The sequence below is a fragment of the Hypanus sabinus genome, chromosome 7 (assembly GCF_030144855.1).
Source record: "Hypanus sabinus isolate sHypSab1 chromosome 7, sHypSab1.hap1, whole genome shotgun sequence".
Lineage (NCBI taxonomy): Eukaryota > Metazoa > Chordata > Chondrichthyes > Myliobatiformes > Dasyatidae > Hypanus > Hypanus sabinus.
Window position 1 is genome coordinate 99,157,233 of NC_082712.1, and position 144,179 is coordinate 99,301,411.

At 48.2% G+C, this 144,179-nt stretch overlaps 1 protein-coding gene across 1 annotated transcript; it reads left to right on the forward strand.

The window, feature by feature from the left end:
* Positions 1-53,484: 53,484 nt before the first annotated feature.
* Positions 53,485-109,783, forward strand: LOC132397515 (polyunsaturated fatty acid lipoxygenase ALOX15B-like). Its single transcript, XM_059976346.1, is given in 14 exon segments — positions 53,485-54,373; positions 56,415-56,616; positions 80,160-80,235; positions 81,423-81,545; positions 82,835-82,938; positions 83,096-83,268; positions 86,555-86,695; positions 89,432-89,635; positions 90,522-90,608; positions 94,412-94,581; positions 99,395-99,516; positions 103,880-103,980; positions 105,327-105,496; positions 109,579-109,783. Coding segments are annotated over 14 exon segments (2,025 nt in total). The 5' UTR covers positions 53,485-54,226.
* Positions 109,784-144,179: the final 34,396 nt, after the last annotated feature.

Sequence of the window (144,179 nt, forward strand, 5' to 3'; positions counted from 1 at the left end):
TCTCTCCCACAGACCATACCCCTCCCTGTCTCTCTCCCACAGACCATACCCCTCCCTGTCTCTCTCCCACAGACCGTACCCCTCCCATCTCCCTCCCACAGAACGTACCCCTCCCGTCTCTCTCCCACAGTCCGTACCCCTCCGTCTCTCTCCCACAGACCGTACAACTCCCATCTCCCTCCCACAGACCGTACCCCTCCCATCTCTCTCTCACAGTCCGTACCCCTCCCATCTCCCTCCCACAGAACGTACCCCTCCTATCTCTCTCCCACAGACCGTACAACGCCCTTCTCCCTCCCACAGAACGTACCCCTCCCATCTCCCTCCCAAAGACCGTACTCCTCCCGTCTCCCTCCCACAGAATGTACACCTCCCATCTCCCTCCCACAGAACGTATCCCTCCCCATCTCTCTCTCACAGTCCGTATCCCCCCATCTCCCTCCCACAGACTGTACAACTCCCATCACTCTCTCACAGACCGTACCCCTCTCATCTCTCTCCCACAGAACGTACCCCTCCCATCTCTCTCCCACAGACTGTACAACGCCCTTCTCCCTCCCACAGACCGTACTCCTCCCGTCTCTCTCTCACAGACCGTACCCCTCCCAACTCCCTCCCACAGACCGTACCCCTCCCGTCTCTCTCTCACAGACCGTACCCCTCCCATCTCCCTCCCACAGCCTGTTACCCTCCCATCTCCCTCGCACAGACCGTACCCCTCCCATCTCTCTCTCACAGTCCGTACCCCTCCGCATCTCCCTCCCATAGACCGTACAACTCCCATCACTCTCTCACAGACCGTACCCCTCCCATCTCTCTCCCACAGACCGTAACCCTCCCCTTCTCTCTCCTACAGACCATACCCATCCCTGTCTCTCTCCCACAGACCATACCCCTCCCTGTCTCTCTCCCACAGACCGTACCCCTCCCATCTCCCTCCCACAGAACGTACCCCTCCTGTCTCTCTCCCACAGTCCGTACCCCTCCCGTCTCTCTCCCACAGACCATACCCCTCCCCATCTCCCTCCCACAGACCGTACCCCTCCCATCTCCCTCCCACAGACCGTACCACTCCCATCTCTCTCCGACAGACCGTACAGTCCCCAACTCTCTCCCACTGACCGTAACCCTCCCGGCCTCTCACCCACAGACCATACCCCTCCCTACTCTCTCTCACAGACCGTACCCCTCCCTGTCTCTCTCCCACAGACCATACCCCTCCCTGTCTCTCTCCCACAGACCGTACCCCTCCCATCTCCCTCCCACAGAACGTACCCCTCCCTGTCTCTCTCCCACAGACCGTACCCCTCCCGTCTCTCTCACAGACCGTACCCCTCCCATCTCTCTCTCACAGACCGTACCCCTCCCACCTCTCTCCTACAGACCATACCCCTCCCCATCTCCCTCCCACAGACCGTACACCTCCCATCTCTCTCTCACAGACCGTACCCCTCCCATCTCCCTCCCACAGCCTGTTACCCTCCCATCTCCCTCCCACAGACCGTACCCCTCACATCTCTCTCTCACAGACCGTATCCCTCCCATCTCTCTCCGACATACCGTACACTCCCCAACTCTCTCCCACTGACCTTAACCCTCCCAGCCTCTCACCCACAGACCATACCCCTCCCTACTCTCTCTCACAGACCGTACCCCTCCCTGTCTCTCTCCCACAGACCATACCCCTCCCTGTCTCTCTCCCACAGACCGTACCCCTCCCATCTCCCTCCCACAGAACGTACCCCTCCTTGTCTCTCTCCCACAGACCGTACCCCTCCCGTCTCTCTCTCACAGACCGTACCCCTCCCATCTCCCGCCCACAGACTGTACCCCTCTCATCTCTCTCTCACAGACCGTACCCCTCCCACCTCTCTCCTACAGACCATACCCCTCCCTGTCTCTCTCCCACAGACCGTACCCCTCCCATCTCCCTCCCACAGAACGTACCCCTCCCTGTCTCTCTCCCACAGACCGTACCCCTCCCGTCTCTCTCTCACAGACCGTACCCCTCCCATCTCTCTCTCACAGACTGTACCCCTCCCATCTCCCTCCCACAGAATGTACCCCTCTCATCACTCTCTCACAGACCGTACCCCTCCCATCTCTCTCCCACAGACCGTAACCCTCCCCGTCTCTCTCCCACAGACCATACCCCTCCCATCTCTCTCCCACAGACCGTAACCCTCCCCGTCTCTCTCCCACAGACCATACCCCTCCCTGTCTCTCTCCCACAGACCATAACCCTCCCCATCTCCCTCCCACAGACTGTACCCCTCCCATCTCTCTCTCACAGACAGTACCCCTCCCATCTCCCTCCCACAGACCGTACCCCTCCCATCTCCCTCCCACAGAACGTACCCCCACCATCTCTCTCCGAAAGACCGTACACTCCCCAGCTCTCTCCCACTGACCGTAATCCTCCCCGCCTCTCACCCACAGACCATACCCCTCCCTACTCTCTCTGACAGACCGTACCCCTCCCTGTCTCTCTCCCACAGACCATACCACTCCCTGTCTCTCTCCCACAGACCGTACCCCTCAGATCTCCCTCCCACAGAACGTACCCCTCCCTGTCTCTCTCCCACAGACCATACCCCTCCCTGTCTCTCTCCCACAGACCGTACCCCTCCCATCTCCCTCCCACAGAACGTACCCCTACCTGTCTCTCTCCCACAGACCATACCCCTCCCGTCTCTCTCTCACAGACCGTACCCCTCCCATCTCCCTCCCACATACAGTACCCCTCCCATCTCTCTCTCACAAACCGTACCCCTCCCATCTCTCTCCTACAGACCGTACCCCCCCCCATTTCCCTCCTATAGACCGTACCCCTCCCATCTCTCTCTCACAGACCGTACCCCTCCCATCTCCCTCCCACTGCCTGTTACCCTCCCATCTCCCTCCCACAGACCGTACCCCTCCCATCTCCCTCCCACAGACCGTACCCCTCCCATCTCTCTCTCACAGACCGTATCCCTCCCATCTCTCTCCGACATACCGTACACTCCCCAACTCTCTCCCACTGACCTTAAACCTCCCAGCCTCTCACCCACAGACCATACCCCTCCCTACTCTCTCTCACAGACCGTACCCCTCCCTGTCTCTCTCCCACAGACCATACCCCTCCCTGTCTCTCTCCCACAGACCGTACCCCTCCCATCTCCCTCCCACAGAACGTACCCCTCCCTGTCTCTCTCCCACAGACCGTACCCCTCCCGTCTCTCTCTCACAGACCGTACCCCTCCCATCTCCCTCCCACAGACTGTACAACTCCCATCACTCTCTCACAGACCGTACCCCTCTCATCTCTCTCCCACAGACCGTAACCCTCCCCGTCTCTCTCCCACAGACCATACCCCTCCCTGTCTCTCTCCCACAGACCATACCCCTCCCATCTTCCTCCCACAGAACGTACCCCTCCCTGTCTCTCTCCCACAGACCATACCCCTCCCTGTCTCTCTCCCACAGACCATACCCCTCCCTGTCTCTCTCCCACAGACCGTACCCCTCCCATCTCCCTCCCACAGAACGTACCCCTCCCGTCTCTCTCCCACAGTCCGTACCCCTCCCGTCTCTCTCCCACAGACCGTACAACTCCCATCTCCCTCCCACAGACCGTACCCCTCCCATCTCTCTCTCACAGTCCGTACCCCTCCCATCTCCCTCCCACAGAACGTACCCCTCCTATCTCTCTCCCACAGACCGTACAACGCCCTTCTCCCTCCCACAGAACGTACCCCTCCCATCTCCCTCCCAAAGACCGTACTCCTCCCGTCTCCCTCCCACAGAATGTACACCTCCCATCTCCCTCCCACAGAACGTATCCCTCCCCATCTCTCTCTCACAGTCCGTACCCCCCCATCTCCCTCCCACAGACTGTACAACTCCCATCACTCTCCCACAGACCGTAACCCTCCCCTTCTCTCTCCTACAGACCATACCCATCCCTGTCTCTCTCCCACAGACCATACCCCTCCCTGTCTCTCTCCCACAGACCGTACCCCTCCCATCTCCCTCCCACAGAACGTACCCCTCCTGTCTCTCTCCCACAGTCCGTACCCCTCCCGTCTCTCTCCCACAGACCATACCCCTCCCCATCTCCCTCCCACAGACCGTACCCCTCCCATCTCCCTCCCACAGACCGTACCACTCCCATCTCCCTCCCACAGACCGTACCCCTCCAATCTCTCTCTCACAGACCGTACCCCTCCCATCTCTCTCCGACAGACCGTTCAGTCCCCAACTCTCTCCCACTGACCGTAACCCTCCCGGCCTCTCACCCACAGACCATACCCCTCCCTACTCTCTCTCACAGACCGTACCCCTCCCTGTCTCTCTCCCACAGACCATACCCCTCCCTGTCTCTCTCCCACAGACCGTACCCCTCCCATCTCCCTCCCACAGAACGTACCCCTCCCTGTCTCTCTCCCACAGACCGTACCCCTCCCGTCTCTCTCACAGACCGTACCCCTCCCATCTCTCTCTCACAGACCGTACCCCTCCCACCTCTCTCCTACAGACCATACCCCTCCCCATCTCCCTCCCACAGACCGTACCCCTCCCATCTCTCTCTCACAGACCGTACCCCTCCCATCTCCCTCCCACAGCCTGTTACCCTCCCATCTCCCTCCCACAGACCGTACCCCTCACATCTCTCTCTCACAGACCGTATCCCTCCCATCTCTCTCCGACATACCGTACACTCCCCAACTCTCTCCCAGTGACCTTAACCCTCCCAGCCTCTCACCCACAGACCATACCACTCCCTACTCTCTCTCACAGACCGTACCCCTCCCTGTCTCTCTCCCACAGACCATACCCCTCCCTGTCTCTCTCCCACAGACCGTACCCCTCCCATCTCCCTCCCACAGAACGTACCCCTCCCTGTCTCTCTCCCACAGACCGTACCCCTCCCGTCTCTCTCTCACAGACCGTACCCCTCCCATCTCCCGCCCACAGACTGTACCCCTCTCATCTCTCTCTCACAGACCGTACCCCTCCCACCTCTCTCCTACAGACCATACCCCTCCCTGTCTCTCTCCCACAGACCGTACCCCTCCCATCTCCCTCCCACAGAACGTACCCCTCCCTGTCTCTCTCCCACAGACCGTACCCCTCCCGTCTCTCTCTCACAGACCGTACCCCTCCCATCTCTCTCTCACAGACTGTACCCCTCCCATCTCCCTCCCACAGAATGTACCCCTCTCATCACTCTCTCACAGACCGTACCCCTCCCATCTCTCTCCCACAGACCGTAACCCTCCCCGTCTCTCTCCCACAGACCATACCCCTCCCATCTCTCTCCCACAGACCGTAACCCTCCCCGTCTCTCTCCCACAGACCATACCCCTCCCTGTCTCTCTCCCACAGACCATACCCCTCCCTGTCTCTCTCCCACAGACCGTACCCCTCCCATCTCCCTCTCACAGTCCGTACCCCTCCCGTCTCTCCCCCACAGACCGTACAACGCCCTTCTCCCTCCCACAGACCGTACCCCTCCCGTCTCTCTCTCACAGATCGTACCCCTCCCATCTCTCTCCCACAGACCGTAACCCTCCCCGTCTCTCTCCCACAGACCATACCCCTCCCTGTCTCTCTCCCACAGACCATAACCCTCCCCATCTCCCTCCCACAGACTGTACCCCTCCCATCTCTCTCTCACAGACAGTACCCCTCCCATCTCCCTCCCACAGACCGTACCCCTCCCATCTCCCTCCCACAGAACGTACCCCCACCATCTCTCTCCGACAGACCGTACACTCCCCAGCTCTCTCCCACTGACCGTAATCCTCCCCGCCTCTCACCCACAGACCATACCCCTCCCTACTCTCTCTGACAGACCGTACCCCTCCCTGTCTCTCTCCCACAGACCATACCACTCCCTGTCTCTCTCCCACAGACCGTACCCCTCAGATCTCCCTCCCACAGAACGTACCCCTCCCTGTCTCTCTCCCACAGACCATACCCCTCCCTGTCTCTCTCCCACAGACCGTACCCCTCCCATCTCCCTCCCACAGAACGTACCCCTACCTGTCTCTCTCCCACAGACCATACCCCTCCCGTCTCTCTCTCACAGACCGTACCCCTCCCATCTCCCTCCCACATACAGTACCCCTCCCATCTCTCTCTCACAAACCGTACCCCTCCCATCTCTCTCCTACAGACCGTACCCCCCCCCCATTTCCCTCCTATAGACCGTACCCCTCCCATCTCTCTCTCACAGACCGTACCCCTCCCATCTCCCTCCCACTGCCTGTTACTCTCCCATCTCCCTCCCACAGACCGTACCCCTCCCATCTCCCTCCCACAGACCGTACCCCTCCCATCTCTCTCTCACAGACCGTATCCCTCCCATCTCTCTCCGACATACCGTACACTCCCCAACTCTCTCCCACTGACCTTAAACCTCCCAGCCTCTCACCCACAGACCATACCCCTCCCTACTCTCTCTCACAGACCGTACCCCTCCCTGTTTCTCTCCCACAGACCATACCCCTCCCTGTCTCTCCCCCACAGACCGTACCCCTCCCATCTCCCTCCCACAGAACGTACCCCTCCCTGTCTCTCTCCCACAGACCGTACCCCTCCCGTCTCTCTCTCACAGACCGTACCCCTCCCATCTCCCTCCCACAGACTGTACAACTCCCATCACTCTCTCACAGACCGTACCCCTCTCATCTCTCTCCCACAGACCGTAACCCTCCCCGTCTCTCTCCCACAGACCATACCCCTCCCTGTCTCTCTCCCACAGACCATACCCCTCCCATCTTCCTCCCACAGAACGTACCCCTCCCTGTCTCTCTCCCACAGACCATACCCCTCCCTGTCTCTCTCCCACAGACCATACCCCTCCCTGTCTCTCTCCCACAGACCGTACCCCTCCCATCTCCCTCCCACAGAACGTACCCCTCCCGTCTCTCTCCCACAGTCCGTACCCCTCCCGTCTCTCTCCCACAGACCGTACAACTCCCATCTCCCTCCCACAGACCGTACCCCTCCCATCTCTCTCTCACAGTCCGTACCCCTCCCATCTCCCTCCCACAGAACGTACCCCTCCTATCTCTCTCCCACAGACCGTACAACGCCCTTCTCCCTCCCACAGAACGTACCCCTCCCATCTCCCTCCCAAAGACCGTACTCCTCCCGTCTCCCTCCCACAGAATGTACACCTCCCATCTCCCTCCCACAGAACGTATCCCTCCCCATCTCTCTCTCACAGTCCGTACCCCCCCATCTCCCTCCCACAGACTGTACAACTCCCATCACTCTCTCACAGACCGTACCCCTCTCATCTCTCTCCCACAGACCGTAACCCTCCCCTTCTCTCTCCTACAGACCATACCCATCCCTGTCTCTCTCCCACAGACCATACCCCTCCCTGTCTCTCTCCCTCAGACCGTACCCCTCCCATCTCCCTCCCACAGAACGTACCCCTCCTGTCTCTCTCCCACAGTCCGTACCCCTCCCGTCTCTCTCCCACAGACCATACCCCTCCCCATCTCCCTCCCACAGACCGTACCCCTCCCATCTCCCTCCCACAGACCGTACCACTCCCATCTCCCTCCCACAGACCGTACCCCTCCAATCTCTCTCTCACAGACCGTACCCCTCCCATCTCTCTCCGACAGACCGTACAGTCCCCAACTCTCTCCCACTGACCGTAACCCTCCCGGCCTCTCACCTACAGACCATACCCCTCCCTACTCTCTCTCACAGACCGTACCCCTCCCTGTCTCTCTCCCACAGACCATACCCCTCCCTGTCTCTCTCCCACAGACCGTACCCCTCCCATCTCCCTCCCACAGAACGTACCCCTCCCTGTCTCTCTCCCACAGACCGTACCCCTCCCGTCTCTCTCACAGACCGTACCCCTCCCATCTCTCTCTCACAGACCGTACCCCTCCCACCTCTCTCCTACAGACCATACCCCTCCCCATCTCCCTCCCACAGACCGTACCCCTCCCATCTCTCTCTCACAGACCGTACCCCTCCCATCTCCCTCCCACAGCCTGTTACCCTCCCATCTCCCTCCCACAGACCGTACCCCTCACATCTCTCTCTCACAGACCGTATCCCTCCCATCTCTCTCCGACATACCGTACACTCCCCAACTCTCTCCCACTGACCTTAACCCTCCCAGCCTCTCACCCACAGACCATACCCCTCCCTACTCTCTCTCACAGACCGTACCCCTCCCTGTCTCTCTCCCACAGACCATACCCCTCCCTGTCTCTCTCCCACAGACCGTACCCCTCCCATCTCCCTCCCACAGAACGTACCCCTCCCTGTCTCTCTCCCACAGACCGTACCCCTCCCGTCTCTCTCTCACAGACCGTACCCCTCCCATCTCCCGCCCACAGACTGTACCCCTCTCATCTCTCTCTCACAGACCGTACCCCTCCCACCTCTCTCCTACAGACCATACCCCTCCCTGTCTCTCTCCCACAGACCGTACCCCTCCCATCTCCCTCCCACAGAACGTACCCCTCCCTGTCTCTCTCCCACAGACCGTACCCCTCCCGTCTCTCTCTCACAGACCGTACCCCTCCCATCTCTCTCTCACAGACTGTACCCCTCCCATCTCCCTCCCACAGAATGTACCCCTCTCATCACTCTCTCACAGACCGTACCCCTCCCATCTCTCTCCCACAGACCGTAACCCTCCCCGTCTCTCTCCCACAGACCATACCCCTCCCATCTCTCTCCCACAGACCGTAACCCTCCCCGTCTCTCTCCCACAGACCATACCCCTCCCTGTCTCTCTCCCACAGACCATACCCCTCCCTGTCTCTCTCCCACAGACCGTACCCCTCCCATCTCCCTCTCACAGTCCGTACCCCTCCCGTCTCTCCCCCACAGACCGTACAACGCCCTTCTCCCTCCCACAGACCGTACCCCTCCCGTCTCTCTCTCACAGATCGTACCCCTCCCATTTCCCTCCCACAGAACGTACCCCTCCCATCTCCCTCCCACAGACCGTACTCCTCCCGTCTCCCTCCCACAGAACGTACCCCTCCCTGTCTCTCTCCCACATACCGTACCCCTCCCTGTCTCTCTCCCACAGACCGTACCCCTCCCTGTCTCTGTCCCACATACCTTACCCCTCCCTGTCTCTCACCCACAGACTGTACCCCTCCCGTCTCTCACCCACAGACCGTACCCCTCCCTGTCTCTCTCCCACAGACCGTACCCCTCCCTGTCTCTCTCCCACAGACTGTACCCCTCCCGTCTCTCACCCACAGACCGTACCCCTCCCTGTCTCTCTCCCACAGACCGTACCCCTCCAAGGACTTAACTTACTCTCCCATTAGACCTGATACAGTGGGAGGGATTAACGAAGGAAGGTGGCATTATTAGTCAGGGAAATTGTTATAGCACTGCTCAGACCGGACAGACTGGAAAGCTCGTCTACTGAGGCTGTATGAGAGGAATTGAGGATTAAGACAGGGATGACTGCATTAATGGGATTATATTATAGACCGAGATCAAGGTTTATTATCAAATTATATCTCGTTAAAGGCAGCCACAAAACAAAGGAACCCAAAAGAGCCCATTAAAAAAGAGCATCAAATGCCAAATAGCAGAGAGAAAATGCACACATTTTGCAAAGAATAAAAGCAAACAAATAATGTTCAGAACTAAAGTCTGCGAAAGGAAGAAAGCCCATCCAGAGACACAAAGCTACAGCCTGAGATGAAATTGATTGAACGGGAACTTCCTGGCTCTCGGTGATGGGCCACTGCCTCACCGTGCCTCGGTTCTGTCGTGTTGAATTGCCTCCCAGCCCAAAGGAAAGTGGCAGACCGTTGCTTGTGATGATCGTTTACCAGGAAAAGTGTGATTAATAAAGTTTCTTTGTCTCATTGGTCACCAAGTCGTTGCTGTGCTTCACCGGTGCCATCTCAAAGCGGCCATCAATAGTCAGTGGAGTTTACTGGAGCAAATTTGTAGAGAGATCACAGACTGTTGAAAGCAAACTAAGGTTGTGATAGTAGGTAATTTTAACTTCTTTAAATTGACTGGGACTCCCATACTGTAAAAGGACTGGATGGGATAGAGTCTGTCAAATGTGTTCAGGAGACTTCGCTTAATCAATATATAGAGTTCTCAACCAGAGTGAGAGCAATACTGGGTATAGAGAGTGAATAGACGGGTTGGAGAACAGTGATTCCCCTCTTCACTGTGAGAGGGGACTGAGGAGAAGATCAAGAGGCTCTTCTTCAGTAAAGGGGTTCAGAGGGAAATGGGTAAACTGCAGACAGAGCTGCAGAATCTTCTTGTTCTGCATTCGAAGGGGCTGGTTGTGTGGGACGAGTGTGGGGCTGGTTGTGTGGCTGTGAAAGGACAGCACTTCGCCACCGAATCCTCCAAGATTTTGTGTAGAAATAGCAGGAGCTCTGATGGAGATCTTTAATATGTCATTAGAAATGGGGATTGTGCCGGAGGATTGGCGTATTGCTCATGTGGTTCCATTGTTTAAAAAGGGTTCTAGAAGGAAGCCTAGCAATTATAGACCTGTCAGTTTGACATCAGTGGTGGGTAAATTAATGGAAAGTATTCTTAGAGATAGTATTTATAATTATCTGGATAGATGGGATCTGATTAGAAGTAGCCAGCATGGATTTGTGCGTGGAAGGTCATGTTTGACAAACCTTATTGAATTTTTTGAAGAAGTTACGAGGAATGTTGACGAGGGTAAGGCAGTGGATGTAGTCTATATGGACTTCAGCAAAGCCTTTGACAAAGTTCCACATGGAAGGTTAGTTAAGAAGGTTCAGTCGTTAGGTATTAATGCTGGAGTAATAAAATGGATTCAACAGTGGCTAGATGGGAGATGCCAGAGAGTAGTGGTGGATAATTGTTTATCGGGATGGAGGCCGGTGACTAGCGGGGTGCCTCAGGGATCTGTTTTGGGCCCAATGTTATTTGTAATATACATAAATGATCTGGATGATGGGGTGGTAAATTGGATTAGTAAGTATGCCGATGATACTAAGGTAGGAGGTGTTGTGGATAATGAGGTGGATTTTCAAAGCTTGCAGGGAGATTTATGCCGGTTAGAAGAATGGGCTGAACGTTGGCAGATGGAGTTTAATGCTGAGAAGTGTGAGGTTCTACATTTTGGCAGGAATAATCCAAATAGAACATATAGAGTAAATGGTAGGGCATTGAGGAATGCAGAGGAACAGAGAGATCTAGGAATAACTGTGCATAGTTCCCTAAAAGTGGAGTCTCATGTAGATAGGGTGGTGAAGAGGGCTTTTGGAACGCTGGCCTTTATAAATCAAAGCATTGAGTACAGAAGTTGGGATGTAATGCTAAAGTTGTACAAGGCATTGGTAAGGCCAAATTTGGAATATTGTGTGCAGTTCTGGTCACTGAATTATAGGAAAGATATCAATAGAGAGAGTGCAGAGACGATTTACTAGGATGTTACCTGGGTTTCAGCAATTAAGTTACAGAGAAAGGTTGAACAAGTTAGATCTCTATTCATTGGAGCGTAGAAGGTTGAGGGGGGATTTGATTGAAGTATTTAAAATTTTGAGAGGGATAGATAGAGTTGACGTGAACAGGCTGTTTCCATTGAGAGTAGGGGAGATTCAAACTAGAGAACATGATTTGAGAGTTAGGGGGCAGAAGTTTAAGGGAAACATGAGGGGGTATTTCTTTACTCAAAGAGTGATAGCTGTGTGGAATGAGCTTCCTGTAGAAGTAGTAGAGGCCAGTTCAGTTGTGTCATTTAAGGTAAAATTGGATAGGTATATGGACAGGAAAGGAGTGGAGGGTTATGGGCTGAGTGCGGGTAGGTGGGACTAGGTGAGATTAAGGGTTCGGCACGGACTAGGAGGGCCAAGATGGCCTGTTTCCGTGGTGTGATTGTTATATGGTTATATGGTTATAAGATCATCTTCTGGTCCACAGTACACACTGTGGAACCGCATGAGATGTGATCACAGTTCTCGTCTGCAAGGAGAGCTCTGTGAGCCATGGCCTTTTTGAAGAGGACGGCTCAGTCGCATCCTCACAGACGGACATACCGAGGATCTGTAGGTCCTTCCATGCTGGTCTGAATGACACCACAGCCTTCCAGAACTTCCTGTCATCTATCGTGGAGGTGTTCGGCAACAGCAAGCGGGAGAACCTGGACCAGCCACTTACCCTGGACGAGCTGATGGGTTCTATCTATTCCTTCGAGTTGAGTAAGACTCCCGGAAGTGATGGCTTACCAGTCTGTGGAACTGGATGGGCCCAGACATGCTGGAATGCTGTGCTTCTACCCGGCAGCATGTTAGAATCCATGAGGGAGGGCATCATCACCCTCAACTACAAGCAGAAGTGGGAAAGGGGTGACATCTGGAACTGGAGACCATTTTGCTTTTCGAATGTAGACTATATGAAAAGCTGTCAGTAGTGCCAACTTTCAAATATCTGGGAGCATTCTCTCTGAGGATAGCGACATTGACAACAATATCCAGAGCCGCATTAAACAGGCATCAGCTGCCTTTGGGAGACTTCGGCGTAGAGTCTTTCAGAACAGGACCCTTCGTCCCTCCAAAAGGGACGCTGTATACCAAGCGGTCTGTGTCACCACCCTCCTTTATAGCTGTGAAGCTTGGGTAACCTACAGCTGTCACATCAAGTCCTTGGAGCGCTTCCACATAAGCTGCCTTCAGCACATCCTGGGAATTACTTAGCGTGAGCGGGTGCCTCACACTGAAATACTTGTAGAGACCAACTGCAGAAGTATTGAGGCCATGATCACCCAGCGTCAGCTGCAGTGGCTGGGGCACGTGATAAGGATGCCCCCATGTCGACTACCCCGCAGAGTGTTATACGGCCAGCTATATCATGGTCGACACTCAGCTGGAGGGCCGAAGAAGCGCTGTGAGGATCAGATGAAGAATGCTTTAAGGAAGTGCAAGATCAGACCTGAAGACCTGGAGGATGTTGCTGCTGACCGTAACACTTGGCGACAGCTGTGTAGGGACGGGGTTCGTATTCTGGAGATGGAAAGAACAACCAGAAGACAGCAGACGAGAGCCAAGAGAAATGCAGCCATGGTTACCATCACTACCACGACTACCACATGTACATGTCCCACCTGCAATAGAACTTGTGGGTCCAGGATCGGACTGTGTAGTCATCAAAGATCTCACCGTTAAAGGAGTGGGCGTCGTCATCGGATTCCAAAAAGAAGATTCTGTCCAAGGCCATTGCCAACAGGGTCAAGTCTGTTCTCACACAGGCAATCCCCCTGGACCAAACCTGGCAGGAAGATCTCGGACAGCCTCGTGCTGCTGAGAGATATCATCGCCTACGTGCAGGACGGGGGTTGGGGGGTGGATGGGATGCCTGCTGGTCAGTTTGGACCAGGATAAGGCCTTCGACAGGATATCACACACGTACATGATGGACATACTGTCCAAAATAGGATTTGGGAAAGGAATCAGGAATTGGATCAAAATGCTCTACACAGACACCTGTAGTGCAGCCCAAGTCAATGGGTGGGAAATAGATGGTTTCATCATCAAGTCAGGAGTCAGGCAGGGTTGCCCACTCTCCCCGCTTTGTTGTATAGAACTCTTTGCTGAAGCTGTCAGGGGAGATGCTGCCAGGCAGTGGAGGGATCCACCTCTCCATCTTCTGCTCAGATTGGAAGTCACTTTGCAGATTGATCAGCATCTGACACTGGTTTGAGCTGGCATCAATGGCCAGAGTTAACTGCATGAAGATCGAGGCCATGCTCTTTGGCAATTGGCCCGACCAATCCAGTGTCCATCAGGTATGGTTATGTGAAGTTGCTGGGGATCTGGTATGCAGAGGCCGAGGCTTATGACAAGAATTGGCTGGACCTGTCTGGGGAGTTAAAGCAGAAATTGAGATGTGGGGAGGACGCAGAACCTGGTCATCAGGTGTGAGGTGTTCTCGGGGCTGCTGTCCTTGGTGCAAGTGTGGCCCATCCCCTGTCCCTCCAACTCGGAAATCACCAGAGCTGTCATCTGGGGATCCAGGATGGAACAAGTCAGGTGGGTCACAATCAATCCACACGTCCCTGGACAATGGGGGCAAAGAGCACTCCCAATATCACCCTCACCTCCTTTGTGCGTGGGCACCGAGTACCAGTACATGCCGGGGTTCGACCTGTCCCCAACGTTGAGCAGGATGGCTCTGGCCCCATCGGTAGGCAACATCCCAGTAAGCTGGGCATGCCACCCTTTGTGGAAAAGTCCTTCAGGCCAACACCTTTGACCACAAGCTCATCAGACAGTGGTCATCACTGAACGTCCAACAGACACTGCAGGAGAAGGGCACGATGGACATGGTAGGGTGGTTGCCTAAGCAGGTTGTCTAAACCATTTGGCAGAATCCCTCAGCAACAGGCATCAAAACCTAGCCTGGGTGGCGGTAAGGGGACCTCCCAATCAAACCCTTCCATCACTCCCCTAGTGGAGAAGAGACAGTAGCTCGCCTCCTTGTGGACTGTGGATTTGAAAAGGGAGTTGGAGGAGAAAGATGAAAAGACTCGTGTCACCGTTGTGTTCTTACAAAGGGGGAGGCCTTCACAAGTGAAATTTTGAGAGTTAAGAGTTTGTATGCTCCCATTTGAATAAAAGGCAAGGCTCACAAGACTTTCAAGAGATATTGAGGCTCCGGTTAAGAGGAATAAGGAAGTGAATAGCAGGCAAAGGCAAGAAGGAGCAAATGAGCTACCTGCAGCATATAAGACGTGGAAGAGACACCTAAGAGGAAAGTCGGGAGAAGTAAAAGAAAGCATGGGTTTGCTCTGGTATCAAAGTGAAGAACAATCCCAAAGGCTTCTCAGGATATATTAAAATCAAAAGGATAACAAGGGACAAAATTGGTTCCCTTGAAGTTGAGCATGGCCCTATATATGTGAAGTGAAAGAGACGGGGAAAACTTTAAATTGATTTTTTTTGCCTCTGCATTTAGCCAGGAGACAGACACAAAGTCTATAGAAGTGAGGCAAAGCAGTAGTGAGGCTAAGAGCTGTATCCAGATTACAGAGGAGATGCTTGCTGTCCTGAGGCAAGTTAGGTGGATAAGTCCCCTCGGCCTGAGAAGCTGTGTCCTTGGACATTGTGGGACGCTAGTGCTGAAATTACAGGGGTCGTAGCAGACATAGTTAAAACGTCATTAGCCAGAGGTGAAGTGCCAGGCAATTGGAAGATAGCTGAAGTTGCTGGGTAGTGGGTGTGCCTAATGTTAGTAGTGGATAGATGATTGGAAGGCATTCTAAGGGACAGGATATATAAACATACGGATGCACTGGGCATGATGAGGGATGGTCAACATGACTGTGTGTGGTGGTCCTATCTAACCAATTCTTTAGAGTTTATTGACGAGGTTACTAAGAAAGTTGATGAAGGAAAGGCAATGGATGTTGTCTACATGGACTTTAGCAAAACCTTTATAGAAACATAGAAAGTAGGTGCTGGAGTAGGCCATTCGGCCCTTCGAGCCTGCACCGCCATTCAGTATGATCATGGCTGATCATCCAACTCAGAACCCTGTACCTGCTTTCTCTCCATACCCCCGATCCCTTTAGCCACAAGGGCCATATCTAACTTCCTCTTAAATATAGCCAATGAACCGGTCTCAACTGTTTCCTGTGGCAGAGAATTCCACAGATTCACCACTCTCTGTGTGAAGAAGTTTTTCCTCATCTCGGTCCTAAAAGGCTTCCCCTTTATCCTTAAACTGTCACCCCTCGTTCTGGACTTTCCCAACATCGGAAACAATCTTCCTGCATCTAGCCTGTCCAATCCCTTTAGAATTTTATACGTTTCAATAAGATCCCCCCTTTATATAACCATATAACAATTACGGCATGGAAACAGGCCATCTCGGCCCTTCTAGTCCGTGCTGAACGCTTACTCTCACCTAGTCCCACTGGCCCACACTCAGCCCATAACCCTCCATTCCTTTCCTGTCCATCTACCTATCCAATTTTTTTAAATGACAATACCGAACCTGCCTCTACCACTTCTACTGGAAGCTCGTTCCACACAGCTACCACTGTCTGAGAAAGAAATTCCCCCTCGTGTTACCCTTAAACTTTTGCCTCCTGTCAACTCATGTCCTCTTGTTTGAATCTCCCCTACTCTCAATGGAAAAAGCCTATCCACGTCAACTCGATCTATCCCCCTCATTATTTTAAATACCTCTATCAAGTCCCCCCTCAACCTTCTAGGTTCCATATGGGAGGCTGGTCCAGAAAGTTTCATTCCTCGGCATTCAGGATGAGGTACTAAATTGGATTTGACATTGGCTTCACAGGACAAGCCAGAGAGAGATAGTAGAGGTAACTCTCTGACTGGAGGCCTGTGACTAGTGAAGTGCCACAGGGCTCAGTGATGGGTCTGTTGTTGTTTGTCATCTATATCAACGATCCGAATGACGTCGTGATAAACTGGAACAGCAAATTTGCAGATGACATCAAGACTGGGTGTGTAGGGGACAGGGAGGAAGATTACAGTGGCATGCAGGCCAGATGGACAACTGGACTGAAAAATGGCAGATCAAATTTGTTGCAAACAAGTGTGAGGCGTTTTGCACTTTAGAAGGACAAACCAACTTTTACACAGTGAGCGTTAGGGCACTGAGGAAGATGGTAGATCAGCGGGATCTGGGAATGCAGATCCATAATTCGTTGTAAGTGGCACCATTGGAAGATAGGTCATAAAGGAGCTTTTGACACATTGGCCTTGATTTTTGAGAATAATGTGTTCAGGAGCTGGGATGTTGTTGAAGTTGTATAAAACCCTTCATGGGTGAGTATGTATTGATGCTGGGGAAGTTACTGGAGAGAATTCTGAGTGACAGGATTTATGAGCATTTACAGTCATAGAGAAGTACAGCATAGAAACAGGTCCTTCGGCCCATCTAATCAATGCCGGAATGATTTAAGTTGTATAAGACGTTGGTGAGGCCAAACTGGGACCAAAATAGAAGGATCTGGACATTGTACAGGCAGATGGGATTAGTTTAATTGGCCACTTGTTACTAATTTAATTGGCTTGAAATAGCATTGTGGGCTGAAGCGCCTACTCCTGTGCTGGACTGTTCTGTGTGCATGGAGGGCAGTGGTTCTGGTTCAGCTCAATGAGACTCGGCAGTTTTGCACTGACTAGATGGGCCAAAAGGCCTGTTTCTGTGACCGTGGTGTTTCATTTTGGGAGATATGACCCATCTCAGCACAGTTAAAGAGTCTGAACAGGTTAGTCTCCCTACGAGGGACAGTAATGGTGGGACCTCTGCCTGTGTGGGTGAGTAATGATTGGACCCTCCCTGAGAGGACCCTCCCCAGTGAGTTGTGGGTTCTCTGCCACTGACTGTCACGTACGAGGAGCGTCCATATGACCATAAAATATTATGCCATTCCCAGTCAAGTCTGCTCCACCATTCAATCACGGCTGATTGAAATTCCCCTTGAACCCCATTCTGCTGCCGTCTCCTTGACGCCCTTACCAATCAAGAACAAATTCACAAAAAAACCAATAAAACCACAAAATGCTGGCAGATCTCAGCAGGCCAAACAGCATCTATGGGAGGAGGTAGTGACGACGTTTCAGGCCGAAACCCTTCATCGGGAGAACAAATTGTTCAGCGAGAACAAGTCACCTCCATTTTAGATGTACCCGGTGAGTGTTGGTGTTGAACGTGGAGCGGAAGCGCCACCCGGTGGCCGCACCGCAAACTGCAGCGGAGCAGGAGCCGGTTCAGCTGTAGTGCAGGGACAAAGGAGCAAAGGTCAGCCATTCGGCCCATCGAGTCTGCTCCGCTATTTTATCATGAGCTGATCCAATCTCCCCTTTAGTCCCATTCCCCTACCTTCTCACCATAACCTTTGATGCCCTGACTACTCAGATACCTATCAATCTCTGCCTTAAATACACCCAATGACTTGGCCTCCACGGCCGTCCGTGGCAACAAATTCCACAGATTCACCACCCTCTGGCTACAAAAATTTTCACATCTCTGTTCTGAATGGGCGCCCTGCAATCCTGAAATCATGTCCTCTCGTACTAGACTCCCCCACCATGGGAAACAACTTTCCCACATCCATGTCTTTCAACATTCGAAATGTTTCTCTGAGGTCCCCCCTTATTCTTCTAAACTGTCCAAGTACAGTCCAAGAGCGGTCAAACGTTCCTCACATGTTAACCCTCTCATTCCCGGAATCATTCTAGTGAATCTTCTCTGAACCCTCTCCAATGTCAGCACATCCTTTTTTAAATAAGGAGCCCAAAACTGCACACAGTATTCCAAGCGAGATCTTACCAGTGCCTTATAGAGCCTCAACATCACATCCCTGCTCCTATACTCTATTCCTCTAGAAATTTTAAGCCAACATTGCATTTGCCTTCTTCACCACCGACTCAACCTGGAGGTTAACCTTAAGGGTATCCTGCACGAGGACTCCCAAGTCCAGTTGCATCTCAGAACTTTGAATTCTCTCCCCATTTAAATAATAGTCTGCCCTTTTATTTCTTCTACCAAACTGCATGACCGTACACTTTCCAACATTGTAATTCATTTGCCACTTCTTTGCCCATTCCCCCAATCTATCCAAGTCTCTCTGCAGACTCTCTGTTTCCTCAGCACTACCGGTCCCTCCACCTATCTTTGTATCATCAGCAAACTTAGCCACAAAGCCATCTATTCCATAATCCAAATTGTTGATATACAATGTAAAAAGAAGCGGCCCCAACACGGACCCCTGTGGAACAGCACTGGTAACCGGCAGCCAACCAGAATGGGATCCCTTTATTCCCACTCCCTGTTTCCTGCCAATCAACCAACACTTTATCCACATATATCCACATATGGAATTTCCTGTAATTCCATGGGCTCTTAACTTGCTTAGCAGCCTCATGTGTGGCACCTTGTCAAAGGCCCTCTGAAATCCAAATACACAACATCCACTGCATCTCCCTTGTCTAGCCTACCTGTAATTTCCTCAAAAAATTGCACTAGGTTTGTCAGGCAGGATTTTCCATTAAGGAAACCATGCTGAGTTCTGCCTATCTTGTCATATGCCTCCAGGTACTCCGTAACCTCATCCTTGACAATCGACTCCAACAACTTCCCAACCACCGATGTCAAGCTAACAGGTCTATAATTTCCTTTTTGCTTCCTTGCCCCCTTCTTAAATAGCAGAGTGACATTTGCAATCTTCCAGTCCTCCGGAACCAAGCCAGAAACTATCGACTTTTGAAAGATCATTGCTAATGCCTCCGCAATCTCCACTGCTACTTCCTTCAGAACACAAGGGTGCATTCCATCTGGTCCAGGAGATTTATCTACCCTTAGACTATTCAGCTTCCTGAGTACTTTCTCAGTTGTAATTGCGTATTTCTCTTCCCTGACACCCTTGAATGTCTGGTATATTGCTGATGTCTTCCTCAGTGAAGACTGATGCAAAATACTCATTCAGTTCCTCCGCCATCTCCTTATCTCCCATTACAATTTCTCCAGCATCATTTTCTATTGGTCCTATATCTACTCTCACCTGTCTTTTACTCTTTATATACTTGAAAAAGCTTTTAGTATCCTCTTTGATGTTATTTGCTAGCTTCCTTTCATGGTTCGTCTTTTCCCTCTTAATGACTTTCTTAGTTTCCTTTTGTAAGCTTTTAAAAACTTCCCAATCCTCTGTCTTCCCACTAATTTTTGCTTCCTTGTATGCCCTCTGCTTTGCTTTGACTTCTCTTGTCAGCCACGGTTATACCCTTATTCCATTCGAAAATCTCTTCTTTGGAATATATCTGTCTTGCACCTTTCTCATTTCTCACATAAACTCCAGCCACTGCTGCTCTGCCATCCTTCCCACTAGTGTCCCTTTCCAGTAAACCTTGGCCAGTTCCTCTCTCATGCCACTGTAATTTCCTTTACTCCACTGAAATACCGACAAATCGGATTTCGGCTTCTCTTTCTCAAATTTCACAGTGAACTCAATCATGTTGTGATCACTGCCTCCTAAGGGTTCCTTCACTTCCATGTCTCTAATCACTTCTGGTTCATTACACAATACCCAACCCAGTACAGCCGATCCCCTAGTGGGCTCAATAACAAGCTGTTCTAAAAAGCCATCTCGTAGACATTCTACAAATTCTCTCTCTTGAGATCCAGTGCCGACCTGATTTTCCCAATCCACTCGCGGGTTAAAATCCCCCACATTTATCATAACATTGCCCTTCTGGCAAGCCTTTTCTATTTCCTGTTGTAATTTGTAGTCCACATCACTGCAGCTGTTTGGAGGCCTGTAGATAACTGCCATCAGGGTCCTTTTACCCCTGCGATTTCTTAGCTCAACCCATAAAGATTCTGTACCTTCCAATTCTATGTCAACTCTTTCTAATGATTTAATATAATTTCTTACCATTAAAGCCACACCACCCCCTCTACCTACCTGCCTATCCTTCCGATACACTGTGTATCCTTGGACATTCAGCTCCCAGAGACATGCATCCTTCAGCCACGTCTCAGTGATGGCCACAATATCATACCTGCCAATCTGTAACTGTACAACAAGATCATCCACCTTATTCCTTATGCTGCGTGTATTTAAGTATAACACCTTAAGTCCAGCAATTGGTATTTTTTGCATTGATTGCACTGCAACTCATCCCAATGGCTGCAAATTTGCTCCATCACCTGCCTGTCCTTCCTGACATCCTTACTGCTCACTACCTTAGACCTATTTCATTGCCTATGTCATTGGTACGTATATGTACCATGACCTCTGGCTCCTCACCCTCCCAATTCAGGATATCTTGTACGTGAACTTAAACATCCCGGACCCTGGCACCAGGGAGGCAAACTACCATCCGGGTCTCCTGACTGCGTCCACAGAATTGCCTATCTGACCCCCTAACTATAGAGTCCCTAACACTACTGCCTTCCTCTTCCTTTCCCTACCCTTCTGAGCCACAGGGCTGCACTCTGTGCCACTGCTGCTTCCCCCAGGTAGGCTGTCCCCCACCCCCAACAGTACTCAAACAGGAGTACTTATTGTCAAGGAGTACAGCCACTGGGGTACTCTCTAGTACCTGACTCTTCCCCTTCCCCCTCCTAACCGTGACCCACTTATCTGCCTCCTGTGACCTCGGTGTGACCACCTGCCTGTAACTCCTCTCTATCAACTCCTCACTCTCCCTGACCAGACGAAGGTCATCGAGCTGCAGCTCCAGTTCCCCAACACGGTCCCTTAGCAGCTGCAGCTCGGCGCACCTGGCACAGATGTGGACTTCCGGGAGGCTAGGAGACTCCAGGACCTCCCACATCCGACACCGAGAACAACAAGCTGCCCTCACACTCATACTTCCCCCTCAAATAACAGGTAAAACTGAAACCTAAACCTGCCTTGCCTCGCCCGCTTCCGCCTCAGCCCGTTGAGCCAAAGTCCTTAAGCCCTCACTCTGCTCCCGGCTGACTCCGCTGCCCGCTGTTTAAGGCTGTGTCCTTTTTAAATCTTCCCTGCTTCACTGCCTGACGTCACACCCCTGCGCAGTCCCGACTCTCTTAACTCCGATGAGAATAAGAAAAAGTCAAAATGGCTCCCGCCGCACTCCCGTTCTGATCCTCTGACTTCCTTCTCCAAATGAATCTTTCTCAGACCACACCAACCGCCAACCCCAGTCTCCCGTTTCTATCTAAACCTGTATTCTACCAGCTTGTACAGGTCAATATTTACTGTACAATGTACAACTCTCCCCCTGCAGCTCAGATGTAAGTCCCATCCTTGGATCTTCTGTATTGTAGGGCTCACCTTCCTATAACATCCTGATTCTTGGACGGTGATGCTGGCAACATATTTCACTGTATGTTTAAATGGGCCAAAGGGCCCATTAGATGTCTGTGATGATCCATGACTCCGTGACTCTAGAGGAGAGTTTATAATCCAGGCACCATTCAGAAATCTAATGACACAGAGTTTTGTTAAGCAACTTTACTCCAACCTCCTGTGATGACATTCAGCGTGCAGCCCAGCATCCCTGGAGAGCAACATTCAGGCAGAACACTGCCAGAAACGCAGCCCTGGAATTCCGCAGTCTCTGGAAAGAGGAAACAATAACAGATAAAGCTGAAAATGTGGAGCAATTCCGACAGACAGACGGGGTGTGAATATCTGGAGTGATCTTGGTGAATCTTCACCAGGGGTTGTAGGAATCAGAAATGTGAGGTGCGGGGGCTGAAGGCAGGTATGGAGGGAGGGAGTGGAGAAGTGGGTGATGGAGAGGGAGTGAGGGAATGACAGAGGAACTGAGTGAGGGAAGAAGTGAAGGAGGGAGGGAAGAAGTGAAGAAAGGAGGTTGTTAGGGAGAGAGGGCAGGGAATGAGGAGGGGAAGAACTACTACTGAAGAGGGAAGGACAAACTCAGGACATTGGGGGAAGAGGTCAGACAGGGTGGTTGAGACTTTGCTGGAACCATGGGCAAGGACATCACTTTCCTGGGATGAAAGGGAAGACGATCCTGGAAGAGGGAACAGAGGAAGACACGGTGGTAAAGAAGGCGAGCGGCAAACTGGCATCTCTGGTGAAGCTTTGCTGATGAGACTGATGATATACATTTGCAGGTTGGCTTGACAGCTTTTATACTGAGTGCCAGCTGGTGAATCTGTGGAATTCATTGCCACAGACAGTTGGCAAGGCCACGTCATTGGATTCTGGTTAATTGAGCCATTGGTTAATCGAGGCAGCTGCTTATTTCTTGAAGTAAGAGAGTATAGTATAAAATATTTATAAATAGTATAAATATCTATTAGTAAAAACTAATAGAGAAAATAGCCAGGATTCACTTCATTTATTTGGGACAATCTGCTGCTTAATTGGGACAGGAGGCTGTTGTCAAACAGTTTCTAACTCACATCTGTCGCCTGGAATTTTCTGACTGTTAGACACTCCACCGTACTTAGAGCAAATGGTTTTTAAATAGTGTCAGTTGCTTGTGTTTCTGTTCAACAAGCAATGGATTTTATCACTGATGGTTGGTGAGAAATAATCAGTAAGAGAATTGAGAAACAGACAGTCCCAATCCACACCTGTCAGATCATTTCTGATACCATCAAAATCATCAATTGTTTTACAATGGCCAGCATTTAGAGAAATAATTCACAATTCTGACATATAATTATAAAATAGGACAAGGGAACATCTGACGTAGAGATGCTGGAGACTCTCCATCTGGAATCCAGACACAGGGGTTCTCAGCGGCTCGGCAGCATCGTGGAGGGAAAGATGGTCGACGTTTCAGATCAAAACCGTGTACCAGGGCTTGATTGTAGTTTGACAATTTACATTGTATTTCAGAAAGTCCGATCTCTGTTCACCCTTTCATGTCTCCCAGGGAGCATGTTTAGAAAATGCCTCTTCGCATTCCCACTGCTCGGTGTCTTGCAGGTGGAGGTAGGGCAATGAGTGGGCTTCGGTAGCAGGTCTCCCGGTGTCTGCTACCAGGTGCTGTGTTCCACATGTGTTCAAAGGATGCTCCCGGAGAGTTCCTGTAGTGTTCTGCTCCAGTATGGGCGGCAGGTCTTAACTGAATAGGAGACTCTGCAGATGTTGGAAATCCAGAGCAACAGACACAAAATGCTGGAGGAATTCAGGAGGCCAGGCAGAGCATCTACGGATGGGGATAAAGATTCGACATTTCAGGCAAAGACACTTAATCAGCACTGGAAATGAAGGGGCAAAAAGCCAGGATAAGAAGCCTCACCTGGTCTCACCTGTCACCTGCCATCTTGTAGTCATTCCCCTACCCCACCTTACTGTACATTCTTCCCACTTCCTTCCCAGTCTGATGAAGGGTTTTCACCTGATTATTGTTTATTCCCCTCCATAGATGCTGTGAGTTACTCTGGGTCTCAGCTACTTTGGTTCCTGGCTGACTCATTCCCTCCCAGTATCGTGCCCAGGTCGAACACTCCGATCTGTCATTCCAGGCTTTTTCTACGGGAGAGACGGCCAAACTGAGAATCCTGCAGCGTGCTCTGGCGAACACGACCTACTCATCTCTGTGCCTCCCGGACAATGTGGCCTCTCGAAGAGTGGACAAGATCCCCAACTACTATTACAGAGATGATGCTCTGAAGATCTGGCACGCCATCAACAAGTGAGAGTCTGTCACTAAATGTTCTCCCTCTCCGATATCTCTCCCATTTTACACAGCACTGGCCATTAAATCCCTCATGGGAAAGGAACACAGGTCACTCCACTGGGCACCAGTGTCACAGCTTCCATCACCATCAGGGATGATAACTGGAGCTCTCCACGTAGGAGGTGCTGGGACCACTTACCAGGAGCTCCCTGGTGCAGGCAGGCAGCCACTTTATCTCAGTGCCTCTGTAGCGTTACTGTGAATGGTGTTAACAACAGGGAGGAGGAGGATGGTGCCAGAGGTTGGAGCATCAAACAGTACAGCTCAGAAACAGGCCCTTCGGCCGTCATCTCTGTGCTGACCACAATAGAAGGTTACCCATAAGAACATTAGAGTATAAAATAGGAGCAGAATTAGGCCATACCATCGTCGCTGATTTATGTTCCCTGTCAATCACATTCTCCCTGTAACCCTTGATCCCCTTACTAATCAAGAACCAATCAACCTCTGCTTTAAATAAAATATATTCTGGTTCATTGGGACTTATTGAGACGAGTACATCTTAGCCCATTTAAACATCTTCCCAAAGTAGCCAGTTTCAAGGAAGTAGATGAAAACAGAGAAAGTATAGAATTCTGTAAAACTGAGTAACAAATTATCTATATAATGCAATATAGAACAAATTAGGACACTACAGTACAATAAAACTATGTGTTAGTTCTAATAGTTTTTGATGGTGGAAATATCCAGTGTAGCTGCTGCAATCTTTCGATTGACTGGAATTGAACAAAATCAGCACAGATACCGAGACCCATAACTGCCTTCATACAAGACTATCGAAGATTCTATTATGCAAATTTTAATTTTCATTCTAACATTCAAATTGATTGTCGATAACTTCAAATTCTTCCTAGTACACAACTTGTAGAAGAAGTGAAATAATTTCATTTATACTTCCAGCTGTTTCTGGCATCTTCAGGTCTGAGTGTTTGAAATCGCAGAGAGCAACACAACTCTGAATTGCCTTACTGATTATTTCTCACCAACCATCAGTGATAAAATCCATTGCTTGTTGAACAGAAACACAAGCAACTGACACTATTTAAAAACCATTTGCTCTAAGTACGGTGGAGTGTCTAACAGTCAGAAAATTCCAGGCAACAGATGTGAGTTAGAAGCTGTTTAACAACAGCCTCCTGTCCCAATTAAGTAGCAGATTGTCCCAAATAAATGAAGGGAACCCTGGTTATTTTCTCTATTAGTTTTTGTTCTTCAAGAAATAAGCAGCTGCCTCGATTAACCAATGGCTCAATTAACCAGAATCCAATGACGTGGCCTTGCCAACTGTCTGTGGCGATGAATTCCACGGATTCACCAGCTGGCACTCAATATAAAAGCTGTCAAGCCAACCTGCAAATGTATATCATCAGTCTCATCAGCAAAGCTTCACCAGAGATGCCAGTTTGCCGTTCGCCTTCTTTACCACCGTGTCTTCCTCTGTTCCCTCTTCCAGAATCGTCTTCCCTTTCATCCCAGGAAAGTGATGTCCTTGCCCGTGGTTCCAGCAAAGCCTCAACCACCCTGTCTGACCTCTTCCCCCAATGTCCTGAGTTTGTCCTCCCCTCTTCAGTAGTAGTTCTTCCCCTCCTCATTCCCTGCCCTCTCTCCCTAACAACCTCCTTTCTTCACTTCTTCCCTCCCTTCTTCACTTACTCCCTCACTCAGTTAGTTCCTCCATCATTCCCTCACTCCCTCTCCATCCCTCACTTCTCCACTCCCTTCCTCCCTCTCGCATGCTTTCTGCTTCACTCCGTTCACTCCCTCCCTTCTCTGCTCTCTCACTCTCTCACTCCTTGCTCCCTCCATACCTGCTTTGTGTAGAACAGGTGAACCCAAACACAGGACACTGACATGGAGGTAGAGTAATCTGAAGAGTGTTTGTTCATGGTTGTAGGGAAGGCAGGGGAGTGAGGATTAGGCAGAGGAAAGCAGAGGAGTGAGCGAGGATCGAACCCGTGTCCCTGCGGTGAGAGTGCGGCGTTTAACCACTGAGCCAGTGGAGAGTGTAGGTGGGCAGCGGGACGAGGCAAAGCAGGGATGCAGACAAGGGTGTGAGCGTGGCTGGGGGAGAATGGCAGGCAGGAGGATGAACGGGAGGGCAGGCGGCATGCAATGCTCCCGTTAACATGGAGAGACAGAGTTATCACAGGCAAACAACAGCGCGGAAACAAAACTCAGAATACACAATTGTAAGCGGCCGAGATCGTGAACAACCACACCGGCTGAAGCAACGATCTGGCAATGAGTGGATGGAAAGCCCAGGTACAACACACACACACACGAAGTTGCATCTTGTGCTTCACCACATCTGCTCTTCTCTAAAATATTCGGAGCTGCTTCTGGTTTCGTTTTGTTTTCCTCTTTCTTGGACTCGGCTCCTCTAAATCTTTTAGTCGTATGTTTAAATGGTGCATCTGGAGATTGTTTATGACTTTTGCTCTCCCCCAATTTCATAGTGGCCTTGCTGCCGAGTCCAGGTACACTGCTTACATCTGGAGATTTTCCGATGTGTTTCCTGATTGTTGGACTGACCAGGGGACATCTTTTCAGGATCTTAGCTGCTTCTAATGTAGCCATCGCTAGCTGTTCTGCCACACTTTCCTCATTCCGAGAATATGGCTGTTGCAATTTATTGTTCAGTAAGGCAACCCTGCCCTTCAACAATTCATTTTCTTCCTCCAATCGGTGTGTGTTTCTGATCAGATTCGAATATTTCTCCATATTTTCATCAGTTTCTTTTGTTTTTTCCTCCAACGTCTCTGTTAATTCCTCCATCTCAGCATTTAGTTCTTCTGTCTGTGAATTGGTACCTGGTTTCTGGTTATTCTGGAGCTTGGTGAACAGTTCCTCTTGTTGAATGTGCTTCTTCAGTGATTCTTTCTCATGCTCAAGTTGTTTACAGCTTTTCATCCAGAGCAGTGGTTTACTCTGAGCACAATCCTTGTCTCTTCTCAGCTTTGCCACAGATTTTTCCAATTCCTCACCTTGCAGTTCTCATCTTTTAAGACAGTATTTGCTGCTTCTTTAGCACTCTTTAGATTGCTGATTTCCATCTCTTTTGCAGTTTGCAGTTTCATTCCAACCATTTTCTGTTGGTACGTCTGCAACTCAGCTTGTGCTTTTCCTGTACATTATTAAGCACAGCTTGGTGATCCTCTTGAATACAACTTATACTCTGTTTACAATCTACTTTGTTTCTTCAGAATATCAGTGATTTGCAATTCATTCTGTAAGTATCCAAGATCCTTTTCCAACTTGCATTTCTCTGATTGAGAGAATTCTAGCTGCAACTTAAAACTTTCAGTCTGTCTTCTAAACTCTTCAAGTTGATTGGAAATTGAATTATTTTCCTTATCAAAGTCTTGTTGTATTGGTAGAATCTTTTCATTGACAATTGTCAAATCACTCTGCAGTGTATTTTTGTTGGCAGTCAGTCCAGGTGCAGAAGCCTGCAACTGAGCAGTGTAGTCCTCCCTTCCGCTTCCATGGTGATCAGCATTGTGTTATGCTTAGCTGATAGATCATGTGCTGCCTGCTGAGATTCAGCAGCTGTCTTTCGTACAATCTGGCATTCTTTCATTAACTTTTCCATCTCAGTCTGCAAATGATGCAAATTCGTTAAGTTCTTTTGCCTCAGGTTCTCCAGATCTGAGACTTGTTGCTGAAGTTTCTCCTTCTCTTCCATGTGGTCATTTAACTGCTGCTGAAGTATTTGAAGATCTTTATTTAGCATTGTGTTTGCTGATCGGAGACTCACATTTAAGGCATCAACTTTCTGAAGTTGATTGGATAGCTGCAGCTTTCTACGGGAACGGGAACGGTGGACAAGTCAGGGGGCTCAGAGGCGAACGAGTTAGCAGTGATCTCCACTGATTGCAGGCAAGAGGAATGGCAGAACGAGCTCCAGCTGACTTTCTGCCCGGTGGACCAGTCGATGTGGGGGTTATGACAGCTTTGTCGCGGGTGGCTAAAGGGACCTGAGGAGAGGAGATGAGATTGAACCGTATCTGTTCCCGATGGTTTCAGAGAGAAGGAGAAGCAGGGGTTCCGTTCAGTGCGTGACACGGGCCAGGAGTCTACCGTCTAGTGCATGGGCGTCCAGCAGGGTACACAGAGAATCACGAGAAATACCGGCCTGGGGTGGGGGGGGGGGCTTTCGTCCAGGAAGTTTCCCTCTGCGCCGGAGTCCACTAGCGCCAGCAGAGGCAAGGACAGTTGATTATGACGCAGAGTGGCTTGAAGCTGCATTGTGGATCGGGGAATGAAAGCGAAGTGGCTCTGCCACTGGTGAGCCCCCCCTTTTCCGCCGAAGGGAACGGGTGGCAAGGAAGTGGCTGGACTGACTGCAATATAGACACTTGCCCGCTCTCATTCGCCGGAGGAAGGTAGCTGCATGGGTTGCTCTCCAAGGGTGGTTGAAGCAGCAGGGCTGGGAGCTGCTCGGGGTGCAGAAGGGGGAGAGAGGCTTGTTCTAGCAGGAGGTGGTAAAGAGAGACGAGGAGTGGCCGAAGGTGCTGAACGACCGGTTCTCTCTCTACAGTGCTCCCGGAGGTGATTGTCCAACCTGGTGGCCAGGGAGATCAGGGAATCCAGACTGTCAGAATCGTCTCTCGCTGCAACTCTTCCTTCATCAGGTCACCAAGTCTGTTCAGAAACACCTCGTGGCGTGACTCATGGTTCCACCCCGAATCGGCCGGTAACATCCGGAACTCCGCTGAATATTTAGCAACACTGCGGGGCCCAGGCAGAGAATGAGTAGGCGCTTGGTGGCGTCTTTACCCCAGACTGGGTGGCCGAAGACTTTTCTCATCTCCACAATGAAAGAGGAGCAGATATCAGGTTGGTTGTCCCAAACTGCTGTGGCCCACACTAACGCGTTCCCCCTTAGCAACCCCACGACGTGAGTAACGTCAGACTTATCTGTTGATTAGGTCGACGGCTGCTCTCAAACACCAGGGAGCATTGAAGGGGGAATCCCCGGCACTTCCCCAGGTCTCCAGCACAGTGCTCCGGCTCTGGTACGTGAGGCACTCTGGGTGGGCTAGGCTGGGTTCCAGGAGTGGGTTGAGTGAACTGAGTGGAGACACAGTCCACCAGGTTACCGATCAGTGAGACATCGGCAGAAAGGGAATGGAGGTTCTCCATGACCTCCCGGAGGAGTTGGTCGTGCTGTCCCAGTAGGGAACCCTGGCTGGCGAGCGTTGTGTTCTTTATATGTACCGTGGGCTACTAAGAACAAACCATATTCTGGAGGAATTAAAACTAGAACTTTCATTTACAACAGCAAATAGCAACCACGTTTTAACCATACAAGCTTTCTAGATTATTCTTTCATTCCTTCACATCCTCAGAAAATCATCCAATCACGTTCTTACACATGACACATGATATCACCACATCTTCCATTCCTTAAATAGAAAAACAATTAGCAGCATAGATCATAACAAATGCACAATTTAATATGTCTCCATCAGTGTCTCTGGGGGTTTATGAACACGAGTAGACCTTCTAAGTGGTTTATTCAGTTCTTGAGTTTCTTTGTTATTTTCGTGTTTTCTCTGGTCTGCATCAGTTAACTGAAACTCTGAAGCTGGCTCTTTCTTGAGGTCTTTGCACGGTAATCCATTAACCGTGTAATCTCTGTTTTATGATGAGACTTCATCATTTCAATAAAACTTCTCAATTCCTTCACTTGTGCTTTCACTTCTTCAATTGGACCCTGATTCTTGTCGCTCTTCGGCTTCAGATCAGCGTTGTACTGTACCAGCAAGTTTGGTTTTGGTGGCAATGCTTTGTCAGATGTTGGTAACAAAGGGATGGGGCTGGGATTTTTCTTTGTGACTTCTTTTACTTTTGCTGCATTGGAATCAAATTCTGTTCTCTCTCTCTCTTTCATCAAGTCACTGTATTCTGACTCTGTGTCACTATCCAGGACTACGACGCTTTTCACCAAATCCAGTCTCTCACAGGCAGATAACCCCAGTACTGACTGTACATTCTTTGGCACTACCACAGATGAAAGTGCGTGCTCAGTATTTCTGTGTGATACTTTTGCCCCACACGCTCCTTTAACCGGAATGTCTGCACCTGAATACCCAGTCACTTTTATATTTGTAACTTTGGTCTTTAATGCATTAAACTCAGATTCTGCAAGAACACTTACTTGTGCTCCAGTATCCAATTTAAACAAAATTTGGTTCACTTGCAATGGCATAGTCCAGTCATTCTTACTTTGTTTATTCTCACAAAGCACATTGATATAAAACTCCTCACATTCATTTTCAAGCACTGCACTTATGCGTTTTATTTCCTTTCTACAGCGTGAAAAATGATTACTCTTACCACAGTGATTGCACATTTTCCCACACTCTGGACACTTTTTAGGCCAGTGTTGCCACCCAGTGATCACAAAGTTTTTTTTTCAGATGATGTCTTCCTCTCTGTCGGTTTCATTGCCGTTCTTTTATTTGTTCTAATATGTTTGCGGTTATTCACAGTGTGTATGCTGGAGTTCTCAATAAAAAGCACATTAGCCTGTGACATCATCGACTCCAAAGCTCTGCAGAGACTCAAAGCTTTTTCCAAATCTACGTCTGGTTCTCTTATGAGTTTTTCTCTCAGACCATTATCCAGAATGCCGCAAACAATCTGTCTTAATGAGAGAGTCCGTCAGCTGTGCAAACTCGCATGTTTTACTGTGGTTTCTCAACTGGGTAACAAATTGACCAATCGTTCGACCAGCCCTCTGCTGACAGGTAAAGAATTGGTACTCCTCATATGTCACATTGTGCATCGGTATACAAAATGCTGTAAGTTTGTCCATTATCGCTTTTAGATTCAAATTATCCCCAATCTCAAAAATAAAATGGTTATTAACCTCAATTGCGTCATCACCAATCACGTGGAGTAGAATGGCAGTTTGCGTTTTTTCCAATTTATTTTCCACTCCGATCGCCAATAAATAAATTTCAAAACGCAGGCAGGAGGATGAACGGGAGGGCAGGCGGTATTCAATGCTCCCGTTAACATGGAGAGACAGAGTTAACACAGGCAAACATCAGCACGGAAACAAAAGTTAGAATACACAATTGTAAGCGGCCTAGAACGTGAACAACCACACTGACTGAAGCAACAACCTGGTGACGAGTGGATGGAAAGCTGGGGTATTGATGCCGCAGTATAGATGAGATTCAGGTGCGCCACAATCAGGAAGCCCGGGAGAACCAAAGGAACTCCCACTGCACGCGCGCACACACACAGGGGGAGAGTTGTACATTGTACAGTAAATATTGACCTGTACAAGCTGGTAGAATACAGGTATAGATAGAAACGGGAGAATCGGATTGACAATTGGTGTGGTCTGAGAAAGGTGCACTACAGCTGAACCGGCTCCTGCTCCGCTGCAGTTTGCGGTGCGGCCACCGGGTGGCGCTTCCGCTCCACGTTCAACACCAACACTCACCGGGTACATCTAAAATGGAGGTGAATTTGTTCTTGATTGGTAAGGGGGTCAAGGAGACGGCAGCAGAATGGGGTTCAAGGGGAATTTCAATCAGCCGTGATTGAATGGTGGAGCAGACTTGACTGGGAATAGCATAATATTTTATGGTCATATGGACGCTCCTCGTACGTGACAGTCAGTGGCAGAGAACCCACAACTCACTGGGCAGGGTCCTCTCAGGGAGGGTCCAATCATTACTCACCCACACAGGCAGAGGTCCCACCATTACTGTCCCTCATAGGGAGACCAACCTGTTCAGACTCTTTAACTGTGCTGAGATGGGTCATATCTCCCAAAATGAAACACCACGGTCACAGAAACAGGCCTTTTGACCCATCTAGTCAGTGCAAAACTGCCGAGTCTCATTGAGCTGAACCAGAACCACTGCCCTCCATGCACACAGAACAGTCCAGCACAGGAGTAGGCGCTTCAGCCCACAAAGCTGTTTCAAGCCAATTAAATTAGTAACAAGTGGCCAATTAAACTAATTCCGTCTGCCTGTACAATGTCCAGATCCTTCCATTTTGGTCAAAGTTTAGCCTCACCAACGTCTTATACAACTTAAATGGAATGGATGGGCCGAAGGACCTGTTCCTATGCTGTACTTCTCTATGACTCCAAATGCTCATAAGTCCTGTCACTCAGAATTCTCTCCAGTAACTTCCCCAGCATCAATACAATACTCACCCATGAAGGGTTTTATACAACTTCAACAACATCCCAGCTCCTGCACTCATTACTCTCAATGATGAAGGCCAATTTGCCAAAAGCTCCTTTATGACCTATCTTCCAATGGTGCCGCTTACAAGGAATGATGCCATGACGCTGAACTCTTCTTCTGCTGGCTCCGTCTTTGAGCCTACTTCTTCGGCAAGAACTTCTTCTATCCCCACCAATGACCCCTTCTCCCATCTTCAACCTTCAACGTGGACACCCCGCTCTGGTCTTCTGCCTGCTTTGGATCTCTTTATTGCTAACTGCCGAATGGACGTCAACTGTCCCGACTTCACCACACCTTGTTCCAATTCCAACCTCACTCCTTCTGAACACTCTGCTCTCCGCTCCCTCTGCACCAATCCCAACCTCACTATAAAACCTCACTATAAAGCTGATAAGGGGGGAGCTGTTGTTGTCTGGCGTACTGACCTCTACCTGGCTGAGGCACAGCACCAACTCACTGATACCTCCTCTTATTTACCCCTTGATCATGACCCCACTAAGGAGTACCAGGCCATTGTCTCCTATACCATCATCAACCTTATCAGCTCTGGGGATCTCCCATCCACTGCTACCAGCCTCATAGTTCCCACACCTCGTACTTCCCGTTTCTACCTCCTTCCCAAGATCCACAAACCTGCCTGTCCAGGTAGACCCATTGTCTCAGCTTGCTCCTGCCCCACCAAACACATTTCTGCATACCTTGACACTGTCTTATCCCCCCTTGTTCAATCCCTTCCCACCTATGTTCATGACACATCTCATGCTTTGAATTTTTTCAATGATTTTAAGTTCCCTGGCCCCAACCGTCTTATTTTCACCATGGACATCCAGTCCCTATATACCTCCATCCCCCACCCAGTCGGTCTCAAAGCTCTTCGCTTCTTTTTGGACCTAACCAATTCCCCTCTACCACCACTCTCCTCCGTCTAGCGGAATTAGTTCTTACTCTCAATAATTTCTCCTTTGGCTCCTCCCACTTCCTCCAAACCAAGGGTGTAGCCATGGGCACCATTATGGGCCCCAGTTATGCCTACCTTTTTGTTGGCTTTGTGGAGCAGTCCATGTTCCAATCCTTTACAGGTATCCATCCCTCTCTTTTCCTTCGCTACCTCAACGACTGCATTGGTGCTGCTTTCTGTACGCGTGCTGAGCTTGTTGACTTCATTGACGTTGCCTCCAACTTTCACCCTGCCCTCAAATTTACCTGGTCCATTTCCGACATCTCCCTCCCCTTTCTTCATCTTTCTGTCTCCATCTCTGGAGACGGCCTATCTACTGATATCCACTATAAGCCTACAGACTCTCACAGCTACCTGGACTATTCCTCTTCCGACCTTGTCTCTTGCAAAAATGCTATCCCCTTCTCACAATTCCTCCGTCTCCACCGCATCTGCTCTCAGGATGAGGCTTTTCATTCCAGGATGAAGGAGATGTCTTCCTTTTTTAAACAAAGGGGCTTCCCTTCATCCACCATCAACTCTGCTGTCAAATGCATCTCTCCCATTTCCCATACATCTGCCCTCACCCCATCCGCCCACCACCACACTCGGGATAGGGTTCCCCTTGTCCTCACCTACCACCCCACCAGCCTCTGGGTCCAACGTATAATTCTCCATAACTTCCACCACTTCCAACGGGATCCCACAACCAAGCACATCCTTCCCTCCCCCCTCCCCCATCTTTCTGCTTTCTGCAGGGATCGCTCCCTACACGACTCCCTTGTCCACTCACTCCCTCCCATCCCTTCCCACCGATCTCCCTCCTGGCACTTATCCTTGTAAGCGGAACAAGTGCTACACCTGCCCTTACACTTCCTCCCTCACCACCATTCAGGGCCCCAGACAGTCCTTCCAGGTGAGGCGACACTTCACCTGTGAGTCGGCTGGTGTGGTATACTGTGTCCGGTGCTCCCGGTGTGGCCTTTTATATATTGGTGAGACCCGACGCAGACTGGGAGACCATTTCGCTGAACTACGCTCGGTCCGCCAGAGAAAGCAGGATCTCCCAGTGGCCACACATTTTAATTCCACGTCCCATTCCCATTCGGATATGTCTATCCATGGCCTCCTCTACTGTCAAGATGAAGCCACACTCAGGTTGGAGGAACAACACCTTATACTCCGGCAGGGTAGCCTCCAACCTGATGGCATGAACATTAACTTCTCTAACTTCCCCTCCTCCCCTTCTTACCCCATCCTTGATTTATTTATTCCCCCTGCCTTTATCTCTCTCTGCCCATCACTCTGCCTGTTCTCCATCTCCCTCTGCTGCTCCCCTCCCTCTTTCTTTCTCCTGAGGCCTCCCGTCCCATGATCCTTTCCCTTCTCCAGCTCTGTATCCCTTATGCCAATCACCTTTCCAGCTCTTAGCTTCGCCCCACCCCCTGTTGTTTTCACCTATCATTTTTGATTTCACCCTTCCCCTCCTACTTTCAAATCTTTTACTATCTTTTCTTTCAGTTAGTCCTGACGAAAGGTCTCGGCCCGAAACGTCGACAGTGATTCTCCCTATAGATGCTGCCTGGCCTGCTGTGTTCCACCAGCATTTTGTGTGTGTTGTTGGTTCCCTTAGGTTTGGCTGCGAGGGCTCCAAGCTGCTTGGACGCCTCCTTGCACCGTGGCTTGTTCCTGAACCAGAAACACTCTCTCTCCAGTTCCAGCGCATCCCCGACTAGCCAGGATTGTTGACGCGTATATGAGGAGAATCGATGATATGGAAACAAATGTCCTCCGCATATTCCTCTATCCTCCGTCGCAAAACCGATGTCTGCCGCAGGATCTGCCCGGACACAAGAGGTCGATCGTCCAGGGAGGAAGTGGGCTCAGCTCTTTCAGAGGTATGTTGTGCCGTGGGGCAGTGCCCGAGTCCAGGATATTAGCAGCTGCCCCGGCATTGCTCTCTCGCCGTTCTCCACCTTCAGCGTGACTCTACAACCAGTGGCTGCTACCGTCACAGTTCTCTGGACGCTGGATGGTTCTGAGCAATTTCCCAACAGCTGCAGCTTCGGGCATTCTGCCTGCAGATAACCTGATTCGCTGATTCGACTCCGACACCGGGACCTCTCATGGGCTGAGAGTCCTGTGCAGTTGGTCTGACAGGATGCTGAGCAGGAGAGGGGCTGACCGTTGTCCAAGGAAGGGAAGTGGAACTGCAATGCGTCGAGGCCGGGCTTAGTCCCACTCTCGCTCCGCCAGGTGATTATCGACCAGCTGTCCCAAGGCAAGAAACGCAGTCCTGTTCAGTTGATGATGGAACACCCTCTCCATAGCATCCATGAATTCCTTGGAATCCGTGCAAATTTCCCACTTGCGCTTCCAATGCGCGGTAGCCCCGTCCAGGTCTCTCCCGGTCAGGAAAGAGATCACGGAGGCCTTCCCGCATTCTGCAGGGAACCGGATGGCTGGAATTCAAGCACCAATGAACGCTGAGTGAGGAATCTGCGGCAAGAGCCCGGCTCACCGCTGAATCTTTTCAGGGTCAGACGGTGGACAGACACCGCAGAGCGACTGATGGCTGCACCTTAATGAGTCTAGTTCCTCCTTGTGATATGGGGACCTGGAGGAGATTAATTAATTAATTAACAAATTAATTGCTAATTGTCTCATTACTGTCAGATAAACCCATGAATTATAAGAACACAGTGAGGATATTTGGCCCATCAGGCATACTCTGCCAATCAATTAAGGCTAATCTTATTCAACCCCATTCTCTCTGTAACCCCCTTACCACACCGTTATTAATATATGTAATGACATGTCCTTCAGAGACAACTATAGCGCTGAATTGACTATACTATAGCTCAAGTAATTCCTCGTCATCATTGTTCTAAAGGAAAATCCTGGTGAGATGAGGCTGTGCCCCCTGGCGTGGTTCTGCCCCACTACTATTTTTCTCATTGGGCAGTTATCAGCACGGAGCCAATACAAAGAAAGGAAGAGTAAGCGGAGCGGCCATTGTGCGAGTGGGCATTATTAGAGTGGTCTTATGTCTTAGGTGAGAACAGGCTTGGAGAAGCACAGGCAGAGGTTCAAAGTTAGTAACGTAAATAACAAAGTTCCTAGTAGCTTTCCCCTGTTAGTGCATAGCTAGTCCACTTAGAATAGTTTGGTCTGTTGCCACATCATATGTTACCTCTGTTACGAACCCCGTAACTGGGTCACTTACCAGCAAAGATAGAGAGGTCCGTTGAAGTCTGATGGTACTATTTTTAAAACTCTTTATTGAAAAAGGGGCACAAAAGTAAGATTAATGCAAACATACAGACAATATACATCGTCAATGCTAAATCTAAAGCTCGGTTATAATAATAATCAATAAAAATAGCTCTATCATTGTCTAGGGGTTAATGTATTGTCCGATGGAAATATGAAAGTCACTGTTAGTTGGTTCAAGCTGCAGCGTTTTGGGTTTGAGAGAGAGACGGGTTAAACTTGCCCAGGTCTTTTATGATGCCAATCCTTTGAGTCGGGGGGGGGGGGCGGGGGGAGTTGGTTTCCCCGTTGTTAGCTAAAAGCCGTTTTCCGTGGAACAAGCCACCAGTTCCAGGCAAATGGAAGTGAGCGCACGTGGCCTCCTTCCAATGGTTTCCGCTATTATAGGATCGCTAGTGTTTCTTCTGGTGCGTCTGAGGGGCTGTTCCCCCAGACCCTCTTTTACCCTGATTCACAGGGTTGCAAATGTCAATCAGGTTGGGGGTGATGCAATCCCTCCCTCAACCAGCCCACTTTGCCTGAGGGCTTCCACGTAGCACAGTATTTTCAATCCACAAGTTCGCCTTTCAAAGACAATGGCCGTGTCCCGTAGCTTTATATTGCCGGGGGAACGAGACATTCTGCACATCTCTCTCTCTCTCATTTCCTGGGTCTCCTGACCCAACCCAACAGTGATCTTGTGATTTTCACAAAGGAGGGGGCTGCAGGCGTAACACCTCCCAGGGGCAACGGTCAGGGCTGTCCCGGATTGGGTTCACGCCATCCTGAAGGGGAGGGAGGAGTGAACAGCCAGATGTCATGGTACATATTGGTATCAGTGACATAGGTAGGAAAGGGGAAGTGGTCCTGAAGAGTGGACATAGGTAGAAATCTGAAAAGGAGGACCACTAGGGTCGTAACCCCTGCCTTGTTGTCTGTGCCACATGCCACTTAGGGTAAGAATAGGATGATTTGGCAGATGAATGTGCGGCTGAAGAACTGGTGCGGGGAGCAGGCTTTCAGATTTTTGGATCATTGGGTTTCTGCAGAAGGCGCAGTATGACCTGTCCAGAAAGAGCGGGTTACGCTTGAACCCGTGGAGTCCAATATTCTTGCAGGCAAGTTTGCTCGAGCTTCAGGGAGGATTCAGGTTCGGTCGGCTGTGTAAGTTTAGGGAAGACGATATCTGCCCTGCAAATGAGAGAGATTGAGATGCGAGTCCACACTGAAAACCCCTGTTTGTGTGGATGCTGCGTGATTCGTTACCCTGTCACAAATCAGTACCACGAAATAACAGACAGTGCACTGCTTACAATTAAATGATTTAGCTTTATAATTCTTAATTTGACTGCAGGGTTAGTGAAGAAAAACAAAAAAAAAAGAGAAGGGCCCATTTTAATGGAACAGTCTAACGTGCACAAGTTGGAGCTCACGGTTTTCCCGTCGCCGATCCTCCATCGATCTCCCCAGCCTTCGTCGGGTCATGGCTCAGCTCCGGCGTCTTCTCTCTTCATCTCTCGCCAAACAAAAGACCCAGATCACCCTGGGTCATAAACATGGCACAGAAACACCCTCCCGTAATTGGATGCTCATATTCCAAAGCACTCATTATCTCTAACCGTAACCCAAACACTGCTTCTACAGAAAGACCATTACGTTAGCAGTGAAACCTTTCCCAGCATGTTACACTCTCCCCCCGCCAAAATTAGTTGTCCTCATAGCATTGAGATAATTTGCCACCCCCTCATACAAAGCACAAAGTCCAACCCAGGCGTAAATGGCAGTGACATAACTCACCAAGACAATAGGTGCCACACTGTTCCCTGGTGCTACGTAGGCCAGTCTATCCAGTGGTCTCCTGATTCTTTGAGACCTTCTCATCTACTTCAGGTTCAGACACTCTTTGGATCAACATGATGAGGCCTCCCCGGTCTATCACCCGTGTCCTCCTGCAACGTGGACCCCTCTGTCCCTCAGCTGAGCCCCACTTTATCCCTTGTAGGGTCCAGCTGAAACCCAGTCTGTCCACAGATACCCCCGCACCCACCGATTTCACCTGACTCAGCGTGAGAAGGGTTGGGGACCTCTTACTCAATCAGTGGGGAGTTAGCAAAAGGCAGCATATACCACACCCCCATTTCCTTATCCTCCGATTCAAGGACGGGGGCCGGTCTAATCTCTCCAGCTGTTGGTCATTCAGTCGCCTCGCGGTACATTTGGCATCTGAATCTCCACCACATAAGGCGTAGCCACCCAGCCGTTGGTCAATTTATGCTTCCCAGTTACCCCCAGATTCCTTATGAGGTCTCAGTCTCCTGGCACGAGTTGGGAGAACCTAACCTTTTGATCATATTTCGTCAATTCTGCTTGGCAGCAACGACCTCAGCTAATTCATAAGCCTTTTTTTCAGCTCCCTTCTCATATCAGACACATAGTTCAGATAACTATGTGGTAGGTCTTCCTCACCAGTCCCAAAACAAAGGTCGATGGGCAACCTCAGATAATATGGTGAGTACCTGGTAGCTTCATTCGGTGTACAGAGAACCAGATGTCCAATATGTCGACTTCACTTGCTCTTCTTGCTGATTTCCAAGGTTCTGAGAATGTCTAGCATGGTCCGATTAAACCTCTCGATTTGGGGATCACCCTGTGGGCGATAGGGCGTAGTCCTCGACTTCTCAACTCCGAGATGCCCAGTAACTCATTTATGGGCCTCCTCTCGAAATCCCGTCCCCAATCACTATGTATCCACCTGGGGAGGCCATAATAAATGAAATACTTCTCCCAGGACACTTTGGCCATCGTTTGCTTCATGACACGCTGGAAGGTTGCAGGGGCTCCCAATATCCCCTGAGGCATCTTTTCGAACCGGAATAATCCCAGTGGATATATAAATGCCATCTTCTCTTTGTCAGCCTCACTCGTGGGGATCTGGTAATATGCACTCCTCAAGTCCAGCACACTGAACCACTTCGCACCATAGAGGTAGTCACTCAATTAATCCACCACAACCCACTTCAACGCCAGAAATCAAAGCAAGAGGTGATCTGAAGTGAAGTGGGAGGGTGATCAGCCAGATGTCGTGGTACACATCGGTACCAATGACACAGGAAGAAAGAGTGAGGAGGTCCTGAAGAGTGAGTATAGAGAGTTTGGTAGGAGGGTTGCTACCTGTGCCACATGCCAGTGAGGGTAAGAGTGGGATGCTCTGGCAGATGAACACGAGGCTGAGGAACTGGTGTAGGGGCGGGGGTTCAGACTTCAGGATCATTGGGACCTCTTCTGGGGCAGGTGGGACCTGTACAAGAGAGATGGGTTACACCTGAACTACAAGGGGACCAATAACCTTGCAGGGAGGTTTGTTAGTGCTATTGGGGAGGGTTTAAACTAGATTTGCAGGGGGAGGAAACCAGAGTACCAGTGCAAATAGTGGAGCAGGGCTGAAAATAAAGTCACAAATTGAAGGGTTGTGTACGCTGGTAACAATCTTCTGAGGTGTGTCTATTTCAATGCGAGAAGTATTGTGGGGAAGGCTGATGAGAATTGGAGGAGCAAATCTGCAGAGAGATAGCAGACAACTGCAGAAAACATAAAGTTGTGACAGTAGGGGATTTCAGCAAACTTATATATTGAGATCGATGGAAACTTGGACACCCATGATTGTATAGCCAAGTTTCCATCAAACTCAATATACAAGTTTGCTGATGACACCACAATTGTAGGCCGTATCTCGGGTAATGATGTTTGAATACAGAGAGCAAATTAAGAACCTGGTGGCATGGTGCGAAGACAATAACCTATCCCTCAATGTCAGAAAGACAAAGGAATTGGTTGTTGACTAGAAGGAGTAGCGGACTGCACGACCCCATCTACATCAGTGGTGCGCAGGTGGAACAGGCCAAGAGCTTTAAGTTCCTCGGGGTCAATATCACAAATGACCTGACTTGGTCTAACCAAGCAGAGTCCACTGCCAAGAAGGCCCACCGGCGCCTTCACTTCCTGAGAAAGCTGAAGAAATTTGGCCCGTCCCCTAAAACCCTCACTAATTTTTATAGGTGCACCCTAGAAAGTATTCTTCCAGGGTGCATCACAAACCTGGTATGGAAGTTGTCCTGTCCAAGACCGGAAGGAGTTGCAGAAGATCGTGAACATAGCCCAGCACATCACACAAACCAATCTTCCATCCTTGGACTCACTTTACACCGCACGCTGTCGGAGCAGTGCTGCCAGGATAATCAAGGACACAACCCACCCAGCCAACACACTTTTTGTCCCTCTTCCCTCCGGGAGGAGGTTCAGGAGCTTGAAGATTCGTACGGCCGGATTTGGGAACAGTTTCTATACAACTGTGATAAGACTGATGAACAGATCCTGACCTGGATCTGGGCCGTACCTTCCAAATATCCAGACCTGACTTGCACTACCTTACTTTCCCTTTTCTACTTTTTATTTATGATTTATAATTTAAATTTTAATTATATTTACTATCGATGTGTACTCCAGGGAGCATGAAGAGCAGAATCAAATATTGCTGTGATGATTGTATGCTCTAGTATCAATTGTTTGGTGACAATAAAGTGATAAAGTAAAAGTAAAGTAGTTTTCCACATATTGATTGGGACTCCAATACTGTTAAAGGTCTAGACGGGTTAGAGTTTGTAAAATATGTTCTGGAAAGTTTTCTAAATCAATATGTATAGGTACCAACTAGAGAGGATGCAATATTAGATCTCCTATTAGGAAACGAGTTAGGACAGGTGACAGAAGTGTGTGTAAGGGAACACTTTGGTTCCAGTGGTGATAACACCATTAGTTTCAACTTGATCATGGATAAAGGTAGATCTGGTCCTCGGTTTGAGGTTCTAAACTGGAAAAAGGCCAAATTTGAAGAAATGAGAAAGGATCTAAAACGTGTGGATTGGGACAGGTTGTTCTCTGGCAAGGATGTGATTGGTAAGTGGGAGGCCTTCAAAGGAGAAATTTTGAGAGTGCAGAGTTTGTATGTTCCTGTCAGGATTAAAGGTAAAGTGAGTAAGAATAAGGAATCTTGGTTCTCAAGGGATATTGGAACTCCGATAAGGTATGACATGTATAGGAAACAGGGAACAAATAAGGTGCTTGAGGAGTATAAAAAGTGCAAAAAATATTTAAGAAAGAAATCAGGAGGGCTAAAAGAAGACATGAGGTTGCTTTGGCAGTCAAGGTGAAGGATAATCCAAAGAGCTTCTCCAGGTATATTAAGAGAAAAAGGATAGCAAGTGATAAAATTGGTCCTCTTGAAGATCAGAGTGGTTGGCTATGTATGGAACCAAAAGAAATGGGGGAGATCGTAAATGTTTTTTTGCATCTGTATTTACTAAGGGAACTAGCATGGAGTCAATGGAAATAAGGCAAACAGGTAGTGAGGTCATGGAACCTATACAGATTGAAGAGGAGGAAGTACTTGTTATCTTGAGGTAAATCAGAGTAGATGAATCCCCAGGACCTGACAGGTATTCCCTCGGACCTTGAGGGAGACTAGTGTTGAAGTTACAGGGGCGCTGGCAGATATATTTAAAATGTCGGTATCTACGGGTGAGGTGCCGGAGGATTGGAGGAAAGCTCATGTTGTTCCGTTGTTTAAAAAAGGCTCTAAAAGTAATCCGGGAAACTGTAGGCTGGTAAGTTTGATGTCAGTAGTAGATACATTATTGGAAGGGGTACTAAGAGATAGGGTCTACAAGTATTTGGATAGACAAGGACTTATTAGGGAGAGTCAACATGGATCTGTGCATGGTAGGTCATGTTTAGCAAATCTATTAGAGTTTTTCGAGGAGGTTACCAGGAAAGTGGATGAAAGGAAGGCAATGGATGTTGTATACATGGACTTCAGTAAGGCCTTTGACAAGGTCCTGCATGGGAGGTTAGTTAGGAAGATTCAGTCGCTAGGTATACATGGTGAGGTAGTAAATTGGATTAAACATTGGCTCAATGGGAGAAGCCAGAGAGTGGTAGTGGAGGATTGCTTCTCTGAGTGGAGGCCTGTGACTAGTGGTGTGCCACAGGGATTAGTGCTGGGTCCATTGCTATTTGTCATCTATATCAATGATCTGGATGATACTGTGGTAAATTGGATCAGCAAATTTGCTGATGATACAAAGATTGGAGGTGTAGTGGATGGTGAGGAAGGTGTTCAAAGCTTGCAGAGGGAGTTGGACCAGCTGGAAAAATGAGCTGAAAAATGGCAGATGGCGTTTAATACAGACAAATGTGAGGTATTGCAGTTTGGAAGGACAAACGAAGGTAGAACATACAAGGTAAATGCTAGGGCACTGAGGAGAGCTGCAGAAAAGAGGGATCTGGGAATACAGATACAAAATTCCCTAAAAGTGGCATCACAGGTAGATAGGGTAGTAAAGAGAGCTTTTGGTACATTGGCCTTTATAAATCAAAGTATTGAGTATAAGAGTCGGAATGTTATGGTGAGGTTGGATAAGGCATTGGTGAGGCTGAATTTGGAGTATTGAGCAGTTTTGGTCACCAAATTACAGGAAAGGATATTAATAAGGTTGAAAGAGTGCAGAGAAGGTTTACAAGGATGTTGCCGGGACTTGAGGAACTGAGTTACAGAGAAAGGTTGAATAGGTTAGGACTTTATTCCCTGGAGCATAGGAGAATGAGGGGTGATTTGATAGAGGTGTATAAAATTATGATGGGTCTAGATAGAGTGAATGCAAGCTGGCTTTTTCCACTGAGGCTAGGAGAGAAAAAAACCAGAGGTCATGGGTTAAGGGTGAAGGGAGAAAAGTTTAAAGGCAACATGGGGGGGGGGCACTTCTTCACACAGAGAGTGGTGGGAGGGTGGAATGAGCTGCCAGATGAAGTGGTAAATGCGGGCTCACTTTTAACATTTAAGAAAAGCTTGGACAGGTACATGGATGAGAGGTGTATGGAAGAATATGGTCCAGGTGCAGGTCAGTGGGACTTGGCAGAAAAATGGTTCGGCGCAGCCAAGGGCCAAAAGGACTTGTTTCTGTGCTGTAATGTTCTATGGTTCTATACTCCAACTTGTGTTGTGGGGTAGTTTTCCCTCTGAGGGTGACAGACTGCGGCTGACAAATGGAACAGGTCTCAACCTCAGACCATATCAGGTCTGCTGATATAATATGATGGACTGATACCCAGGCTTTGGCCTACTCTGGACTGCTCCAGGGTCTGGATCTCAGGACCTAATTTTAATTTGGAATGTGGTTGTTCACTTCTATTGTTTGCATGATTTGTGTTTATTTCTCTCTCACTCTCTCTCTTGCAATTTGGGTGTTGAGCTTCTATTATTATCCTCTTTTTCTTTAACTTGGTTCCTTCGAGTTTCTTGTTTTGTGGCTACCTGTGAGCAAGCAAATCTCAAGATGTCATGGTCCGGTCTGTGAGATCTGCATTCTGGTTCATGGTCCAGTCCATGTTCCTGATTCCAGGTTTTCCGGATTTCCCTAGTTTCAGTTGAGGCACCTGGTTCTCGTTTGTGCTGGCTTCATAAATAGCTTCAGGATTCAGCCTCTGGCTGTTGGTTTGTTATTGTCCTATCCATATCCCTTCCCTTGACAATCCTGCCTGGAGCCTCACCTTCCCTTGCCTTGCCTTACTTTGGCCTGGAGCCTCCCCTCGCCTCTGCCTGGAGCCTCCCCTCGCCTGGAGCCTCACCTCTGCCTAGAGCCTCGCCTCACCTCTGCCTGGAGCCTCGCCTTGCCTGGAGTCTCGCCTCGCCTCGCCTGGAGCCTCGCCTCTGCCTGGAGCCTCCCCTCGCCTCTGCCTGGAGCCTCCCCTCGCCTCTGCCTGGAGCCTCGCCTCTGCCTGGAGCCTCGCCTCTGCCTGGAGCCTCGCCTCTGCCTGGAGCCTCCCCTCGCCTGGAGCCTCGCCTCTGCCTGGAGCCTCGCCTCTGCCTGGAGCCTCCCCTCGCCTGGAGCCTCGCCTCTGCCTGGAGCCTCGCCTCGCCTCTGCCTGGAGCCTCGCCTCGCCTGGAGCCTCCCCTCGCCTGGAGCCTCGCCTCGCCTGGAGCCTCGCCTCTGCCTGGAGCCTCGCCTCTGCCTGGAGCCTCCCCTCGCCTGGAGCCTCACCTCTGCCTGGAGCCTCGCCTCGCCTGGAGCCTCCCCTCGCCTGGAGCCTCCCCTCGCCTGGAGCCTCGCCTCTGCCTGGAGCCTCGCCTCGCCTGGAGCCTCGCCTCGCCTGGGGCCTCGCCTCGCCTCTGCCTGGAGCCTCACCTCACCTCTGCCTGGAGCCTCGCCTCGCCTGGAGCCTCACCTCGCCTGGAGCCTCGCCTCGCCTCTGCCTGGTGCCTCGCCTCTGCCTGGAGCCTCGCCTCGCCTCTGCCTGGAGCCTCGCCTCGCCTCTGCCTGGAGCCTCGCCTCTGCCTGGAGCCTCGCCTCGCCTCTGCCTGGTGCCTCGCCTCTGCCTGGAGCCTCGCCTCGCCTCTGCCTGGAGCCTCGCCTCGCCTCTGCCTGGAGCCTCGCCTCGCCTCTGCCTGGTGCCTCGCCTCTGCCTGGAGCCTCGCCTCGCCTGGAGTCTCGCCTCTGCCTGGAGCCTCGCCTCGCCTGGAGCCTCGCCTCTGCCTGGAGCCTCGCCTCTGCCTGGAGCCTCGCCTCTGCCTGGAGCCTCACCTCGCCTGGAGCCTCACCTCGCCTGGAGCCTCACCTCTGCCTGGAGCCTCGCCTCGCCTGGAGCCTCACCTCGCCTGGAGCCTCGCCTCGCCTCTGCCTGGAGCCTCGCCTCTGCCTGGAGCCTCGCCTCGCCTCTGCCTGGAGCCTCGCCTCTGCCTGGAGCCTCGCCTCTGCCTGGAGCCTCACCTCTGCCTGGAGCCTCACCTCTGCCTGGAGCCTCACCTCGCCTGGAGCCTCACCTCGCCTGGAGCCTCACCTCTGCCTGGAGCCTCGCCTCGCCTGGAGCCTCACCTCGCCTGGAGCCTCGCCTCGCCTCTGCCTGGAGCCTCGCCTCTGCCTGGAGCCTCGCCTCGCCTCTGCCTGGAGCCTCGCCTCTGCCTGGAGCCTCACCTCTGCCTGGAGCCTCGCCTCTGCCTGGAGCCTCACCTCTGCCTGGAGCCTCACCTCTGCCTGGAGCCTCACCTCTGCCTGGAGCCTTGCCTGTGCCTGGAGCCTCGCCTCTGCCTGGAGCCTCGCCTCTGCCTGGAGCCTCGCCTCGCCTCTGCCTGGAGCCTCACCTCTGCCTGGAGCCTCACCTCTGCCTGGAGCCTCACCTCTGCCTGGAGCCTCGCCTCGCCTGGAGCCTCGCCTCTGCCTGGAGCCTCACCTCTGCCTGGAGCCTCGCCTCGCCTGGAGTCTCGCCTCGCCTTGCCTGGAGCCTCGCCTCTGCCTGGAGCCTCACCTCTGCCTGGAGCCTCGCCTCTGCCTGGAGCCTCGCCTCGCCTTGCCTGGAGCCTCGCCTCTGCCTGGAGCCTCGCCTCTGCCTGGAGCCTCGCCTGGAGCCTCGCCTCTGCCTGGAGCCTCGCCTGGAGCCTCGCCTCGCCTGGAGCCTCGCCTGGAGCCTCGCCTCTGCCTGGAGCCTCGCCTCTGCCTGGAGCCTCGCCTGGAGCCTCGCCTCTGCCTGGAGCCTCGCCTCTGCCTGGAGCCTCGCCTGGAGCCTCGCCTCTGCCTGGAGCCTCGCCTCTGCCTGGAGCCTCGCCTGGAGCCTCGCCTGGAGCCTCGCCTCTGCCTGGAGCCTCGCCTCTGCCTGGAGCCTCGCCTGGAGCCTCGCCTCTGCCTGGAGCTTTGCCCTGTTTGGAACTGTCTGTCTGTGTCCACACCTTTGCTAGGAAGGACCGGCCATTTGCTGCTTCCTTGTGTTGGGAACTGTTTGTGTCCACTTCTTCGCTAGTTAGGTCCGGCTGTTTGCCGCTACCTAATGTTGGGAACTGTCTCGTCACGTTTAGCATTCTGAGTAATGAGTCCCGGCCCTACGTCCTGTACCCAAGGAGGGGTCCCACCTTGTTGTTCTATGTTCCAGTTTCTCCCTCGATCTAGGGTCTGGGTTCTCGCCTAGCACAGGAGTACTTTGCCCAGCCCAGTGCTGGGATTCACTCGTCCTGTGCTGGGGTTCCCTTGTCCAGGAGTCTCACGTCCAGCCCTATGTCTCTCCTCGTCCTGTAGCCAGGTCTTGTCCTCACCGGGATCTGGAGTCCGAGCCCAAATCAAGACCCAGGTTCTGGGTCCTTGTCCAGTCTCTGGTTCGGAGTCCAAGCCCAGGCTCCTAGTCCCCAGTTCCCTGTCCTGGTTCCCTATCCTTGACACGTCCTAGCCCAGGTCCAGAATCCCTGTCTATTCCCCGGCCTGTTTCATGTCTAGTGTCCTTTCTTACACACTTTCCTTGCTTCCTTCTCATGCCTAGTTCTGTTCCTGGTAGATCAGTGTCTGCGTCTTGCTTTAGGGTCCTCTCCCTATGCCCCCATTATGACACAAGATTGTATAATTTATACATTCTTTGATATAAATGTACTTGAATCTTTTATCATTGTTAATGTGCAATAGTTGAATAGTTCCATTTGATATCAGAGAATGTATACAATATACAACCTGAAATTCTTTCTCTTGACAAACTACCTCGAAACAGAAGAAAACCCTCCGAAGAATCAATGACAGAAGAAAGACGCGAGAATCCCAAACGTCCTTCCCACGCGTAAACAGCATCAACCAGACCCTTCTCCCTCCCCCAAATTATTCCAGCATAAAGCATCAGCATTCCCACCACCCACCCTGCAAGACACAGCAAAGCCCCCAAAGAGAGACCATGGTCTATAGTCCAACAAAAACTAACTGTTCACCCCAACATTTCAACATCCTGCAGGCTCTCTTTCACCAACAAGGAAAAGACAGATATCGCCCTTCTACAGCGACAGGGGAGACAACACTTGCTATTTTGATGTTTCAGTCACTCTGAAACATTGCTCTTTTATTTCAGGTTCCCTGTTTCTAGAGTAGCTTACACGGTCAGCACAACATTGTGGACCCAAGTGCCTGTAATGTGCTGTAGATTTCTATGAAAGTTTCTCCCTCTCTCCCTCCCTCTCCCCCCTCACCTTCTTGCTCTGTTCCTCTCCCCCCTCTCTTTTCCCCCATTCCTCACTCTCCCCCCCTTCTCTTCCTGTCTCTGGTCACTAGCCTAAGATTCCCATTGGTTTAACAAAATTGTCCCTTTTTATAAGCTTTGGGATCCCTTTAAACATCTAACATGATTTTTACCCCAGTAGTTTTCCATCTTCTGGTATATCTTCCTGTTGCTGGTGAGCTTCGGTCTTGACGCATCACTTAGAATCAAACATGATATGTATTCAAGGAGGAAAACATTCATCGCCAGTATCTAATCTCAGGCCTGTACATTCATTCACATCTCCAGCCTGTCACAACTTTCCAAGCAAACTTGGCTTTCAATCTTTGAATTTGTGATATACCCTTAGCAAAAACCAAAGAGGAAACTGAATTTAACTCTTTCCTTACAGTGGTGTTACTTGCACTTTGTTATTGTGCATCTCAGATTTCACAATGTGAATCATTCAGATTACAGGAACAGAATCCAGGAGGAGGAAACCAGTTCATAAACCAGTCCCAATTAGGTATCAGGAATGAAGAAGGTCAGCAACTTTAAATTCCTTGGCATTATCATATCAGTGGATCGGTCCTGGATCCTGCATTGCAAAAACAACATGGCAGCACCTCTACTTTTTCAGAAATCTGCGAAGATTTGGCATGTCTTCTAAAACTTTGACAAACTTCTATAGATGTGTGGTGGGGTATAGGACTGGTCGCATCGTGGCCCGTTACGAAAACATCAATGCCCTTGAACAGAGAAACCTACGGAGAATGGATAGAGCCTAGTTTATTTTGGGTAAAACCCTCCCTAAAACTGAGCAAATTTACAAGGAGCGCTGTCACAGGGAAGTGGCATCCAGCAATAATGACCCCTACCATCCAAGCCATGCTCTCTTCCTGCTGCTGCCATCACGAAGGAGGTACCGAGCCTCAGGACCTGCTCCACCAGGTTCAGGAGCATTTATTAGCTCTCAGCCAACAGGCTCTTGAACCAGAGGAAAAACTTGACAGAATTTCAATCATCACCAGACTGAACTGTTCCCATACCTATGGACTCACTTCCACTGACTCTTCATCTTGTTATGTGTGTTTATTTATTATTATTTTGTGGGGTTTTTTTTCTTTCTTTATGTATTGTTACGTCCATATCCCCCTCCTTTGTGAGAATCGCAAGATCACTGTTGGGTTGGGTCAAGGGGCCCAGGAAATGGGGAAAAAAGACGTGCAGGCTGGCTCGTTTCCCCGGCGATGTAAAGCTACAGGACATGGCCATTGTCTCTTGGAGACCAATTTGTGGATTGAGCTGCTATACTACGTGAACGCCCTCAGGCAAAGTGGGCTGGTTGAGGGAGAGGGTGCACACCCCCAACCTGATTGACATCTATGACCCTGCGAGTCAGGATAAAAGAGGGTCTGTAGGAACAGCCCCTCAGACGCACCAGAAGAAACGTTAAGCGACCACGTAACAGCAGGAAGGCATCTGAAGGAGGCCACGTGCGTTCGATTCCATGGCTGGAATTGGTGGCTGGAACCACAGAAAACAGCTTTTAGCTAACAACGGGGGAATCCGCTCCCCTGACCCAACGGATCGGCATCATAAAAGACCTGGGGCAAGTTTAAACCGCGTCACTTTTAAACCCAACAACACTGCAGCTTGAGCGAACTGATAGTGACTGTTATCTTTCCATCAGACAATACATTATCCCCTAGACAACGATAGAGCTATTTCTTATTGGTTATTATTATACCCGCGCTTAGATTTAGTATTGACGATGTATATTATCTGTATGTTTGCATTAATCTTATTTTTGTGCCCTTTATCAATAAATACTTTTAAAAATAGTACCATCAGACTTCAACGGACCTCTCTATCTTTGCTGGTAAGTGATCCAGTTACGGGATTTCGTAACAGTATCAACACAGCTTGTTGCCTTTGTTCATTGTTTTTGTATGTATGGAACCAGAGGAGATAGCAGAGGAACTTAATGAATACTTTGCTTCACTATTCACTACAGAAAAAGATCTTGGTGATTGTAGTGATAACTTACAGTGGACTGAAAAGCTTGAGCATATAGACATTATGAAAGAGGATGTGATGGAGATTTTGGAAAACATCAAGTTGGATAAGTCATTGTGACCAGATGAGATAGACTGCAGGCTACTGTGGGACAGAGAAAGGGAAGCGGAAATTCGGTCCACCTGCTCCCTGACCTTCCGTACATTCGTGGACAGCGTACGAAGGTTTTCTGTGACCTCCCTAAGTAGTTGGTCCTGTGCTTCCAGTGGGGAGCCCTGACTGGCAAGGGCCAGTTGTATGGATTCCATATCCACTGGGTTCATTATGGCCAGTTTGCTCTATTACACGAGCGTGGCGGTGGGCGAACCCAAGTGCAGAACATAGGCACGGAGTCAGAGTCGGGAGGCGTTACTGACGTAATGAGCGTGGAATCAGTATCCAGGAGCGATGCTAGACTTAGAACTAGTCCTAAGAACCATGAAACGAGTTTACTCACACCGGAGTTGACCAACAAACTGGCAGCTCCCTGTTGTGATCACAGGGTCTTTATCCGGCATTTTCTGGTGGAAAGCAGGTGTGTGTAGTTAGTGGAACCTGGGAAAGATTGGAAACTAAAGGAGGGGATTGAGGCCCAACTCCTGAATAAGTAGCAAAGTGGGGGGTTGCCAGAAGGGACCATGACAGTACCCTCCCTCAATGGGAACATTCAGGCAACCCTCCTGGCCTGTCTGGATGGTCCCGATGAATAATAAATAAACTGAAATATGAACTGCAGAGTCTTTGAAAGTGAGTCCATAGGTTGTGTCCAATGCTCAATTCAGTGTTGATGTCAGTGACATTACTGATACTGGTTCGGGAGCCTGATGCTTGTCACATATAACTGTTCCTGAAACTGGCTGTGTGGGACCTAAGGCTCTTTACCTTCTAGTCAAGTGGGGTTGAGCAGAATACCCTGGCCTCCATATTCCTTGTGCGTGCTTTCAGAGGGAGGGAGAGTTCTTAAAACAGGGGTAGACATTCCTTGTATTCAGAGTGAGCCCTGACCCAAACCCTCACTCGCCGTCTTTGACTGGCTGTGTCCGGTGGGAAAGCCCGTCAGCTGGAGGCTGAATTGGCCAGGAATCTGTTAGCCAATTTCAGTTGAATCTGTTAGCGTCAACTGAAACGTTTTTAGTTATTTTAAACCAGACTTTATTCAGATGATGAATTATTTACGAGAATTATTTTCATTCTGACATTCACAGTCAATGTTTTCGGTACTGTTGTATTAGTTTTCGTAAAAACAACCGGATTATTGCCCCTCCTTGGTCTCCTGGGGTGGTTCACGACTATAATAATCGAGGGGCTTACTCACCCAACCCGGCCACTCCTTCTGCAGTTGCGGAAGAACATGTATCGTGGTGTTTTCCCACCGAGTCCTTGCAGTGGCGACACGACTTTCTCCGGCCTGGAATGTGCCAGTTGGCAGCATTTCCTGACGGATGTCTCGAAGTGCTGACAGACCAGGGTGGCTCCACCCCCTATTTTATCCGATATAAAGAAGCAGAGACATCTCCACACACCGTCTTCTTCACCTCAGTGTCGAGATGTCTGTTAGTTACCACGTTACCGTATATACTGGGGACTTGCCCCTCGCAGGCACAATGGATGAAATTTCCCTATCTTTAGTGGGGTCGCTTCGGAGCTCGGAAACATTTAGTACGCGGTGCCTGTCTGTGTTTAAAAGACCGGGCGTGACAGGCCAATGTGCAAATACAAAATAAGTAATAACAACAAAGAAATAAACAATAAATATCGAGAAGACGAGATGAAGAGTCCTTCAGAGTGAGTTCGAAGGCCGTGGGTACAGTTCAGTGATGGGGCGAGTGAGGTTATCCTGTCTAGTTGTTGAGGGGCTGATGACTGGGATAATAACTCTTCCTGAACATGGTGGTGTGTGTCCTGAGGCTCCTGCACCTTCTCACTGATGGCAGCAGTGAGAAGAGAGTCTGACCTGGATGGTGGTGTCACTGATGATGAATGCTGCTTTCCTGTGATAGCTGTCTGTACAGAAATGTTCATTAGTGGGGAGGGCGTTACCCATGATGGAGATCATCAGTCTCATTCGTTCATCTCAACCCCGGTAGTTCTAGGGTATCCATAGCTAACCCAATCCATAGCCTTAGATACAACGGTCACGCTGTCATCCGGCTTCCACCCCCACACGAACGGGCAGACGGAACGGGTCAACCAAGACCTGGAGGCGACGCTACGTTGCGTAACGGCAAACAACCCGTCGACCTGGAGCGACCACCTCCCGTGGGCTGAGTACCCCACAACCCGTCGACCTGGAGCGACCACCTCCCGTGGGCTGAGTACCCCACAACCCGTCGACCTGGAGCGACCACCTCCCGTGGGCTGAGTACCCCACAGCCCGTCGACCTGGAGCGACCACCTCCCGCGGGCTGAGTACCCCACAGCCCGTCGACCTGGAGCGACCATCTCCCGTGGGCTGAGTACCCCACAACCCGTCGACCTGGAGCGACCACCTCCCGTGGGCTGAGTACCCCACAACCCGTCGACCTGGAGCGACCATCTCCCGTGGGCTGAGTACCCCACAACCCGTCGACCTGGAGCGACCACCTCCCGTGGGCTGAGTACCCCACAACCCGTCGACCTGGAGCGACCACCTCCCGTGGGCTGAGTACCCCACAACCCGTCGACCTGGAGCGACCACCTCCCGTGGGCTGAGTACGCCCACAACCCGTCGCCCTGGAGCGACCACCTCCCGTGGGCTGAGTACCCCACAGCCCGTCGACATGGAGCGGCCACCTCCCGTGGGCTGAGTACGCCCACATCCCGTCGACAGGAGCGACCACCTCCCGCGGGCTGAGTACCCCACAACCCGTCGACCTGGAACGGCCACCTCCCGTGGGCTGAGTACCCCACAGCCCGTCCACCTGGAGCGACCATCTCCCGTGGGCTGAGTACCCCACAACTCTACGGTGAGCTCTGCCATTGGAAGGTTTCCATTCGGTTGTTCCCTGGGGTACCAACCCCCGCTGTTACCCGAGCAAGAAGACGAGATTGCGGTACCGTCGGTTCAGGACCATATCGATCGGTGCCTTAAGGTTTGGGAGGCGACACGCACGGCAAATCGCAATAAGAAGACGGTCGACCGACACCGGACTCCGGCGCCTGAGTACCAACCGGGGCAGACGGTGTGGTTTTCATCGCAAGGACATCCCGCTCAAGGACGAGCATAGGAAACTCGCCCCACGCTTCCTGGGACCTTTCAAGGTCGAAAGTGTTATCAACCCCGCAGCGGTCTGCCTAAAACTGCCCAGAGCTGTGCGCATCCACCCGAATTTTCCCCCACCTGCCCGTATCATCGACAACAACCCAGCATACACCATCCGACAATTACTGGATGTGCGCCGTAGGGGCAGGGGTTTCCAAGACCTGGTAGACTGGGAAGGGTATGGTCCAAAAGAGCTTTCCTAGGTCCCCCGCTCCTAAATCCCGGACCCTTCCCTCATCCAGGACTTTCACCAGGACCATCCAGACAGGCATAGAGGATCGCCTGGAGGCTGCAGCTGAGGGAGGAGTACTGTCACGGTTCCTTCTGACAATCCCCACCTTGCTACTTACCTCAGGAATTGGGTCTCAATCCCCTCGTTTAAGTTCCAATCATTCCCAGGTTCCACTAACTACACACACCTGCTTTCCATCAGAAAATGCAAGAGAAAGACCCTGTGATCAAAAGGAACTGCCAGTTCGTTTTGTCGACTCTGGAGTGAGTAATCTCTTTTCATGGTTCTTAGGACTGTCAGTTCTAAGTCTCGCATCGCTCCTGGATTCTCTGCATACGCAGGGCTCCGGGTAAAGACTCTCCTGGATACCGATTCCAAGCTCGCTGCGTCAATAACGCCTCCTGACTCTGCCTCCGCGCCCGTGTTCTGCACTTGGGTTCGCCCACCGCCACGCTCGTGCAACATATTCCTTGTGTGTGCTTTCAGAGGGAGGGAGAGCTCTTAAAACAGGGGTAGACATTCCTTGTATTCAGAGTGAGCCCTGACCCAAACCCTCACTCGCCGTCTTTGACTGGCTGTGTCCGGCGGGAAAGCCCGTCAGCTGGAGGCTGAATTGGCCAGGAATCTGTTAGCCCCTGTTCTTGCCTCAACTTGAAACATTTTTTGTTATTTTAAAACAGATTTTATTCATGATGGTAAATTATTTACGAGAATTATTTTCATTCTCAAATTCTCAGTCAAGGTTTTCGGTACTGTTGTATTAGTTTTCGTAAAAACAACCGGGTTATTGCCCCTCCTTGGTCTCCTGGGGTGGTTCACGACTATAATAATCGAGGGGCTTACTCACCCAACCCGGCCACTCCTTCTGCAGTTGCGGAAGAACATGTATCGTGGTGTTTTCCCACCGAGTCCTTGCAGTGGCGACACGACTTTCTCCGGCCTGGAATGTGCCAGTTGGCAGCATTTCCTGACGGATGTCTCCACCCTCTATTTTATCCGATATAAAGAAGCAGAGACATCTCCACACACCGTCTTCTTCACCTCAGTGTCGAGATGTCTGTTAGTTACCACGTTACCGTATATACTGGGGACTTGCCCCTCGCAGGCACAACGGATGAAATTTCCCTATCTTTAGTGGGGTCGCTTCGGAGCTCGGAAACATTTCGTTTCTCGAGCCTGACTCTGTTTAAAAGAGGGGGCGTGAGTATCTCCTTTCTTTCAAATATTTTCTTTGATTGATAATGAAAGAACTGCCGAGGTCGGAGAGCTGGGGTGGAGTCGCAGACCTCGCTCTATGTGGTACAGAGCACAGCTCACGTACGCAGCTGCTCCGGTTGGGTCTGTGCTCAGTGTTCCCGGTGCCGGACACAGTCGGATTGGTATCTTTCCCTCCAGAGATTCCTGGCCGATTTTGCCTCCTAGTGACGGGCTTTCCCACCGGACACAGCCCCTCGAAGACCGCGAGGGAGGGTTTGGGTCAGGACTCAGCGTATGGCGTTCAGTGGTTAGCGGATGGTGAGGGTGAGGGTTTGTGGTCACCGTCCAGTGAGTTCAGTGCTCAGCGTAGCTGAGGCTCGGGGTCAGTGTACAATCCCAGACCACTACAGCACATAAACAGACTTAGCAGCCCGACTAGTCTGTGCCTAGTACCCAAGCCGCAGCTACTGCAGCCTCCCTCAGGGTCACGTACTTATCGAAACTTTACTTAAATGTTGCAAACGAACCCACATCCATCAATTCCACCGGCAGCTCGTTTCACATTCGCACCACCTTCTGAGTGAAGATGTTCCTCCTCATGTTCCCTTAAATAGTTCATCCTCTACCCTTAACCTGCGTCACTAACGTCTTATCCAACTTCAACATAGCGCCCCGACCCCTGTACTCAGTACTTTGATTAATAAAAGCCAACGTGCCCACAGCTCTTCCCATGACCCTATGTACCCGTGACACCGTTTTTAAGGAATTATAGATCAGTATTCCCAGTTCCCTCCGTCCTATCTCACTCCTCAGCGCCCTCCCATAGACTGGCTCGTTCTCCGAGAAGAGGAGACACGACAGTGTAACGGTTAGCATAACGCTTTAGTGCGACAGTGATCCGGATTCAACACTTGATGCTCTCTGTAAGTAGTTTATACGTCATCCCCATGACTGTGTGGGTTTCCTCCGGGTGCTCCGAATTCCTCCTCAATTCTAAAGACTTTCGGGTTCGGGTAAGTAAATCGTGGTTAAGCTGGGGTCTGTCCCCAGTTTAATCCTCGCTGACTTGACAGAGGTATTTTGCTATGTACGTGTGACAAATAAAGGTGATCTTTATCAAAGAGCGACACTGAACAATCAGGGCTCAGCTGACTTCGCAATGTGAAGGTCGGTATCGAGTGAGGGTGGAGAACGCAGAACACAGCACACTGCAGGCGTTTCGCACACACTGTTGTACCGATCTTTTAAAAGATACAGTCGATCAAGTGCATCCTGATGTTCGCATCTCTTCTGTAATTCACAAGAGGAGGATTTGTAAGCAGTCTGCAACGTGTCGTTGTGGATCACCAGCACCATCCTGGATAAAATTAACCAATCTCGTTAAAATTTTACTCCCTGCTATTAGTCATTTCCACTCAGTGGACGTGTCTCTGGTTGTCCAAATGATCAATGCCATTTAGCATTTTGCATACAGTACCTCTATCAAGTAACCTCTCACCCTCTTTCGCTCCAAAGAGAAAAGCCCACGCTCGCTGAACTTATTCTCACACGTCATTCTCCCCAATCCAGGCAGCGTCCTGTCAAATCCGCACTGAACCCTTTCGAAAGCTTCCACATACTTATTTCATGAGGCGACCAGAACAATATTCCAGTAGGTATAGTCTAACCAGGGTTCTATAGTCTTGCAACATCACCTTCCGGTTCTTGTACTCAGCCAACCTCTTAACAAAGCTGTCAACTTGTGTGAGTAATGAAGATCAGGGGTCAGTGTATGATGAGAGTTCTGGGGTGAGCACAGTCTGAGGTTGAGTTTTGAGTTCAGTGTATGGTGAGGGTTCAGCGGTAAGTGTACAGTGACGGTTCAGGGACAGCAAGCTTTGAGGGCTCGAATAGGGGGTCACTGTACAGCGAGGTAGAGAGTCAGGGAATAGTGTACAGTGAGGGGACAAATCTCAGTGTACGGTTGGGTGAGGGGGCATTGCAAGAGTGACATATGTGTCCAGAGGTCTCAGTCTGGCCGCTGTGTTTGATGTTTCCTGTGCAGAGTAAAAGCCTGGAGGTGAAAACACAGTCCGACCTCGGCGACATTCTGCTGGTGAAGCTGTTCAAAGAGAAACGCTTTCCGCTTTGCGAGGACAGCTGGTATTGTAGTCACATCACGGTGCAAACTCTAACCAACATCTCCTCTTTCCCATGCTACATCTGGCTGAGTGGTGTTGACTCCCTGGATGTCTTGGAAGGAACTGGTATGATTATATCATTAAACTTTAAAGGATGTAAATGTAAATGTTTCAAAGTTTGTTCTTTGTTTCTTACTGATTCAGCAACAGCAAGTATGCGCAAACAAATGAGGCGCTGTACGCTGTTGAACGTTATAAGTAATGACCTTCAAGAAAAAGTTACTGGAACACTACCAACTCTAATCGGTTTATACGAAGAGTAGAATAGAGAAAGAAAATGTTAATAAAGTAATAAAATAGACAAAATAAAAATTATGAATCAATCACTAAGCCATGCCACACAATATACAGCCAGAGAACCGAAAGTGTCCCAAAAATCTTTCTCCCTCACTCTTGCTCTCTCTCTATCTATCTCTTCCTCTCACCCCCTCTCTCTGTGTTCTTGTCTGTCTCTTGTCTTGTTCAGCTCTTTCCACCAGTCATGACCCTGCCTAGGATTCGCACTCGCATCTCCAGACCTTCAACACATTCCACGCTGACACCATCTTGTCTTCCAGTCTGTGTTACACATCTTAGCATATGCCAAAGACGAATTGGAATTTAACCCATTCCTTACAATGGTGTAATTTCCACTTGGTTATTGCGCATCACAGATTTCACAATCTGTTTTATTCAAATTACATGAACAGAACACTTACAAATAACCAAAAGGTGCAGAAAAACCAACCACGTCATTCAGTAACATGTACCGTCCTCCCAGCCAGACTGCAGTTTGGTTTTACTGTTGAAGGGCCGAGGAAAGAAGCTGCAGAAAGTTGTGAACTCAGTCAGTTCCATCAGAGGTACCAGCCTCTGTGTCATCCAGAATATTTTCAAGGAGCGGAGATTCAAGGACCTTTAAGCATCTTTAAGGACCCCATCACCCAGGACTTTTCCCCTTCTCATTGCTACCATCAGGAAGGAGGTCCGTGAGCATAAAGGCACACACTCAGTGGTCCAAGAACAGCTTCTTCTCCTCTGCCGTCAGACAATCAGGAGGGAGGAGAAGGTGAATGATACCTGTTATTTGTTAAGTAGGGTACCGTGCACAATTCTGATTTGATGGAGACAGAAGTGAGAGCACGGAGGAACATCTGGAGAAACTTCTGAAATGCCCGCTTCGCTGCCGCTGCTACTGTGCGGTCCGGAGAAGGCGTCCGAGACCTCGGCTTTGCTTGTTTCGGCGGCCGGGACGAGGTCGAAGGCGCTCGGGAGGCTGTATCGGAGGGGCTGGTCGGAGGCTCGAAGTTTTCAGACAGACTCAGAGTCTGCTGTGGTCGGGTGCTTCCAAGCCATCAGTTGTCGGTGCCTGGAAGCTTATGGCAGGGAGAGTTTCTCCCTTTTTGCTGCCTGATATCGGGGACTATCGGAGTCGATCGGGACTTCAGACATTTTTTTTTTACCGTAACCATTGCTGCTTTTTATCAAATTACGGTATTGCTTTGCACTGCTGTAACTAAATGTTATAATTATGTGGTTTTGTCAGTGTTAGTCTTTGTCCTGTTTTTTTGTGATATCACTCTGGAGGAACATTGTATCATTTCTTAACGCATGCATGCATTTCTAAATGACGAGGTCAGCTGGAGACGCTCATGGAGTGAGTACTGTTTTGGATTCGCTCCATAACCTTTACTATTTTTAATCTTTGATCACCCTTATTCAGCCTATTTTTACCTATACCGAAAGTTTCTTTGTTAATTTATTTTTGGATTTACTGCCAAGAGTTTGTTGTGAACTTTTGAAGATATGCAAACAGAAATGTCTCTCAGGTCTAAGGGACGGGATCCCGGACGCAATCCGAACGGTAATGGAAAAAAGCAGGCTCCGACACAACAATCACAATTAACTTTCGAATTGTTTATGGAGGCTTTGGATAAAAAATTTGCTGAACTACAACAATTTTTTAAAGAAGATATAAAGGCTTTTCAAGAGTACATGGTTAAGACGGATTTAGTAATTAAACAGCAACAAGATCTTATTGCGTCTCTGCAAGAAGATGCTCGGAAGCGAGATTTGACTATTGGAAAACTGCAACAGGATTTAATTTCGACCATTAAGCTGATGGAAGCCCTTAAAGCCAAGAGTGACGATTTTGAGAATCGGTCCAGAAGACAGAACGTACGTATACTTGGTCTTCCAGACGGCATAGAAAAAGATGACCCTTCGAAATATTTTGCTCAACTTTTCAAAGAAGCGTTTCCGACGATTTTCCCGAATAACCCCCCTTTATTGGATCGGGCACATAGAATTCGGCGTCGATCACCGAGTGTTACACACAAACCTTCGGTGGTAATTGTCCGGTTCCATTATGTACATGACAAAGAACAACTTATAAGAGCTGCTCGTCGAGCAGGAATGATTAAATTCAAAGAATTTTGCTTCCGTCTGATCGAAGACTTTAGTCCTGACCTTTTAAAAAGAAGGCTTCTTTTTAAACCGTTGATGGCTGAATGTTAAGAGTAAAATTTGAAACCTGCGCTTCTATACCCTGCGAAGCTCCGAATTTCTCCATCGAATGCTCCACGACAGGTTTTCACTTCAACTTCAGAACCGAGAAAATATCTGGAGGAGAACTTCCCTACTGCTACAGACATCAGTCTTTAATAAATGAACGATTCTGATCGTGTAAGATGGTTCTCGATCTCTTAAACCAGAATTAAAATCTGGTTATTGGTGTAGGTTCATCCTATACTTTATACTTAAGTTAAAGTGTGTTTGCGTCATATTAATTGTTTTGCCTTATACACTTTAATCATTTAACTACATACTTGTCTATTAACTTTGTTCCTTCGAAGGTATATTTTTAATTCTTTGAAGGTGAATTTTTCTTTGATTAAGATGGTGGTTTTTTGAAAAAGATTTTTGGTTTTGCTTAAGATGGCGTTATGTTTATATTTTTCGCGTTTCTTCCTTACAATGCATCGCTTATCTTAGCTTAAATATTTTTTGTTTTGTCTGGGCTAGAGCCCGATTTATAATTTTTTTTAGTGATTATATTTTTATTCTTTTTACAACTGACTATACTTAGAAATATGGTTTTTATTATAGCGATTTTAATTTTTAAAGTTGGGGTGATTCTTTTATATATATCCTTTTTATATGGAGTGTTCTTCAGCTTACATGGGGGTAGGATTAGTCTTACTTTTTCTCTTTTTAAGTCATATTTTGGCTTTTTCTCTTTTTCTCGGGGGGTGGGGGGATGGTCTGTTTTCTAATTCTATTTTCTTTGTACCAGTTTGTGTTAGTTTTTTTAGTTGGGCTGTTTTGAACTTCAAATATGTCTGTGTTGTCGTCACTTCCGGGTCTTCTCACTACTTTTGTTCCTCTTCCGGGTGCATGAGTTTATAAGTTGGTTAACCCTTTCTATACCAAAGGGTTGATTATAGAATTAAGGCTCAGACCATTAATTTTGTGTCTTGGAATACTAATGGTTTAAATCATCCAATTAAACGAAAGAAGATTTTCAAAGTATTCCAAAGACTTAATGCTCATATCATTTTTGTACAAGAAACTCATGTGAGGAAGGAGGACAAATTTCGTTTTTTTAGATTTTAGCGGGGTCAACAGTATCACGCAAATTCGAATGCTAAAGTAAAACCTTATTGAATTTTTTGAAGAAGTTACGAGGAATGTTGACGAGGGTAAGGCAGTGGATGTAGTCTATATGGACTTCAGCAAAGCCTTTGACAAAGTTCCACATGGAAGGTTAGTTAAGAAGGTTCAGTCGTTAGGTATTAATGCTGGAGTAATAAAATGGATTCAACAGTGGCTAGATGGGAGATGCCAGAGAGTAGTGGTGGATAATTGTTTATCGGGATGGAGGCCGGTGACTAGCGGGGTGCCTCAGGGATCTGTTTTGGGCCCAATGTTGTTTGTAATATACATAAATGATCTGGATGATGGGGTGGTAAATTGGATTAGTAAGTATGCCGATGATACTAAGGTAGGAGGTGTTGTGGATAATGAGGTGGATTTTCAAAGCTTGCAGGGAGATTTATGCCGGTTAGAAGAATGGGCTGAACGTTGGCAGATGGAGTTTAATGCTGAGAAGTGTGAGGTTCTACATTTTGGCAGGAATAATCCAAATAGAACATACAGAGTAAATGGTAGGGCATTGAGGAATGCAGAGGAACAGAGAGATCTAGGAATAACTGTGCATAGTTCCCTGAAAGTGGAGTCTCATGTAGATAGGGTGGTGAAGAGGGCTTTTGGAACGCTGGCCTTTATAAATCAAAGCATTGAGTACAGAAGTTGGGATGTAATGCTAAAGTTGTACAAGGCATTGGTAAGGCCAAATTTGGAATATTGTGTGCAGTTCTGGTCACCGAATTATAGGAAAGATATCAATAAATTAGAGAGAGTGCAGAGACGATTTACTAGGATGTTACCTGGGTTTCAGCAATTAAGTTACAGAGAAAGGTTGAACAAGTTAGGTCTCTATTCATTGGAGTGTAGAAGGTTGAGGGGGGATTTGATCGAGGTATTTAAAATTTTGAGAGGGATAGATAGAGTTGACGTGAATAGGCTGTTTCCATTGAGAGTAGGGGAGATTCAAACTAGAGGACATGATTTGAGAGTTAGGGGGCAGAAGTTTAAGGGAAACACGAGGGGGTATTTCTTTACTCAAAGAGTGATAGCTGTGTGGAATGAGCTTCCTGTAGAAGTAGTAGAGGCCAGTTCAGTTGTGTCATTTAAGGTAAAATTGGATAGGTATATGGACAGGAAAGGAGTGGAGGGTTATGGGCTGAGTGCGGGTAGGTGGGACTAGGTGAGATTAAGGGTTCGGCACGGACTAGGAGGGCCAAGATGGCCTGCTTCCGTGCTGTGATTGTTATATGGTTATGGTTATATAAAATGAGTTTCAATTTTTATTGACTCCTCTATTTCATTTGTTCAACATGATATTTTTTCGGATCCGAATGGGAGATTTTTGTTAATTACGGGTTTACTTTGTAATAAAAAGGTTGCTTTGGTTAATGTTTATGCTCCAAATGTGGATTGTCCTGACTTTTTTAAGTCTTTATTTACTTCTTTACCCAATCTAAACGAATATAAGTTAATAATGGGTGGTGACTTTAATTGTTGTTTAAATCCTCTGATGGATAAATCTTTATCTATTCAGACTTTACCTAATAAGTCGGCCACTTGTATTAATTCTTTTTTGACTGACAATGGAGTTTTTGATATTTGGAGATTCCTGTATCCTAATGACAAAGAGTTTTCTTTTTTCTCACATGTTTATCACTCTTATTCAAGAATTGATTTATTCCATTGGTAATTGGTTGTAACTATGCTATTATAGCTATCTCTGATCATGCTCCATTATTACTTTCTATGAAATTTACGGATACAGCTTCTAATGCTAGACAATGGCAATTTGACTCTACCTTGTTGCAAGACTCTGACTTTATAAAATTTATGGAGGAGCAGATCGACTTCTTCTTTTCAACTAATTCTACAGATGATATTTCCTGCGGAACACTTTGGGACACTTTTAAAGCTTATATACGTGGACAGATTATTTCTTATTCTGTTGGTTTGAGGAAACGTATCAAGATGGAAACTCTTTTATTGGTTGATAAAATTAAAGAGATTGATAAGAAATATTCGATTGCTCCTAGTAAGGAGCTTTACAAACAAAGGGTTGAACTTCAAATGGAACATAGTTTATTACTTACATCCTCGATTGAAAATCAATTAATGAAAACTAAATCTGATTTTTATATACATAGTGATAAATCTGGTAAACTGTTAGCTAGTCAATTGAAGAATGCTTTGGTTAAACGTCAAATCACTAAGATTGGTCAACAGAATGGGAATCTGACAGTTAATCATGATGAGATAAATAAGGCATTTCAAGATTTCTATACCTCCCTGTATCAATCTGAATTTCCTCAAGATTATAATACCATGTCTGATTTTCTTGGGAAATTAAATTTTCCAAGATTATCATCTGATGATCTTTTGATATTGGATACTCCTATTACAGATGTAGAAATTAAGGGGGCTATTTCCTCAATGAATTCTGGGAAAGCACCGGGTCCAGATGGTTATACAGTTGAATTTTTAAAAATTTTTTCCGCTACTCTTTCCCCTTGGTTAGGTAAGGTTTTTGAGGAAGCCATTAGATTGGGGAATTTGCCACAATCTTTTTATAGAGCTTCCATTTCTCTAATATTGAAGAAAGATAAAGACCCTACTAACTGTGCTTCTTATAGACCTATATCTTTATTGAATGTAGACTCCAAGATTTTTTCCAAGTTACTGGCATCTAGATTGGAGAAGGTATTACCCAAAATTATTTCAGATGATCAGACTGGCTTTATTAAAAATCGTTATTCTTTTTTTAACATTAGGAGATTGTTGAATATTGTTTATACTCCCTCACATGACACTTCAGAATGTGTGATTTCATTAGATGCGGAGAAAGCATTTGATAGAGTTGAATGGCCTTACTCATTTAATGTGTTGAAGTTTAATTTTAGTCCGATATTTATATCATGGATTAAATTGATTTATCATACTCCAGTAGCCTCAGTGTTTACCAATAATCAAAGATCTCCCTTTTTTCGCCTATTTCGGGGCACTAGACAGGGATGTCCTCTTAGACCATTACTATTTAACATTGCCTTAGAACCTTTGGCAATTGCCATCAGACAATCACAGGATATTTTGGGTATTAATCGTGGGACAGATATTCATAAGTTATCTTTGTATGCAGATGATTTATTACTATTCATTTCTAACCCGGAAAAATCCATTCCAGCAGTTTTATCATTATTGGCTCAATTTAGTGAGTTTTCTGGGTATAAGTTAAATCTTAATAAAAGTGAATTGTTTCCATTGAATAAACGGGTCCCAATTTATGGAAATTTACCTTTTAAATTAGTTAATGACTCTTTTACTTATTTAGGGATCAAAATCACAAAAAACCATAAAGATTTATTGAGATTTAATTTTTTACCCTTAATTGATCAGATTAAAGGTTTGTTTACTAAGTGGTCACCTTTGTCTCTATCCCTAATAGGTAGGATTAATGCTATTAAGATGGTTATTTTACCTAAGTTTTTATATATTTTTCAAGCGATACCAATTTTTATCCTGAAATCTTTTTTTACTAATGTTGACTCTAAAATTTCTTCATATATATGGCAGTATAAAAATCCCAGGTTAGGTAAAACATATTTACAGAAGACAAAAAAGGAAGGCGGGTTAGCATTACCTAATTTCAGATTTTACTATTGGGCAGTTAATATTAGATATTTGTTATGTTGGTTGAAAGATGGGGGTGGATCTTTTGGCCCTTGTTGGGTGAGTTTAGAAACTAAATCGGTATCAGCTTATGCTCTGGGTTCTATTTTAGGGACTTCTCTCCCTTTTGCTCTTTCTAAATTGCCGAAACGAATTGACAACCCGATAGTTAAACATACTTTGCGTATATGGTTTCAATTTCGGAGATTTTTTGGGTTGACTCAATTCGTTTTAAATAGTCCTATTGTATCTAATTGTTTTTTTCACCCTTCCATTATAGATCAAGCTTGGAAAACTAAGGGATTACTAAGATATTCTGATTTATTTTTAGACAATTGTTTCATGTCTTTTGAGCAATGATCCAACAAATATAACTTGCCTAGATTTCATTTTTTTTAGATATTTACAGATTAGACATTTTTTAAGTTCTGTACTCTCTACGTTTCCAAATTTTGTGCCTTCAGATACTTTGGAGAGTTTATTTGAATTAGACCCTTTTCAAAAAGGGCTTATTTCAAAACTTTATAATATAATTATGAAGATACGTTCAGAGCCTCTTTATAAGACTAAAAAGGATTGGGAAAGAGAGCTTAGTTTAGTATTTCTAGTGAGAATTGGGATAGAATTCTTCAATTAGTTAATACATCATTGTTATGTGCCAAACATTCATTAATACAATTTAAGGTCGTACATAGGGCCCATATGTCCAAGGATAAATTAGCTCATTTTTATTCTCATATTAGTCCTATTTGTGATAGATGTCATTCTGAAATTGCGTCTTTAACTCATATGTTTTGGTCATGTTCATTTTTGGAGAAATATTGGAAAGATATTTTTGATATTATTTCTGCGGATCTGAATATCGATTTACAACCTCATCCTATTACCGCAATTTTTGGTTTACCAATGTTAGACTCACTGCATTTATCTTCTTCAGCCCGTCGAATGATTGCATTTCTAACTCTGATGGCTAGAAGATCTATATTGTTGAATTGGAAAGAAATTGATCCTCCCACTGTATTTAATTGGTTCTCTCAAACTATGTTATGTTTAAATTTAGAAAAAATTAGAAGTGGGAATTTTGAGACTTCTATTAAATTTGAAAAGTTATGGAGACCATTTATTCAACATTTTCATATGATGTAATATGACCCTGTGCCAAGTTCATTTGATTTCCCAGCTTTTAGCTTATGTATGTTGAGAGGACCGGAAGTGACGGCATTGATGAATACTTATTTTTGTGAGATATTATAAACAGCCCCCTTTTTTTTCTTCTCTCTTTTTTTTGCGTCTTTTTTCTTCTATATTAGCTATTAGTTATAGTTAGTAGATGAGATTAGCTAGTTTTGCATTATATAAATTATTTTTGTTTTTTTTCTTTCTTTTTTCTGTTTTCTTTATATTATACATTATGAAAAATTTAGACTTACTATGTTCATACATATATTTTAGGGCTTATGTCTTGGTAAACTCATTTATATTGTAACTATTATGTATGTTTTTTTCATATGCAATGGAATTTGTCTGTTGGTAATTTCTTTAACAATATATCATTTGTATTCTGTCCATATTACTAATATTAATAAAAAGATTTAGAAAGAAAAGCATTTCTAAATGACAATAAATGAAGACTGAGAGTCCTCATAATCTAAATCTAAAACATGCGGAGCTCCACACCCTGGCACTGGTACTGGTCCGTGGCCCGGCAGTGATCCATGCCCCACCAGGATCTACAGCCCTTGGTGAGATTCCCACGCATGGGCTGGCAGTGACACATTGCCCTTGGTCAGCTTCAGACCCAAGCACTGGCGGTGTCTGGCAACCCTCAGTGAACTCCACGTAAATGCCTTGGCACTGACCCACAGCCCTCAGTGAGCACCACGATAATGCCCTGGCACTGACCCGCAGCCCTCAGTGAGCACCATGCTAATACCCTGGTGGTGACCCACAGCCCTTGGTGAGCACCACAATAATGCCCTGGCACTGACACGCAGCCCTCAGTGAGCACCATGCTAATCCCCTGGTGGTGACCCACAGCCCTTGGTGAGCACCACAATAATGCCCTGGCACTGACCAACAGCCCACAGTGAGCACCACGATAATGCCCTGGCACTGACCCACAGCCCTCAGTGAGCACCACAATAATGCCCTGGTGGTGACCCACAGCCCTCAGTGAGCACCACGATAAAGCCCTGGCACTGACCCGCAGCCCTCAGTGAGCACCACGATAATGCCCTGGCACTGACACACAGCCCTCAGTGAGCACCACGATAAAGCCCTAGCACTGACCCGCAGCCCTCAGTAAGCACCACGATAATGCCCTGGCACTGACCTGCAGCCCTCAGTAAGCACCACGATAATGCCCTGGCACTGACCCACAGCACTCCGTGAGCACCACAGTAATGCCCTGTTGGTGACCCGCAGCCTTCAGCGAGCATCACGATAATGCCATGGCGGTGACCAGCAGCCCTCAGTGAGCACCACTATAATCCCCTGGTGGTGACCCCCAGCCCTCAGTGAGCACCACGATAATGCCCTGGCACTGACCCGCAGCCCTCAGTGAGCACCACGATAATGCCCTGGCACTGACCCACAGCACTCAGTGATCACCACGATAATGCCCTGGCACTGACCCACAGCCCTCAGTGAGCACCACGATAATGCCCTGGCACTAACCCGCAGCCCTCAGTGAGCACCACGATAATGCCCTGGCACTGACCCACAGCACTCAGGGATCACCACGATAATGCCCTGGCACTGACCCGCAGCCCTCAGCGAGCACCACGATAATGCCCTGGCACTGACACACAGCACTTGGTGAGCACCACAATAATGCCCTGGCACTGACCCACAGCACTCAGGGATCACCACGATAATGCCCTGGCACTGACCCGCAGCCCTCAGTAAGCACCACAATAATGCCCTGGCACAGACCCGCAGCCCTCAGTAAGCACCACGATAATCCTCTGGCACTGACCCGCAGCCCTCAGTGATCACCACAATAAAGCCCTGGCACTGACCCGCAGCCCTCAGTAAGCACCACGAAAATGCCCTGGCACTGACCGGCAGCCCTCAGTGAGCACCACGATAATGCCCTATTGGTGATCCGCAGCCCTCAGCGAGCACCACGATAATCCCCTGGCACTGACCCGCAGCCCTCAGTGATCACCACGATAAAGCCCTGGCACTGACCCGCAGCCCTCAGTAAGCACCACGAAAATGCCCTGGCACTGACCGGCAGCCCTCATGAGCACCACGATAATGCCCTATTGGTGATCCGCAGCCCTCAGCGAGCACCACGATAATGCCCTGGCACTGACCCACTGCCCTCAGTGAGCACCACGATAATATCCTGGTGGTGACCCACAGCCCTCAGTGAGCACCACGATAATCCCCTGGTGGTGACCCCCAGCCATCAGCGAGAACCACGATAATGCCCTGGCAATGACCCGCAGCCCTCAGGGAGCACCACAATAATGTCCTGGCACTGACCCGCAGCCCTCAGTGAGCACCATGATAATGCCCTGGCACTGACCCACAGCCCTCAGTGAGCACCACAATAATGCCCTGGCACTGACCAACAGCACTCAGTGAGCACCGCAATAATGCCCTGGCACTGACCCACAGCGCTCAGTGTGCACCACGATAATGCCCTGGCACTGACCCACGGCCCTCAGTGAGCACCACGATAATGCCCTGGCACTGACCCGCAGCCCTCAGTGAGCACCACGATGATGCCCTGGCACTGACCCACAGCCCTCAGTGAGCCCCACGATAATCCCCTGGCACTGACCCACAGCCATCAGTGAGCACCACGATAATCCCCTGGTGGTGACCCGCAGCCCTCAGTGAGCACCACGGTAATGCCCTGTTGGTGACCCGCAGCCATCAGTGAGCACCACGATAATGCCCTGGCATTGACCCATAGCCCTCAGTGAGCACCACGATAATGCCCTGGCACTGACCCGCAGCCCTAAGCGAGCACCACGATAATGCCCTGGCACTGACCCACAGCCCTCAGTGAGCACCATGCTAATCCCCTGGTGGTGACCCACAGCCCTCAGTGAGCACCACAGTAATTCCCTGGTGGTGACCCGCAGCCCTCAGGGAGCACCACGATAATGCCCTGGCACTGACCCACAGCCCTCAGTGAGCACCATGATAATGCCCTGGCACTGACCCACAGCCCTCAGTGAGCACCACGATAATGTCCTGGCACTGACCAACAGCCCTCAGTGAGCACCACGATAATGCCCTGGCACTGACCCACAGCCCTCAGTGAGCACCATGCTAATGCCCTAGCACTGACCAACAGCCCTCAGTGAGCACCACGATAATGCCCTGGCACTGACCAACAGCCCTCAGTGAGCACCACGATAATGCCCTGGCACTGACCCGCAGCCCTCAGTGAGCACCAAGCTAATGCCCTAGCACTGACCCACAGCCCTCAGTGAGCACCACAATAATGCCCTGGCACTGACCCGCAGCCCTCAGTGAGCACCACGATAATGCCCTGGCACCGACCCGCAGCCCTCAGCGAGCACCACGATAATCCCCTGGCACTGACCCGCAGCCCTCAGTAAGCACCACGATAATGCCCTGGCACTGACCCGCAGCCCTCAGTGAGCACCACGATAATGCCCTGGCACTGACCCGCAGCCCTCAGTGAGCACCACGATAATGCCCTGGCACTGACCGGAAGCCATCAGCGAGAACCACGATAATGCCCTGGCAATGACCCGCAGCCCTCAAGGAGCACCACAATAATGCCCTGGCACTGACCCACTGCCCTCAGTGAGCACCACGATAATGCCCTGGCACTGACCGGCAGCCCTCAGTGAGCACCACGGTAATGCCCTGGCACTGACCCACTGCCCTCAGCGAGAACCACGATAATGCCCTGGCACTGACCCACTGCCCTCAGTGAGCACCACGATAATATCCTGGTGGTGACCCACAGCCATCAGCGAGAACCACGATAATGCCCTGGCACTGACCGGCAGCCCTCAGTGAGCACCACGATAATGCCCTGGCACTGACCCGCAGCCCTCAGTGAGCACCATGATAATGCCCTGGCACTGACCCACAGCCCTCAGTGAGCACCACAATAATGCCCTGGCACTGACCAACAGCACTCAGTGAGCACCGCAATAATGCCCTGGCACTGACCAACAGCCCTCAGTGAGCAGCACGATAATGCCCTGGCACTGACCCGCAGCCCTCAGTGAGCACCATGCTAATGCCCTAGCACTGACCAACAGCCCTCAGTGAGCACCACGATAATGCCCTGGCACTGACCAACAGCCCTCAGTGAGCACCACGATAATGCCCTGGCACTGACCAACAGCCCTCAGTGAGCACCACGATAATGCCCTGGCACTGACCCGCAGCCCTCAGTGAGCACCATGCTAATGCCCTAGCACTGACCCACAGCCCTCAGTGAGCACCACAATAATGCCCTGGCACTGACCCGCAGCCCTCAGTAAGCACCACGATAATGCCCTGGCACTGACCCGCAGCCCTCAGCGAGCACCACGATAATCCCCTGGCACTGACCCGCAGCCCTCAGTAAGCACCACGATAATGCCCTGGCACTGACCCACAGCCCTCAGTGAGCCCCACGATAATCCCCTGGCACTGAACCACAGCCATCAGTGAGCACCACGATAATCCCCTGGTGGTGACCCGCAGCCCTCAGTGAGCACCACGATAATGCCCTGGCACTGACCCACAGCCCTCAGTGAGCACCACGATAATGCCCTGGCACTGACACGCAGCCCTAAGCGAGCACCACGATAATGCCCTGGCACTGACCCACAGCCCTCAGTGAGCACCATGCTAATCCCCTGGTGGTGACCCACAGCCCTCAGTGAGCACCACAGTAATTCCCTGGTGGTGACCCGCAGCCCTCAGGGAGCACCACGATAATGCCCTGGCACTGACCCGCAGCCCTCGGTGAGCACCACGATAATGCCCTGGCACTGACCCGCAGCCCTCAGTAAGCACCACGATAATGCCACGGCACTGACCCGCAGCCCTCGGTGAGCACCACGATAATGCCCTGGCACTGACCCGCAGCCCTCAGTAAGCACCACGATAATGCCACGGCACTGACCCACAGACCTCAGTGAGCACCACGATAATGCCCTGGCACTGACCCACAGCCCTCAGTAAGCACCACGATAATGCCCTGGCACTGACCCGCAGCCCTCAGCGAGCACCACGATAATCCCCTGGCACTGACCCACTGCCCTCAGTGAGCACCACGATAATGCCCTGCAACTGACCCACTGCCCTCAGTGAGCACCACGATAATGCCCTGGCACTGACCCACTTCCGTCAGTGAGCACCACGATAATCCCCTGGTGGTGACCCGCAGCCCTCAGTGAGCACCACGATAATGCCCTGGCACTGACCCACAGCCCTCAGTGAGCACCGCAATAATGCCCTGGCACTGACCCACAGCACTCAGTGAGCACCACTATAATGCCCTGGCAGTGACCCACAGCCCTCAGTGAGCACCACTATAATGCACTGGCACTGACCGGCAGCCGTCAGTGAGCACCACGATAATGCCCTGGCACTGAGCCGCAGCCCTCAGTGAGCACCACGATAATGCCCTGGCACTGACCCGCAGCCCTCAGCGAGCACCACGATAATGCCCTGGCACTGAGCCGCAGCCCTCAGCGAGCACCACGATAATGCCCTGGCACTGACCCACAGCCCTCAGTGAGCACCACGATAATCCCCTGTTGGTGATCCGCAGCCCTCAGCGAGCAGCACGATAATGCCCTGGCACTGACCCACAGCACTCAGGGAGCACCACGATAATGCCCTGGCACTGACCCGCAGCCCTCAGTGAGCACCACGATAATGCCCTGGCACTGACCCGCAGCCCTCAGCGAGCACCACGATAATGCCCTGGCACTGAGCCGCAGCCCTCAGCGAGCACCACGATAATGCCCTGGCACTGACCCACAGCCCTCAGTGAGCACCACGATAATCCCCTGTTGGTGATCCGCAGCCCTCAGCGAGCAGCACGATAATGCCCTGGCACTGACCCACAGCACTCAGGGAGCACCACGATAATGCCCTGGCACTGACCCGCAGCCCTCAGTGAGCACCAGGATAATGCCCTGGCACTGACCCACAGCCTTCAGTGAGCACCACGATAATGCCCTGGCACTGACCCGCAGCCCTCAGTGAGCACCACGATAATGCCCTGGTACTGAGCCACTACCCTCAGTGAGCACCACGATAATGCCCTGGCACTGACCCACAGCCCTCAGTGAGCACCAGGATAATGCCCTGGCACTGACCCGCAGCCCTCAGTGAGCACCAGGATAAAGCCCTGGCACTGATCCGCAGCCCTCAGTAAGCACCACAATAATGCCCTGGCACTGACCAACAGCCCACAGTGAGCACCACGATAATGCCCTGGCACTGACCCACAGCCCTCAGTGAGCACCACAATAATGCCCTGGTGGTGACCCACAGCCCTCAGTGAGCACCACGATAATGCCCTGGCACTGACCCGCAGCCCTCAGTGAGCACCACGATAAAGCCCTGGCACTGACCCGCAGCCCTCAGTAAGCACCACGATAATGCCCTGGCACTGACCTGCAGCCCTCAGTAAGCACCACGATAATGCCCTGGCACTGACCCACTGCCCTCAGTGAGCACCACGATAATGCCCTGGCACTGACCCACAGCCCTCAGTGAGCACCACGATAAAGCCCTGGCACTGAGCTGCAGCCCTCAGTAAGCACCACGATAATGCCCTGGCACTGACCTGCAGCCCTCAGTAAGCACCACGATAATGCCCTGGCACTGACCCACTGCCCTCAGTGAGCACCACGATAATGCCCTGGCACTGAGCCGCAGCCCTCAGTGAGCACCACTATAATGCCATGGCTCTGACCGGCAGCCCTCAGTGAGCACCACGATAATGCCCTGGCACTGACCCGCAGCTCTCAGTGAGCACCACAATAATGCCCTGGCACTGACCCGCAGCTCTCAGTGAGCACCACAATCATGCCCTGGCACTGACCCGCAGCTCTCAGTGAGCACCACAATAATGCCCTGGCACTGACCCGCAGCTCTCAGTGAGCACCACGATAATGCCCTGGCACAGACCCACAGCCCTCAGTAAGCACCATGATAATGCCCTGGCACTGACCCGCAGCTCTCAGTGAGCACCACAATAATGCCCTGGCACTGACCCACAGCCCTCAGTGAGCACCACAATAATGCCGTGGTGGTGACCCACAGCCCTCAGTGAGCACCATGCTAATGCCCTGGCACTGACCCACAGCCCTCAGTGAGCACCACGATAATGCCCTGGCACTGACCAACAGCCCTCAGTGAGCACCACGATAATCCCCTGGTGGTGACCCACAGCCCTCAGCGAGCACTACGATAATGCCCTGCCACTGACCCGTTGCCCTCAGTGAGCACCACGATAATGCCCTGGCACTGACCTGCAGCCCTCAGTAAGCACCACGATAATGCCCTGCCACTGACCCACTGCCCTCAGTGAGCACCACGATAATGCCCTGGTGGTGACACACAGCCCTCAGTGAGCACCACGATAATCCCCTGGTGGTGACCCCCAGCCATCAGCGAGAACCACGATAATGCCCTGGCAATGACCCGCAGCCCTCAGTGAGCACCACGATAATGCCCTGGCACTGACCCACAGCCCTCATTGAGCACCACGATAATGCCCTGGCACTGACAGGCAGCCCTCAGTGAGCTCCACGATAATGCCCTGGCACTGACCGGCAGCACTCAGTGAGCACCACGATAATGCCCTGGCACTGACCGGCAGCCCTCAGTGAGCTCCACGATAATGCCCTGGCACTGACCGGCAGCACTCAGTGAGCACCACGATAATGCCCTGGCACTGACCCACAGCCCTCAGGGAGCACCACGATAATGCCCTGGCACTGACCCACAGCCCTCACTGAGCACCACGATAATGCCCTGGCACTGACCCACAGCCCTCAGTGAGCACCATGCTAATCCCCTGGCACTGACCAACAGCCCTCAGTGAGCACCACAATAATGCCCTGGCACTGACCCGCAGCCCTCAGTGAGCACCATGCAAATCCCCTGGTGGTGACCCACAGCCCTCAGCAAGCACCACGATAATGCCCTGGCACTGACCAGCAGCCCTCAGCAAGCACCACGATAATGCCCTGGCACTGACCCGCACCCCTCAGTGAGCACCATGATAATGCCCTGGCACTGACCCGCAGCCCTCAGTGAGCACCATGCAAATCCCCTGGTGGTGACCCACAGCCCTCAGCAAGCACCACGATAATGCCCTGGCACTGACCAGCAGCCCTCAGCAAGCACCACGATAATGCCCTGGCACTGACCCGCAGCCCTCAGTGAGCACCACGATAATGCCCTGGCACTGACCCGCAGCCCTCAGTGAGCACCACGATAATGCCCTGGCACTGACTCCCAGCCCTGAGCGAGCACCACGATAATGCCCTGGCACTGACCCGCAGCCCTCAGTGAGCACCACGATAATGTCCTGGCACTGACCAGCAGCCCTCAGTGAGCACCACGATAATGCCCTGGCACTGACCCACAGCCCTCAGTGAGCACCACGATAATGCCCTGGCACTGACCCACAGCCCTCAGTGAGCACCACGATAATGCCCTGGCACTGACCAGCAGCCCTCAGCGAGCACCACGATAATGCCCTGGCACTGACCCACAGCCCTCACTGAGCACCACGATAATGCCCTGGCACTGACCCACAGCCCTCAGTGAGCACCACGATAATGCCCTGGCACTGACCAGCAGCCCTCAGCGAGCACCACGATAATGCCCTGGCACTGACCCACAGCCCTCAGCGAGCACCACGATAATGCCCTGGCACTGACCCACAGCCCTGAGCGAGCACCACGATAATGCCCTGGCACTGACCCGCAGCCCTCAGTGAGCACCACGATAATGCCCTGGCACTGACCCACAGCACTCAGGGATCACCACGATAATGCCCTGGCACTGACCCACAGCCCTCAGCAAGCACCACGATAATGCCCTGGCACTGACCAGCAGCCCTCAGCAAGCACCACGATAATGCCCTGGCACTGACCCGCACCCCTCAGTGAGCACCACGATAATGCCCTGGCACTGACCCGCAGCCCTCAGTGAGCACCATGCAAATCCCCTGGTGGTGACCCACAGCCCTCAGCAAGCACCACGATAATGCCCTGGCACTGACCAGCAGCCCTCAGCAAGCACCACGATAATGCCCTGGCACTGACCCGCAGCCCTCAGTGAGCACCACGATAATGCCCTGGCACTGACCCCCAGCCCTGAGCGAGCACCACGATAATGCCCTGGCACTGACCCGCAGCCCTCAGTGAGCACCACGATAATGCCCTGGCACTGACCAGCAGCCCTCAGTGAGCACCACGATAATGCCCTGGCACTGACCCACAGCCCTCAGTGAGCACCACGATAATGCCCTGGCACTGACCCACAGCCCTCAGTGAGCACCACGATAATGCCCTGGCACTGACCAGCAGCCCTCAGCGAGCACCACGATAATGCCCTGGCACTGACCCACAGCCCTCAGTGAGCACCACGATAATGCCCTGGCACTGACCCACAGCCCTCAGTGAGCACCACGATAATGCCCTGGCACTGACCAGCAGCCCTCAGCGAGCACCATGATAATGCCCTGGCACTGACCCACAGCCCTCAGCGAGCACCACGATAATGCCCTGGCACTGACCCACAGCCCTGAGCGAGCACCACGATAATGCCCTGGCACTGACCAGCAGCCCTCAGCAAGCACCACGATAATGCCCTGGCACTGACCCGCAGCCCTCAGTGAGCACCACGATAATGCCCTGGCACTGACCCCCAGCCCTGAGCGAGCACCACGATAATGCCCTGGCACTGACCCGCAGCCCTCAGTGAGCACCACGATAATGCCCTGGCACTGACCAGCAGCCCTCAGTGAGCACCACGATAATGCCCTGGCACTGACCCACAGCCCTCAGTGAGCACCACGATAATGCCCTGGCACTGACCAGCAGCCCTCAGCGAGCACCATGATAATGCCCTGGCACTGACCCACAGCCCTCAGCGAGCACCACGATAATGCCCTGGCACTGACCCACAGCCCTGAGCGAGCACCACGATAATGCCCTGGCACTGACCCGCAGCCCTCAGTGAGCACCACGATAATGCCCTGGCACTGACCCACAGCACTCAGGGATCACCACGATAATGCCCTGGCACTGACCCGCAGCCCTCAGCGAGCACCACGATAATGCCCTGGCACTGACACACAGCCCTTGGTGAGCACCACAATAATGCCCTGGCACTGACCCACAGCACTCAGGGATCACCACGATAATGCCCTGGCACTGACCCGCAGCCCTCAGTAAGCACCACAATAATGCCCTGGCACTGACCCGCAGCCCTCAGTAAGCACCACGATAATCCCCTGGCACTGACCCGCAGCCCTCAGTGATCACCACAATAAAGCCCTGGCACTGACCCGCAGCCCTCAGTAAGCACCACGAAAATGCCCTGGCACTGACCGGCAGCCCTCAGTGAGCACCACGATAATGCCCTATTGGTGATCCGCAGCCCTCTGCGAGCACCACGATAATGCCCTGGCACTGACCCACTGCCCTCAGTGAGCACCACGATAATATCCTGGTGGTGACCCACAGCCCTCAGTGAGCACCACGATAATCCCCTGGTGGTGACCCCCAGCCATCAGCGAGAACCACGATAATGCCCTGGCAATGACCCGCAGCCCTCAGGGAGCACCACAATAATGTCCTGGCACTGACCCGCAGCCCTCAGTGAGCACCATGATAATGCCCTGGCACTGACCCACAGCCCTCAGTGAGCACCACGATAATGCCCTGGCACTGACCCACAGCCCTCAGTGAGCACCACGATAATGCCCTGGCACTGACCCGCAGCCCTCAGTGAGCACCACGATAATCCCCTGGTGGTGACCCGCAGCCCTCAGTGAGCACCACAGTAATCCCCTGGTGGTGACGCGCAGCCCTCAGTGAGCATCACGGTAATGCCCTGGCACTGACCCACAGCCCTCAGTGAGCACCACAGTAATCCCCTGGTGGTGACGCGCAGCCCTCAGTGAGCACCACGATAATGCCCTGGCATTGACCCACAGCCCTCAGTGAGCACCACGATAATGCCCTGGCACTGACCCGCAGCCCTAAGCGAGCACCACGATAATGCCCTGGCAGTGACCCACAGCCCTCAGTGAGCACCATGCTAATCCCCTGGTGGTGACCCACAGCCCTCAGTGAGCACCACAGTAATTCCCTGGTGGTGACCCGCAGCCCTCAGGGAGCACCACGATAATGCCCTGGCACTGACCCACAGCCCTCAGTGAGCACCACGATAATGTCCTGGCACTGACCCGCAGCCCTCAGTGAGCACCACGATAATGTCCTGGCACTGACCCACAGCCCTCAGTGAGCACCATGCTAATGCCCTAGCACTGACCAACAGCCCTCAGTGAGCACCACGATAATGCCCTGGCACTGACCCACAGCCCTCAGTGAGCACCATGCTAATGCCCTAGCACTGACCAACAGCCCTCAGTGAGCACCACGATAATGCCCTGGCACTGACCAACAGACCTCAGTGAGCACCACGATAATGCCCTGGCACTGACCAACAGCCCTCAGTGAGCACCACGATAATGCCCTGGCACTGACCCGCAGCCCTCAGTGAGCACCATGCTAATGCCCTAGCACTGACCCACAGCCCTCAGTGAGCACCACAATAATGCCCTGGCACTGACCCGCAGCCCTCAGTGAGCACCACGATAATGCCCTGGCACTGACCCGCAGCCCTCAGCGAGCACCACGATAATCCCCTGGCACTGACCCGCAGCCCTCAGTAAGCACCACGATAATGCCCTGGCACTGACCCACAGCCCTCAGTGAGCACCACAATAATGCCCTGGCACTGACCAACAGCCCTCAGTGAGCACCACGATAATGCCCTGGCACTGACCCGCAGCCCTCAGCGAGCACCACGATAATCCCCTGGCACTGACCCGCAGCCCTCAGTAAGCACCACGATAATGCCCTGGCACTGACCCACAGCCCTCAGTGAGCACCACAATAATGCCCTGGCACTGACCAACAGCCCTCAGTGAGCACCGCAATAATGCCACGGCACTGACCCACAGCACTCAGTGAGCACCACTATAATGCCCTGGCAGTGACCCACAGCCCTCAGTGAGCACCACTATAATGCACTGGCACTGACCGGCAGCCGTCAGTGAGCACCACGATAATGCCCTGGCACTGACCCGCAGCCCTCAGCGAGCACCACGATAATGCCCTGGCACTGAGCCGCAGCCCTCAGCGAGCACCACGATAATGTCCTGGCACTGACCCACAGCCCTCAGTGAGCACCACGATAATCCCCTGTTGGTGATCCGCAGCCCTCAGCGAGCAGCACGATAATGCCCTGGCACTGACCCACAGCACTCAGGGAGCACCACGATAATGCCCTGGCACTGACCCGCAGCCCTCAGTGAGCACCAGGATAATGCCCTGGCACTGACCCACAGCCTTCAGTGAGCACCACGATAATGCCCTGGCACTGACCCGCAGCCCTCAGTGAGCACCACGATAATGCCCTGGCACTGAGCCACTACCCTCAGTGAGCACCACGATAATGCCCTGGCACTGACCCACAGCCCTCAGTGAGCACCAGGATAATGCCCTGGCACTGACCCGCAGCCCTCAGTGAGCACCAGGATAAAGCCCTGGCACTGACCCGCAGCCCTCAGTAAGCACCACAATAATGCCACGGCACTGACCAACAGCCCACAGTGAGCACCACGATAATGCCCTGGCACTGACCCACAGCCCTCAGTGAGCACCACAATAATGCCCTGGTGGTGACCCACAGCCCTCAGTGAGCACCACGATAATGCCCTGGCACTGACCCGCAGCCCTCAGTGAGCACCACGATAAAGCCCTGGCACTGACCCGCAGCCCTCAGTAAGCACCACGATAATGCCCTGGCACTGACCTGCAGCCCTCAGTAAGCACCACGATAATGCCCTGGCACTGACCCACTGCCCTCAGTGAGCACCACGATAATGCCCTGGTGGTGACACACAGCCCTCAGTGAGCACCACGATAATCCCCTGGTGGTGACCCCCAGCCATCAGCGAGAACCACGATAATGCCCTGGCAATGACCCGCAGCCCTCAGTGAGCACCACGATAATGCCCTGGCACTGACCCACAGCCCTCATTGAGCACCACGATAATGCCCTGGCACTGACCGGCAGCCCTCAGTGAGCTCCACGATAATGCCCTGGCACTGACCGGCAGCACTCAGTGAGCACCACGATAATGCCCTGGCACTGACCGGCAGCCCTCAGTGAGCTCCACGATAATGCCCTGGCACTGACCGGCAGCACTCAGTGAGCACCACGATAATGCCCTGGCACTGACCCACAGCCCTCAGGGAGCACCACGATAATGCCCTGGCACTGACCCACAGCCCTCAGTGAGCACCACGATAATGCCCTGGCACTGACCCACAGCCCTCAGTGAGCACCATGCAAATCCCCTGGTGGTGACCCACAGCCCTCAGCAAGCACCACGATAATGCCCTGGCACTGACCAGCAGCCCTCAGCAAGCACCACGATAATGCCCTGGCACTGACCCGCAGCCCTCAGTGAGCACCACGATAATGCCCTGGCACTGACCCGCAGCCCTCAGTGAGCACCACGATAATGCCCTGGCACTGACCCCCAGCCCTGAGCGAGCACCACGATAATGCCCTGGCACTGACCCGCAGCCCTCAGTGAGCACCACGATAATGCCCTGGCACTGACCAGCAGCCCTCAGTGAGCACCACGATAATGCCCTGGCACTGACCCACAGCCCTCAGTGAGCACCACGATAATGCCCTGGCACTGACCCACAGCCCTCAGTGAGCACCACGATAATGCCCTGGCACTGACCAGCAGCCCTCAGCGAGCACCACGATAATGCCCTGGCACTGACCCACAGCCCTCAGTGAGCACCACGATAATGCCCTGGCACTGACCCACAGCCCTGAGCGAGCACCACGATAATGCCCTGGCACTGACCCACAGCGCTCAGCGAGCACCACGATAATCCCGTGGTGGTGACCCGCAGCCCTCAGTGAGCACCACGATAATCCCCTGGCACTGACCCACAGCCCTCAGTGAGCCCCACGATAATGCCCTGGCACTGACCCACAGCTCTCAGTGAGCACCACAGTAATCCCCTGGTGGTGACCCGCAGCCCTCAGTGAGCATCACGGTAATCCCCTGGTGGTGACACCCAGCCCTCAGTGAGCATCACGATAATGCCCTGGTGGTGACCCACAGCCCTCAGTGAGCACCACGATAATGCCCTGGTGGTGACCCACAGCCTTCAGTGAGCACCACGATAATGCCCTGGTGGTGACCCACAGCCCTCAGCAAGCACCACGATAATGCCCTGGTGGTGACCCCCAGCTCTCAGCAAGCACCACGATAATGCCCTGGTGGTGACCCCCAGCCCTCAGCAAGCACCACGATAATGCCTTGGTGGTGACCCACTGCCCTCAGTGAGCACCACGATAATGCCCTGGTGGTGACCCCCAGCCCTCAGTGAGCACCACGATAATGCCCTGGTGGTGACCCCCAGCTCTCAGTGAGCACCACGATAATGCCCTGGTGGCGACCCACAGCCCCCAGTAAGCACCACGATAATGACCTGGTGGTGACCGCCAGCCCTCAGTGAGCACCACGATAATCCCCTGGTGGTGACCCCCAGCCCTCAGTGAGCACCACGATAATGCCCTGGTGGTGACCCACAGCCCTCAGTGAGCATCACGATAATGCCCTGGTGGTGACCCACAGCCTTCAGTGAGCACCACGATAATCCCCTGGTGGTGACCCACAGCCCTCAGTGAACTTTACACAAATGACTCGCGTCTCTCATTGAGCTTCACACCCATGACCTGGAGGTGACCTGAGGCTGGTGCAGAACTCTGTGCTGTGGCAAGACGGTGACCCACAGTGTCAGAAGGCTGAAATAAATTGACAGAATTGAAAATGCTCAATATATTGGGCAGCATTCTTAGGGAGAGAATATTTCAGGCACCAGGTCTGTTGGTATGACCCACAAAGTTCTAACTGCGGGTCCAGCATCCAACTTTGAGACGGCAGACCAGAGAATGGGAATGTTCTGGAAAGACTTGGTGTGATGCTCCATTCTAAGTGTTCCCTGATCTTTGATTCTTTTCTTGGCCAGCCAGGAAATGACATGAGTCTGGTTCAGCCATCCTGGAGGAATATCGGAAAAAGGAAATGCAGAAGAGACAAGACATGTAGCAGTGAGTATAAAGCCATCAGTCTCTCAGGAAATGGGTCAAAATCCAGTGGTGTAGAGGAACTGTTATAACAAGGGTCATAGAATACAAGCAGGGTCCCTGTACAATCTCCTTCAAGTGATCACCCTTCCTCGATGCCCTCTTTCTGGGCACAGGGTGCACCCCCTCTGATGAGGATGGAAAGACTGGCCTTGATGATCAGTGGTCAACGTGTGAACTCTCTGCTGCTACATGGACAGTTCAAGCTTCTGAATAAATGGTCATCCCTTTAGATTAGAAATAAGTAGAAATTTTTTTAGCCAGAGAGTGGTGAATCTATCAAATTCATTGCCACAGACGACTGTGCAAGACAAGTCATTGGGTATATCTAAAGTGGAGTTTGACAGATTATTGATTAGTTATGGCATCAAAGTTTACACTTATAAGGCAAAAATTGGGTAGAAAGAGATAATAAATGAGGTGTGACAGAATGCCTGATCAGACTCGATGGGGCGTATGTCCTAATTCTGCTCCCTATATCTTATCATCTTATGGTATTATGGAAAGAATCACAGTCGGTCACGGTGGACCTGATCACAATGGACCACACTGGATCATACAGGTCCAGTGGATCCTACTGCATCACAGTGGATCATACAGGAACAACAATGTACAGTATCATACTGAACCACACTGGATCACACTGGACCACAATGGGTCATAATGAACCACATTGGATCATACTGAACCATACTGGATCAGACAGAATCACAGTGGATTACACTGAACCATCTGCATCACACTGGACCACAATGGATCACACTGGACCACAATGGGTCATAATGAACCACATTGGACCATACTGAACCTCCGTGGATCATAACGGACCACTGAGAAACACACAGCTGAACAATCTCTCCAATGCCAATTTCCTCAGTTTCCTTCCTCGTAGTCTATACATCCCTCCATTCCCATGAACTCCTCACAGCTTCTACGTCCCACCAACGTAGACAGGGTGGGTGTTGCGGGGAACTTACAGTGGCCAGTCTCAGATCAACGACCCATTGTCAGATGTACACTGTGACTAGGCTGTATTGTACCTGAACTGGTGGTGCAGACTGTGACTGTAAACATCAAATTGAACATTATTTGTATTTCCAATTAATTCCACAAAGCGTTTGAGGAATTTTCACCTTGTGTTTTAGGTGGAGAACTTTTGCACCAGGAATTCCAAAACACATTAACTGTGAAAAGAGCAGTGACTTACCGAGAGATGCAGTGATGCCATTCGGCAGGAAGGTCCGCACCTTCTATAACATAGATGCTGCGTAAGTATTGGAACAGAATGGGCCAATGTTCAAACCCACCAAGTCTTTGTTTGGGTTGTGTGGTAAATGTGTTCCTGCAGTTTGCCCAGAGTCATACAGTACAGAAGCAGGCCCTTTGCCCCAACTTATCCGTGCCAACCAAGACGTCTACCTCAGTTCGTGCTATTTCTCAGATTTTGCCCAATATCCCTCCAAACCTTTTCTACCCACTTACCTGTCCAGTGGCCTCATAAACATTGTAATTGTCCCTGCTTCAACCGCCTCCTCTGGCCACATATGGGCCACCCTCTCTTTGTAAAAATGGATCCTCAGATCTTTTCCCTCTTGCCATATACCTGTGCCTTCTAGTGTTAGACTCCCTGCCCTGGGGAAAGACTGTGACCATCCAGCATATCTACACACCAGCCTCCTACACTCTACAGTGTCAGATTGTGCCTGACGATCACACTGGTAAGTGAGTTACTTGTCCTTTCTGAGTCCCTGAACAGGGACAGATAACACTTATCTCCCTGTCCTCACCTGAATGGCGTTTAGATGGTTCAACTTCCCAGTTATCCCACTTTCCTCTTCATTCACTACCCTCTGGTTATAGCACAGCCCTATGTCAACCAGGATATCAGTATCTGCTCCCTGTTCTTCTCTTAATGTCACCCCTCAGCTTCCTTCACTCCAGGGGAAGGTTGCAACCTTATCACTCAGGGCCTCTAATCCAGAGCACACCAATGTGGATACCTTCTGTACCCCTCCAACTCAATCCCATCCTTTCCGTAGTGTATGGACCGGAAACTGCCCGCAGGACTCCAGTGCGGCCTGACTAACGTTAAGTACAACTCGAATGGAACCTCCCAACTTTAATGCTCAGTGCCTCGGGCAACACTGGCAAGCTGTCGTACACCCTCCGCACGATCCTGTCTTCCTGTGTTCCCATTCTCACCAAACCAGGTCCTTGTATCCCATGTTGGAGTAATGAGAAAGCAGGGCACAGACTTTGTCCCTTCCTGTGGAATGATGTGAGGTGCCTAATGAGTGTTAGTCCAACAGTCCAGATTCTTCAGTACACACACACGCATAGACTTGCAGACACACAGGCTCACACAAGGACACATGGATAGTGATGTCTGTGTACACAGCTGGAGAAATACACTCAGCTCTGATCTGTGGGCAGACCAAAACATCTGTATGGCCCTGTACCGAACTGATGCAGTCCTCACCTACACTGTGACCAGTCTCCCTCGGACTCTGCTTGGCATTCATCCTGTATTCACTGTGATGTGTTTTTGTTGATGCAGCATTGTGAAGCTCGGACTGCTGCCACTGAAGATGTGCCATAAGGTGTGGATTACGCTGAGCGAATTACAAACCCTCTGTGAGGTCAACAGAGATCCAGTCGCAGGTGAGTTCACTGGTTGCTTCAGTCTCACTGTCGGAATCAGCGAGGTTCCTGTGATAAACAGGGATGTTTAGCTGGCAATCTACTTCCAATAGGAAGGGTCTGATTATGACCCAGCTGTGACAGATGTGATCAACAGTGCGTCTCCTCTGTTCCCTAGAATACGTGAAGAAACATTGGAAAGAAGACAGATTCTTCGGCTGTCAGTACCTGAATGGATCAAACCCTGTTCTCATCCAACAGTGCAGCGAGATCCCAGCAAAGTTCCCCGTTACAGACGAAATGGTCGCCCCCATCCTGGCGAAAGGCACCACCCTCCAGCAGGAGGTCCAGGTCAGACGCTGGGTTGCAGAGTGTGGGAAGCGGGAATGATACAGAGACGTGAGATATGTTAGTGTTGGGGCATTACAGAAGGAGGAGTGATGTAGAGTCCCAGACCATCTCACACCTTGCCGCACTGTCTCACGGTGAAACACACACCATCCTCCACTACCTGCACCGTCCCACACCCAAGTGCACCATGGGAGACTTTAATTTCCCAAATATTGTGTGAGAGAATCTAGTGACTGATTGATTACTGGAAAGTGAATTCATTGAGTTGTTGAATAATTGTTCACATTCTGTAACAATCAGGATAGAAGTTTGAGTAAGGAAGTCATTCAGCCTTTAGGAACAAGTGACCATAACATTCTAAGTAAAAAACTTTGTAGTTGGATGGCTCAGTGGCAGGAATGGTTACTTAGAGTGCCAGACTTTAGATGTTTCAGAAAGGGCAGGGAGGGAGGCAAAAGAGGTGGGGGCATGGCACTGCTGATCAGAGATAGTGTCACGGCTGCAGAAAAGGAGGAAGACACGGAGGGATTGTCTACGGAGTCTCTGTGGGTGCAAGTTATGAACAGGAAAGGGTCAACAACTCTACTGGGTATTTTTTATAGACCACCCAGTAGTAACAAGGTTAGAAGGTGCAGATAGGGAGACAGATTCTGGAAAGGTATAATATTACAGGGACGTTGTGGTGGGAGATTTTAATTTCCCAAATATGATTGGCATCTCCCTACAGCAAGGGGTTTAGATGGAGTGGAGTTGGTTAGGTGTGTTCAGGAAGTTTTCTTGACACAAAATGTAGATAAGCCTACAAGAGGAGAGGCTGTACTTGATCAGGTATTGGGAAATGAACCTGGTCAGGTGTCAGATCTCTCAGTGGAAGAGCGTTTTGGAGATTGTGATCACAATTCTATCTCCTTTACCATAGCACTGGAGAGCGATAGGAACAGACTAGTTAGGAAAGTGTTTAATTGGAGTAAGGGAAAATATGAAGCTATCAGGCAGGAAGCATAAATTGGGAACAGATGTTCTCACGGAAATGTACGGCAGAAATGTGGCAAATGTTTAGGGGATATTTGCGTGGAGTTCTGCGCAGGTACATTCCAATGAGATACGGAAAGGATCGCAGGGTACAGGAACAATGGTGTACAAAGACTGTTGAAAATCTAGACAAGAAGATAAGAAAAGATTATGAAAGGTCCAAAAAATTAGGTAATGACAGAGATCTTGAGATTATAAGGCTAGCAGGAAGAAGCTTAAGAATGAAATTAGGAGAGCCAGAACAGGCCATGAGAAGGCCTTGGCGGAAAGGATTAAGGAAAACACCAAGGCATTCTACAAGTATGTGAAGAGCAAGGGGATAAGACGTGAGAGAATAGGACTAATCAAGTGTGACAGTGGAAAAGTGTGTATGGAACTGGAGGAGAGAGCAGGGTACTTAATGAATACTTCAGTATTCAGTACAGAAAAGGATCTTGGTGATTGTAAGGATGACTTACAGCAGACTGATAAGCTTGAGCATATATATATTAAGGAAGAGGATGTGCTGGAGCTTTTGGAAAGCATCAAGTTGGATAAGTCACAGGAACTGGATGAGCTGCACCCAAGGCTACTGTGGAAGGTGAGGGAGGAGTTTGCTGAACCTCTAGTGATGATCTTTGCATAATCAATGGGGATGAGAGAGGTTCCAGAGAATTGGAGGCTTGTTTCCTTATTCAAGAGTGGGAGTAGAGATAGCTCAGGAAATTATAGTCCAGTGAGTCTTACTTCAATGGTTGGTAAGTTGATGAAAAAGATTTGTAAACATTTGGTGAGGCATAATATGATTAGGAATAGTCATCATGGCTTTGTGCCGTACGAGCCTGTTTGAATTTTTTGAGGATGTGACTAAACACATTGATGAGGGTAGAGCAGAAGTATATGGATTTCAGCAAGGCATTTGATAAGGTACCCCATGCAAGGCTTATTGAGAAAGTAAGGAGTCATGGGATCCAAGGGGACATTGCTTTGTGAATCAAGAATTGGCTTGCCCACAGAAGGCAAAGAGTGGTTGTAGAAAGGTCATATTCTGCATGGAGGTCAGTGACCAGTGGTGTGCCTCAGGGATCTGTTCTGGGATCCTTGCTCTTCAAGATTTTTATAAATGTCCTCGATGAGAAAGTGGTGGGAAGGATTACTAATTTTGCTGGTGACACAAAGGTTGGGGATGTTGTAGATAGTGTGGAGGGCTGTCAGAGGTTACAGTGGGATATCAATAGTATGCAAAATTGGGCTGAGAAGTAGCAGATGGAGTTCAACCCAGATAAGTGTGAGGTGGTTCATTTTGGTAGGTCAAATATGATGGCAGAATATAGTATTAATGTAAGACTCTTGGCAGTGTGGAAGATCGGAGGGACCTTGGGTCTGAGTCCATAGGACACTCAAAGATGTTACGCAGGTTGACTTTGTAGTTCAGAAGGCATGCAGTGCATTGGCCTTCATCAATCGTTGGATTGAGTTTAAGAGCTGAGAGGTAATGTTGAAGCTATATAGGACCCTGGTCAGACCCCACTTGGAGTACTGTGCTCAGTTCTGGTCGCCTCACTACAGGAAGGATGTGGAATCCAAAGAAAGGGTGCAGAGGAGATTTACAAGGATGTTGCCTGGATTGGGGAGTATGCCTTATGAGAATAGGTTGAGTGATCTTGGTCTTCTCTCCTTGGACCAACGGAGGATGAGAGGTGACCTAATAGAGGTGTATAAGATGATGAGAGGCATTGATCATGTGGATAGTCAGAGGCTTTTTCCCAGGGCTGAAATGTTTAGCATGAGAGGGCACAGTTTTAAGGTGCTTGGAAGTAGGTATGGAGGAGATGTCAGAGGTAAGTTTTTTTATGCAGAGAGTAGTGAGTGCGTGGGATGGGCTGCCAGCAACATTGGTGGAGGTGGAAATGTTAGTGTCTTTTAAGAGACTCTTGGATAGGTACATGGAGCTTAGAAAAATAGAGGGCTAGGTAATTTCTATAGTAAGGACATGTTCGACACAGCTTTGTGGGCCGAAGGGCCTGCATTGTGCTGTAGCTTTCTAGGTTTCTATATTTCTATGACAAATAAACTAGCCAAGTTTTGCAGATGACACAAAATTACGGAGGTGAACTGATAACATTCAGACAGCAGAATCAATGCAGTTAGATCGGAACAAAATCCAGTTATCCCTTCCTCTGAAGGACTTTGAGAATTAGGCAGGGAGTGTCTACCTCTTCTTGTAAGATTCCTTTACACAGACACTGAAGGACCATTCCTTGTTCTCTTCCAGAACGGCAATATCTTCATTGTTGACTACGCGTTACTGAACGGAATTGCAGCCAACACAAAGCCAAATCAGCAATACCTCGAAGCACCGATGTGTCTCTTGTACCTGAAGCCAAGGAATGAATTAGTTCCCATTGCAATCCAGGTATGGACTCTAATCCTCCTCTTCCCTTTCCCTCTGCCACCCTCCCTTTCTCATGCCCCGTCTCCACCTCTCACACTCCACCTCCTTCCCTCACACTCTACTCACTGTCCGTCTCCCAGCACCATCAATATCCCCAACTTGGTCTCTCATCCCCTCCACTCCCAACACTCCCATCTTGCATACATCCCCCATCACGCATATACCCCAACTATCACCTGCCCCCATCTATCAACCCTCATCCATCACCCACCCACCCATCTATCACAGCCCCCGTCTGTCACATCCTCCAGTGATCACCTTTTCCCCGACTATGACACCACCCCCCAGCTATCAGCCCCCCCATCTGTTATGCCTTCTGTGTCTCACACACCACATCTCTCAAACACAACCCCAGCCTCTTATCCCCACTCCCGAGTCTTTCACACTACTCTCCTCTCTCAGATCCCACCATCTTTCACAGTATGTCTCACCTCTCACATCTCTCACTCTCAACTTCTTTCATCCCCATTTCTCACCTCCTCCCAGGTCTTACAAACTCCACCCCATCAACACTACTTCCCCTCCTACAGAAGCCACTCCAATTTCCCAGCAGGTAGTTTGCAGAAAGCCTGATGACCCTCAGCCCTCCCATCACTGAAGCCTCCTACCTGAGGATCTTCAAACTGGACCTTCTGAGCAATTCCGTGTTCCCTACTTGGCTGAAGAGTTAGTCTTACTCGCTGCAGTTTCCACCCCGATGTCTCTCTTTCCTTCCTCACGCCCCACCCCATCCTGTTACTGGAAGGTGCACAGCAAATCTTTCAGTGAAGGGAATTATTGTTGCTAAAAAGCTTCAAAAGGAATTGTCCACTCTCGTCAGCTTGATCAAATGCCCTACTAAACCAATCCCTTCTGTCCACAAGATATTCTTATCCCTCCATTTCCTGCACCTCCATGTGCCTATCCAAGAGCCTCAGGCTCCCCTGTCATACCTGACCCCTCCACCACCCCTCTCAGTGTATTCCAGGTGACCACCATTCTGGAAAAATATTGAACCGCACTTCCTCTTCGAAATTAAACTCTCTCATCTTAACTGCATGCCTTCTTGGATTAAACGTTTCAACCCTGGTGGAATGATATTGTCTGTCTTCTCAATCGACGCATTTTGGAAACATATAAACCTCTGTCGGGCCTTCTCTCAACCCCACCGCTGCATAGAAAACAATTTAAATTTGCCCAGCCTCTCCTTATGGTGCATGCACTCTAATCCAGGCAGCATCACTGTCAATCTCTACTGTGCCCTCTCCAAAGCCTCTAATCGGTGAAGGGAAAAGGCGAGGCTATATGGGAGGGGAGAGTCAGATTGATCTTCGAATAGGTTAAAGGGTTAGCAGAATATTGTGGGCCAAAGGGCCAGTAGTGTGTTCTAGAGCTCCATGTTTATGTACTCTGGATGTATCTAGAATTATATAAAGCTTTCGAAGATTTGTTTTATTTGTCAAGTGTACATCGAAACACACAGTGAAATGCATCTTTTTGTATTAAATCAAATCAGTGAGGATCGTGCTGGGCAGGCCGCAGTTGTTGTCGTCATAGTATGTCCACTACTCAATAGCCCTGACCGTACATCTCTGGAATGTGGGAGGAAAGCAAAGCACCTGGAGGATACACACACGGTCATGGGGTGAACATACAAACTCCTTCTAGACAACGACGGTGATCGAACCCTAATCAGTGAAAGCTGGTGCTGTGAGTGATTGTGCTACACTACCAACCTGCAACGTAACTTTCTGACTCATGAACTCAGTATCTCGACTAATAAAGGCAAACATGCCTTCTGAGATCTTTACCACTTGAACAACCTGTGCAGCCACTTTCAGAGAGTTATGGATTTGGATTCGAAAACCCCTCTGTACAACACTGTGCTGGCTCTTCACATTTGAGCTAGCAAAGTGCAATACTCCACGTTTGCCCAGGTTAAGCTCTATCCGCCTTTTCTCCACACATCTCTACAAGTGACATATATCCTGCTGTATTCTTTTCCAGCCTTACACACTATCTACAACACACCAATCTTCATATCATCTGCAAACCTAATCACCTACCCACCTACATTTTCATCCAGCTCATTTATAAACTTTCAAACAGCAGAGGTCCCTGTATGGATCCCTGCAAAGCACCACTAGTCACAGAGTTCCAGTCATTGCAAGTCCGATCAATCAGTATGTTCTGTCTTCTGTGAACAAGCCAGTTTTGAATCCAAATAGTCAAGTCGCTATGGATACCATGACTCTTAATCTTCTTGATCAAGGCTCTAGCATTCTCAGCTCTTCCCTCTCAATAATCTGGGGTATAACTCATCAGACTCTGGGACCTAGCCACTGTAATGTTCTTTAAACTGTATTTCTTCATGATAACTGGCCCTTACAGTGTAAAATTCTCTCCTTCCATCTTTTTGGGAAGAACCACCTCAACATAGTTCATAACTCTGCAGCATGGGACAGGAGGTTCTCAATCACCTGGGATTCACCACCACCCTGGGTAGCTGTTAACAACAGATGCAGGAAATCAGGCACAATACAACAAACTGCTGAAAGGACTCAGCAGGTCAGGTGGCATCTATTGAGAATCTCTTGTGTTTCTGATTTGTGTATGTTGCTCTGTTAACGGAGGGATTCAGCTGGCCCTGTCCCTCAATCTTCTTCAAAATCCTTCAGGCTCACGGCAAACATCGTCTGTAAATTGTGTGTTTGGCAGATCAAACAGGAGCCGGGTCCAGAGAACCCCATCTTCCTTCCGACGGACAGCAAATACGACTGGCTGCTGGCCAAGGTCTGGGTTCGTCACGCTGATACACAGGTCCACCAGCTCGTCTCACACCTGCTGAACACTCATCTGTTTGCCGAAGTCTTCTGCATCGCGACCCTCCGGAAGCTTCCGAGCGCACACCCCGTCTTTAAGGTGCTTTCAGATGGTCTATTGTACTGAACAGGGGAGCCTTGCCAGTGTCAGAAGCATTGCCGGGATTCGCCAGAGTTCGATCTCCTCCACATACAGAGGTGTCCACGGTGATTTCTATTGTGTGTGGAGATTAGAATGTGCAAGAGGAACAGGCCGACCGTGGCAGATGTCTGACGAAACCCGTTTGCTTGTCCAGTCCATGTCCCTCCATCTCCTACCTGTCTGAAGGCTTCGCAAAGGCTTCTATTGTCTCTGCCCCCACCACCGCCCCAGCCAGCGCGTTCCAGATACCCACCATTCGTTGTTTGAAAACCTGCCTGGCAAATGTTATTTTTGCCTTACCCCTCTCACCTTAAATCAATGCTCATTAGTATTTCACATTTTATCTCTCTATCTAATATGTGTGTGAGTGTGAGTGTATGTGAGAGAGAGAGAGAGAGAGAGAGAGAGAGAGAGAGAGAGAGAGAGAGAGAGAGAGAGAGAGAGAGAGAGAGAGAGAGAGAGAGAGAGAGAGAGAGAGAGAGTGAGAGAGAGAGAGGTAGAGAGGGAGAGAGGGAGGGGGAGAGAGAGAGAGAGTGAGAGAGATGTGGTGAATAAGCTGCATTTCTGTCTCTTGCTTTAACGTTTACAATGAGAGCCGCTGATGCACCTCAGAGACCAGCAATGGAAACACGCGTGTGAGACGTTCCATCAGTGACAAGGATGAGCTAAAGTTCTTGCTCACATCCCGTTTACTAATGTAGACCGTAGCCACTTAGTTAAAGTGGTTGAATTATGGGGCAGACTTGCCGCCTCTCAACATGCAGCAGAAATGGCCGATGACATTGCTTGTGTCCTTATCTTGGGTAAAGTTACTCAAAATGTGCTCAAACCTTTAATATTACAGCTTCTGATGCCTCACCTGAAATTCACTTTACACATCAACACCGAAGCAAGAGGTCTCCTGATCTCAGAGGGTGGGGTCTTTGATCAGGTGAGCATCTTATTTCAATACTTTTTTTTATTGAAAGCAGATTTTTTGTAGCTTCCACACCAGGACCACCAGACTCAAAGACATTTACTTTCTTCAAGTAGTGAAGCTGACTGACATCACCAACCACTAACCCACCCCTCCACAACCCCACCATCACTACCTCTGCCACTGTGGTTCCACAGTGAGTGTCCAGTAATCCAAGAGCCTGGAGACTGATGTACTGGACTGTCAGTCACCTTATGTACAGACACTCCTGTGCCCAGCATCACTCTACGGACATGCAATCAATCTGTGTACTGTACATAAGCTATCTTGTATATTTATATCTATTGTGTGCTTTTATTATTGTGTTCTTTATCTTACTGCATGTTTTTGTCCTGCATCGGATCTGGAGTAGCAATCCTTTCGTTCTCATTTATACTTGAGTGTTGGAAATGACACTAAACAATTTTGAATATTGAGGGTTCAAAGTCACACAGTCGTGCACCACAGGAACAGGCCATTCGGCCCACCACAACCTGACTGACCCACACTTATCACATTGCTAGCACAGACATGGAGCTCAACAGCAGAGAAATAGGCCCTTCAGCTCACCACAACATGCTAACCCATACTAATCCCACTGACAACACGTGGTCTGTGGTTATATAGCTCTGAAACAGGCCCTTCGTCCCACCACGCTCATCCTGACCCACACTAATTCCCTTGGCCAGGACTTGGTCTGTGGTCTTTTATCACTGACCCGAGAGCTTGTCCTGATGTTTCTTAAACACTGTGAACACCTTTGCCTCCATACCCTCTCTGGCACTGTGTTCCTGATTCCAACATCCTTCTGGGTTTAAAACAATGTTCCTTGCAACCCCCTAACCATTTAACCCCTGAAGTTAATACTTCGGTCTTAGATGCAATAACCACCTAGAAATGTTCAGCGAGCCGATCTCCGCCTCAAACCTCTCCATGGCCTTCCCGAGCCTCCTCCAGTCCGAGGGAAACAGGGCCACATCTCCCATCACTCCTCATAACTCAATCCCTCCATTCCAGACTACGTCCTGGGTAATCTCTCAGCTTCCTCTTCAGTTCAGTGTACTGAGCTGACCAGAACTCCACACGATCCACCATCTGTGTTTGCAACTCCCTGCTCCTGTGTTCATGTGTTGTGTCTAATGAAAACAAGTTTCCCATCTGCCTTCTCCACCAGTCTATCACCATGTGCTTCCACCTTCCACATTCCTGACAAATGTTCCCCTCCCCGATCCTTGGTCCTCCTGTGCCATCACATACCAATACCCCCCACATTCTCATGTTGTGTGCCCTATCCATGAGCTACCAAGACTGAACTCTGTTTGATTTTACCCTACCCGGTCACACACTGACCCTCACCATCCTGTAACCATGACACCATCACCACCATCAGTTCTCTCCCGTGTAACCTGTGAGCTTATCGGATTTCCCAAATTCCCATTCAAGTTCCCCAGCATCTCTGACTCACAGTGTGAGCTCACATCAGCAAAGTGACCATGTCGGGGTCCTGGATTGTGGCAGTAGTGTAGGTGACTCTGGTTGGGATCATCAGGTTTGGGAATGTGGGGAGGACTGAGTCCAGATCTGGGGTCTGGAGTGCTCATGTACTTCCAGCTCCCTTTAATCTCACTGGCTGACTGGAAAAACTTACATATTCAAAAAGTGAAATCAGGCGTGGCTGGAAAATTAATTAATTTAATCCATACAAAAGCATTTTAACTGCCTAATCCCATCGAACTGCACCAGGACCATAGCTTCCCGTACCTCTACCATCCACGTACCTATTCAAACTTCGCTAAAACTTTTGGATCAAGCTCATGTGCATGATTTCTGCTGACAGCTCCTTCCACGCTCTCATAACCCTCTGAGTGAAGATGATTCCCCTCTTGTTCCTCTTAAAATTCTCACCTTTCACCCATGACCTCTGGTTGTAGTCACACCCAACCTCAGTGGAAAAAGCCTGCTTGCATTTGCCCTATCGATACCCATAATACTTTTGAATAGCTCCACCAAATCACCCCTCAATCATCGAGCTCTAACTTTTTCAATCACAAGAAAGAGAACATCTGCAGGGATTAGAACTTCAAGCAAAACACACAAATGCTGAAGGAACTCAGCAGGCCAGGCCACATCCATTGAAAAGAGTACAGTCGACGTTTCAGGCCGAGACCCTTCATCTGCCGACTCCCATCTTGAAGGCTTTCGGGTGAAGCGACAGCTGTACTCTTTTCTATAGATGTTGCCTGGCCTGCTGAGTTCCACAAGCACTGTGTGTGTGCTGCTAAACAATTCAATGTTTCCTTATAACCCAGGACTCCAGATCCAGCAACATCCTTGTAGATGTTCTCTGTGCTCTTTCAACCTTATTTAGATCTTTCCTGTAGGTAGGCAACCAATTCTGCACATAATACTCCAAATTAGGCCTACACAATGTCTTATATGACTTCATCAAAACACCCAATCTCCAAAACTCAGTACTTTGATTGATGAAGGCCAATGTGTCAAAAGCTTTCTTTATGGCCCTATCTACTTGTGACACCACTTTCAATGAATAATACACCTATATTGGCAGATCCCTTTATTCTGCCACACTCCTCAGTGCCTGACCGTTCACTGTGTCAGCCCTTCTCTGGCTGGTCCTACCAAAGTGCAACCTCACACTTGTCCCCATTAAGTCATCTCCCCCATCTCTTTAGCTTCCATACATGGATAACCATTCTGATCTTCCACAGGACCAATTTTGTCCCTTCCAATCCTTTTGCTCTTAATATATTTGTAGAATCCCTTAGGATTCTCCTTCACCTTGTCTGGTAGCACAATCCAATGCTCTCTTTTAGCCCTCCTGATTGCTTTCTTAAGTCTTCTCTGTATTTCCTATACCTTATAAGCACCTCATTCGTTCCTAGGTGCCAATACCTGCAATGCACTTCCTTTTGTTTCTCAACCAGGGCCTCAATACCTCTTGAAACTCAAGGTTCATTACACTTGTTATCTTTACCATTTATTCTGACAGGCATGCAGTGTAAGCATTGTACTCCCACCTACCAAGTGCAGCTTTGCTAGAAAGCAGCCTGTCCCAATCTGCACTTGCCAGATAATTTCTGATACCAACAAAATCAACAGATTTCAACGTAGAACTTCTGAAAGTCCAATTACTGTCCCTTCATTCACGACAATGCCTCCCAGGGGGCATGTTTAGAAAATGCATCTTCGCACTCCCACTGCTCGGTGTCTTGCAGGTGAAGGTAGGGCAATGAGTGGGCTTCAGTAGCAGGTCTCCCGGTGTCTGCTACCAGGTATTCTGTTCTGCATGTGTTCAAAGGATGCTCCCGGAGAGTTCCTGTAGTGTTCTGCTCCAGTATGGGCAGCAGGTCTTCAGCTGGACAGGAGACTCTGCAGATGTTGGAAATCCAGAGCAACAGACACAAAATGCTGGAGGAATTCAGGAGGCCAGGCAGAGCATCTACGGATGGGGATAAAGATTCAACATTTCAGGCAAAGACACTTAATCAACACTGGAAATGAAGGGGCAAGAAGCCAGGATAAGAAGCCTCACCTGGTCTCACCTGTCACCTGCCATCTTGTAGTCATTCCCCTACCCCACCTTACTGTGCATTCTTCCCACTTCCTTCCCAGTCTGATGAAGGCTTTTCACCTGATTATTGTTTATTCCCCTCCATAGATGCTGTGAGTTACTCTGGGTTTCAGCTACTTTGGTTCCTGGCTGACTCATTCCCTCCCAGTATCGTGCCCAGGTCGAACACTCCGATCTGTCATTCCAGGCTTTTTCTACGGGAGAGACGGCCAAACTGAGAATCCTGCAGCGTGCTCTGGCGAACACGACCTACTCATCTCTGTGCCTCCCGGACAATGTGGCCTCTCGAAGAGTGGACAAGATCCCCAACTACTATTACAGAGATGATGCTCTGAAGATCTGGCACGCCATCAACAAGTGAGAGTCTGTCACTAAATGTTCTCCCTCTCCGATATCTCTCCCATTTTACACAGCACTGGCCATTAAATCCCTCATGGGAAAGGAACACAGGTCACTCCACTGGGCACCAGTGTCACAGCTTCCATCACCATCAGGGATGATAACTGGAGCTCTCCACGTAGGAGGTGCTGGGACCATTTACCAGGAGCTCCCTGGTGCGGGCAGGCAGCCACTTTATCTCAGTGCCTCTGTAGCGTTACTGTGAATGGTGTTAACAACAGGGAGGAGGAGGCTGGTGCCAGAGGTTGAAGCATCAAACAGTACAGCTCAGAAACAGGCCCTTCGGCCGTCATCTCTGTGCTGACCACAATAGAAGGTTACCCATAAGAACATTAGAGTATAAAATAGGAGCAGAATTAGGCCATACCATCGTCGCTGATTTATGTTCCCTGTCAATCACATTCTTCTACCTTCCATTGGTTCTTGATTAGTATGAGTGACACCCCCACTAATCAAGAACCAGTCAATCTCTGCTTTAAATTGAGTACATTCTGGTTAATTGGGACACATCAGGAACAGTACATTTTGGCCCAATTAAGCAGCTGTTTCATGGAAATAGTCAAAAAGGTAGAAAAAAGATAAACTTCTAGATAACTGACAAATTATTTATGTAACTGAAACACAGAACAAGTTAGAACATTGCAGTATTATAAATCTGTGTGTTAGTTCCTGATAATTTTCAATGGTGGAATTCGTCCAGAGTACCTGTAAGCTGCCACAATCTTTTGATTGACTGTAATTATCTAAATTCAGTGCAAACACCTAGTGCAGACATTAAACTGACTTCAAACAATGCTGTCAATAATTTTATCCCATAATCTTCATTTTCATTGTAACATTCAAGGTGATTGCCAATACATTTCAATTCTTTGTAGTACATAACTTGTTGAAGAAATTAAATCATTTCATTTGCGCTTCCAGCTGTTTCTGGCATTTCCAAGTCTGAATGTGTCATGGTCCGGTATGTGAAGTCCGCATTCCGGTTTTCCTTTGTTCTGTTGTGTGCTCTAATTGAGGCACCTGATTCTCATTTTGGGCTGGCTACATAAATAGTTTCTGGGTTCAGCTTTATTTTCTAGACTGTTCCCTTCACCTTCCTCCTGAAGCCTTGGCTGCAACCTTACCTGCGTCCTTACCTGTATCACTGGCAAGTTCTACCGCTGGAGGAAGACCGGAGCCTTGCTGTGTCTAGATAAGAAACTGTCTATCGTTGTTTGGAACTGCCTCTGTGCCGACGCCTTCGCTAGGTAGGTCCGGCCGTTTGCTGCTGCCTTGTATTGAGAACTGTCTCTCTGTGTTCTGTGTATGAGTCCCAGCCCTATGTCCTGCTCCCTAGGAGGGGTCCTGACTCTGTGTAGAGCCCCGGCCCCAAGACATGTTCCTACGGAGGGGTCCCAGCTCTGTGTTCCATACCCCTGTATTCCTGACTAAGACCAAGCCTCAAAGAACCCAAGCCCTGCCTAGTCCTGCGGCCAAGCCTCAAAGAACCCAAGCCCTGCCTAGTCCTGCGGCCAAGCCTCAAAGAACCCAAGCCCTGCCTAGTCCTGCGGCCAAGCCTCAAAGAACCCAAGCCATGTCCAGTCCTGTAGCCACATCATGTCCTCACCTAGTTCCGGGGTCCAAGCCAAGTTCTGGGTCCTTGTTCACTCTGGCTCGGAGTCCAAACCCAGGCTCCTAGTTCCCAGTTCCTTGTCCTGGTCCTGCTTTCCTAGCCAAAGTCCTATCCCAAGTCTGTGTCCTGTCCCAGCTCCTAGTCTGTGTCCTGTTCTGTCCCTAACTTTAGTCCAGTCTAGTTCTTAGTACTTCAGTGCCTGTGTCTTGCATTTGGGTCTGCCTTCAGTGCCCACTTTATGACAGAATGTTTGAAATCACAGAGAGCAACACAATTCTGAATTGTCTTACTGATTATTTCTCACCAACCGTCAGTGACAAAATCCATTGCTTGTTGAACAGAAACACAAGCAACTGACACTATTTAAAAACCATTTGCTCTAAGTACGGTGGAGTGTCTAACAGTTAGAAAATTCCAGGCGACAGATGTGAATTAGAAGCTGTTTGGCAACAGCCTCTTGTGAACGGGGGAGTGTGTGATGCGGAACTGGTGTTCTTCTGGGATCAGTGCTGGGAGCTCTGTTATCAAGTCAGAGTATTGTGGCAGAGAGTCCCTTTGGGCCATCTAGTCCATTCTACCTTGATTTCTGTCTCATCCCATCGAGCTGCACCTGGATACCTGCCCTTATATCCCTCCCATCCATGTCCCTGTCCAAATTTCTCTCAAAAATATTGCAATCAAGCCGACATTCACCACATCACTAGCAGCTCACTCCCCACTCACACTGCCCTCTAAGTGAAGAAATTCCCTCTCACGTTCCCTTTAAATATTTCACCTTTAACCTGTGACCTGATCGCAGCCCTCAGTGGAAAAACAAACCTGCTTCCATTAATTCTAGCTCTGACTCTCAAATTTTGTACACCTCTATCAAATCGTCCCTCATTTTCCGATGCTTCAGGAAATAAAGTCCTAATGATGAGTGGACTGATGGAACTGAAGACTGACAAATCCCCAGGTCCAGATGGTCTGCATCCTAGGGTTCTAAAGGAGGTGGCTCTGGAAATTGCGGATGCATTGGTAATCATTTTCCAATGTTCCTTAGATTCAGGATCAGTTCCTGAGGATTGAAGAATGGCTAATGTTATCCCACTTTTTAAGAAAGGAGGGGGGGCAAAAACAGAGAACTATAGTCCTGTCAGGCTAACATCAGTGGTGGAGAAGATGCTATAGTCCATTATTAAAGATGAAATAGTGGCATATCTAGATAGCAGTGATAAGATTAGGCCGTGCCAGCATGGATTTACCAAGGGCAAATCATGCTTGACTAATCTATTGGAGTTTTTCGAGGATGTAACCAGGAAGTTAGACAAGGGAGATCCAGTGGATGTGGTGTACCTCGATTTTCAGAAGGCATTTGATAAGGTCCCACATAGGAGATTGGTGGGTAAAATCAGAGCTCATGGCATTGGGGGGAAGATATTGAAATGGATAGAAAACTGGTTGGCAGATAGAAAGCAAAGGGTAGCGGTGAATGGGTGTTTCTCGGAATGGCAGGTGGTGACTAGTGGGGTGCCACAGGGCTCGGTATTGGGACCACAGCTGTTTACCATTTACATCAATGATTTAGATGAAGGCATTGAGAATAACATCAGCAAGTTTGCTGATGATACTAAGCTGGGTGGCAGTGTGACATGTGATGAGAATGTTAGGAGAATTCAGGGTGACTTGGATAGGCTGGGTGAGTGGGCAGATACTTGGCAGATGGCATTTAATGTGAATAAGTGTGAGGTTATTCACTTTGTGAGTGAGAACAGGAAGTCAGATTATTATCTGAACGGCGTAGAGTTGGGTAAGGGAGAAATACAAAGAGATCTAGGAGTCCTTGTTCATCAGTCACTGAAGGTGAATGAGCAAGTGCAGCAGGCAGTGAAGAAGGCTAATGGAATGTTGGCCTTTATTACAAAGGGAATTGAGTACAAGAGCAAGGAAATCCTTTTGCATTTGTACAGAGCCCTGGTGAGACCACACCTGGAGTATTGTGTACAATTTTGGTCTCCAGGGTTAAGGAAGGACATCCTGGCTGTAGAAGAAGTGCAGCGTAGATTCACGAGGTTAATTCCTGGGATGTCTGGACTGTCTTATGCAGAGAGGTTAGAGAGACTGGGCTTGTACACGCTGGAATTAAGGAGATTGAGAGGGGATCTGATTGCAACATATAAGATTATTAAGGCATTGGACAAGATAGAGGCAGGAAATATGTTCCAGATGCTGGGAGAGTCCAGTACCAGAGGGCATGGTTTGAGAATAAGGGGTAGGTCATTTAGGACAGAGTTAAGGAAAAACTTCTTCTCCCAGAGAGTTGTGGGGGTCTGGAATGCACTGCCTCGGAAGGTAGTGGAGGCCAATTCTCTGGATGCTTTCAAGAAGGAGCTAGATAGGTATCTTATGGATAGGGGAATCAAGGGATGTGGGGACAAGGCAGGAACTGGGTATTGATAGTAGATGATCAGCCATGATCTCAGAATGGTGGTGCAGGCTCGAAGGGCCGAATGGTCTACTTCTGCACCTATTGTCTATTGACTATTGTCTATTGTCAGTTCAACCTTTCCCTATAACCAAGGTCTTCCTATTCACAGTAAAATCCTTGTAAATGTCTTCTGCTCTGATTTGGGCAAAGATGTCAGTGTTTTTGCAATTGCCCTGAAATTCTCTGCACTACCCTTCAGTTCTCTCCACACTGCTCTGTGCCTCCCTCTGGGGGGAAATTCACCGGCTGAATGTCATCTGATTTTCAATTCCAGGAAAGTGATGTCCTAACCTGTGCGACCAGCAACAACTCGACCACCCTGCCCGACCACTTCCGTAGTGGCCCTTCCCTTCCTCATCCCCTTCTCTCCCACCCTCCCTCCCTCCTACCTCACACCTGTGTTCACTTCCAACCTCTCTCCTTCACTTACTTCCTCACACACTTCCTCCAACCCACTCTCAATCTCTCCCTCTCCATCACTCTCATCCCATTCCCCTCCTCCCTCTCCCACCCTTCCTCTTTCACTCCATTCATCGTCTCTCTCCCTCTGTCCCTCTCTCCCTAAATCACTCCTTTCATTGCACCCCCACTCACATCCTCTCTCCAGTACTGTTTGTCAGTTTTCTGGTGTTAAACCAGTGCGGCCTCGGTTTCTTCTCCGTCTCCAACAATTTGCTCTCCTTCTCTGAAAGCTTCGTGGCAAACATCGTTGACATTTACTACAAGAGCGATGCATCCGTCCAGGAGGATGAGGAAATTCATGAATGGGTAAAGGAAATCTTCACTGAAGGATTCCTGGCTAAACAATCCTCAGGTTCCACTTCCAATTATTCGAATGATCTCCCTGTCTCTGTGCACTGTCTTCACCCCTCTTGATTTAATAAATTATGTATTGTGTGTCTTCTGCTCTGGGCCTACTGTTGGTTCACTGATTATGGGCAGCACATTGATCTCGGATTGTTATTGCGTCCTGGGACTCGGAATACTGACCCCCGGGTGACCGGTGAGGCCCGCGCAGAACTAGTGGACTCTGACACAGATGGAGGGAGCAGGATTCTGGTGGGGTTGGGAGTACGTAGTTTACAAGTAAGAACCCGATGCAGGAAGCGAAGGTTCTGAGTGCTGTCCTATCAGGGCCAGAAGTTCAGAGGAGTTCCTCACAAACCCATTCACCTGTCTTCTCATAGCATTTGACACCCTCACTAGTCAAGAGTCCATCAATCTCTGCTTTATATGAACCCAAATGCCTTGGCCTCCACATCTGTTTGTGGCGATGTATTCCACTGAATCACCACCCTCTGGCTCAAGAATTCCCGTGTTCTCTGTTCGAAAGGGACGTCTTGTTCTGAGTCACCGCCCTTTGGTCCTAGATTCCCCCAATTTAGGAAACCATATATAACCATATAACAACCACAGCATGGAAACAGGCCATCTCGGCCTTCTTAGTCCATGCCGAACTCTTAATCTCACCTAGTCCCACCTACCCGCACTCAGCCCATAACCCTCCACTCCTTTCCTGTCCATATACCTATCCAATTTTACCTTAAATGACACAACTGAACTGGCCTCTACTACTTCTACAGGAAGCTCATTCCACACAGCTATCACTCTCTGAGTAAAGAAATACTCCCTCGTGTTTCCCTTAAACTTTTGCCCCCTAACTCTCAAATCATGTCCTCTTGTTTGAATCTCCCCTACTCTCAATGGAAACAGCCTATTCACGTCAACTCTATCTATCCCTCTCAAAATTTTAAATACCTCGATCAAATCCCCCCTCAACCTTCTTATAGAGACCTAACTTGTTCAACCTTTCTCTGTAACTTAAGTGCTGAAACCCAGGTAACACCCTAGTAAATCGTCTCTGCACTCTCTCTAATTTATTGATATCTTTCCTATAATTCCAAATTTTACACAATATTCCAAATTTGGCCTTACCAATGCCTTGTACAATTTTAACATTACATCCCAACTTCTGTACTCAATGCTCTGATTTATAAAGGCCAGCGTTCCAAAAGCCTTCTTCACCACCCTATCTACATGAGACTCCACCTTCAGGGAACTATGCACTGTTATTCCTAGATCTCTCTGTTCCACTGCATTCCTCAATGCCCTACCATTTACCCAGTATGTTCTATTTGGATTATTCCTGCCAAAATGTAGAACCTCACACTTCTCAGCATTAAACTCCATCTGCCAACATTCAGCCCATTCTTCTAACCGGCATAAATCTCCCTGCAAGCTTTGAAAACCCACCTCATTATCCACAACACCTCCTACCTTAGTATCATTGGCATACTTACTAATCCAATTTACCACCCCATCATCCAGATCATTTATGTATATTACAAACAACATTGGGCCCAAAACAGATCCCCGAGGCACCCCGCTAGTCACCGGCCTCCATCCCGATAAACAATTATCCACCACTACTCTCTGGCATCTCCCATCTAGCCACTTTTGAATGAATCCATTTTATTACTCCAGCATTAATACCTAACGACTGAACCTTCTTAACTAACCTTCCATGTGGAACTTTGTCAAAGGCCTTGCTGAAGTCCATATAGACTACATCCACTGCCTTACCCTCGTCAACATTCCTCGTAACTTCTTCAAAAAATTCAATAAGGTTTGTCAAACATGACCTTCCACGCATAAATCCATGCTGGCTACTCCTAATCAGATCCTGTCTATCCAGATAATTATTAATACTATCTCTAAGAATACTTTCCATTAATTTACCCACCACTGATGTCAAACTGACAGGTCTATAATTGCTAGGTTTACTTCTAGAACCCTTTTTAAACAATGGAACCACATGAGCAATACGCCAATCCTCCGGCACAATCCCCATTTCTAATGACATCTGAAAGATCTCCGTCAGAGCTCCTGCTATCTCTACACAAACTTCCCTCAAGGTCCTAGGGAATATCCTGTCAGGATCTGGAGATTTATCCACTTTTAAATTTCTTAAAGGCGCCAGTACTTCTTTAATTGTCATAGGTTCCATAACTTCCCTACTTGTTTCCCACACCTTACACAATTCAATATCCTTCTCCTTAGTGAATACCGAAGAGAAGAAATCGTTCAAAATCTCTCCCATCTCCCTTGGCTCCACACATTGCTGACCACCCTGATTCTCTAAGGGACCAATTTTCTCCCTCACTATCCTCTTGCTTTTAATATAACTGTAGAAACCTTTCGGATTTACTTTCACCTTATTTGCCAAACCAACCTCGTATCTTCTTTTAGCTTTTCTAATTCTTTCTTAAGATTCCTTTTACATTCTTTATATTCCTCGAGCAATTCCTTTACTCCATGCTGCCTATACCTATTGTAGACATCCCTGTTTTTCCAAACCAAGTTTCTAATATCCCTTGAAAACCATGGTGCTTTTAAACCTTTAACCTTTCCTTTCAACCTAACAGGAACATAAAGATTCTGTACCCTCATAATTTCACCCTTAAATGACCTCCATTTCTCTATTACATCCTTCCCATAAAACAACTTGACCCAATCCACTCTCTCTAAACCCCTTCGCATCTCCTCAAAGTTAGCCTTCCTCCAATCAAAAATCTCAACTCTAGGTCCAGTCCTGTCCTTCTCCATAATTATATTGAAGCTAATGCTATTGTGATCACTGGACCCGAAGTGCTCCCCAACACATACATCTGTCAGCTAACCTTTCGCATTCCCTAACAGGAGATCCAACACTGCCCCATCTCTAGTCGGTACTTTTATGTATTGTTGCAAAAAACTATCCTGCACACATTTCACTCTAAACCATCCAGCCCTTTTACAGAATGAGCTTCCCAGTCTATGTGTGGAAAATCAAAATCTCCCACAATCACCACCTTGTGTTTACTACAAATATCTGCTATCTCCTTACACATTTGCTCTTCCAACTCACGCTCCCCATTAGGTGGCCTATAATACACTCCTATCAGTGTTACTACACCTTTCCCATTCCTCAATTCCACCCAAATAGCCTCCCTAGAGGAGCTCTCTAATCTATCCTTCCAAAGCACCGCCATAAGATTTTCTCGGACAAGCAATGCAACACCTCCTCCTCTGGCCCCTCCTACTCTATCACACCTGAAGCAATTAAATCCAGGAATATTTAGTTGCCAATCACACCCTTCCTGCAACCATGTTTCACAAATAGCTACAACATCATAATTCCTGTTATCAATCCACGCTTTAAGCTCATCCACCTTTCTTACAATGCTCCTAGCATTAAAATAGATACATTTAAGATACTCTCCACCTCCTCCGCTCTTTTCATCCCTAACAATGCACTCAAATTTATTATCCTTTTCTTTCTTCTCCCCTACATCTTCGGGCTGAGCGCATCCATTCTCCATCACCTGCCTTTCCTCCCTCACACACTGTCTACTTACTTGCTCTACTGGTGAACTAACCTCCCCTCCCATAGTTTCAAATTGATTCCCGCCCCCCCATCTTACTAGTTTAAAGTCTGCCCTGTAGCCCTAGCAAACCTCCCCGCTAGGATATTGGTCCCCCCAGGATTGAAGTGTAACCCGTCCTTCTTGAACAGGTCACGCCTGCCCCAGGAGAGGTCCCAATGATCCAGAAACTTGAATCCCTGCCCCCTGCTCCAATCCCTCAGGCACGCATTCATCCTCCACCTAATTCCATTCCTACTCTCACTGTATAAACATAATGTATAAACATTCAGTGTATAAACACTGAATAAACATATTCTCCACGTATTTTCTATCTAGCCCCCAACCCCATTCTTGTACCCTCCAGCAGGTTCAGGCCCAAAGCAATCAAACGCTCCTCATACATGAACCCCTGCATTCCTGGGATCATTTTCTCAAATCACCTTTGGTCTCTTTCCAATGCCAGCACACCCTTTCTCAGATAAGTGGTTCAGAACTGCTCACAATATGAGGTGAGGCTTGGTGTTATTTTCTAGACTGATAAAGTTGGAGGACTTTGGTTAATGTTTGTTTAGTAGTCCTCGAAACACAGGGACATGGACAGAGCAGCGTGAGAACCTCCACTCCCCGAACACTTTGACGGAGCAGAGGAAAGATTATTGGTGGGACGGGACCGCGAGATGACGCACTCATGTCCACATATTGCGTACTCTGTGCTGAGTGATTGTTTGTCTCCCGTCAATTTCACTGATGGCTTCAATATTCTCTCTCTAGGTTTCCCCACGTCATTCTCCACCAAGGGCGATCTCGTCAAGTACCTGACCATGGTCATATTCACTTGTTCTGCCCAGCACTCTGCAGTGAATGCCGGACTGGTCAGCTCAGGTTTCATTGAATTTACACTCCACTGTATCAAGTAGAGCATGACTGGTCAGAAACAGACCTCACACAAACAGAGACATTCCGAGCAGTGTCTGGTGACCGAACACAATTTTCAGACCATTAAGCATTCAGTCTGAGCTGGATATTACTCAGTAACGCACACAAGTAGCTGCAGAAACTCAACAGGTCAGATGCATCCACCAAGGGGAATAAACAGTTAACATTTCAGGCCGAGTCCTTTCATCAGGACTGGAAAGAAAGCTGACAGAGACCGGAATTAGATGCTGGGGGAAGGGAAAATAGTACAAGGTGCCAGGAGAAAAGTGAGGATAGGTGACTGGGAGAGAGGAGAGCTGAACTGAGAAGCTGGGAGCAGATAGATAAAAGCTAAAGGGCTGGAGAAGAAGTCAATCACAGTGGAAAAGAAATAAGGAGACGTACCTGTCAAGAGGGAAGATACAAGGTTTCTCAGCTGTTTGCTCCCAACAGTCCTCTCCCTCACCAGAACATCATTCCCTGCTCAATCAGAATGATGGGATGCACAGGAGCTCTCTTCTCTGAACCCAATCGTAGCATACAGTAAATAAGGCCATTCAGTCCATAATGCTCTGCCAGCCAAGAGTGTGGCTGACCATAATTTTATTACTAGTTTCCAACTGTTCTTTGCAGGAACTAATGTAATCTTTGGTTTCACAATTCCAAACGTATCACATTCTGCCGTGGCTCAACAGGATTCATATGAGAAGCAATTTAAATGACTCTTGTTTATCTTTCCCCATTTCTGGCTCCATCCAAACTCCCAAGGTTATCCTGCTGAGCCAAATATTCCAGATGGTTCCCCAATCAAATATTTCTGGTATGATGACCGAAGATTGGTGGAGTTGTGGATAGTGTAGAAGATTGTCAAGGGTTGAAAAGAACATTGACAGAACGCAGACCTTAGCTGAAAAGAGGCAGATGGAATTTAATCCAGAAATGTATGAGGTGATTCACTTTGGAAGGATCGATTTGAAGCAAAATACAAGTAGTGCGGAGGAACTGATGGATCTTAGAAGTAACGGAGGATGAGATGTGTCTTAATGATAGGACAGGAGATTGTGAAAGACACTTTTCTAAAGTAATTCGATGGTTAAAATTCTGAGTATTGTGAGCTTTCACAATAGAACAGAGAAGTAGAATCAATTACAATCCGTATGCTGAATGTGTGGCAAAGGGCCCGTGCTACGATGCCATGTTCTGTTCCATGTTCTATGCACTCACGTCGCTGTTGCGAGACCCTGGTACAGCAAAACCTCAGGTAAGAGTAAGCATTGTATCTAACGCCTGACCTATTTCACAGTTTGACTGGGGATCCTGTGTCCCCAACAGTCCTTCCACCATGCAGAAACCAGCGCCCACAGAAAAGAGAAAAGTCACTGAGGAAGACATCTTAAACACCTTGCCGATGAAAAGTGCCTCGGTGGTGGTGCTTGCAACCATCCATCTGCCAGTGGACCATCTCCCTCTGAAGTAAGTAGTATAACACCAAAGGACTATAAGGCACCTAGACGCCAACTCTGAGATGATGCATTTCAATTATGTGATGTCATTAAACTGAGAAGAGTGAAAAAGAGATTGAGTCTCGAGTTATAAGGAGAGGTTGGGCGGGTTAAGACTTTACTCCGGGAGTGTTGGAGACTGATGGGTGACCATATGGAGCTGTATATGATCATGAGGGGAACAGAGGGCAACTTGCTCCCAGGGAAAGGGAACTAAAGACAAGGCACAGGTTTAAGGTGAGAGGAGAAAGATTAGGGACAGAGATTAGGGACATCTACTGCACAGAGGGCGTGGAACAAGCTGCCAGACAACGTGGTTGAGGCAGGAACAATAACGATGGTTAAGGGACATCAGGACAGGCCCATGGACAGGAAAGTTTTAGAGGAACATGAGGAAATGGGATTAGCTCAGATGGGCGCCTCAGTTGGCACGGACCAGTTGACCTGAAGAGTCTGTTGCTGCACTCCATTTTACTAACCGAAGGGACGGTTTACACCTGAACTGGAGCGGTACTAACATTCTTGCAGGGAAGTTTGCTAGTGCTTCTTGGGGGGGTTTAAACTAAATTTGCAGGGGGCGGGGATCCAGAATGTGAGAGAGGATAGCGAGAGGAAGAATACAGGACAGGTGGGGACTACACGGTTCCGGAATATTAAGTGTGTAGTAGAGGAAGGCGGGGTGGAACAAGTGATAAGGAGGACTCATGTACGGAGGGATGGTCTGACGAAACATGGAGTTAAATGTGTTGAAAGAATAAGTAAATTTAGAAAGGACAACAAAATTCTAGGGGCGTATAGCCCGATGGGAGTTCGGGAAGCTGGGTTAAGCAAAATAAGCAGCGATTCAAACAGAGAGAGGAGAAATGGGTTAAAAATTCTACATCTGAATGCACGAAGTGTCAGAAATAAGGCGGATGAGCTTGAAGCCCAGGTGCGAATGGGTAACTATAATGTTGTTGGGATAACGGAGACATGGCTGCAGGGAGATCAGACCTGGGAAATGAATGTACAAGGGTATATGTGCTATCGTAGGGACAGAAATGTGGGCAGAGGGGGTGGGGTGGCCCTGTTGGTGAGGAATGAGATTCAGTCCTTTGCAAGGAGGGGCATAGGGTCAGAAGAAGTAGAGTCTGTGTGGATAAAACTGAGGAACAGTAAGGGCAAAAGGACCCAAATGGGTGTTGTCTACAGGCCACCAAACAGTAGCATGGATATTGGGTACAAGTTGAATAGGGAGTTAACATTGGCATGTGGCAAAGGTAATGTCGCAGTAGTTATGGGAGATTTCAACATGCAGGTGAACTGGGAGAATCAGATTGGTGCTGGACCACAGGACAGGGAGTTTGTAGAGTGCCTACGGGATGCATTCTTGGAACAGCTTGTACGAGAGCCGACCAGGGACAAGACTATTTTGGATTTAGTGTTATGTAATGAACAGGATTTGATAAGCGATCTTGCAGTAAAGGAGCCATTAGGAGGTAGTGATCATAATATGATAAGCTTTTATCTGCAATTTGAGAAGGATAAGGGCAGATCGGAGGTGTCAGTGTTGCAGATGAACAGGGGAAACTATGGAGCCATGAGGGAGGAGCTGGCCAAATTTGACTGGACGTATATCCTAGAAGAAAAGACAGTGGAACAGCAATGGCAGGTATTCTTGGGAATAATGCACAAGGTGCAAAATCAGTTCATCCCCCAGAGAAGGAAGGATTCAAAGGGGGGAGAAGGGCCACAGTGGTTGACAAAGGAAGTCAGAGAATGCATAGCATTAAAAAAATGGAAATACGACAGAGCTAAGGTGAGTGGTTTTTAAGGAACAACAGAACTTAACTAAAAAGACAATACGGGGAGAAAAAATGAGGTACGAACGCAAGCTAACCAGGAATATAAAGGAAGATAGCAAAAGCTTTTTTAGGTATGTGAAGAGGAAAAAGATAGTTAAGAACAATGTTGGGCCCTTGAAGAATGAATTGGGTGAAATTGTTATGGGAAACAGAGAAATGGCAGAAGAATTTAATGAGTACTTTAGATCTGTTTTCACTAAGGAAGACACAAGCAATCTCCCAGATGTATGGATGGGCCAAGGACATAGGGTAACAGAGGAAATGAAACAGATTAACATTCGGAAGGAAATGGTGATGAGAAGACTGATGGGACTGAAGGCTGACAAATCCCCAGGTCCAGATGGTCTGCACCCCAGGGTACTAAAGGAGGTGGCCCTAAAAATTGCAGATGCATTGGTAATCATTTTCCAATGTTCCTTAGATTCAGGATCAGTTCCTGAGGATTGGAAAATGGCTAATGTTATCCCACTTTTTAAGAAAGGAGGGAGGGAGAAAACAGAGAACTACAGTCCTGTCAGCCTAACATCAGTAGTGGGGAAGATGCTAGAGTCCATTATTAAAGATGAAATAGTGGCATATCTAGATACCAGTGATAGGATTGGGCCGAGCCAGCATGGATTTACCAAGGGCAAATCATGCTTGACTAATCTATTGGAGTTTTTCGAGGATGTAACCAGGAAGTTAGACGGGGGAGATCCAGTGGATGTAGTGTACCTCAATTTTCAGAAGGCATTTGATAAGGTCCCACATTGGAAATTGGTGGGTAAAATCAAAGCTCAGGGCATCAGGGGGAAGGCATTGACATGGATAGAAAACTGGTTGGCAGATAGAAAGCAAAGGGTAGCAGTGAATGGGTGTTTCTCGGAATGGCAGGTGGTGACTAGTGGGGTGCCACAGGGCTCGGTATTGGGACCACAGCTATTTACCATTTATGTTAACGATTTGGATGAAGGCATTGAGAATAACATCAGCAAATTTGCTGATGATACTAAGCTGGGTGGCAGTGTGACATGTGATGCGGATGTTAGGAGAATTCAGGGTGACTTGGATAGGCTGGGTGAGTGGGCAGATACTTGGCAGATGGCGTTTAATGTGAATAAGTGTGAGGTTATCCACTTTGAGAGTAAGAACAGGAAGGCAGATTATTATCTGAATGGTGTAGAGTTAGGTAAGGGAGAAATACAAAGAGATCTAGGAGTTCATCAGTCACTGAAGGTGAATGAGCAAGTGCAACAGGCAGTGAAGAAGGCTAATGGAATGTTGGCCTTTATTACAAAGGGAATTGAGTACAAGAGCAAGGAAATCCTCTTGCATTTGTACAGAGCCCCGGTGAGACCACACCTGGAGTATTGTGTACAGTTTTGGTCTCCTTGTTAAGGAAGGACATCCTGGCTGTAGAGGAAGTGCAGCGTAGATTCACGAGGTTAATTCCTGGGATGTCTGGACTGTCTTACGCAGAGAGGTTAGAGAGACTGGGCTTGTACATGTTGGAATTAAGGAGATTGAGAGGGGATCTGATTGAAACATATAAGATTATTAAGGGATTGGACAAGATTGAGGCAGGAAATATGTTCCAGATGCTGGGAGAGTCCAGTACCAGAGAGCATGGTTTGAGAATAAGGGGTAGGACATTTAGGACAGAGTTAAGGAAAAACTTCTTCTCCCAGAGAGTTGTGGGGATCTGGAATGCACTGCCTCGGAAGGTAGTGGAGGCCAATTCTCTGGATGCTTTCAAGAAGGAGCTAGATAGGTATCTTATGGATAGGGGAATCAAGGGATATGGGGACAAGGCAGGAACCGGGTATTGATAGCAGATGATCAGCCATGATCTCAAAATGGCGGTGCAGGCTCGAAGGGCCGAATGGTCTACTTCTGCACCTATTGTCTATAATATGGAACACGATCTGTGTGTAGGGAGACCTGACACCTCAACTTGTAGTGAGTCAAGCCAAGGCTACCCATACATCAACAATGCTGCCATTGTAAACAGCACATGGCCCGAACACAGCTCCACTGTATGGAACAGCAAGGGAAGGGTCCGAGGGATTTTTATTCACATCAGTCATGGGGTGAAGGAAACAGCTAATGGTCTACAAGGGAGCGATCAGTGTCCATCGCACCAAGTGAGGATATGGAGAGGGGTATCAGGAATTGTGTGTGTGTGTGTGTCCGCTACCCCTTCAGACTGATTACTACCCCCATCCATCAGGAATAAATCTCTCTACTTCCCGCAGACGAGCTTGGGTACGTACATGGAACAACGCTTCATTGAACCGGAAGCTAAGGAATGCATCCAGAAGTTCCAGAAAGAACTCGTGTACATCGAGAATGAGATAAAGAAGCGCAATGAGGGCCTTGAGCTGAAGTGTACGTACCTTATGCCAAGTGTCATCGAGAACAGTGTGGCGATATGAAGGCCCATCCCACCGCTGGCCATTGCTTCCTCTCTGCTTTATGCTTTGGGGTCAGATGAGAATTCAAGCCTCAAATTTCTATAGCGCTTATTGCCAAACTGACTCCACTTCTTCCTTCCTACCTTCCTCTCTCTGACCTGGATGAGGCAGATTTGATGCCTACATCTCCTCAATAAACGCCAAGTCCCCTACTTCACGATTGCCAGTGAGGGATCCTCCTCGTGACAGAATCCTCATCCAATGAACCTCTTCTGCATCCTCTCTAAAGCCTCCAAGCCCTTGCAGATCGTAACTGCTCACAATACTCTAAGTGTGATCCTAACCTATAGTGCAAATTACACTCATGTACACAGTCTCCCCAAAGTCTGTGGCTGGGAAATTGCTGAAACGTGTTATGGGGTAAAGCCCCAATTTCCCCTCTCCCTGTGTCCCATGCAGGGGGGACAGATGGTAGGCACGTACACCCAGAAATGGGCTGAACACTGGGAACTGGCGAAGAGGAATGAACCACGGGGTGTTGGAGGGTGGGGTGGGTGATTCTCAGGTATTGGGACCCCACCAAGTGAGAGTTCGGCCCAGTGCATGACTGATGGGAGACATGCCCCAGGGTCTTGCTGGTGGTGAAAACAGAACTCAAGTACCAGGACTGCAGATTGCGCCCCGGGGAGTAGTAAACACTGCCGAGGGAGCCCAGGAACCCCAGAGTGTGTGGGAGAATGTGGCCAAGTACCAGGGGTTCTTAAGGGAGGTGGGGGAGCGGTGGCAGGCACTGAGGTGGGAGCTCAGAAAACCTGGAAGGGTAGGGGAATATGCCTGGGGGGGGGAGTTGGCAGAACCTTCAAGAAGTAATAGTTGAGAATGAGACCTGAGAGGGCAACAGGTGATGAAGACTGCATTCCTTCGGGGGTCACAGGGAGACAAGGACAATCGACGGAGACCACTCGGCCCCTCAAGTGTTTCTCCCAGGTATGGCTGACCAGCTCATTCCAGTGATTTACCAAGTGTATCTCTTTAGAGACAGCCCTAATATCCTGTCCGAAGTAAGAAGAATAGAACTGCAAGGGAACAATACTGAGCAACACACAAAGTGATAGATGGACTCAGGATGTCGGGCAGCATCTGTGGAGAGGAGCCTCCATCCGGACAGGACAGAGGCCATGTAATCTGTATAAAAATCTGGGGTTGGGGGGAATGGGTGGAGAAAGAACTGGCAGGTGACATCGTACTGCATCTGTAGCCTTGCTAGCATCCTGTACAGTTGGAAGGATCTAGACTAAGGACAGCGGCCGGTGACGGAGGAAAGTCAGGGTGATGGTGGGTGGCACAGAGATACAATGGGTAGAAACGCTGGTCACGGCTCCTGTGAATAGGGTTCGATTCCAGCCTCTGGTCTGTGGGAGGACTGCAGGCCCACGGGAAGGAGATGCATCTGTTTGGGTGGGGGGGGGGCGTAGCAATGTAGGGAATTCTGATATTCTGGGGAAGTAATCGTTTGAGTTTCTGAAGAACATGAAGGTGGTTAAGTCCCAGGGGAGTCTTACATCAGAGGGAGACGAATTGTCACAGAAGTTACGTAGGAATAGGGCTGACATCTGGACTACAGTTAGACAGACAGGAGAGTTGTATCAGTACAGTAAACACTGCCCATAATGGTACTGTACAAGCTCACGGAATACAGGTATAGGTAGGCAGACAGGTGGAGAGTTATATGGGGAATAACTATGGTGAGAGAGGGGTTTCTGTCCCTACAGTACCTGTAGCTGGACTGGCTCCTGCTGGGCTGGGGGTTACACTGTGACAGATGAATGGTGCCTCCACTCCAAGCTCAGCACTAACACTCGTTGGTATACAGTGAATTCTGGGTATTTGGGACAGATCGAGACCGGTACATTTGGGCTCAATTACACAGCTGCCCAATTGTGCGTGGAAACTCGAGCACCTGCAGGAAACCCACGTTCTTACAGAGGACACTGGAATTGAACTGCAATGCCCCACGCTCTTACAGTTCATGGTAGTTGATCCCTAGGGGAGGCGTTGTGGGGGTGGGTGCAACCATCATCGATCCCCCCCCACAAGGGGAGGAGCCAAACATCCCTCCAAAGGGCAACACCTCACATGCCAGCATTAAGTTCTATCTGCCATTTTTCAGCTCATATTTCAGCTCCCAGCCTTGACATCATCGACAAATTTGCTGATCGAGTTTATCACATTATCATCCAGATCGTTGATATAGATACAAACAACTAGAAACATTGCACCAATCTCTATGGCACACCGTTAGTCACTGACCTCAAATACGGAGGCTACTACCATCTGCTACCACTCAACTGCCCTATCCTCACCCGTATCACTCTGGTTCCTATCCCCTCTGCCTAATTAGAGTGGGTACTATCGGAGGTTCGTGAAGGGCTACATGAAAGTGGGTCACCCATTAAATCAGCTTCTGTGTGGTTACCCTCCCTTGGGGAAAGAAGGGAGGAGGACAAAAGGAGAGGAGGGTAAAGAGTATCTTAGCCCTTCAGAGCCCTTTAGATCGAGGTGGGATGTGAAATGTGGAGGCCTTTCAGTCCCTGAGTTGCTGCTGACCCAGGCACCCATGCTGGCTTTCGCAGACCCCCGATTGCTGTATGTACTGCACACGGATGCCAACCAAGAGGGTTTAGGGGGTGTCCTGTATCAGGATCAGGGCTCCGGGTTGAGACCTGTTCCATTTGTCAGCCGCAGTCTGTCACCCTGCGAAGGAAAACTACCCCACAACACAAGTTGGAGTTTAGAACCATAGAACATTACAGCACAGAAACAAGTCCTTTTGGCCCTTGGCTGTGCCAAATCATTTTTTCTGCCGAGTCCCATTGACATGCACCTGGACCAAATCCCTCCATACACCTCTCATCCATCTACCTGTCCAAGCTTTTCTTAAATGTTAAAAGTGAGCCCGCATTTACCACTTCATCTGGCAGCTCATTCCACCCTCCCACCACTCTCTGTGTGAAGAAGTGCCCCCCCCCAATGTTTCCTTTAAACTTTTCTCCCTTCACCCTTAATCCATGTCCTCTGGTTTTTTTCTCCCCTAGCCTCAGTGGAAAAAGCCTGCTTGCATTCACTTTATCTAGATCCATCATAATTTTATACACCTCTATCAAATCACCCCTCATTCTCCTACGCTCCAGGGAATAAAGTCCTAACCTATTCAACCTTTCTCTGTAACTCAGTTTCTCAAGTCCTGGCAACATCCTTGTAAACCTTCTCTGCACTCTTTCAACCCTATGAATATCCTTCCTGTAATTTGGTGACCAAAACTGCACACAGTACTCCAAATTTGGCCTCACCAATGCCTTATACAAGCTCACCATAACATTCCAACTCTTATACTCAATACTTTGATTTATAAAGGCCAATGTACCAAAAGCTCTCTTTACTACCCTATCTACCTGTGATGCCACTTTTAGGGAATTTTGTATCTGTATTCCCAGAACCCTCTGTTCTACAGCACTCCTCAGTGCCCTACCATTTACCTTGCATGTTCTACCTACGTTTGTCCTTCCAAAGTGCAGTACCTCACATTTGTTTGTATTAAACGCCATCTGCCATTTTCAGTCCATTTTTCCAGCTGGTCCAACTCCCTCTGCAAGCTTTGAACACCTTCCTCACCGTCCACTACACCTCCAATCTTCGTATCATCAGCAAATTTGCTGATCCAATTTACCACATTATCATCCAGATCATTGATATAGATGACAAATAGCAATGGACCCAGCACTGATCCCTGTGGCACACCACCAGTCACAGGCCTCCACTCAGAGAAGCAATCCTCCATTACCACTCTCTGGCTTCTCCCATTGAGCCAATGTTTAATCCAATTTACTACCTCACCATGTATACCTAGCGACTGAATCTTCCTAACTAACCTCCCATGTGGGACCTTGTCAAAGGCCTTACTGAAGTCCATGTAGACAACATCCACTGCCTTCCCTTCATCCAATTTCCTGGTAACCTCCTCAAAAAAACCCTAATAGATTTGCGAAACATGACCTACCATGCACAGATCCATGTTGACTCTCCCTAATAAGTCCTTGTCTATCCAAATACTTGTAGATCCTATCTCTTAGTACCCCTTCCAATAATGTATCTACTACTGACATCAAACTTACCGGCCTACAGTTTCCCAGATTGCTTTTAGAGCCATTTTTAGACAACGGAACAACATGAGCTATCTTCCAATCCTCCGGCACCTCACCCGTAGATACCGACATTTTAAATATATCTGCCAGCGCCCCTGTAATTTCAACACTAGTCTCCCTCAAGGTCCGAGGGAATACCTGTCAGGTCCTGGGGATTCATCTACTCTGATTTACCTCAAGATAACAAGTACTTCCTCCTCTTCAATCTGTATAGGTTCCATGACCTCACTACCTGTTTGCCTTATTTCCATTGACTCCATGCTAGTTCCCTTAGTAAACACAGATGCAAAAAAACATTTACGATCTCCCCCATTTCTTTTGGTTCCATACATAGCCAACCACTCTGATCTTCAAGAGGACCAATTTTATCCCTTGCTATCCTTTTTCTCTTAATATACCTGGAGAAGCTCTTTGGATTATCCTTCACCTTGACTGCCAAAGCAACCTCATGTCTTCTTTTAGCCCTCCTGATTTCTTTCTTAAATATTTTTTGCACTTTTTATACTCCTCAAGCACCTTATTTGTTCCCTGTTTCCTATACATGTCATACCTTATCAGAGTTCCAATATCTCTAGAGAACCAAGATTCCTTATTCTTACTCACTTTACCTTTAATCCTGACAGGAACATACAAACTCTGCACTCTCAAAATTTCTCCTTTGAAGGCCTCCCACTTACCAATCACATCCTTGCCAGAGAACAACATGTCCCAATCCACACGTTTTAGATCCTTTCTCATTTCTTCAAATTTGGCCTTTTTCCAGTTTAGAACCTCAAACCGAGGACCAGATCTACCTTTATCCATGATCAAGTTGAAACTAATGGTGTTATCACCACTGGAACCAAAGTGTTCCCCTACACACACTTCCGTCACCTGTCCTAACTCATTTCCTGATAGGACATCTAATATTGCATCCTCCCTAGTTGGTACCCATACATATTGATTTAGAAAACTTTCCAGAACATATTTTACAAACTCTAACCCGTCTAGACCTTTAACAGTATTGGAGTCCCAATCAATATGTGGAAAATTACTTTACTTTTACTTTATCACTTTATTGTCGCCAAACAATTGATACTAGAGCATACAATCATCACAGCAATATTTGATTCTGCACTTTGTGCTCCCTGGAGTACACATCGATAGTAAATATAATTAAAATTTAAATTACAAATCATAAATAAAAAGTAGAAAAGGGAAAGTAAGGTAGTGCAAGTCAGGTCTGGATATTTGGAAGGTACGGCCCAGATCCAGGTCAGGATCTGTTCATCAGTCTTATCACAGTTGGATAGAAACTGTTCCCAAATCCGGCCGTACGAATCTTCAAGCTCCTGAACCTCCTCCCGGAGGGAAGAGGGACAAAAAGTGTGTTGGCTGGGTGGGTCGTGTCCTCGATTATCCTGGCAGCACTGCTCCGATGACATGTAGTGTAAAGTGAGTCCAAGGATGGAAGATTGGTTTGTGTGATGTGCTGGGCTAGGTTCACGATCTTCTGCAACTTCTTCCGGTCTTGGACGGGACAACCTCCATACCAGGTTGTGATGCACTCTGGAAGAATGCTTTCTAGGGTGCACCTATAAAAATTAGTGAGGGTTTTAGGGGACGGGCCAAATTTCTTCAGCTTTCTCAGGAAGTGAAGTGGGCCTTCTTGGCAGTGGACTCTGCTTGGTTAGACCAAGTCAGGTCATTTGTGATATTGACCCCGAGGAACTTAAAGCTTTTGACCTGTTCCACCTGCGCACCACTGATGTAGATGGGGTCGTGCAGTCCGCTACTCCTTCTGAAGTCAATAACCAATTCCTTCGTCTTGCTGACATTGAGGGATAGGTTATTGTCTTTGCACCATGCCACCAGGTTCTTAATTTGCTCTCTGTACTCAAACTCATCATTACCCGAGATATGGCCTACAATTGTGGTGTCATCAGCAAACTTGTATATTGAGTTTGATGGAAACTTGGCTACACAATCATATTAAGTTTGCTGAAATCCCCTACTATCACACTTTATGTTTCCTGCAGTTGTCTGCTATCTCTCTGCAGATTTGCTCCTCCAATTCTTGTCAGCCTTCCCCACAATACTTCTCGCATTGAAATAGACACGCCTTAGAATATTATTACCAGCACACACAACCCTTCGATTTGTGACTTTGCATGAACTTTTTACATTATTAATTTTCAGCCCCGCTCCACTATCTGCACTGGTACTCTGGTTTCCTCCCCCTCCAATTCTAGTTTAAACCCTCCCCAATAGCACTAACAAACCTCCCTGCAAGGATATTGGTCCCCCTGTAGTTCAGGTGTAACCCGTCTCTCTTGTACAGGTCCCACCTGCCCCAGAAGAGGTCCCAATGATCCTGAAATCTGAACCCCTGCCCCTACACCAGTTCCTCAGCCAGGTGTCCATCAGCCAGGGACAGCATCTCGTTCATCAATGCTGACGGCAGTCTGTCTCCCAAACCGTCCAGGTGAAGCAAGCGGGCATCCCGCTCACGCCATGAGAGGCCAAAGGTCCCAATGAGCAGCGCTTTGAATGCTTCATATTTGCCTTCTTCCGGGGGCGACTGTATGAAATCCACAACCTGGGCGGCCATCCCCTGGTCAAGGGCACTCACCACGTGATAGTAACGCGTGGAATTAGCGGATATCTGCCAAATCTGGAACTGGGCTTCTGCTTGGCTAAACCACACGCGTGGTCGCAGCGTCCAGAAAGTCGGCAGTTTGAGCGAAACTGTGTGAACAGATGAAGAGTCGGTCATCTTTGGTCCAAATCCCTTTTGGACCACCAATGTAGCGATGTGCTACACACAGTGCTGAAATAACGACACGCAGTCGGTCTGTCATTTCGAGACTAGTTTATTCAAACTTCGCGGCGCTGGCATTTAATCCCTAGCGCCCCCCTCTCCGGGCGGAAATGACATCAGGGGTGTATTACCAAGTTCTCTCCCCGCACTCTGGCTATCTGTGAGCCGGTTCACCTGTGCAGAAAGTGGGTCGCCACAGCATCAAATGTGATCTCACAAGTGTGGATTGGGACAGGCTGTTTCCTGGCAAAGCTTTGCTTTGAAGAGGACCAACCAGACAAGGCCTTACACTGCGAACAGTAGGATACTGAAGATTGTGGTAGAACAAAGAGATCTGGGAATACAGGTCCATAATTCATTAGAAGTGGTGTCACGGGTAGCTAGGGTCATAAAGAAAGCTTCTGGCCCACTGGTGTTCATAAATCCAAGTATAAGTCTAGGAGATGGGGTGTTATGTTGAAGTTATATGAGACGTTGGTGGGCCCTAATTTGGAGTATTGGGTGCAGTTTTGGTCACCTACCTAGAGGAAAAATGCAAATAAGGGTGAAAGAATTCAGGGAAAATTTACAAGTATGTTGCTGGCTCTGGAGGAGAGTTATATGGAAAGATTGAACAGGTTAGGTCTTTATTCCTTAAAATGTAGAAGGTTGAGAGGAGATTTGATTGAGGTATACAAAATTATGAGGGGTATAGATAGGGTAGATGCAAACAGGCTTTTTTTCCACTGAGGTTGGGTGGGACTACACCAAAGGTTATAGGTTAAGGCTAAAAAGTGAAAATTTTAAGGGGAACACAAGGGGGAGCTTCTTCACAGAGAGGTCAACAAAGGTGGTGCATGCAAGCTCAATTTCAACGTTTAAGTGAGATTTATACAACTACATGGATAGTGGTGTTATTGAGGACTATGGTCCCTATAAAGGTCGATGGGAAGTAGTCAATGTAAATTGTTCTGGCATGGACTAGATGGGCTGAAAGGCCCGTTTCTATTCTGTACTTTTTTATGGTTCTACAACATCTCAACTTTAGTGCCTTCCATATAAACATGGGATTTGTTAACTCAGAATTCCTGCTGCTGGAAATCCTTTAGCAATAGCAGAAGGGGAGAGAAGAGAACAAAACAGCTCTTCCTTCGAGTAAGAGAACAAAAGACTGTTGCGGGGGGGGGCAATGGGAGGTGAACCCAAGTGCAGGACACAAGCACGGTGACTTGACATGGAGACAGACTTGGACATGACTAGGACCGGGAACCAGGACTTGGACTTGACTGGAACACAGAGCCAGGACTTTGACTCGACTGGAACACGGAGCCAGGACTTTGACTCGACTGGAACACGGAGCCAGGACTTGGAGTTGACTGGAACACAGAGCCAGGACTTGGAATTGACTGGACACGAAACCATGACTTGGACTGGGACTTGGAGCCTTGACTCGGACTTGAACTCGGAGCCTTGACTTGGACTGGGACTTGGACTCGTCAAAACAAAATGACAGACCTCTCGCATCCTGGCTTAGAGCAGCGGCAAAATGGCTGGCAACACTCAGCTAGACACGAGATGATAAAAACAAACAACGACAGACAATACATATCGCGGCTTGGAGCAGTGGCAAATTGCCAGCACTACTCAGCCAGACATGAGACAAATAAAACAAACAAGAGGGATCTTGATACAGAGAAGCTCATGAAGACGGTTCCTTATTGTTAGCGGCTCAGAAGGAGCATAGCCACACTGCTGACGTGACGAACCAGCTCCAAGTAGATGAAAGCCGGAGTTTCTATGGCACCGGATTGGATAAAGATCAGGTGCCCAAAACAAGGAACATGGTGGAACACGGGGAAAAGAAAATTCACTGAAATGACTAGGTAATGGACTGGAATATGACAAAGACTGTTGTAACCATGATGGTGCGGATGGTTGACAGATACTCACTCCTCAGTGACCTACTGCACTCTTGAAACCGCATAACTTTCTCTTTCACCAGTTTCAACCAAAAACCAAACACGTCACTTTGGATAACAGACGACCGACCCCGAAAAACAGCTTATCTCCCCTGCAACTGCATCCATGTCCTGTGTCATGATATCCTGTACATCTCTGCTTCACAGTCTCTGGGTAGAAATCACCCTCTGCCTTGGATAGATTAGAATGACTCCACTACCATTCCATTCACCATGGCCTTGATGTTTGTTTTTTCACAACTGTGGAAACTAATTTTTACATGGTCTGAAAACTGTGCATCGTTTTAAATGCTTTTTTAAAAACAATATGCATACTGTCAATATTTAGAGGGAAAATTGAAAAAAATCACATACTTTTGATTTTCTTTATTAATTGAAGTTTACAATGAAATACATTACCTCAGCCCCTGCATAGTACTGTTTCCATTTCAACTTGGTTATTCAATTCTTTAATTCAATTTTTTTTTAAATGACGAAAATTAATTCTAAACAACACTGAAAACTTCTCAAGAGTGGCTGCCATTACAGTAAACATTCAATTAGATAATGAGAGTGTTTTACATACACCCTGAGCCAATCACAGTCAATCATACATTAGTTCACATTCTGCCTCCCCCACATGTGTAAATGTTTTTGCCTCCTCTCTAATTTATTCCATTTCCCCCCCACCCATAATGCCTGGAAAATGGCCTGCAAATTCCAGTGAGGGTGGCATGTCTAAGATGACTAGGAAAAACATCAGCATGGCTGTGAAACTGCAAGTGACACAGCGTTCGAAAGCTGCTGAACAGAGTGTGGAAGAAGCCATGGCCAGAAGCATGCAACAATATCCTAGGATTATCCAGTCATCCAAAACATCGTTGAACTGGCCAATGAAGTGGGGTTAGAGGCGATGTTGAAGAGTTACAGTATTCTCATGATGACGGCCTTAATAACAAAGAGCTTCAAGAATTGGCAGAGCAACACGTAGAGGTGTACAAGATGGTGAGAGACACAGATCGTGTGGATAGTCAGAGGCTTTATCCCAGGGCTGAAATGTTTACCACAAGAGGACACAGGTTTAAGGTGGTTGGGAGTAGGTACAGAGGAGATGTCAGGGATAAGATTTTTATTCAGAGAGTGGTGAGTGTGTGGAATGGGCTGCTGGCAACAGTGGTGGAGGCGGAAATGACAGGGTCTTTTAAGAGGCTTTTAGATAGGTACATGGAGTCTTATAAAAATAGAGGGCTATAGGAAAGCCTAGTAATTTTTGATGTAGGGACTTGTTTGGAACAACTTTATGGGCCAAAGGGCCTGTACTGTGTGTAGGTTTTCTATGTTTTGAACACGTCCTGGGTGAATCTGAGGACATGATGGAGAAAAGGAAACACCAGCAAGAAACCTCACCACAAAATTTTTCAGCACTACTATCAACATGATCACACAAATCATGGACCAGTTCATCGATAGTGACTCTGACAGGGAGCAAAGCAACAAGGCAAAGAGAGGTGTTCTCAACATGATTTCCTGCTACCAAGGACTGGTTCATAAGGGGAGACTTAAGAAAAGGCAGTTAAACCTCGACGCCTACTTGAGGAGGAAGCCCAAGTTAGAAGAGGATCCACAGTCTGGTCCCTCCTCTCAGCTGTAACCAGCACCCACTTGCCTCTGTTGCTGCTGCGATGTGTTGCTGTTCCACTGATGTACAGATTAGGTCCATATGCATGTTTGTTACTCCACGAATTACTGTGTATACATAAAATATCATATATCAGGGGTTTGATTTCTTTAGTCAGGCACACATGTCCATTTACATAATGTTACACTGACCCGGCATAGCACTGATTTACACAGCACTCCCATCTCTGAGGAACACGTCCTCAGCATTAAGCAGGGTCTGAGTGTACAAAGAAAATCTTTTACATTTGTAAAATTGTTGTTGTGTCTTTATTACAAATCCATTTCAATAAATACTGTTCAGGTTAATTTTGCTTCCAGTTAAATGATAGGTCTTAATACTCATCTATATGTTCCATTTTTACTCTGTTTCTAGGTTTAAATTTGATGGAATTCATAAGATTAAATCTATACTTGCAGTCAGCACTAGGAGCTTGAAATGTTCCAGCAATGTGAACAAGAATTGACCGTTCTTCAAATTCTTCTAAACACGCAGTTCAATATATCAATGAACATCTCAATTGAACTAGTCTTAAACGCAAACCACATCTCACAACACAAGCAAACGATGTAATACAGTCTAAACAACTGACAGGCACAGTGACAAAAGTAAAATGTTTTGACTAGATGGCGTCGCTGTTCAGCAGGATTCTGGTTTAACAATGAACTACTGATTTCCATTCAGTGTTTATTTTAACTGTGTTGTAACATGAAACAGTGACAGTGTAAATACATTACAGCTCTAAGATGTTTCAAAGTAAAGGTTGTGGTATATTTATTTTGAAAACTTATGGATTATATTCATTAAAACAATTACAGGGTATTTCACAATTCCACTAATATAGATTTCAATATCATATTTGCATAATTTCAAAATTACATTAACATTATACATAAGAAAATTACAGCTGTGTGACAACAAAGGCTATGTTCATGGGAGCATTTCAGTTACTCTGTGGCCTTGCACCTGCACAGTTTACAGGGAATAGCAGCCCTTGTCTAAAATTTGCTCTTTTCCCCCTGTCCACTATTTGGAGGCCATTCAAACACACTCAGTAGTATCGTGGCTTCTGGTGTTTATTTAATGCTCTTTTTCCAATAATCCAGCCTGGAGGAAACAACTCTGAAGCTGTAGAACTCAAATGTTCTCCTACAGTTCCTACACTGCTCAACTGAACAAGATTTCCAGTACTTTCTCAATGTTTTGCAGATTTTCAGCATCCATTATTACTGACGGCTTTGTGGACAAAGTTGTGGATAAAGCAAAGCTAGGCAGAGAGGCAGAGGGTTGAGGAGGCAAAGAGTCTGCAGAAGGACTTGGACAGATTAGGAGAATGGGCAAATAAGTGTTTGGTCATGCACTTCGGTAAAAGGAATAAAGGTGTAGACTAATTCCTAAACAGGGAGCAAATTCAGAAATCAGAGGTACAAGGGGACTTGGGAGTCAGCATTCAGGATTCCCTAATGGTTATTCTGCAGGTTGACTCAGTGGTAATGAAGGGAAATGAAGTGTTAGCATTCATTTTGAGGGAACTGTAATATAAATGGAAGGATGTAATCTTGAGGATTTAAAAGGCAGTGGTCAGACCACATGTAGAGTATTGTAAGTATTTTGGCCACCATATCTAATAAAGGATACGCTAGCATTGGAGAGAGTCCAGAGGAGGTTTAGAAGGATGATCCCGGAAATGAAAATGTTAACATCTGAGGAGCATTTGATGGCTCAGGGCATATATTTCCAAGATTTAGAAGAATGAGGGGGAAACTCATTGAAACGTATCTATTGTAGGAAGGACACGGTGAGGATGTTTCCTAAACTAGGGGAGTATAGGACCAGAGGACACAACCTCAAAATAGAAGGACGTCCCTTTAGCACAGAGATGACGAGGAATTCCTTCACCGAGAGGTTGGTGAATTGATGGAATTTGTTACCACAGACTGCTCCCGAGGTCAAATCATTGGGTAGATTAAAGTGGAGGCTGATAGGTTCTTGATTAGTAAGGGCATCAAAGGTTACAGAGAGCAGGCAGGAGAATGTGTTTGAGATGGACAATGAATCCACTATGAGGGAATGGAACAAATGGCCTAATTCTGCTCCTATGTCTCATGGTCTTATGGTCTAACAAATCTCTGAGCATGAAGACATCTTTAGAGTTAGTGCTGGAGGCCAACTGGGGACAACATATGGAATGTATATGTAAAGGGCACCTGTCTGAAACATGAAGATCGATGTGTAAATGAATCTGATACTGTGTGGGCTGATGGTTGCTGTGCTCATGCAGCAGCAGAAGAAAGAGCCTGTCATACCAAACATCAACGTCCTGGGCACGTGCTGCTCAGTCATCGGATGAGTGTTAGTGAGAGCAGGTGAAGCAAGTCCATGAAATCAAGTGCATTGTCCAATCTGTCACTTCATACAAGCAAAAGGGCAAATAGGGAGGACGAGCAGATCAGGAAACAGTAAAGGATATTTCTCGGATGAAATGAAAATATACATTATCGGCTGATTGTTCTCTTGGGAAAACAATGGACAAAAGAGACTTGAAAGAAACAAAAACACAAAATGGTGCACTGGATGTTTGAAATGTAGAAGTTAATTCAAGAGAAGAATAATGATCTAAAACTTTGCTGAGGCCATATTAGGACTATTGTGAGCAGTTCTGACCATAAGAAGGCCCCTCTATTCTGAGGCTGTGTCCTTTGGTCTTAGACACCCGCACCATAGGAAACGTCCTCTCCACATCCACTCTATCAGGGCCTTTTACCATTCCATAGGTTTCAATGAGGACACCCCTCATTCATCTGAATTCCAGCAAATGCAGGCCCACAGCCATTTAAAACGCTCTTCAAATGACAAGCCATTCAAACCTGGAATCATTTTCTTGAACCTCCTTTGAACCCTCTTTAGTTTCAGCACATCCTTTCTAAGATAAGGGGACTAAAGCTGCACACCATACTCTAAGTGATGCCTCACCAGTGCTTTATAAAATCCCAACATTACACCTTTGCTGTTATAATCTAGTCCTCTTGAAATGAATGCCAACATTACATTTGCTTTCCTCGCCACAGACTCAACCTGCAAATTAACCTTTACAGAATCCTGCACGGAGTTTTTTGTATTTTCTCTCCATTTAGGAAACAACCAACCCTTTCATTTCTTCTACCAAAGTGCATGACCATACACTGTATTCCATCTGCCATTACTTTGCCCATTCTCCTAAACTGTCTAGTTCCTTCTGCAGCCTCTCTACTTCCTCAAAACTACCTGCCCCTCTACCTATCTTCATACCATCTGCAAATGTTGCAACAAAGCCATCAATTGCATCATCAAAATCATTAACATATAATGTAAAAATAATCAGTCCGAAAACACATCCCTGTGGAACACTACTAGTCAATAGCAACGAACCAGAAAAGGAACCCCTATTCCTATTCTTTGCCTCTTGCCAATCTGCCAAGCCCTATCCATGCTAGAAACTTCCCTGTAATACCACAGGCTCATAGCTTGTAAAGTAGCCTCACGTGTGGCACCTTGTCAGAGGCCTTCTGAAACTCCAAATATACAACATCCACTGCATCCCCTTTATCTATCCTACTTGTAATCTCCTCAAAGAACTACGAGAGGTTTGTCAGGCATCATTTTCCCTGAAGGAAGCTTTGTACTATCTTGTGTTATCAAGTACTCCATAACCTCATCCTTAACAACATCTTCCCATCCACTGAGGTCAGGCTAACTGGTCTATAATTCAGTTTTCGCTCCCATCCTCCTTTCTTAAAGAGTGGAGTGACATTTTCCATTTTTCCACTCCTCTGGCACCATTGCTAGAGTCTAATGAATTTTGAAAGATCATTATTAAAGACTCCACAATTTCTACCGCTATCTTTTTCAGAACCCTAAGGTTCAGTTCATCTGGCCCAGGGGAATTATGCACCCATAGGGCTTTCAGCTTTTTGAGCACCTTCTCCCTTGTAACAGTAACTGCACCCACTTCTCTTCCTTCAGACCCCTCAATATCTGGCACACTGTTAGTGAAGACTGATGCAAGAATATTCATACAGTTCATCTGCCATTTCCTTGTCCCCCGCTATTATTTCTCCAGCCCCATTTTCTAGCAGTCTACTCTCATCTCTCTTCTATTTTTTACATACTTGCAAAAGTTTTTAATATCCACTTTGATATTGTTTGCCAGTTTGCTTTCATATTTCATCCTTTCCCTCTAAATGTTGTTTTAATAATACTGGTGAATTCTGGTTCGGTCTTCCACTTTACTGAGGAAGGCCCTGAGGGAAGAGTTCTGTGATATCTCTCCCTCCTCAGTAAAATAAACATCCCACAAAAGGCCTGTTCACAAAGGCTGGTGGTAAAGTTGTGGCTGCCATCAGGAGACAAAAAGGTTAAAAAACAGCTTGGACGACACCATCATTACTTAATTGTGTCTTCACAGGTAGACGACCCAACCACTTCCTGACTGCAGGTAGCTACAGCACAGGAAGCAGAAGTAAGCACTTCCTGATTTTCCAAATTCAACAGGATGCCGATCTAAAAAAAAGTCAATGTTTTGAACTAGCATTCCACCGGAAACCAGAAAAGAACTGAAATGCAGCAGTTCTTCAAAATTCCTCTGTTTGACCTGTATGCATCAAACTGCATGCTGAGTCCCAGTGGGATATCAAACTGCATCATTATTGAAAATATACTGAGCATCTGCTGAGTGGGTCCATTCTACCACCCCCAACCGGATGTGGAAAAGCTGTGAATGCAAGCTCTTATTTGTTGGGTCATTTCAGTCAGTAACTGAAGCCCCAAAATGGAATACTGACTCAGACCAAGAGTGGATGTATGACTCCTAATGGCCACAAAATCATAAGACATAGGAGCAGGATTAGGACATTTGGCCCATTGAGTATGTTCTGCCATTTATTATCCCTCTCAACTCCATTCTCCTGCCCCCTCCCCAACTAATGAATCTACCTCCACTTTAAATATACCCAACTACTTGGCCATCACAGCTGACTGTTGCAATGAGTTTCTTAAATGTCCATATTGTATCTCCCTCAAACCACCACCCCTGGCAGCACGTTCCATGCACCTGTCACTCTCTGTATTAAAACACTTACCCCAATAATTCCAATATTCAAAGTTTAAAGTAATTTATTATTAAAGTGAATACACATATATCGAATCATTTACAACCCTGAGTTTTATTTTCCTGCCGGCAATCACAACAAATACGTTAAAAATATAGAATCAATGACAGACCTCGGCCAACTGAATGGACAACGTCAACGTGCAAACTGTGCAAATACAAAGTAAGTAACAATAACAAAGAAATAAGCAATAAATATCGAGAAGACGAGATGAAGAGTCCTTCAGAGTGAGTTCGAAGGCCGTGGGTACAGTTCAGTGATGGGGCGAGTGAGGTTATCCTGTCTAGTTGTTGAGGGGCTGATGACTGGGATAATAACTCTTCCTGAACATGGTGGTGTGTGTCCTGAGGCTCCTGCACCTTCTCACTGATGGCAGCAGTGAGAAGAGAGTCTGACCTGGATGGTGGTGTCACTGATGATGAATGCTGCTTTCCTGTGATAGCTGTCTGTACAGAAATGTTCATTAGTGGGGAGGGCATTACCCATGATGAACTGGGCCGTATCATTACTTATTGTAGGCTATTCTGTGCAAGAGCATTGGTGTATCCTTACCAGGATCTATGCCATTTAGCATTTTGTACACCTTTATGACGTAACCTCTCGCCCTCTTTCGCTCCAAAGAGAAAAGCCCATGCTCGCTGAACTTATTCCTATACATCATTCTCCCCAATCCAGGCAGCGTCCTGTCAAATCTCCACTGAACCCTTTCGAAAGCTTCCACATACGTATTTCATGAGGTGACCAAAACTGACCACAATATTCCAGTAGGTAAGGTTTAACAGGGCTCTATAGTCTTGCAACATTACCTTATGGTTCTAGTACTCAGCACCTGACTAATGGCCAACGTACGGTATGGCTTCTTAACAACCCTGTCAACTTGTGTGAGTAGCGTAGATCAGGGGTCAGTGTATGATGAGAGTTCTGGGGTGAGCACAGTCTGAGGTTGAGTTTTGAGTTCAGTGTATGGTGAGGGTTCAGCGGTAAGTGTACAGTGACGATTCAGGGACAGCAAGCTTTGAGGGCTCGAATAGGGGGTCACTGTACAGCGAGGTAGAGAGTCAGGGAATAGTGTACAGTGAGGGCACAAACCTCAGCGTACGGTAGGGTGAGGTGGCATTACAAGAGTGATATATGTGTCCAGAGGTCTCAGTCTGGCCTCGGCAACATTCTGCTGGTGAGGCTGTTGAAAAAGAAACACTTACTGCTGGAAGACAGCTGGTATTGTAGTTACATCACGGTGAAAACTCCAGACAACATCTACTATTTCCCATGCTACACCTGGCTGAGTGATTGTGATTCCTGGATGTCATTGAAGAAACTGGTATGATTATATCGTTGAATTTAACAGGATGTAAATGTAAATATTTTAAAGCTTGTCCCTTGTTTCTTACTGATTCAGCAACAGGAAGTATGCGCAAACAAGTGAGGCGCTGTACACTGTTGAACGTTATAAGTAATCACCTTCAAAGCAACGTTCCCTCTAATTTTTAGTAGTCAGTGGGCGCAAAAATCTTATGTTGTGCAAATTTTTTTCCTGGGACAAAAGTATGTGCACACTGAATAAACACATGGCACAGTTTATGTAGGCTTACAAAATATTTGACATAAAACTGCACAGAATAACAACAAAATAGAAACATAGAAAATAGGTGCAGGAGTAGGCCATTTGGCCCTTTGAGCCTGCACCGCCATTCAGTATGATCATGGCTGATCATCCAACTCAGAACCCTGTACCTGCTTTCTCTCCATACCCCCGATCCCTTTAGCCACAAGGGCCATATCCAACTCCCTCTTAAATATAGCCAATGAACCGGCCTCAACTGTTTCCTGTGGCAGAGAATTCCACAGATTCACCACTCTCTGTGTGAAGAAGTTTTTCCTCATCTCAATCCTAAAAGGCTTCCCCTTTATCCTTAAATTGTGACCCCTCATTCTGGACTTTCCCAACATTGGAAACAATCTTCCTGCATCTAGCTTGTCCAATCCCTTTAGAATTTTATACGTTTCAATAAGATCCCCCCTCAATCTTCTAAATTCCAGTGAGTATAAGCCTATTCGATCCAGTCTTTCTTCATATGAAAGTCCTGCCATTCCAGGAATCAATCTGGTGAACCTTCTTTGTACTCCCTCTATGGCAAGAATGACTTTCCTCAGATTAGGGGACCAAAACTGCACACAATATTCTAGGTCCGGTCTCACCAAGGCCTTGTACAACTGCAGTAGAACCTCCCTGCTCCTGTATTCAAATCCTTTTGCTATGAATGCCAACATACCATTTGCTTTTTTCACCGCCTGCTGTACCTGCATGCCCACCTTCAATGGCTGGTGTACAATGACACCCAGGTCTCGTTGCACCTCCTCTTTTCCTAATCGGCCACCGTTCAGATAATAATCTGTTTTCCTGTTCTTGCAACCAAAGTGGATAACCTCACATTTATCCACATTAAATTGCATCTGCCATGAATTTGCCCACTCACCTAACCTATCCAAGTCACCCTGCATCCTCTTAGCATTCTCCTCACAGCTAACACCACCACCCAGCTTCGTGTCATCTGCAAACTTGGAGATGCTGCATTTAATTCTCTCGTTATTATCATTAATATATATTGTAAACAACTGGGGTCCCAGCACTGAGCCTTGGGGTACCCCACTAGTTGCTGCCTGCCATTCTGAAAAGGTCCCATTTACTCCCACTCTTTGCTTCCTGTCTGCCAACCAATTCTCTGTCCACATTAATACCATACCCCCAATACCGTGTGCTTTAAGTTTGTGTGCTAATCTCCTGTGTGGGACCTTATCAAAAAACCTTTTGAAAATCTAAATATACCACATCTACTGGCTCTCCCCTATCCACTCTACTAGTTACATCTTCAAAAAATTCTATAAGATTCATCAGACATGATTTTCCTTTCACACATCCATGCTGACTTTGTCCGATGATTTCACCTCTTTCCAAATGTGCTGTTATCACATCTTTGATAACCGACTCTAGCATTTTCCCCACCACCGATGTCAGACTCACCGGTTTATAAGTCCCTGGTTTCTCTCTCCCTCCTTTTTTAAAAAGTGGGGTTACATTAACCACCCTCCAATCCTCAGGAACTAATCCAGAATCTAAGGAGTTTTGAAAAATTATCACTAATGCATCCACTATTTCTTGGGCTACTTCCTTCAGCTCTCTGGGATGCAGACCATCTGGCCCTAGTTATGTTAGAGGACAGCAAGCTTTGATGGCTCATATAGGTGTCTTTTCACGGCGAGGGAGAGAGTCAGGGAATAGCATGCAGTGAAGGGACAAACCTTAGCGTACGGTAGTGGGAGGGGGCATTACAAGAGTGATATATGTGTCCAGAGGTCTCAGTCTGGCCTCGGCGACCTTCTGCTGGTGAGGCTGTTGAAAAACAAATACTTTCTGCCGGAGGACAGCTGGTATTGTAGTCACATCACGGTGAAAACTCCAGACAACATCTACTAGTTACATCTTCAAAAAATTCTATAAGATTTATCAGACATGATTTTCTTTTCACAAATCCATGCTGACTTTGTCCAATGATTTAAACATAAACATAACAAAATAACATAAATATTTAAGTCAATCAGTTATTTTTTCTCTCTCTTGTCTTTGGCATTTACCCATTCTTTGTAAACTCTATCTCGACTATTAGAACTTCCATCCAATTGATAGATTTTGATTCTCATTAACATATCCAAATGACATTCACCTATACGGTTTCTCAGCTTGTTTTTGAGTTGATTCATTAGGCTAAAACCTCGCTCAGTCTGCACTAGACGCAAGAAAGGTTCCCCCAATGTCCATCAACTGTGCAAGGTCACAAAACTGTTCATTTTGAAGTACAAATGCCACCATTTGAGCAAAGTTTGAAATTAGTTTCTACGTAATACGTTAATCGAACAATAAAGCGTCGTACAGACCCTTCGGCCAACAATGTTTTGTCGACTCTAACCGGTTTATATAAAGAGTAAAATAGAGAAAGAAAATGTTAATAAAGTAATAAAATAGACAAAATAAAAATTACGTATCAACTACTAAGCCATGCCACACAATATACAGCCAGAGAACCGGAAGTGTCCCAAAAATCTTTCTCGCTGTCTCTCTCTCTATCTATATATCTATCTCTTCCTCTCACCCCCTTTCTCTCTCGGTGTTCTTGTCTGTCTCTTGTCTTGTTCAGCTCTTTCCACCAGTCATGACCCTGCCTAGGATTCCCACTCGCATCTCCAGACCTTCAACACATTCCACGCTGACACCATCTTGTCTTCCAGTCTGTGTTACACATCTTAGCATATGCCAAAGAGGAATTTGAATTTAACCCATTCCTTACAATGGTGTAATTTCCACTTGGTTATTGCACATCACAGATTTCACAGTCTGTATTATTCAAATTACATGAACAGAACACTTACAAATAACCAAAAGGTGCAGAAAAACCAACCACGTCATTCAGTAACATGTACCGTCCTCCCAGCCAGACTGCAGTTTGGTTTTACTGTTGAAGGGCCGAGGAAAGAAGCTGCAGAAAGTTGTGAACTCAGTCAGTTCCATCAGAGGCACCAGCCTCTGTGTCATCCAGAATACTCAATGATTCAAAAAGGCATGATTAAGGACCCCATCACCCAGTACGTGCCCTCTTCTCATTGCTGCCATCAGGTAGTAGGTACAGGAGCCTAAAGGCACACACTCAGTGATTGAAGAACAGCTTCTTCCCCTGTGCCATTAGACATAAGACTTCTGAATTAACAATGAAGTCATGAACACTACCTCACTACTACTTTTTTGCACTACTTATTTAACACACACACATGCCCACACACACTTACACACACATAAACATACATACACACACTTACACACACAGACATGCGCGCACTCTCACACTTATATGCTCGCTGCACTTCACAGGCTTTATTATTATGTACTCCAATGTTCCACTACCGCAAAAACAAAAACACAAGAAGGGCTGAGAGTGAACTACTGACTTTTGGGGATGAAGGGAGATTTTTACTACTCAGGTAAAGTGAGGTGAGACTGTGCAGGCGTGTGACGTCAGCCAGTAGAGCACGAAAGGTTTAAACAGAAGGCAGCCATATCCAGGAGGCAGCGTCGAGCAGGCTTTGGCTCAACAGGCTTAGGTGGTGACAAGGTGAGGTAGGAAGTATGTGTGTGAGGCCAGTTTTCTGTGCTCGGTGTCAGATGTGGGGGGGGGGGGGGGGTCTTGGAGTCTCCCAGCTTCCCGGACGGCCATATCTGTACCAGGTGTGTCGAGCTGCAGCTCCTGAGGGACCGTTAGGGAACTGGGGATACAGCTCGATGATCTTCACCTGGTCAGGGAGGAGTTATAGGCAGGTGGTCACACCAGGGCCACGGGAGACAGACAAGTGGGTCACAGTCAGGAGGGGGAAGGGGTAGAGTCAGGTACTAGAGAGTACCCCTGTGGCTGTACCCCTTGACAATAAGTACTCCTGTTTGAGTACTTTTGGGGGGGAAAACCTACCTGGGGGAAGCAGCAGTGGCCGTGCCTCTGGCACAGAGTCTGGCCCTGTGGCTCAGAAGGGTTGGGAAGGGAAGGGGAAGGCAGTAGTGATAGAGGGCTCTATAATTAGGAGGTCAGACAGGCGATTCTGTGAACGCAGGAAAGAAACTCGGATGGTAGTTTGCCTCCCGGGTGCCAGGGTCTGGGATATTTCAGATCCAAGATATCCTGTGGTGGGAGGGAGAACAGCCAGAGGTCATGGTACATATGATACCAATGACATAGGTAGGAAAAGGGAAGAGGTCCTGAAAAAAGACTACAGGGAGTTAGGAAGGAAGTTGTGAAGCAGGACTACAAAGGTACTAATCTCGGGATTACACTGAGAATAGGAATAGAATGAGGTGAAGGATAAATGCGTGACTGAGGGATTGGAGCAGGGGGCAGGGATTCAGATTTCTGGATCATTGGGAGCTCTTGGAGCAGGTGTGACCTGTACAAAAAGGACGGGTTGCATTTGAATCCCGGGAGATCAAAATCCTGGCAGGGAGATTTGCTAAGGCTGCTGCATTTAAACTTGAATTGTTCGGGGCTGGGAACCGAACTGAAGAGACTGGGGAAGAGGAGGCTAACTCACAAATAGAGAAAGCTCGTAGACAGTGTGAGATGGAGGATAGACAGCTGATAGAGAAGGGAAGCACTCAGACTGAAGGTTTGAGATGTGTCTATTTTAATGCAAGTTGTGAACAGAGGATGAGCTTAGAACATGGATCAGTACTTGGAGATGTGACATGGTGGCCAATACAGAGACTTGGATGGCTCAGGGACAGGATTAGTTGCTTCAAATGCCGGGTTTTTGATATTTCAGAAAGGACAGGGAGGGAGGCAAAAGAGGTGGGGCATAGCACTGTTGTTCAGATATAGTGTCACAGCTGCAGAAAAGTTTGACACCATGGAGGGATTCTCTATGGAGTCCCTGTGGATGGAGGTTAGGAACAGGAGGGGGTCAATCAGTTTACTGGGTGTTTTTTATAGACCACCCAATAGTAACAGGGATATTGAGGAGCAGATAGGGAAACAGATCCTGGAAATGTATAATAGTAACAGATGTCGTGATGGGAGATTTTAATTTCCTGAATACCGATTGGCATCTCCCTAGAGCAAGGGGTTTAGATGGGATGGAGTTTGTTAGGTGTGTTCAGGAAGGCTTCTTGACACAATATGTAGATAAGCCTACGAGAGGAGAGGCTGTACTTGATGTGGTTTTGGGAAATGAACCTGGTCAGGTGTCAAGTCTCTCAGTAGGAGAGCATTTTGGAGATAGTGATCATAATTCTGTCTCTTTTACAATAGCATTGGAGAGAGATAGGAACAGACAAGTTAGAAAAGTGTTTAATTGGTGTAAAGGGAATTATGAGGCTATCAGGCAGGAAATTGGAGACTTAAATTGGAAACAGATGTTCACAGGGAAAAGTATGGAAGAAATGTGGCAAATATTCGGGGGATATTTGTGTAGAGTTCTGTATAGGTACGTTCCAATGAAACAGGGAAGTTATGGCAGGGTACAGGAACCGTGGTGAACAAAGGCTGTAATAAATCTAGTCAAGAAGAAAAGAAAAGCTTACAAAAGGCTCAGAGAGCCAGGTAATGTTAGAGATCTAGAAGATGATAAGGCTACTAGGAAGGAGCTTAAGAAGGAAATTAGGAGAACCAGAAGGGGCCATGAGAAGGCCTTGGCAGGCAGAATTAATGGAAACCCCAAGGCATTCTACAAGTATGTGAAGAGCAAGAGGATAAGACATGAAAGAATAGGACCTATCAAGTGTGACAGAGGGAAATTGTGTATGGAACCAGAGGAAATAACAGAGGTACTTAATGAATACTTTACTTCAGTATTTACTATGGAAAAGGATCTTGGCGATTGTAGTGATGACTTGCAGCAGACTGAAAAGCTTGAGCATGTAGGTATTGAGAAAGAGGATGTGCTGGAGCTTTTGGAAAGCATCAAGTTGGATAAGTCAACAGGACTGGATGAAATGTACCCCAGACTACTGTGGGAGGCAAGGGAGGAGATTGCTGAGCCTCTGGTGATGATCTTTGCATCATCAATGGGGAGAGGAGAGGTTCCGGAGGATTGGAGGGTTGTGGGTGTTGTTCCTTTATTCAAGAAAGGGAGTAGGGATAGCCCAGGAAATTATAGACCAGTGAGTCTAACCTCAATGGTTGGTAAGTTGATGGAGAAGATCCTGAGAGGCAGGATTTATGAACATTTGGAGAGGTATAATATAATTAGGAATAGTCAGCATGGCTTTGTCAAGGGCAGGTCGTGCCTTACAAGCCTGATTGATTTTTTTGAGGATGTGACTAAACGTATTGATGAAGGGAGAGCAGTAGATGCAGTGTATATGGATTTCAGCAAAGCACTTGATAAAGTACCCCATGCAAGACTTACTGAGAAAGTAAGGAGACATGGAATCCAAGGGGACATTGCTTTGTGGATCCAGAACTGGCTTGTCCATAGAAGGCAAAGAGTGGTTGTAGACAGGTCATATTCTGCATGGAGGTCGGTCACCAGTGGAGTGCCTCAGGGATCTGTTTTGGGACCCTTACTCTTTGTCATTTTAATGAATGACCTGGATGAGGAAGTGGAGGTGACCTCACTACAGGAGGGATGTGGAAGACATAGAAAGGGTGCAGAGGAGATTTACAAGGACGTTGCCTGGATTGGGGAACATGCCTTAAGAGAATAGGTTGAGTGAACTCAGCCTTTTCTCCTTGGAGTGACGGAGGATGAGAGGTGACCTGATAGAGGTGTATAAGATGATGAGAGGCATTGATCGTGTGGATAGTCAGAGGCTTTTTCCCAGTGCTGAAATGGTTGCCACAAGAGGACATAGGTTTAAGGTGCTGGGGAGTAGGTACAGAGGAGATGTGAGGGGTAAGTTTTTACTCAGAGAGTGGTGAGTGCATGGAATGGGTGCTGGCAACGGTGATGGAGGCGGATACGATAGGGTCTTTTAAGAGGCTTTTAGATAGGTACATGAAGTTTAGTAAAATAGAGGCTATGTGTAAGCCTAGTAATTTCTAAGGTAGGGACATGTTTGGCACAACTTTGTGGGCCGAAGGGCCTGTATTGTGCTGTAGGGTTTCTGTTTCTAACAAATTTCATGACCTGTGCTGCTGATATTAAACCTGATTCTGATGATTTTGATAAAGATTGGTAGGAGTGGATGCAGGGCAGGATGACTGAACGAGAGGCAGGGATTGGCATTTTCCCAGAATAGAGGAGGAAGCATCGTGCTCAGATTGGCATCCTGTGACTGGTGAGTCCCTGGGTGATTGGGGATGGCAAAGGGTGGTGGTGGGAGTTGTTATCAGTGAGTCTCAGCCCCACAGCATTGAGAAATGGTTTGTTCATGGAATTCTACAGCATACAAACTGGCCACTTGGCCTGCCTGACCAGCTTTCAGCAGCAGGCTCATCGTATGAGAGCATTCCCGAATGAGGCTACCATGGGGAACCTTGTCAAACATCTTACTGACATCCACATACACTACATCCATTGTTCCACCTTTGTTAATGTGCTCTGTCACATCCTCAATCAATTTAATCAGGCTAGTGAGATATGACTTATCCATCACAATGCCTTGCTGGCTCTCCATAACCCTGCCCATTAGATCCCACTATCCACAGCTGCCGGACTCAGCAGCTAACCTCGATGAGTATGCCTCAGCTGTCATGGGCTTTATCTGGAAATGCACAGAGGACTGTGTGTCTCGCAAGATGATCCGGGCATTCCCTAACTGGAAACCTTGGATGAATTATGAGGTCCAGTCCCTTTTGAAGGCTAGAGCTGTGGCTTTTAGGTTCGGAGATACCAGTCGCTACACGGAATCCAGGCGTGAAATCCGGAAAGCCATTAAGGGCACCAAGAGGCAATATCGAGCCAAGTTGGAAGCCAGGCTAACCAGAGGGATGCCAGTAGACTATGGCAGGGTCTAAATGAGATCACTGGGTGCAAAGAAAAGGCTGGGAATATCAAACCGAAGAGAAGCGTCCCGCCCCCTCTGGATGAACTGGACCTAGTGGCATCAAGATTCATCGTCACTGAGGAAGACGTTAGAAGAGCCTTCCTGAAGATAAATCCAAGGAAGGCAATGGGCCCAGATGGCGTCGCGGGACGGGTTCTTCAGACCTGTGCAAGCGAGCTAGCTGGAGTGTTTGCTGACATCTTCAACTGCTTCCTGCTTCAGTCTAAGATCCCCTCGTGTTTAAAGAAGGCAACGATAATCCTGGTGCTGAAGAAAATCAAGGTGGTATGCTTGAATGACTACCAACCTGCGGCTCTAACATCAATTGCTATGAAGTGCTTCGAGCGATTGGTTATGGCACACATCAACCATAGCCTACCGGTCAACCTCGACGCTTTGCAATTCACCTACCAGAGCAACAGGTCAATGGCAGATGCCATCTCTCTGGCACTACATTCCTCCTTAGAACACCTGGAGAATAAAGACGCATATGTAAGGCTCCTTTTCATCGACTACAGCTCTGCCTTTAATACCATCATTCCAAATAAATTGATTCCTAAGCTCCAGAACCTGGGTTTTAGCACTCAGATCTGCAGCTGGATCTTCAACTTCCTCACAGGCAAGGACCCAGGCTGTAAAAATAGGGGACAAGCTCTCCTCTACAATCACTCTGAGCACCGGTGCCCCACAAGGCTGTGTACTCAGCCCCTTGCTGTACTCACTGTACACCCATGATTGTGTAGCCAAGTTTCCATCAAACTCAATATATAAGTTTGCTGATGACATCACAATTGTAGGCTGTATCTTGGTTAATGATGAGTCTGAGTACAGAGAGGAAATTAAGAACCTGGTGGCATGGTGTGAAGACAATAACCTATCTAACACTCTAGCACTCTAACAGCACGACCCCATCTACATCGGTGGTGCGCAGGTGGAACAGATCAAAAGCTTTAAGTTCGGGGTGAATATCACAAATGACCTGGCTTGGTCTAACCAAACAGAGTCCACTGCCAAGAAGTCCCACTAGCGCCTTTACTTCCTGAGAAAGCTGAAGAAATTTGGTCTGTCCCCTAAAACCCTCACTAATTTTTATAGATGCACCATAGAAAGCATTCTTCTAGGGTGCGTCACAACCTGGTATGGAAGTTGTCCTGTCCAAGACCAGAAGAAGCTGCAGAAGATCGTGAACCTAGCCCAGCACATCACACAAAGCAATCTTCCATCCTTGGACTCTCTTTACACCACACACTGTCGGAGCAGTGCTGCCAGGATAATCAAGGACAAGACCCATCCAGCCTATGCACTTTTTGTCCCACTTCCCTCCGGGAGAAGGTTCAGGAGCATGAAGACTCATACGACCAGATTTGGGAACAGCTTCTTTCCAACTGTGATACGACTGCTGAACAGATCCAGACCCGGATCTGGGCCGTACCTTCCAAATATCTGGACCTGACTTGCACTAACTTACTTTCCCTTTTCTATTTTCTAATTATGATTTATAATTTAAAGTTTTATTACATTTACTTCGATTTGTACTTCAGGGAGCGCGAAGCACAGAAACAAATATCACTATGATGATTGTACGCTCTAGTATCAATTGTTTGGTGACAATAAAGTAAAGTGTAAGTATTGGAACAGAATGGGCCAATGTTCAAACCCACCAAGTCTTTGTTTGGGTTGTGTGGTAAATGGGTTCCTGCAGTTTGCCCAGAGTTAGAGTCATAGTCTCAGTTAGAATCTCAGTGCCTCGGGCAACACTGGCAAGCTGTCGTACACCCTCCGCACTATCCTGTCTTCCTGTGTTCCCATTCTCACCAAACCAGGTCCTTGTATCCCGTGTTCAGCAGCAATCTGCAGGGTCCTGCCATTCACTGAGTATACCCAACCCCGACTTAACTCATGTCTCCACGTTGGAGTAATGAGAAAGCAGGGCACAGACTTTGTCCCTTCCTGTGGAATGATGTGAGGTGCCTAATGAGTGTTAGTCCAACAGTCCAGATTCTTCAGTACACACACACGCATAGACTTGCAGACACACAGGCTCACACAAGGACACATGGATAGTGATGTCTGTGTACACAGCTGGAGAAATACACTCAGCTCTGATCTGTGGGCAGACCAAAACATCTGTATGGCCCTGTACTGAACTGATGCAGTCCTCACCTACACTGTGACCAGTCTCCCTCGGACTCTGCTTGGCATTCATCCTGTATTCACTGTGATGTGTTTTTGTTGATGCAGCATTGTGGAGCTCGGACTGCTGCCACTGAAGATGTGCCATAAGGTGTGGATTACGCTGAGTGAATTACAAACCCTCTGTGAGGTCAACAGAGATCCAGTCTCAGGTGAGTTCACCAGTTGCTTCAGTCTCACTGTCGGATTCAGCGAGGTTCCTGTGATAAACAAGGATGTTTAGCTGGCAATCTACTTCCAATTGTACCAGGATGGGGGCGACCATTTCATCCATAACGGGGAAATTTGCTGGGGTCTCGCTGCACTGTTGGATGAGAACAGGATTTGATCCATTCAGGTACTGATAGCCAAAGAACGTGTCTTCACCCACTCTCCGGCAGGAGATCCAGGTCAGACTTTGGGTTGCAGAGAGTGGGAATTGGGAATGATCCAGAGACGTGAAATATGGTAGTATTCTCTTAGTATCTTTCCCTTCAGTTAGTCCTGACGAAGGGTCTCGGCCTGAAACGTTGACAGCGCTACTCCTTATAGATGCTGCCTGGCCTGCTGTGTTCCACCAGCATTTTGTGTGTGTTGTTTGAAATATGGTAGTGTTGGGACATTACAGAAGGAGGAGTGATGTAAAGTCCCAGGCCATCTCACACCATCTCACACCTTGCCACATGTCCCACGGTGAAACACACATCATCCTCCACTACCCGCACCATCCCACACCCAAGTGCGCCATGGGAGACTTTAATTTCCCAAATATTGTGTGAGAGAATCTAGTGACTGATGGATTACTGGAAAGTGAATTCATTGAGTTGTTGAATGATTGTTTTTGATGCTAATACACCAGCAAAAGGGAAGGCCTGTCTAGATTTCACATTCTGTAACAATCAGGATAGAAGTTTGGGTAATGAAGTCGTTCAACCTTTAGGAACAAGTGAGTATAACATTATAAGTAAAAAACTTTGTAGTTTTTTGGGAGAGTATATCAGTTAAAAAACCAAGCTTTTGAATTGAATTTCAGAAAGGCAAAGTTTGTGCAGATGCGGCAAAGACTTCAGAAGATAAACTGGAAAGAGCTGCTTGACGTTGTGTCTGTTGAGGAACAATGGGGTTGACTTAAAGAGGTCAGAGCTGCAGTGCAGGAAATGCTCATACCCAAAGTTGGGAAAGGCAATAAAAACAACGGATCAACTATATGGATGAGAAAAGATATATATAATAAATTATTGAAGAAAAGACAGCTATATAAGGAATACAGAAAAAAATATTGTAATGATGTTAACCATAGGGCATATGAAAATATGAGCGCTATAGTCAAAAGGGGAATTGAGATTGCCAAAAGGCAGGTTCAGAAGGATATTGATGATAATGCTAACCTTGACCCCAATAGATTTTTTCAATACTTTAGTAGTAAAAGAAAAGCCAAGGAGGAAATTAAGTGTATCAGGAATTGTAGTGGGTTGCAGAAAAGGACACAGTGGATACTCTTAACTCATATATTGCTGAGGTATTCACCTGTGAAGAGGTTAGCAATATTCTAGAAAGTGTAAAGCAAAATGCAGTTGTTTTAAGTAACTGTGAGATCTTAGAAAGTGACGTCCTGCTACAGCTGTAAAGGCTGAAAGTTAATAAATCTCTAGGGCCAAACAACATATATCCAGGGGTACTTAAAGAGGTCTCTGAGTCAATGACCTCAAAGTCAATGAAGACTGGTGAAATCCCTAAAGATTGGAAATGGGTTAACGTTGTCCCAGTATTTCAGAAGGGTGACTGCACTGACCCTGGTAACTATAGACCAGTTAGCATAACGTGTATTATAGGTAGGATAATGGAAACATTACAGAAGAATGAAATGGAAAACAGCTGATAAGAACAGGCATGTTAGCAGAAAGCCAGTTTGTGCTCAGAAAGTGGAAACCATGTTTTACTAATATGTTGGAGTTCTATGAAGAGACAACTCAAATTTATGATAACAGGAGAACAATTGGTATCATTTACTTGGACTTTCAGAAGGCTTTTGACAAGGTACCCCATGAAAGGTTAATAATCACATTACAGGCAGTAAGGATTCAGGGTAAGGTGTGCAAATGGGTGCAGAATTGGCTCCAAAACAGAAAAGAATGAGTTCTGGTGAGAGCAAACACGAGGAAATCTGCAGATGCTGGAAATTCAAACAACACACACAAAATGCTGGTGGAACACAGCAGGCCAGGCAGCATCTATAAGGAAAAGCACTGTCGACGTTTCGGGCCGAGACCCTTCCTCAGGCCAAATTGAAAGGAAAGATAGTAAGAGATTTGAAAGTAGTGGGGGGAGGGGGAAATGTGAAATGATAGGAGAAGATTGGAGGGGGTGGAATGAAGCTCAGAGCTGGAAAGGTGATTGGTGAAAGTGATACAGAGCTGGAGAAGGGAAAGGATCATGGGACGGGAGGCCTCAGGAGAAAGAAAGGAGTGGGGGAGCACCAGAGGGAGATGGAGAACAGGCAAACAACTAAATATGTCAGGGATGGGGTAAGAAGGGGAGGAGGGGCATTAACAGAAGTTAGAGAAGTCAATGTTCATGCCATCAGGTTGGAGGCTACCCAGCCGGTATATAAGGTGTTGTTCCTCCAACCTGAGTTTGGATTCATTTTGACAGTAGAGGAGGCCATGGATAGACATATCAGAATTGGAATGGGACATGGAATTAAAATGTGTGGCCACTGGGAGATCCTGCTTTCTCTGGCAGACCGAGCGTAGGTGTTCAGCAAAATGGTCTCCCAGTCTGCGTCAGGTCTCACCCTTAAAAGGCCACACTGGGAGCACCGGACGCAGTTTACCACACCAGCTGATTCACAGGTGAAGTGTCACCTCACCTGGAAGGACTGTCTGGGGCCCTGAATGGTGGTGAGGGAGGAAGTGTAAGGGCAGGTGTAGCACTTGTTCCGCTTACAAGGATAAGTGCCAGGAGGGAGATCGGTAGGAAGGGAAGGGGGGTGAGTGGATAAGGGAGTCGCGTAGGGAGCAATCCCTGTGGAAAGCAGAAAGAGGGGGGGAGGGAAAGATGTGCTTGGTAGTGGGATCCCATTGGAAGTGGCGGAAGTTACGGAGAATTATACGTTGGACCCAGAGGCTGGTGGGGTGGTAGGTGAGGACAAGGGGAACCCTATCCCGAGTGGGGTCGTGGTCGGATGGGATGAGGGCAGATGTGCGGGAAATGGGAGAGATGAAGTTTGAGAGCAGAGTTGATGGTGGAAGAAGGGAAGCCCCTTTGTTTAAAAAAGGAAAACATCTCCTTCATCCTGGAATGAAAAGCCTCCTCCTGAGAGCAGATGCGGCGGAGACGGAGGAATTGTGAGAAGGGGATAGCCTTTTTGCAAGAGACAGGATTGGAAGAGGAATAGTCCAGGTAGCTGTGAGAGTCTGTAGGCTTATAGTAGATATCAGTAGATAGGCCGTCTCCAGAGATGGAGACAGAAAGATCAAGAAAAGGGAGGAAGGTGTCAGAAATGGACCAGGAAAATTTGAGGGCAGGGTGAAAGTTGGAGGCAACGTCAATGAAGTCAACAAGTTCAGCATGCGTGCAGGAGGCAGCGCCAATGCAGTCGTCAATGTAGCGAAGGAAAAGAGGGGGACAGATACCCGTAAAGGCTTGGAACATGGACTGCTCCACAAAGCCAACAAAAAGGCAGGCATAACTGGGGCCCATAATGGTGCCCATGGCTACACCCTTGGTTTGGAGGAAGTGGGAGGAGCCAAAGGAGAAATTATTGAGAGTAAGAAGTAATTCCACTAGATGGAGGAGAGTGGTGGTAGAGGGCAATTGGAATCCAAAAAGAAGCGAAGAGCTTTGAGACCGTCTGGGTGGGGGATGGAGGTATATAGGGACTGGACGTCCATGGTGAAAATAAGGCGGTGGGGGCCAGGGAACTTAAAGTCATTGAAAAAATTCAAAGCGTGAGAAGTGTCACAAACACAGATGGGAAGGGATTGAACAAGGGGGGATAAGACAGTGTCAAGGTATGCAGAAATGAATTCAGTGGGGCAGGAGCAAGCTGAGACAATAGGTCTACCTGGACAGGCAGGTTTGTGGATCTTGGGAAGGAGGTAGAAACGGGAAGTGCGGGGTGTGGAAACTAGGAGGTTGGTGGCAGTGGATGGGAGATCCCCAGAGCTGATAAGGTTGGTGATGGTATAGAAGACAATGGCCTGGTGCTCCTTAGTGGGGTCATGATCAAGGGGTAAATAAGAGGAGGTATCAGCGAGTTGTCGCTGTGCCTCGGCCAGGTAGAGGTCAGTACGCCAGACAACAACAGCACCCCCAGCAGGTTTTATAGTGAGGTTGGGATTGGTGCGGAGGGAGCGGAGAGCAGAGCGTTCGGAAGGAGTGAGGTTGGAATTGGAACAGGGTGTGGTGAAGTCAAGACAGTTGATGTCCCGTCGGCAATTAGCAATAAAGAGATCCAGAGCAGGCAGAAGATCAGAGCGGGGTGTCCATGAATTGGAGGAGTGTTGAAGACGGGAGAAGGGGTCATCGGTGGGGGTGGGAGAGTCCTTGCCGAAGAAGTAGACTCGAAGATGGAGCCGGTGGAAGAAGAGTTCAGCGTCATGGCGTACGCGGAACTTGCTGAGTTGTGGGCGGAGGACAAAGCTGAGCCCCTTACTGAGGACAGAGCGCTCTGCCTCAGAGAGTTGAAGGTCGGAGGGAATGGTAAAGACCTGGCACAGATGAGAGATGGGGTCAGAGGGTGGAGGGAGGCTGGTTGTGTCAGTGGAGAAGGAAGGGTTGGGGTGAGAGGAAGATGGAGCCTCTGAGGGCCCAGGAGCTGACGATGAGATCTGAGGGAGAGGGGACTGCAGAGTGGTGGTGGGGGAAGGGGAGACGGGAGTCACATCGCAGCCTGTGAAGACCCGGTCTGGAGTTCAAGGCTGGAGTCGCAGTCGGTGGTTGCGCAATTTCTGAGGGAGAGGGGATGGTGAGAGGATTGTTTTCAAACCTAGAAGATATTAAAGTGGGGTTTCAGAGGAATCAGTTTTGGGGCCGCTGCCGTTTTTAATTTACAGTATTGATTTGAATAAGCACGTAAGGAAGAGGCGGTTGGCTCACAAATAGAGAAAGCTTGTAGACAATGCAAGAGGGTGGATAGGCAGGTGATTCAGAAGGGACGCGCTCAGACCGATGGCTTGAGATGTGTCTATTTTAATGCAAGAAGTATTATGAACAAAGAGGATGAGCTTAGAGCACGGATCAGTACTTGGAGCTATGATGTTGTGGCCATTACACAGACTTGAATGGCTCAGGGTCAGGAATGATTACTTTGAATGCCAGACTTTAGATGTTTCAGAAAGGGCAGGGAGGGAGGCAAAAGAGGTGGGGGTTTGGCACTGCTGATCAGAGATAGTGTCACGGCTGCAGAAAAGGAGGAAGACATGGAGGGATTGTCCATGGAGTCTTTGTGGGTGAACAGGAAAGGGTCAACAACTCTACTGGGTATTTTTTATAGACCACCCAGTAGTAACAAGGATAGAAGGTGCAGATAGGGAGACAGATTCTGGAAAGGTATAATATTAACAGGGATGTTGTGGTGGGAGATTTTAATTTCCGAATATCATTGGCATCTCCCTAGTGCAAGGGGTTTAGATGGCGTGGAGTTAGTTCAGGAAGGTTCCCTGACACAATCTGTAGATAAACCTACAAGAGGAGTGGCTGTACTTTAGTGGTTGCCAACCTTTTTAAGCCCAAGATCCCCTACCTCAGCCTTAGTGAAAGGCAAGATTGATCTACTGTTACGTACTCGTGACACATGACAGTGGTACCCTTGTCACGTGACTGGGGTTGAAGCTATACTGGACTTGAGGTAATGGTCTTGTGATGGTGGAATGACGTCATTTTCCCGCCAGTAGAGATCATGTGACAGGTTTTTTTACAGGGTATAAAAGGAAGATCCCACCCTGTGAGGAGGGGCAGTTCGTGGCTGGATTTGCCAAGTTGACTTCATGCCACTGCATAATTTAATGTGATGACGCAGTTTAGTTGAAAGATGAAGTTTTATCTAATGCCTAAAGTTTAAAAGTCATTGCCAGCAGTTTCTTTACAATACTGCTAGTTGAGAATCAGTGGAGAGTGAAGATCGGAGTTCAGGAGTTAAAGATCGAGGAGAATCAATTTCTACGGTGAAACGGGTTCGACCTTTGTTTGATCCTTATTTGGAAGGATTTCGTTGACTATCTTCGTGTTAATCCCTGGGCTTACCAGAAAGGATTGAAGATAGTGAGGAAGGAAAGGTCAGTGCCTTTAAGTCGTTCCGTTTCGTAAATACTTCGTGGGAAAAGTTCGACATCGGGGATCGAAGCAAAACGACGTGAAAGAGAATTTAAATCGTCTTATAAAGTCTCTCCTTTTAAATGGACTGTGAGCATATCGAACTTTTGGCAATACCACTTTAAAGAACTGTTTTTGCTGCCGCACAACAATGATTTCCGGTTATGTTAGTGTTTGTTTACTTTTGGGGGGTTTGTTTTCTGTGTTTAATAAACGTGTTGTTTGTTATAAATAACCCTTGCCGAACTCATATATTTATTGTTGCCTGAAAACGTAACACTACTAAATCGTTTAGAGAATAAAACAGCTCAGATTGTACTTCCAACTTCAGGCCTTTTACTTAGGCTATTTGTATTTCAATTACATAAAATGCTTTTGTCAAACTTTCAAATTAATTCAACCAAGAAAACACTAACTGGCATATCAGACAGGCCATAGCTCTCTTTCTTTAAGAATATTACAATACTTCATACCTTTAATTCTACGTTTCATTATTTAATTTTATTTCAACACAAAAAATAAATGAATGAAAATTGACTGTTGCACTCAGTGTGATGACTGGGGCTGAATACTTTCTGCCGGTTCCCTGAAATTTGGCTCATAACTACAGACAACCAGTCTGAGACAGTCTGTGAGCTGTCTGTCA